The 106,134-nt window shown below is 60.1% G+C and overlaps 5 protein-coding genes across 8 annotated transcripts; 3 read left to right on the top strand and 2 right to left on the bottom strand.

Moving 5' to 3' along the window:
* Positions 1 to 288: 288 nt before the first annotated feature.
* FZR1 (fizzy and cell division cycle 20 related 1) lies at positions 289 to 20,358 on the bottom strand. The gene is made up of 14 exons (XM_074928017.1): positions 20,284 to 20,358; positions 11,453 to 11,598; positions 10,291 to 10,416; positions 9,987 to 10,050; positions 9,452 to 9,579; positions 8,920 to 9,002; positions 8,337 to 8,520; positions 8,082 to 8,147; positions 7,514 to 7,616; positions 6,670 to 6,854; positions 5,545 to 5,778; positions 5,360 to 5,464; positions 4,428 to 4,520; positions 289 to 3,639 (listed from the first exon to the last, which is right to left on the bottom strand). The coding sequence occupies exons 2-14, from the start codon at positions 11,519 to 11,521 to the stop codon at positions 3,598 to 3,600; spliced, it is 1,482 nt and encodes a 493-aa protein (XP_074784118.1). The 5' UTR covers positions 11,522 to 11,598; positions 20,284 to 20,358; the 3' UTR covers positions 289 to 3,597.
* A 2,340-nt stretch (positions 20,359 to 22,698) lies between these two features.
* Positions 22,699 to 25,908, top strand: LOC141970977 (uncharacterized). 2 transcript variants are annotated; one of them, XM_074927992.1, is made up of 2 exons: positions 22,699 to 22,911; positions 24,038 to 25,908. In XM_074927992.1, the coding sequence occupies exons 1-2, from the start codon at positions 22,735 to 22,737 to the stop codon at positions 25,154 to 25,156; spliced, it is 1,296 nt and encodes a 431-aa protein (XP_074784093.1). In that variant the 5' UTR covers positions 22,699 to 22,734; the 3' UTR covers positions 25,157 to 25,908. The 2 variants fall into 2 exon arrangements, with proteins under 2 accessions (XP_074784093.1, XP_074784094.1); XM_074927993.1 differs by lacking the exon at positions 22,699 to 22,911 and adding an exon at positions 23,033 to 23,140.
* Positions 25,909 to 26,440: 532 nt separating this feature from the next.
* Positions 26,441 to 33,035, top strand: DOHH (deoxyhypusine hydroxylase). The gene is made up of 6 exons (XM_074928292.1): positions 26,441 to 26,510; positions 26,892 to 27,238; positions 27,615 to 27,691; positions 27,882 to 28,119; positions 28,990 to 32,452; positions 32,601 to 33,035. The coding sequence occupies exons 2-5, from the start codon at positions 26,965 to 26,967 to the stop codon at positions 29,304 to 29,306; spliced, it is 906 nt and encodes a 301-aa protein (XP_074784393.1). The 5' UTR covers positions 26,441 to 26,510; positions 26,892 to 26,964; the 3' UTR covers positions 29,307 to 32,452; positions 32,601 to 33,035.
* Positions 33,036 to 42,531: 9,496 nt separating this feature from the next.
* NFIC (nuclear factor I C) lies at positions 42,532 to 102,667 on the bottom strand. Of its 3 annotated transcripts, none has more exons than XM_074928288.1 (11): positions 102,575 to 102,667; positions 62,546 to 63,077; positions 51,523 to 51,594; positions 50,917 to 50,991; positions 50,640 to 50,763; positions 50,372 to 50,496; positions 48,436 to 48,564; positions 48,129 to 48,313; positions 46,493 to 46,652; positions 44,724 to 44,809; positions 42,532 to 42,799 (listed from the first exon to the last, which is right to left on the bottom strand). In XM_074928288.1, exons 1-11 carry the CDS (start codon positions 102,665 to 102,667, stop codon positions 42,782 to 42,784), a joined length of 1,599 nt encoding a protein of 532 aa, XP_074784389.1. In that variant the 3' UTR covers positions 42,532 to 42,781. The 3 variants fall into 3 exon arrangements, with proteins under 3 accessions (XP_074784389.1, XP_074784391.1, XP_074784390.1); XM_074928290.1 differs by lacking the exon at positions 102,575 to 102,667 and adding an exon at positions 83,306 to 83,687; XM_074928289.1 differs by lacking the exon at positions 102,575 to 102,667 and adding an exon at positions 80,703 to 81,170.
* LOC141971139 (uncharacterized) lies at positions 83,734 to 90,169 on the top strand. Its single transcript, XM_074928291.1, has 3 exons — positions 83,734 to 84,263; positions 88,181 to 88,251; positions 88,813 to 90,169. Exons 1-3 carry the CDS (start codon positions 83,970 to 83,972, stop codon positions 89,555 to 89,557), a joined length of 1,110 nt encoding a protein of 369 aa, XP_074784392.1. The 5' UTR covers positions 83,734 to 83,969; the 3' UTR covers positions 89,558 to 90,169.
* Positions 102,668 to 106,134: the final 3,467 nt, after the last annotated feature.

The following is a 106,134-nucleotide window of genomic DNA, read 5'->3' as shown; positions in this document are numbered from 1 at the left end:
CAGGGGCACCCTTGATCCCTCCCTGCCCCACAGTGGGGAAGAAGGGCAGGGCAGGGAGGGCTGGGCCTGCACCTCCCTGTTTTTCCAGCAGCAGGAAAGCAAACATGAGTGGGCAGGCAGAAGACATAAACCAGAGGCAAGACCTCCGTGGAGAAAGCTGGTACCTCCAGAGCAGGTGCAGCTGCTGCAGGGACCCCAGGGGCAGCTCTAGGGCACCCAGGGACTCACCGCACCCCTCACCTCACTGTGGAAAAGCAAAGAGGAGCCACCAAGCCTGAGACATAAATTCACACCTTGTTTAATGCCAGTTAGATTGTTTACATGGAAAAGTTACAATGCTCTGTATTTTTTTTTCCCACCATATAATGCCTTATATATAACAACGCCACAAGGTCGCAGACTATCACACAAACTCTGGGAGGACCCTTTGCTCAACCCGCCCGCACTGTTCAGGGCTCACAGGTCACACACATTGAAAACACAAGCTTCCACGAGCTTTGCTCTTTTCCCCATTTACCGCGCCACAGCCAGACAAGAGCGTCACAGCGCTCGCCTCCGAGAGCCCAGACACACGCACACACCCCCACGGCACGCTCTCACGGCAGAAGACCTGCAGAGAGCACTTCTGGGAACGCCACTCCTGCCTTGGCAGCTGCGAGCGGGGTGGGGGAAGGAGTCTGTGCCAGGCTTTAACAGCTAAGTCAATCCCAACAGCTCATCCTCGCCGTGCTCGTTAGCCAACACGCTCAGCCGCAGACCAGCCATGGCTTGGGAATCGCTAGCCCTCACTGCCAAGCACAATGAGAGAAGTTGCCACGAGCCAACCTGCTCCCAAGGCAGCTCTGAAGTGAGAAAAGTCAGAGATGTTTGTGAAAGTCCCTTGCAAGAGAGGAGGATGATGTGGGCACAGAGCAACGAGGGGCTGTGCCCCCTCCACTGCTCCCGGATGCTGGGCGAGGGGGAGCGCCGAGCTGTGGATGCAGCACAGCCCAGAGCAGTTCCTGGGGCTCCTCTGGGGAGAGCACCCATGCCACAGGGTGACCCACAAACCCACCCCAACACCCGCCAGCCCTGTGGAAGCCCCAGGGCAGCTCAGCCCTTGCACTGCAGGGCTGCCCAGCTCCCTCCTCCTGCTCCAGAGCGGGCACAAACCCGCGTGAAACCACCCCGTGTCTGAGCAACCCTGTGTGCCCCCACCCCAACCATTTATTTCTTCCCGGAGGAGAAAGCAGCATCTCCTGGGGCTCTGCATGTCAGGATTTAGGCAGGAGACAATCTACAACACAAGAAAATCCACAGCAGCAGTTGCCAACCACCTCCACCCCAGTGTAAACACCCCACGCCCAGGCTCTGCTGCCTGACAGGGCCCTATCACACAGGACAGACACCTGTGACTGACCACATCTTGCTGCAGGTGGCCTTTCACTTCAAACCTGCTTGCCAACTTAATGATCCGACTCAAAAACTAACAACTCCTCAGTGCTTTGCAGTGGTCCCTCCACACCACGAGGTTTAATAGTGCCATTGAATGTAAGGAGCAACAAGAGAGGGGCTGGGGGACATTACATGATTTTTAAATTAAGCCCCCTGCTCCTGCAGCAAAACTTACAATAAAGTAGTTGTGTTGAAACCATGTTTCAGAAATTACATTGAAATTACAGTTTGGAGGCTGTAAGATGAGGATGAAGCTGCCAATTTGGGCTTTGGAGATTCAGTGCTGCCAGGCTGCTAACGAGTGGCGAGCTCCCAGCACATCAGCTCCTCACAACTGCCTCTGAGGCCCTGCGACAGGCAGAGGTAGTGCCAAGAGCCTGAGCCCGGCACGGCTGTGATGGCACACGCGGTGAAGGCTGCAGTGAACAGAACGGCACTCGCTGCCCTTCTTCCTACCAGCCCTTCCTACACCTCAGCAGCTCACCCTGGGGATACCAGTGGCACTGGGGAAGACAATCATATTCCTGCCACCACCCCTAGAGTCTGGTTTCAGGTAAAGAAGGGGTGGGGGGGAAAAAGAAAAAAGTATTGCCTATGCACTCTACAGAGAACAGGTCAAGGTCTATATACACGCCAGGAAAATCCAAACGAGAGTAGGAAAGAACACGCACATCCCAGTGCACTGGAGAGGCACGAGGCAGGCAGGAGCCAGGTGCAGGGCAGGGAGAGCATTGGCACATGTACAAAGTAAGACAGGAACAGGCTGCTGCAAGCGTAACAGCTTCTCTTTAAATTAAAAGCACCACATACACACAAGTCCTTTGTGTCACATCCCATAGCACTCATCACACAGGCTCCAAACACACAAGCAGGCATTCCCTTCCCATACAACTTATAAAAAAACAAAACAAAACACCAAAAAACCCAACAACAGGTCCCTGGCTTTGACTTGGAGATAAAAAAAAAGCAACACTTCTTCCTTGCTTTAGAAAAAGAACCCCTCCTCTCACCCAGAGGTGGTGTTTCCCCCTCTTCCAGCCAGAAGGGGCCATGCTCTCTCCAACAAACAGATCCACAGGAGTTGTTTTGTTTCTCAAACACATCTCAACTGCTTTTGTCCTCAGGAAGACTCCAGAGCAACCAGCCTGCCACAAATGGCACTGTGGGAAGCTCCACATGCATGGTGGTGGTTGTTTTTTGTTTCTTTTTTTTTTTTTTTTAAAGCCATTGTTTTTCCTCTCTGTTAACTAAAAGGATCAGCCCAGAACATGCAATAGCAATTTCAAAATGTGCTCCCTCTGAGGTGGAGCCTCTTCAAGTCTCCTCCAAAGTTTAGAGCCCAAAAACGTATTTGATTGAAGGCAGCAGTCAAGCATGGGAATGATTGTATCAAGTACTACAGTAAAAAGGGGAAAAAAAGGAGACAGACCAAAAAAGGGAGGGGGGAAAAAAGGAGACAGACCAAAAAAGGGAGGGGGGAAAAAAGGAGACAGACCAAAAAAGGGAGGGGGGAAAAAAGGAGACAGACCAAAAAAGGGAGGGGGGAAAAAAGAGATTGAAAAAAGGAAAAAAAAAAGAATAAGCAGTTCTCCAGTTTCTTCATGTCCTGGGGATACCAGGCTATAACCAGTGCCCTTAGATAACCAGAGAGGCCAACGCCCAGCCCCGAGCCCAGCCCCTGCCCAGCAGTGCCCAGCCCTGGCTGGCTCCCGCCCCAACTGTCCATCCCAGGCCAGAGGGACCCAGCGCAGCACGTTAACCCCCGCCACAGAGGCAAGGACACTCTCCTCTCTCCCAGGAGGGGACAACACAGCAGCTGGGATGGCCTTGGCCTGGTCTCAGTAGTCCGTGTCATACACGTGTTCTCCAGTACACAGCATGAGGCTCGCAGGACGCTGGTTTAAGGTTTCTCTTGTACCCGTTTCCCTTTATGAAGGATGAATCTGTAAACCTTTGGCAGTTCCCTTCCCTCCCCAACCCCATCCCAAATACTGCCCAGCGTGGTTCACAAGCAGGTATTTAATTAGTATCTGTTGGGTCAGTTCTCCAGCCCCACTGGCACTCCCTCCCTTCTGGCTGAGCGTTTGGGGTTCCATGCACACCAAGGTAGTGGTTTTATCCTGGTATGTCAGGCTGTAGTCTCCTGGGTTGCAGTAAGGGGGTTTATCGTATCCTGGTGAAGAGGTTGAGAACAGATACAGACTCCTGACAAGAAAAGACAAAGCAGGTGCTAAGTACTCCACAGTTGTGCTGCAGTTACTCATGTGCTTTTGGTTGTTGGGTCTTTTTTAACAAAAAAAAAAAAACTGGTGAGGTATCTCTAGCTCAGGGTATGATCGGATCTCAAAGTTCAATATCTTAAATATTCCTTTTTTTTTCTTTTTTCCAAGCGGTAACAGGGAGATGGCAGGCAGAGCTTTGCAGGAAGCTGTCAGAATGCAGGGGGAGGGACTCCCTGCAGCCCCCCACAGCTCGGTCCTTCTGCCCGTTCTCCACTGCCTCTGCTCGACACCCAGGGAAGCTCCGGGAGCAGCCGGTACAACGTGCTTTCAGCGATGGCGAGCTCTCAGCGGCAGCATCCACAACCCCGTTTCCATCCCAGCCACCCCTTGGAGCAGTTTTGCGAGGAGCCAGGGGATGGCAGCTCTGAGGACAGGCTCAGGGGGCAGCAGCACGCTAGCAGGAAGGATGGGGGGGACTCAGAGGGAGTTCCCCAAACGCTGCTCTGTTCAGCCCTGTAACGTCAGGAGAAAGCTGTGCTGTCACACTGCCTTGGGCACGAAGAGGCAACCTTTTATTTCAACTGATGACTACAAATCCCTTTCTATCTCAGCAAAGTTTAACCCTTCACTGCATCCAGCCCTCAATCTGCAGGATATAGCGGAGAGATCAGAGGTGAGGCAGCAGAACAGAGCAAACCTGGACTGAATTCACCCCCCCGAGGCCAAGCCTCCTGCAGGACACAGTTGAGCCTTCCACACAACGCATCTTACCTTTGTCGAGCGGGTTTTGCTGAAGACGTTCCAGAAGCGCAAGGTTTCATCCCCAGCTCCTGTAACTATGGCCTCCCCGTCAGGGGACATTGCCTAAGGGCAAGAGAGCAACCTTCAGCATCTGTTACATTTTTGAGGTTGAAAACAAATCTTCATTGGAATGCACTAGAGATATTTAACTCTCCTTCCTACTTGGCTGGTGGTGAGAAACCAAACAACTACCTCTGCTTTCATGTGCCTTATTCTGTCTCAGTAGGTGCCAATTTGAGCACTTGCATCTTACTTATGCAGCTATGGAACACATGGGTGGAATTATCATAAAAAGAATTCTTGTGTTAAGAAATCCAAGCCATTTGTAATTGAGGCTATTCCTCCCCAGATTATCAATATGTGTTAAGGCAGGAGGTGTGATATGACTGGCATTTGCCAGCTCTATTAGTCACTTACATTGGAATCTACCTCACAGAACCATATCAGCATATTTATATTGTTATGACTCCACTGAAAGACCTACACAACAGTACAAAGCAGGTACAAGATCAATGTGGATTAACTGCACCGACTATTTTAATGGCAAATTAAAGAAGAATGAAAGCATCATATTCCTCTCCTCCTGACAATCACCAGTGAAAAAGTGTACAAGTCTTAAGGGAACAAGAAGAGATGCTTGTGCTTCCTCAGAAGAGTTTTGGCAGGCTTTGCTATTCATTAATAAAGCCTCAGATTTCCATAGCAGCAAATCAAAGTATCCCTTGCAGGCAAGGAAACCAGATAGAGAGTGTTTTTCATTGCTCGCAGGGCAGCATTCGTATCTCCACCTAGACTGCAGGCAGCTTATGGTGCCACTGGCTACTGCACCTTTGGGTCTCATCTCAGCACACGTGCAGCCAGATAAGCAGCTACAGAAGTTCTCTCACACGGCCATGGCTTACCAGATATAAGACTCGGTAGGAGTGCCCTGTTAGCTTTGCTACTTGAGTTAACGAGGGGTATTTCCAGACGAGGATCTGGTTCTGCGAGTATCCATGGGTACTCACCTGAAAGGGGAGAGGGAGATATGCATCATGCTTCCTAACACAAGGCAGCTCAGCAGCAGGACCAACAGGGAGGAACTTACGAGCTCGTTGGCATGTTTGGACCAGGCCAGGTTGCACACTTGGGAGCCCGTGTCGATGCACTGTAGAGGCTGCCCCGTCAGCGTGTTCCAGAAGCGTATGCAGCGGTCAGCTGTCCCGCCGCCCGAGGCAAGAAGTCCGTGCTGGTGTGGAGACCAGGCAATAGCTTTTACTGCTGCAAGATGCTCTGTGTATTGTTGAACAGGACTCAGGCTGGAGTGATTCCAGACAAGGAGCTGGCAGAGAGGAGAGATGTGATCAAACTCACGCTGCAGTCACATGTCCACAACACCCACAAGCCACGATGTTGCGCTGGGACCGATGAGGGCAGTTGGGCAATAAGAGGATTTCCCACAGCTCTGCCCCAGCATGTGCATCTCCACTCTGGAGATGCAGTGCTGAAGCCAGTCCCACCCTGCCACCACACTCCACTGAGAAGCCACTCTACCACAGGGCCACAAGAAAGCCAACAGTCCTTAAGCTTATGAAGCCAAAGACACAGTGTCACTGAACATGAACTCACGCCCTTCTTTTGTCTTTAAGGCTGCATGATTCCAGAACACATTTAGAAATATGCTCAAGTTCATCAGAAGTTATTCTGAACAGGAGGAACTCAGTGCAACCATGCTGTCACACAGACACTGGGCAAATTCACTACCTAGCAACCCGCTCCAAAGGGCTCTGAACACTGCTTCTCCGTAACAGATGCTTCTCCCATATGGTGCTCAGTGAACTACAAGCCTGCATTATAGGTATTAGAACTTATATAGCTCTAAACTCAGTTTCCTTCTGCATACATAAACATTATTGCAACAAACTTGACTATATGCTACCTAAACAAAGTCAGGAAGTACAGCTTAGCAGTAGCTTTGTTGAACTCAAACCCTCGAGTCAAGCTATAGATGCAATTAGTCAAATACAGAAGCAAAATTAAATTTGCCTTTTTAATTTTATTACAGAGGAGACTGAGTAGAAGCTTAGCATGATTTATGTTTGGACACAGTCCAACAACTGTAACAAAAGCCCCTTTCTAAAAGGCCAAATGTTGTTAAAGAAAGAGGGTCTGACATTTCTCCGCGAAGACCTAGAGACACTGAGCCTCACGTGACTCCTTGGAAGCACTATACCTTGTTATCATTTCCTCCAGAGGCCAGGAGCTGGTGGTCCGTAGACCATTTGAGCCCACAGACCTCCTGCCTGTGGCCCTGGAGCCGCCGCTCGGACTGCAGGGGGGGTGTGCGGATGTCCCGCTGGAGGATCATCCTGTCTCGACTCCCAGAGGACAGCTGGTCCGCGTTCCACGCCAAGGCACCTGCAACACAGGCAGAGCCTAAGAGTGTGTTGTGGGAGTCCTGGGGGAGCAGGCAGGCAGAACACAACCACTACAGTTGCCAAGGTTTACAGAAGAAAAAAAAAAAAAAAAAAAATCAGTGCTTATGGACCTCCCTTACATCCACAGTCTGAAGTCCTAGAATAATGTACAAAAAGATTAACCTGCACAAACTGACAGAAGGTATCACTAATCCCGTTTCACAGTGCAGTAAAGCACAGAAATAGGATTCAAAAGGTGCCCTGACTTCCCAAATCTCACCCCAGTGTTCAGATTCACAGTGCTTCCGAGCAAGAAAAATAGTCCCTGCAGAATAAGGGAACTGGAAATCTCAACGTAAAGCAGCCGGCCTGCAGGGCTGAATCCGGAAGCCAGTGACAGTGAAAAAAGATGTTGTAACCAAACCTAAAATGCCTCAGACATGGAGGAAACACCTGCTGCAACACTCAAACACCACCACACCCAACATCTGAATGCCACAATTACTAGATGATAATATTTTGAAGACTGATCAAGATATAGCAGGGGATAAATATAAATTCTGGTACTTTTTGAGTTCTGCTATTTCAAGCAGACCCCTCACAAGGAAAAAAGTTCAGTCATGAAGAAACATGTGAAACCTCTGCCTCCCACCTCCTTACCGACTCTGGCTGTGTGCCCCTCTAGCATGGAGAGCTTCTTTCCTGCGGCTGCATCCCAGATCTGTACAAAGCCCTTGTGAGTCCCAACAGCTACCAAGTTTCCCTAGACACACAGAAAACCATGATCAGTAAAGCCAGTAAGTAAAGACAGACGTAAAACAAAAGCTAGAAGCTGAGGAAAAGACTTGAGATAAATCCCACAAGATGGAAAGCATCCAGAGTTCCTCCATCTTACATCTTTTCTGTACTGAAAGGGCCAAGCAGCCTGGCTGGAATATGTTTATCATAATGTTTTAGTGTCAAGAGCAGGAGAAGCAAACTGGCTCTTTCTCCTTCCCACACCTCTTAGTAAATGCCTCAAGATACAAGAGGTTGCTCTCTATCCCCTTTCATTTAGCAGAGAAAAATAGCGCAGACGGGAAAATACATTTGAGTTGTGATGCATAGAGTTTGGGGAAATACAGGAAAATAACCCAAGAAGTTAAAACCTGTGAAGCAGAGCTATGCAGCTGCAATGAGTGTCTAAGCTACAAGCATTTCAGCTGTCACTTGACAATGTTATACTGACCCGTTCTGACCAGCCCACAGATGTTACAGAATCTCCTTCCACAGAGAGATCACACAGTCGAGTTACCTTCAAAGTAGGATAGAACAGAGTAAGAAACACTTGTTATTATACTACACTATCAGCTGTCTCACAAACTAGTGCCTAGTTTGGGACAGGGCATTACAAGTGCTGGATCTTTCACACAGCACGTTCCACAGATCTGAAAGACCCTACAGGAACGGGTACTTCAGTCCCCAGACACTGACGGTCATTTACCTGGCTAGTACAAGCACTCCATAGGTAAACACAAGTCCCAAGGCCAACACTGAGGACATTAAGAGAGGACCAGTCCACCAGATTCAGGTAGAAGTCATCCTGCAGCTCTGGGGCATCCAGCACTTTGAAAGGAATCTTTGAGATCTTCCGAGTTGGTTTTCGAGGTGATCTTAGCAGCTTCTGACTGTTTACAAAAAAAAGATACAAATCACGACTACAGGATCTTACACATCACAGCAGACAGTAGACACAGATGTAGCCACTCTTTAAAGCACAACTGCATTTCTATAGAAACACACAAGGCCACAAAATTTTACAAGGAATTAGGTTCTGCTTCTGTATAGGAGCTAGGGAGCAAAAAGGTAAACTGACTACTGAAAGCTGGCCAAGACATATTAAGTATCTAGGCAGGTTGGACACCTGCAGAAATTCTTAGAACTTGACTGTCCCTACTTATTATCCCCCCAGATTTCCAAAACCAATTCATATAGCAATTCTGAATGTCTCAGAAGCCCTGGAGAACCTCCCTGAGTCCTCTGTCCTGACCCTTCCCTTCCCCCAATCTGTGGAGGATCAGTATTACCTTTTGTTGCTGACAGGAGACAGGGAATACGGTGAGACCTCATTGCCATCGTCTGGACTAGAGCGTTTTGTGCTAAGTGAATACTGCATAAAGAAAACACACCCAGTAAGAACCCCAGCACGCCCAAGACCTAGGGGATCACTCGCAACACATGCTGGTGCCCAAGGCTGAGCTAATTCCAACACCCACAGTCAGATTTTACAGACTTTGCAGCTACTCCCTTTCCCAGGTGCTCTGATACAAAAATACCTCATCTCCACTGAAGTCCAAAGACTGATTTGGTCTTTTACCACACTGCCCCAAAAAAACTCAGTTCCAACTCAACTTCCCTGCCAGTACAGAAATAGGAAGTACGTACCTTGCTGCAGATACTTATGTTCTCTTTACAGGCCACCAGATTTTGTTATCAACAGTTACCATCAAGCCACAGCAGTAACTCACTTGCACTAGCAGCTTGGCAGAACCGTGTGCTTTGTTCCTGCGACGCACATGTGCAACCTCTGTTGGTTTTAATGCAAAACAACCAACTTACAGTGAAGAGAGACTTCTTCTCCGGGGTGGAGGGCTGCAGCCTCCTGTCTTCCGTCTGTGGGTCTTGTACTTTCTCAATCCCTGCTCCTAAGAGTTCATTCTTCAGCAAGGCCGAGTAAGCAAGGCCATCTGTGAAGCCAAACGAGCATCAGGCAGAGAACTCTGAAGCAGCGAAGAGCTCTGCTGGGAGCGGGATCACATCCACCTGACATTCACAGGGCCTCTCAACAAGCCTGGGGCCCCAGTTTGGAATCAAGATTAGTAGCAAGCTTCCCCTCCTTTCACTCCATCAGGAAAGTGCTTCCATGGCACAGTAAATCAAGGGATTTACAACGAGCCTCTTGATTCCCAGACACTTGTCAGAAGCCTACTGAGGTGACCTGGTACTCACTCTCCTGATGTGGACATCTCCTAAAACACCAGCATGAGTTTTTGCATAAGCACAAAAGTGCAAGTGTTCCCTTAATTTCCAAACTCACCAACAATTTGAAATAAAAGCTACAGGCGTGGCACAAGTGGTAGAAAAGCAGTCTCACCTTTGCCATTGTCTGATGTAGCATCCTTTGCTTTTCTGTTTTGACTTGGTGATTTTTCATTTTCCTGAAAAGCAGAAACATGCTAATCACCATACAGACACCTGATGTTATACGGTAAAATAACAAATGAAGAGGTCTCCTGGACTGCAGGGGCAGCCTGTCTGAAGACTTGCATTCACAGGAACTCTTTTGGGGTAGAAGATGACCACGGTGCAGAAAAGCAGAGCAATTATGCCAGCCAAAACAAAACACACCATTTCCTCAGTTCCAAGACTGAGCTGTAGGAAAGGGGAGCAAAACTTACATTTATTCTGTGGAAGTTGATGCTCCAGTTGGCCCCAGCTCTTGAGGGAATGAATCTGTCACCATGCTTACTAGGAGAAGACATCGGAGAATTGGAAGGCGTCAGGGTTCTTCTCATCTCTGCTACCTGAATTAAAGAATAAAATACACAAGAACAAGTGTTGATCACAGCAGGGGTCTGAAAAACATCAACAAGGTTTTGTCAAAGCTAAGCATTAGTTTATCCCCTTAACAGAGAACTAGTAAGCATGTCAGAGTCCAACTGTCATGAGAACTTCTGTCAAAAGAAGCAATTAAACAGACTCTTTCTCACTGCTCCTTCTCAAGCTGACACTGTCAAGGCAAACACGTGGAAGGCTGGAATGGGGCAGACTGCTTGCAGGGTGAGCAGCAGATTCCTCAACTGCTGTCACATTCTTTTTCACAGAATAATTTACGTTGGAAAGGACCCCAGCTTAGAACAGGGCTAATTTCAAAGTCATACTGAAGGTCACAGCCTCATCCAGATGAGTTTTCACCATTTCCAAGGACAATGACCCCACAAGCATCTTGTTGCGGTGTTTTGGATGCCCTCACCACGAACATTTTTTTCCCAACATCTAACTGGAATTGCCCTTGTTGTAGCTTTTATTCATTGCCTCTAATCTTTCCACTGGTACCCCTGAAGAGAGTCTGACTCCATTTTCTCCATAACCACCCACCAGGTTGTTGAAAGCAACGATATCACCCCTCCTGAGCCTCATCATCTCCAGGCTGAGCAACACAGGTCTCAGCATCTTCCTGCTTCAGCCTCATGACAATCTGCTGGACTTGCTCTATCTTGTCAAGCCCTACAGTCCATCTGTCTGTTTTTTATGTTCCACATGGACTTACTGAGTTTATTCAGTAAAAAGGCATTACTGAGCTACATAAAAATATCTTAATTTCGTTTTGCAACCTGAACGGAGTTCATATATTCAAAAGCTTTACTGAAGTCAACTTACTTGTTTTTTTCCTAGAACAGGTCAGGAACTCACACCTGTTCACAGCCCAAAAAAAGACTAAGGTTTGCTTCAAAGAGGTCCCATATCTTTCAAAAGCTCAAGTGAAAATAGTCACAGGCAAGACAGACAACAACTTAATAGTCAGACTAAAACCATTTAGCAAAGCCCGTCTGTACTTACACAAGGCATTGTGTTTTCATTCTGTATGTTGATCTGGCGTAGGAGACGTCTCTCATAATCCTGGTCCATGGTGGAAAGCAGAGGGGCTGGGGAGCTCACCAGGCTCAGGAATTTGTGTTCATGAAGTCCAGTCAGTAATTAGTGTACTGCAACAGAGGAAGAAAACCACTAAAATATTACACCCCTTCATATAGAAGCAGCCTCTTCAGAATCTCCTAAGCCTGTTTTTAAACTTGAGACCACTTTTTCTATCCAGAGCATTGGTATCAAACTTGCTTGATACAGCACAGCGCAGGGCTGCTAATGAAAGCATTTTTTTCTGTATTACTGCCCTTGGTTGCTGATTCACACAAGCAGACAACCAGCATTTTGTGTCTGACAGGATCTCAAGCAGGCAACCACCACAACTGGAGCAGAGACTGTGATACTTGAAACCAGCCTGTTGACGTGAACTGCAGCAGCACAGTTCAGCAAAGCCTCCAGCACCCAGGCATGGAAAAACCAGACACCTACAGCCAGGTCCATACCACAGGCCAGAGGCATGGCACAGCACACATCGCTGTGCTGAAGCTAGCTGGGATACTTTTAGCCACATCAGAAGTATTGCAGACTTTTAGTACCACGCACTGCAGGAACACAGGTGGTTGTGGACTAGGAAGCCCCTGGGTTAATATTCAGTGTCTGATGCCCATCTCGTCCCGCTATACAGTCCATAAGCAACGTTAGGCATCTTTCAAGCATATATTTCAGGACAGGGCTGCTTCATAGCCTAGATCTGGGTGACTAAATTACAACATGCAGCAACACAAAAAAATTAGCTAACACTAAGGACACCGACCAGCTGGTTAGTATCCAACCTCCCCAACTCACTCATGCCTCATGCTTTGTCCACAGCTTACACTGACACAAAAATGCCAGTGCCAGAAGAGACAAGTCAGTCTTTCAACCCAAGATAACACCTCCAAAGGGAAAGATGGAATCTAACACACACAAAAATCCCCAGGATACACGGGCATCTGGAAGCTGCGCAGAATGTAAAGGGATTTTCATTCGTTGTTATTGTATAAACATTTACAGCATCTGGCCAGAGTCCCAGCTACACAATGGAGTTGCCTCAAGATACAAACTTGTGGCAAAATCCAGGAGGCAAATGCACACAAACGGCTGTGCTGGGGACAAAGCCACACTGCCATGCTCAGGGCCTGCCCCGAACTGCCTCCAGCCTCCTCTGCCAGCGGGTAAGGTTTGAGTGAAAAGGTTTACTTCCAAGAACAGAGAACCTACCCAGGGTTTACCACTAAAAACTGGAGGCAAGTTACCAAGCTAAGAGGGGTACAGCAGCACATGCTGTAATCCAGCAAGATGTCATTAAGTACTACAATATTCTATGAAATTAGCTTGAAAGCGAGATAAAGCACACGAATTCTGGACTACAGTCATCTATCAGCTAGCAGAGCTTTTATCTAAGCCGTTTGTTAGCACTGGAACTTGGACGACTTACAAATGCTGAAATGCAGAGGCCTTTTCTTCCTTGCCATTAAGCATGCCAACACTCTTACAGGAGCATCCCTGACACAGAGAGTGCCAAGCTGTTTATGAGTACACCTGCTTACCTCTGCCACCTCCTCCCTCGAGCTTTTTTCTTTTTTAATTTAACACATTTCTCCCATATGTTCTTTCAGATGCAAAACTGGAGAAAGCTACCAAATTTAACAGTAATCAGCTTCCACTAAATGAAGAGTCAGAGATGGCATTATTGTGAGTGAAAAGTTAGAAAAGTCTGTGATGTTACTAACAAAGGAGGTTAAAAAAAAAAATAATTTGCGCATCCCACGCCTAACACTCTGCCTCATTTTGTAGTTTGCTTACCACTATCCTTACCTACCCATGATCATCCAAATCTCCCTTACAGGTTAAGAGGACCTCTCAAAGTAAACATTTCAAAAAAATATCCCCCCCCTCTTTTTTTTTTTTGTTTTAACACCATTAATAAGAGATCATCTTGCAGAACCCACAGGAGGAGCACCACATATTTGAAGCGTCTTCCCAAAATGTCTCAGCACAGTATTTTTGAGAGATCTAGATCCAATTACACAGCAGTGTGACATTTTTAATTCTGGATATGAAACACATTCGCTTTTAGAGCTTTTCATTTGAGTTCCCATCTGTACCAAATTTTGACTACAGCTTCTGATCAGAAATACAGCACACACAGTGAACAACAGAATAGACTGCACAGGCAGAACATGGCAATAAATATTCAACACCTGAATAATGGCATGTTTTTACCTTAAAACCTGCGTCATTAAATGCAGACCCAAAGAGAAGGTAGCAGCTCTGGTTTTGGGTAGGCTCTTGCTAACTAAATTTGTTCATGGGAAGCAGGTGGGTTTTCCATTTCCCCTGAAGCAAGTAAGAAAGGCTTTGGCTTGAGGACTGGGAGTATGTGGACTGTAAGTTCTCTTTTAGTTGAAGAAATAGAAGATCTGGAGGAACAATGTGTGTTACATATTATTTTTGGATACTATTTTGTTACTAACTACGTAGTTTATGTCTGGAGAAGAAATATGGGGTTTGATAAAGTTTTTTTAATTCCTAGGGAAGAATTTGTATTCTGATGGACTTCATTTTCTTCATGCACTTTATGTCCTATCTTTGAATTGCCTGGATTTTATCACAGTTCACATTACTTGCAGAACAATACTTCTACGCAAAGATGGTGCTGAAAAAGTGTGTTTTGTTCTTTCAACCTTAATGTATTCAAATACTTAAATGTTTTTTCTCGGTATCAAACTGGTTTTAATAAGCCAGCATGCAGCATACCAGGGTTGGCAGGGAAATGAATGTAGTCATTTTGCAAAACTGTCTGCTGTCATTTGAGAAGCAGCCTATACCTATTTGGATTTTTCAGCAAACGCTGAAGTTGAGATAACAAATGTAGGCTGTGCTGGCTCTGTCAATTCAATACGTGGTCTGTCTGTACAGAGCAAGAGCTGGACAATCCTTTTTTGCTTCAGAAATCATTTGTGCCCTTCTTAAAACTGGAAGGTAAATGGGTGGGTGTTAAACATGAGAAGTGCTGATGAAAGCGAGAGACTCTGAGAATACCAAAGGCAGGAGAACTTTTAAATGTGAAAACTGAATTTCAAAATTTAGAAAATGTCTTGGTAATTCAAATACAACTAATGTTATGTTGATGCTTTATTTTGAAGCACCTGAAGCCTGAAAAAGGTTATATAAGCCCCAAACAGCCCCAAAATTTAGAGTTAGCAAAAGCCTACCCAAAACCAGAGATGCTACCCTCTCTAGGTCTTTAATTAACAGCATAGGTATTGAGGTAAAAAAATGTCATTATTCAGGTGCTGAATATTTATAAGCTCTCAGAAGAACCCCATAATTTACCAAAGGGAAAGGGATGGAGTAAAGAAGTACTTACTCCTCTAAGTCATGAGCAGCAGGATTTGAAATCAAACCCAGATGTCCTGCTTCCCCAAAGCCAAAGCTTTCATCTTCCAATAATTTATCTAAAACCCATTACTAGGCAACACTTGCAAATCAACAAGTTAAAGATCTCAGCTGGCAACAGAAATGGCAGTCCATCTCTCCACACCAGCTGAGGAGCCCTGCACCTCCTTTGTGCCAACTCTGGCCCTTGCCCAACCACGCCATGCATGTGTTTGGCTCACTGAGAGAACAAAACTAACTCTGCCCCAAAGGGCAGATTTTTTCTACTGGTTTAGTAAGCAGCCCCTCAACCTGGAGCATTGCAGGACTATTTCCCATTACAAATTCTTCTATTTCCCAGACTTTGAACAAGCTGTAAGGAAAAAAACAAAGCTAAAACATCGCATTTTTGCTATGCATAGTCAAGCCTATTACAAATGCATCCAGAACACTAAAGCCAACTTCACAGCACTAAAGCGCTCATCAGTAAGGAGCAAGATACTCTGCACTTGGCTACTCCGCAGTAGAGCTCATCCACATTTAACCCAGAGGAACAGAGTTTACATATTATGCCAAATAACCAATCCTTTCAAGTAACCAGCTTTTTGTACTAGTGTTGTTTTTGAAAGGGGACTAGAGCCTTGCATGAGTTTTACCAATATTTATCTTTTTAAAGTTACAAGTATGCAACTTCTTATCCAGGGATTTAGTAAGTTATTAGTGTGAAAAGATTTATAACATTAACCATTTACAAAAGTAACCCCTATACAATGGAAGAAGGTAAACCTTTATTTCAAAGCAAAATACAAACTTTATTGCCTTGCACTCAAAGGTGACTGTTCACAACAAGGTATTGCACAGAGACCACACTAACAGCAATGAAAAAATTACTTCTGTGTTACAGTACCAGACAAGGTCTCCACTTTTAAGCCTCACTCTTGAAGGCTGCAGAGAGATTCAATACCCCATCAATAAACCAAGATGCTGTATTATTGCAAGAACCATCACATCATGCAGGTGACTACTCCTCACTGAAGGTCCTGCAAAAATCCATGCTACTTCTGCCTCTCCAAAGCCTCCTGCAAACAATAACCTCCAACCCACGGAGCTCACAAGCCCCTTCATACACTCACTACCATCAGCTGTAGAATGCCCCTACTCAAAAAATTCCAACTTTTAGGCACAAACTGAATTCAAGTTTGATTTGAAAGCCATAGCCAAGACATTTGTTTCATCTCCTGTCTGCACTCGGCCTCCCAGTTTGTAACAAAAGCTTGAGATGCACAAAAGCTTTATACAAAATGTTTATACAAATGCTCGAGATGCTGCAATTCCATACTGAGCTTCGGAGGCAAGTGGTATGCACAGCTATCTGTGCCTCCTTTCACCTCCAGTGTCAGGAAATACCACCCCTTCCTCACAGGCAAGGGCCCAACCTGTAATTCAGATTGGAGGTGACAAATGTTTGACTCTCTGCAACTCACTGCACCTCCACTGGTGTTCACAGACAAGCTACAATGTAGACTTCCCACAGCCCTCCAAGTCAGCTTCTGAAGCTAATTTAAGGCTTTGTGTCTACCTTTCCAAAGCAGTGTACAGTCCTACCAAGATGACAGAAGAATTCTGTCCAGCAAACCACAGGGCAACAGCGCTAATTTAGGACACTCAGGTCACAGAGTGCTGCAGGAACCCTGTGTGAGCCAAGGATAAGGTATTCACGACAAAGAGCTCTGATGTGGTGTGGACTTTTACACGCCAGCAGCAACTCAGGGTTGTAACACCTTGAGGAAATAGCAAAATCTGTCTTTGGAAGAGCATTTACTAAAAATAAACACCCCCTCCACTAATAAAACTTTTCAGTACATTAAAAGAAAAAGTTTTACACCAGGATTTTCATACAAAAAAAAAAAAGTTGCTCTTCGATGCCAGCTCTCATCTGAGGACAGCACTCCAGGAAGTCCTACCAAGACCATTGCTATTGCTGCCTCTGTTAACGTGGATGATGGTCAGATATTACCATTGCTTTCAGCACAGAAGTTTTTCCTAAATTCCCCTTCTCTCCACAACTGGAAGAAGGGAAGCCAACAGAGCCAAGCTTGCTGTGCTGTACTCAAGTACATTTTCAGCTGTTCAAGACTCAACTACCTGTGTGATGGCCAATACAGAGATCAGGCTGTCAGAGTCAGCAGCCCCCTCTGCTGTTGTACCCACACTGCAGACAGGCCTCTAGCTGAGGGCTTTCCAAGTTTGCTTCAGCTTTTAATAAGTTAAAGAGCATTGTAGGTACCTTCATAGATGACGTTTTCATTCAATACACATCTCGCTGCAGAGTACAGTACTGTTAGGAGCACAGGGTTTATCTAAGCAGACATGACAATCATGTACTCAGCAGGGGATTTCTCAGAAAATCATCACCATTAAAACCCTTTTTATTGTCTGCAGGTAGTGATTATTTCATCTTTTCACCATGATGCTCCATAAACAAGAGGGCCACGCCTGCTCCCAGGGAACGCAGAATAAGGTACAAAGTCTTCAGCAGCGCAGGAAGCCAAATGCTGGGAAATAAACAGAGCGTTAAAACATAACACATGCGCAGTGAGGGGTCACCTCTGTGTCACCCCTTGCCCGTGGGTCAAAAGGCAATCTCTGCAGCTAATTAACAGGATGTCTCATAACAGGTTCATCTATTATGAAAGAAAACCAAGTAAGAGGCAGCAGAAAAACCATTCTCCGGTTTTAGAGATGCAAGAATTAGCAAAGGCACCTGGGTTAAACAGTGTTTGAGCCCCTCTTCCGTTCCGGCTGTTACAAAGGCTCGATGAAAGCTCTGAAGGCTTCACTTCATACCAAGTGCTGAACAAGTTCTGCTCTTCCCATTTGCTCCGCTGTTCTATTGGCTGTGCCTTTGTACTCGGGCAGAGCAGGCACGAAACTCTATCCCTTCCTGCAGGTGCTACAGGATAATACATACACCGGGGAAGGAGTTGGGTACAATTTCCTCAAGTTACTACTTGACAAAGAGGGAATAAGCATTAATCCTGCCATGTTCAGCTTTGAGATTTTGCCTCAGTCCATGATGTAACCTGTGCCAAACCCACACGCCTGGATGCTGCTACCCTTCCCAACACGTGAGGCAGAGGGAGCGATCAAAAAAACCACACAGCTTTCTCCATATTCCCCTCAGACGCAAGAGCAGAGCCACCAGCAGTCGCTGGCCTCTGCAGAGGCAGCTGGCCAAGGAAACAGAGGGACAGTTGCAGCAACAGCACTTCCATTTCCATTGTCACCTGATGGCAGTTTTCCCCACATAAACATACATTTTTGGACAAGTCACTGGACAGACGGGAGAAGTGGAGGTTTTGCTTTCAGCTGCTCATCAACCAGCATATGATGGCACTCAATTTGGTGATGACCTGGAAGATATTTACTCAGTTGTTTATTCTGCATACCAGAGTGTTTAACATGAAGGAAATGGGGACAGATGAAGTACTTGGACCTTAGGGATATGGTGTCTTTAAAAGGGTGGAGTTTTTCCATGTTAGGACTTAGACTGAAAGAGGACTTACTTAGGAGCAGAGGGAAGCACAAGAGAAAGGCTACTATATCATTTTGTAACATTTTACAGAGCCTTCAGGGCTTTGTTTGGGTTTTTTAGTAGTTGATATGCTCTGTTTGAGCATGGCAATTTTTCATAAAGCTACTAACTTTAATAACATTCAATTTCTCTTAAAAAAAATTCACAAATATGGTTGTCTGACTATCTTGCATCTCAAAACAGAGTACAAACAGCTGAGCACCAGCTCTAGATAAAAGGTCTACTTTATCAGAAGCTGTATCAGAAGTCAGTGCACTAAAAGCCAGGATTAAAAATTCACCAGCAGCCTTGTCCACAGAGCTCTACTGAAAGGGCCAAGCAACTCAAAAGTCTGCTTCATCATAACATTTAAGTCACTGAAGGTGCAACGGTGCCCCAGTCAATCCACAGAAGAAAGTCGTAGAATTTATAAAATGCAGCAGCTTCAGTCAACAGACCCAGAAAATTCTACTTCCGTATTAAAAATAATTAAATAAAAATCAGTCTTTAATACAGGATGTTGCCAGAAGGGAAGGTGCTCTGTGAAGAGCCTTTGGCACAAAATACTAGGCTAGCATCGTTAAACACACCAATTCAGTCAGAATCCGCACTTCACTAGAAAATGAGTGCAACACCTTCAATGGAGCTACAAATCAAGGAAAAAAAAAAAAGTCATCCACACAATAAAGCCTACAACACCTTTGACAGATGACTCTAACATGACCTAACAGACCTCACTGTGCTTTAATGACTCCTCCAGCAGAACGCCTCCCCTCTCACCACGTATGGATGCTCAGTTCAGACCTCAAGCCTGTAACCTGCTGAACATATTACTTCCAAATGCAAAACATCAACAACACATTAAAAAAACCCTAATGAGAGACACAGTGATATTTAGCTCCCTCATAAGATGGCTTGTGATGTGCATAAACAAGTGATCTCTGATAAAAGTTTCTGTCACGCTTGGTAGTTCTCTTTAGTACCTCAGTCTGTGCCACAAAAATCTCAGCTACCGTTCACGTTATCAAATAGATCAAGAAACCAAGAACTGGTGAAGACACAGCAACTGAACTAGCCTCTGGCTCTCATGATGCCTTTCCAAAGCAGGTCAGGGTATGTTGACAGAATAAAGCAAGAGCTTCCAGCCGCTTTGGCTGGACACAGGCCACACAACCCCCCCAGGGGTCCAGATGCACCACGTCCGTTAACGGACGCGTCCGATGCAAGAAAGCGTTAAGGCCCACCGACTCCTCAGGGCAGCTGTAGCAGCAGCCACGGCACAAGCCCGCCCGGGCCCGCCCGCAGCTCTGGGTGAGCGGTGTCCCGAGCACAGAGGCAGCGCAACGCCGTGACTCCGAGGTACCCAGAGATTAGGTCCCATCCTGTCAGTTCTGACAAAGCACCGTAAAAAAAAACCGGCGGAAAGGCACTCCCGGGGACCGCGCTCACCCCGAGCAGCGAAGCGCCGGCACCGCTTGCTAACCGCCGCCAGCTCCGGACACGGGCCAGGCCCAGGGGCCGGGAGGCCGCTGCCCCCCGGAGCCCAAGCTCGGGCCAAGACCCCCCCGGCAGCGCCTGCAGAGCGAGGGCACCCCCAGCCAGGCTCCGAGCCGCGCCAGTCAGCGGCTGCCCCAGCCCCCGCAACCGGGCCCGCCCCGCCCGGCCCCTCCGCCAGCCCAGCCCCGCCGCCCGGCCCGGCCCGCCGGGGACCCGCAGGCCCGCGACCCCGGGGGAAGGGGCAGGGGCCGGCCGCAGCCCTCCCCGCGCCGCCGTGACACCAGCCCAGGCCCGCGGCCCCGCCGCCCAGCCCTACCTGCCCGCCCGCCGGCCTGCCCGCCCGGCCCGGCCCGGCCCGGCCCCGCTCCGCCTCCTCCTGTCAGTCTCCGCCGGCCCCAGCGCTCCCCAATATGGCTGCCGCCCCCGCGGCGCTGCCCCCGCCCTCTGGCCCCGCCCCCGCGCGCGGCAAGACGGGAGCGCGCCCCGCCCCTCCCGTTCGAATCAATACAGGAAGCGGCGGCGCGCGGCACCATGGCAACGGCCGCGGGGGGGCGGGGCTGGGTGACGTCACCTCTCAGCACCCTGACGTCACCTCTCGGCACCTTGACGTCATGACGGGGAGGGGCTTCCTGCGGTGGGGGAACGAGACCTCCTCGCCCCCCTAAAACCGCCATATTCCCCCAAATCACCCCCAAACTTCCCCGTGTATGCCCATATCACCCCAACCCCCCCATACCTTCCCAAATGCCCCCAAATCGCCTCAGAACCTCCTCATATCACCCCAAAACCCCTATGTCCTTCCAAAATACCCCTTATATACCCCATATCCCCCCCAAACCCCCTGATCCCCCCAAATCACCCCCACATATCCCCCCAAATTCCCCCATATTCCACCAAATCACATTAAAAACCACATATCCCCTCAAATCACTCCCCCATATCCCCCAAACCACCCCTTATCCCCCCAAATCACCCTCATGTTCCCCCATATTAACCCAAAACCACCCATATCCCCCAAAATCACCCCAAAATCCCCCCATATCCCCTAAATCACCCCCAAAACCTCCCCATATCCTCCCAATTATCCCCATAGCAACCCAACCCCCCCAATCACCCATATCTCCCCAAATCACCTCAAAACCTCCCCATATTGGCACAACCTCCCATATCCTCCCAAAATACCCCTTATATCCCCCAAATCACCCCCCATATCTCCCCCCAAACCCCCCATATCCCACCAAACCACCCCCATATCCCCCAAATTTCCCCCCATATCCTCTCAACCCCCAATATACCCCCACATCACCTCAAAACCACCCAAATTCCCCCATAACCCTCCCTATCTCCCCAAATCTCCCCAAATCACCTCAAAACTTCCACATATCACCCCAAGTCCCCCTATATCACCCCATATCCCCCATATTACCCCCAAAACCACCCATATCCCATATTACCCCAAAACCTCCCCACCCTCCACCGCCAAGGCCCCGGGCGAGGCCCTGGGTGCGGACATGGCGGCCACCTTCCCCGAGCCCTGCTCAGCACCTTGTGGCTCCCCGCGCAGCCCCGTCTCGGGGCAGGGGCTCGGGGCACTGCTGGGCGCGGGCCGGTGGCCGGGGGTGGGGGTTCCCCAGCCGGTTTGAAGAGCGGCTGCGGGCGAGGCGCGGGCCCGTGTGCCCGGCTGCCTCCCGCCGCCGGCCCCTGGCACCGGCGGGACCTGGCACCTGAGCTCGGGCAACGGGGAGGCTCCGGGAGGGGCCTGAGCACAGCGGCCTGCGCACAGCGGCCGATGCCAGCCAGGACTCGCTCCCCCCAAGCCATTCCTCAGCCTGAGCGGCAAACCCTCCCCGCTGTGCACCCCCATTTCCCTCCTGCTGAGGCAGCTCTGCTGGGCCTCGTTGCATTTATTGTGGCTCAAAGGCGGCGGAGGATTCCATGTCCACGTATCGCATCTCCCTGACACCCCGGTGCTCTCCTAACCCAGCGCCCGTGTCCCGCTGCCAGCCTGCCCTGCGCCCGCGGATCCCGGCCGTACTGCAGCAATGCAGCAAGCTGCAGGCACGCGATTCCCCTGTTATTAATTCAGCTCAGTCTCCTGTGATTAATTGAGTGTCTCTTTGAAGCTCCCTTGTATGCTCTTCGCAACAACAACAGGAAGCAGCGAATAACCGGCGGCCTGAGGAGGACCTGAAGGGCCTTTTAAAAACCCTGGAGTCGGGACACGAGGCACCCCCAGCAGCCCCCCCGGCGGGATTCCCCCGTTCCCTCTTGTCCCACGGTACCTCGGGGTGTGCAATACCCCCTCGGGGTGTGCAATATCCCCCACCCTGGCACAGCCCAGAAACCCACCGGGCTTTGGGGAGCTCAGGCACAGCTCCCGGGAGACACTCAGGGGACGGGCACTGCTCCTTTGTTGTTGACTTTCTTGGTTTTATTTTCCTGGTGCAAGTTCTTCCCCCCCCGCAGAGCCCGATCCCCGCAGATGAAACGCCCGCGTGTTGACGGGGGTGGGCGGGTGCCGGCCTCCCTCCCGCAACCCGAGAGCTCGAGGGCCGCGGGGCCCGGCGGAGCGGCCCCGTGCGGGGCGGCGGCGGGGCGGGCCGGTGCCCCTTGTGCCGCCGTGCCCGCTGTGCCCGCCGGGCCCGGCCGCGCCGCGGTGGCGGCCGGAGGCGGCGGTGCCGCCCCGTCCCGTCCCGTCCCGCCCCCCGGTCCCTCCGTGACCCCGCGGCCGATCACTTCCAGGGCGGCCCCGGCTCCCGATTTGAAAATGCAGGAGCGGCTGCTGGTGCTGCTGTGCGCGCTGGCGCGGCGGCGGGCGGGCGGGCGGCGGGCCATGGCCGGGACCGGAGCCGGAGCCGAGGCTGGAGCCGGGGCCTGGGACGGGCCGCAGCGGCGCGCCTGGCTCCGGCACTACTACAGCCAGCGGCAGAAACGCCTCATGACGGTGACCGGGGCGGGGAGGGAGGCGGGGGTGCGCCGGGGACGGGGCGCGATCGGTGGCGGACTGGAAGGACGCGGGGACGTAAAGGAGGGGACGTGGGGACGGGGGGGATGGAGGTCAGGAGGGACACGGGAGGACACGCGCGTCACGGGGACACAAAGGATGAGGGACACAGGCGGCCTGTGGGACATCGGACACGCGGACGTGAAGGATGTGGGACGGAAAGGACACGGCGGGTACACAGGCCCTGGGGACACAAAGAACGGGGAACGGGGGGGGTGCGCAGGACACGAAGTACAGAGACGGGAAGGATGGGGGGGACACAGAGGTCACGAGGAGGACACGGGTCGCAGGGACACAAAGGGTGCGGGACATGGGGCACACAAAAGACACGTGGTGGACACAGAGGTCACAAAGGGAACATGGGGGATAGGGGGGACGCGAAGACAAGGACACAAAGGATGGCGGGGCCTGAAGGACACGGCACTTGAAGGACACAAGATTTGAACCCAGTCACAAAGGACTGGGGATGCTGAGGACATGAAGGAGGGGGTGACATGAAAGGTGGGGGACAAAAAGGATGGGGGATATGAAGGGCCTGGGTACACGTGGCAGCAAGGACAAGCGGTTGGGGGGGGGAACATGGGAAACCCACTTCCCTGGGCAGTTGCCGAGTAAGGTGAAAAAAAGCCTCTTTTTAGTTTAAAGATGTTTTTATGAATTTAGTAACAGAATTTTCATAGAGGGGCCAGGAGTGTGGGTGGTCACTGCACCTTCCAAATCATGACCAAGTCCGCAGTTCACTTGGTTGCAGGAAAGCAATTAATACTCGTTAAAAAATAAACCCACAGAATAAGTGGCCACCCCAAAAGGGGACTTTTCTAGAAGGCTCCTCATCTGCAGCATCTGGACATCTTCACAACTATTGCCTGAAGGGTTTTTTGCAGTGGGGTTTCCCAGGAACAGGAAATTTCACCCAGTGGTAGTGCTGGTTGGGACCACTGGCCACGTGGCACCGGGTGTCCTCCCTGCCTTGAGCAGGTCACTTGAGCAGGGTGGTCTTCAGAGAGGGGGGGGTCCCAGGGGAAGCACTGTCTCATGCTCCCCTTGTCTCCCCATCGTGCTGCAGCTCCTGATCGCTCGTCGGAGGAGAACCAGCTGCTACTTCTACCCCCGTGCCTGGCCCAGCGTCAGGAGCGTGGACTGGTGGGAGCGGGTGGTCCTCAAGGAGTTTGGGCCCCAGGACTGGCTGGAGAAGTTTCGGATGTCCAAGGAAACCTTCTTCTACATCTGCAACCAGCTGCGGCCTGGGCTGGCTCCGCACAGTGCCCACTTCCACCCCACCCTGCCCCTGGAGAAGAGGGTGGCTGTGGCCCTGTGGCACCTGGCCACCAACGTGGAGTACCAGACTCTCAGCCCGCTCTTCGGCGTTGGGCCCTCCACGGTGCAGACGTGTGTCCGGGAGGTGAGCTATGCTGTTGTCTTGCTGCTGAAGCCTGTCTACCTCCGGCTGCCCAACGAGAAGGAGCTGGAGAACATGGTGCGCATCTTCCGCACCCGCTGGGGCTTCCCGCATTGCATCGGTGCCCTGGACAGTCTTCACATCCCCATCCACCCGCCCCTGCGCCTCAGCGCTGACTACTGCAACGGCCAGGGCTGGCACTCCATCCTGACACAGGCCACCGTGGATGGGCTGGGCCAGTTCTGGGATGTCTCCACTGCCTTCCCCGGCAGCATGGAGAACAGTGCGGTTCTGGAGAGCTCCAGCCTGTGGGTGCTGGCCAAGGAGGGCCGGCTGTGCCCCAACCCTCCCAAGCACTTCATGGGGAAGGCACAGAAGTACGTGCTGCTGGGTGATGCCACCTACCCCTTGCAAGACTGGATCCTCAAGCCCTACCAGGAGGACGAGAACCTCACCCAGCGGCAGCTGCAGTTCAACTACCGCCTGAAGCGGGCGCACAGCGTGATCGAGAATGCCTTCCTGCGCCTGAAGGCGCGCTGGCAGATCCTCCTCAAGTGCGATGACTGCAGCCTGGAGCTGCTGCCCACCCTCGTCCTTGCTTGCTGCATCCTGCACAATGTCTGCGAAGCCCATGACAACCCCTTCAATGAAGAGTGGCTGGAGGGCACCGAGCCGACTGAGCTGCCTAAGCCCTGCCAGCCTGCGCCTGCTGCCATGGAGGACAGCCGGGCCGAGCAAGTGCGCGAGCTGATGTGCCAGTACTTCGAGAGCTGTGGGGAGGGCTGACGGGGCCAGAGGGGAGAAGCAGCCCTGCGCATCCTTGCTCGCAGACTTCCCATGGACTCCGGCAAACATTGGCCCAGCAGTACCGGGCTGTTCAGCAAAGGACTGCACCCTGTCACCTCTGCCAAAGGCTGCCAGCAGAGTGAGGAAGGCTGCTGGCTGCAGTGGCTGTTCCTGGGGTGGGGAGGGGGGTGTCTTTGTCATGCTGACGCTGTTTTTGCCACAGTGGTTTCAGGCAGTGGAATGTATTTTGTGCCCTTCCTCTCTTCCAGGATTTGAGCAGTCTGGTGGTGTGTTGTGTGCTGCATGAGTAAAGTCGGGATTGGGGCTGGGTGAGGGAGAGGGCTGCCTGGGTCTCCCTTTCCTGGGAGCATGTTTCTATCCTGAGGCCCCTCCATCAGGCCGAAACCAGCAGGAGGCTGGAAATAAGGCGGCAAAATCCCCTCGAAGGTATGAAACTTGCTGCGTAAACATACTTGGGAGGAGAAGGGAAGGAAAAGGCAGAGCAGAGGGCTGGCACCAGCCTGCAATGAAATTGCATTTGCAACCTCCTGGCAGCACGTGCTGCCCTCAGGGGAAGCGGGCTGGGCTGCCGCAGCCGGGTGTCCCTCCTCACCCCTCTCCAGAGGGGTTTGCTCTGAAGGTCCACGGCTCAGCCTCAGAGGTCCCTCCCCATCGCACCCACCAGCTCTTTCTGCCGGCACCTATGATCTCTGATCCCAGCCCGGCTGCAGCGTGAGTAGAAACGTGCAGCTCTGCCCCCGGCTCGTCTGAGAAATCGAGTGCCTGTGGTTTATTCCCACCGTCGTGCTGCAGGCAGGAGCCCGGTGGCACTCTGCTGGTCCAGGGCAGGGCCGCAGCGCAGCGGCAGCTCCATCAGCACTTTGCTGGGAGGTGGTAGGCGGGGGGGGGGCGCGGGGGGAGCGGCACAGACACGTCCCGCTGTGCCGCCCTCCTCACGGGGCCGGGACCTGCCGCCCGCGGGGCTCGGCAGGGCCGGGCTGTCCCAGGTGGAGGCAGCTGGCAGAGCCCCGGGGCGGGGACGCGGTGCCCGGGCCGCCGGGAGAACGGCGGCTACCGCCGCCTCGCCGCAGCGGGGCAGGAGAAGGGGGGCGGCTTGGGGCGAGCTCCGCGGCGGGGCCGTGTCCGCGGTCCCCGGGAAGGGGCTCCCCAGGGCTGCGCAGGGCCTCGGGGTGGCTCTGGCGGCCATGGGCAGGCCCCGCTCCCCCCGCGCCTGCGCGCCGCCGCCACCGCGCATGCGCCGCCGCTGCCCCGCGGTCCCCCGCCCTCCCCTACCCGGAAGTGCCTGGCGGAGGCGCTGCTGCGGTCACGTGAGGGAGCAACATGGCGGCCTACGGTGAGCGTGGGGACCGGCCCCGGGCGCCTCCGGCCTCCCCGACTCGGGTCTTTCCCTCCGCCACGTCAGGGCCCGGCCCGGGCCGGCGTCCCCGGTTGAACGCGGCAGGGCTGGCGTGGTCGCGGCGGGGGCTCTGTGTCGGTCCCGGGGATCCGGTCAGGCCGAGGCCGGGCCCTTCCCGTGGGGTCAGGCGCGGTCCCGGGGTCTGGCTCTGCTCGGTCTGTCGGCACCGGGCCGGGGCTCGTCCGCTGCGCCGCGGCGCCCCTTTCACCGCCGCGGCAGCTGCCGGGCCGCTGCACTCTCTGCCCCGGGGTTGAGGGACCGGTGTTTGAGGGGGGAGCTGGTCCCAGGGCCCCCCCTGACTGCCTTCCCCGTGTGCAGGAGCGTGACTGGGAGAAGCCCCGCTCGAGGCCTGCGTGCGACCGGATCCTGCCCCCCAGCTTCTGCCGGAGCCATGGGGATAGAGGAGGAGGTGGAGGCCATCGGCCAGACGCTGGTGGACGCAGCCCAGCCCCTGCCCGCCCGGTTTCGGGCCCTTTTCACCCTGCGTAACCTGGGCGGCCGCGCGGCTGTGGACTGGATCAGCCAGGCCTTTGGGGATGGCTCTGCGCTGCTGAAGCACGAGCTGGCCTACTGCCTGGGCCAGATGCAGGATGAGGCGGCCATCCCTGTGCTCATCCGAGTGCTGGGGGACACCAGCCAGGAGCCCATGGTCAGGCACGAGGCAGGTATGATAGCAGCTCCTGTAGCTGTGGGTGCAGCAGAGGGGTGCAGCAGAGGGGTCCAGCCTGCAGCTGGGACTTGCAGGTGCTTCCCCCCATAATGGCCTGATCCAGCTTGGGCGTCATGGCTTGGAAAACCTTGAGACATGTAACCACCTCACCACATCCCCTAGCCAGTCCCAACTGGACGGGTTGGGCAAGCTTTTCCCTTCCTGCTGGTCAGGCTCGCTCCTGCCATGTTTATTTGCCAGGCTGGCTCATTTAGGATCGGTCAGAGTCAGGCCTGTGTCACCACTTCAGGGCAGGGCCAGGCTTTGCTGGAGGACACAGCAGGGTGTCCCTGATAACATCCTGACACTTTCTTCCCATGTCCTTCCTTCAGGTGAAGCCCTGGGTGCGATTGGGAATCCCGATGTGCTGGATATTCTGAAACGCTATTCGAGTGATCCCGTGGTTGAGGTGAGGTTTGCTGAGGGGGGTCATTTCCTGTGGGGTGCAGCGCTGCTGCTTCAAGAGAGTGAGGCAGGTCTCCCGGCAAGCCCTTGGCTGGGGACAGTAACACCAGGAGTGGCATCCTGCTGTGTGCTGGTGCCCAGCTGCCATCAGGGAGCTCTATCCCGCAGCCAGGGCTGTGTCCCTGTCCCTGCAGGTGGCAGAGACGTGTCAGCTGGCAGTGAAGAGGCTGGAGTGGCTGCAGGAGAACAAGCAGGAGCCGGGTGCCAGCCCCTACCTCTCTGTGGATCCTGCTCCTCCTGCTGAGGAGACGGATGTCGCCAAACTCCGTGAAACCCTCCTGGATGAGTCCCACACGCTGTTCGACCGCTACAGGGCCATGTTTGCCCTGCGAAACCTCGGGGGCCAGGCTGCTGTGCTGGCGCTGGCAGACGGTAAGGGCCAGTGTGAGGCTGCCTGCAGTCTCCTTGCTGTAAATCTGTATAGGTTAATCCAGGATTGGCCCTTCCCAAATCCAGGGCTGCCAGAGCTGCAGGGCTCCTCTTAGGCTCTTCACACATTTGTTTCTAGAGCTGGTGTCCCCCTGCTTGCTTGCAGAAGCCACATCTCAAAGTGCTTTGTGCTTTCTGGTATTTCACACCTCTCTTGCTGTCCTCCAGGCCCCCTTTCTCCGTGGGTAGAGGGGGGGAGAGGGCACAGTCTGTAATGTTGGCTTGGGACCAACTGGTCTGACCAGGTGGGACTTTGCCCCAGGGTGTTGGGGTCTTGCTCTCCCATTCTGGAAAGTCAGAGGCTGCCAGCCTCACCCTGCAGCTTGGGAATAGCTCTGGAGATGGGAGTGAATGTCTCCTGAGTGGGGATGGGGCAGAGCACAGCTCAGGAGCCATTTGGACCCACTCCCCAGCCCAAGGGAAGGAGGCGGCAGCTTTCCAGCCACCTGGGACGAGCTGAGGGCGCGTCTGCACTGTGAGACGAGGCGTGCAGGGATCTGTCAGCTCCTGCTATGGCTGCTCAGTCCTGCGGCACGGGAGGCCTCGAGGCTGTGGCTGTGCTGCCAGTCTGCCTCGGCCTGGTGGCACAGGGGTCCCACGGGCAGCGCAGGCTCCCCGTGGCATCTGAGGGTGTTGCCGTCATGGGAGTGTGTCCCTATGCTGCTGGGGCTGTGCAGGGTCGGGGAGCGGGGTGGGACAGCCCTTCCCCAAAAGCCCCCACAGCGTCCCCCAGCTTTTGGATGGGGGGTTCTTTCCAAGCCTCCCCAGGCGCTCAGGGAGCAGTGGCAGCTCACTGTCGCCTCCTCCCCGCAGGACTGCGCTGCGGCAGCGCGCTCTTCCGCCATGAGATTGGGTACGTGCTGGGCCAGATGCAGGATGAGGCCTGTGTCCCGCAGCTGACGGCTGCGCTGCGCAGCCGCACCGAGAGCCCCATGGTGCGCCACGAGTGCGCCGAGGCCCTGGGCTCCATCGCCCGCCCCTCCTGCCTGGAGACCCTGCGCGCCTTTGCCCACGACGAGGAACGGGTGGTGCGGGAGAGCTGCGAGGTGGCGCTGGATATGTACGAGTATGAGAACAGCACCCAGTTCCAGTATGCCGATGGGCTCTGCAAGCTGCAGGCCTCCACCTGAGCCACGGCTTGGGTGGGGGGCACGGACTGGGTGGGCTGCCTCCCTCCCCGGCCCACTGCATTTTCACAGCTGCCTCCATTGATGTGGATCTGTGCCTTGCTGTGGTGGAGGTGGAACTGGATTTTCTCTCTGGCACAATTACAGCCACTTTCTCCCTCCAAATCCAGGCTGAGCTGCTACTTGCCCCCTGCCCCGCCACCCCCTGTTTCCTGGATCTGCCCCTTTTTCCCTGCCAGGATCAGCACTGTCTGCCTGCAGCCTGGCTCAGGGCTTGGATCTGGTGGGCTCTGCTCTGCACGTCGGAGCCTGTCGTGGCTGTGCAGGGCCTGGGGCTGCTCCGGGCTTGTGCTGCTGCAGCGGTTCAATGTGAAACAGCTCCCCTCTCCCTGCCTTAGCTCTGCTGAGGGGGTCAGGGCTGGCTTTGGGCACCCGCTCTCATAGGTTGTAGCAGTGCGATGCCTTGAAATCACCCTTCGTACTGGTGCTGAGTCGGGTCCCTCCTTGCCTCTGTGGTGGAGGAGCTGCTGTGGGTTTGGCCTCTCCTGTCAGGGCAGGCCAGGGCTGTGCTTGCAGCAGCCTTTGCCCTGGGATGGGGGTTGTTTCATGGCAAAGTTTGGAAGATTTGGCTGCACTGCTGCTTTCTGCAGGGAACGGCGCTGCCATTAGGGCTTACAGGGTGAGGCAGGGCCTGTCCAGACTTTCCCCTGCATTTAACCAGACCTGGGAGGGCTGAGGCTGGTGTCTGCTGCCGTCACCCAGCACCCAAACCCCCAGGCAGCTCAGTGTGGGCACGGGGGGCTGCCAGGGAATAAAGCTGGGGGGGAGAGCTCCTGCGTGAGTTGAGTTGTGATTTAACCCTTGCCCAGATGTGGGATGCACCCAGCTCCTCCGGGTCGGGCCTCAGCAAGGAACCCTGGGGCTGCCATGATAGAATCATAGAACAGAATCATTTAGGTTGGAAAAGACTTAAGATCAAGTCAAACTGTAATGGGAGCAGAGAACATGGGGTGGGGTCCCGGACGTCATGGGGTAAGCCCCTCTTCCCCCCCTTCCCTAGCAGGTCTGGAGAGGGGGCCAGACCTTGCCCATGGGCTGCCCCAGGAGCCCCCATGGTGCTGCCTGGCGGAGGGGCCAGTGGAATCCCACTGCACCCCGGGGACTGGCATCCTCCTGACAGGGCTTTTCCCCTTCACCCAAGTCTCCCTGTGAGTTGCTTCCAGGCTCAATCCTCTTAGTCCCTAAAGCTGCTGCTGCAGCCACCTCGGCATACATGGGGCTCTGGTGCTCGGGGACGCAGCTAGAGCGGGGAGCCCCAGCCCAGTCTGGCCCAGTTCAGGGTGCCACGGAATGGGGTTTTACTGGAGACATGATTTATTTTGGTCTGTACATGCTTACTGAAACTCAGACCCATATGCCCCGCTGCTGTGGATGGGGAGTGGTTTGTGTGATGCAGAGGAGCAGGGCCACCGATCCTCTGTTCCTCAGCACTGGAGACAAAGACCTGATGTTTTCACACTTTCAGCAGCTGTTAGGGGGCTTCTTGCCCTCCTGTCATCCTCTGTAGCCCCTGGCTCCCAGGCAGGACCCAGCCAGCACCCACCGCCAAGCTTTAGGGTGTCTCTGCACCCATCTGTGTCCCCTGCGGGCGGTGGGGCGGGGTGGGGGGACGTGCCATTCCCCCTTGCGATGTTATCGACGTGAGGCAGCCGCCGGCTCCGCGCCTGGCCCTTGCTGGCGTGTGGGCTTGGGCACGCTGCCTGCGGGCTCCCCGGTGTTTGCCCCTGGGTTTGTCCCTGCTTATCTCTCCGACTGCTCCAGCCCTTCCTCTCCACAGTTCTTCAGCGTTTTCACAGGTATTTCACTCGGACCATGCAGGCTTGTTTGCAAATCTCTCTGTGCCAGCATTTGCCTCCGCTCCCTCAAATGCCTTTTAAACCAAAATTGGAACAAAACTGGTGTGTTTGCAGCCAGGATCTTGCTGGGGTGACCTGGGTGGAGGAGAACTCGGGCGTTGAGCCCTGACTTGGCACCGAGCCGTTGTGGGCACCTTCATCCTTCCCCTGGCTCACCCGCCCTGGGAAGCGTTCAGGGTTTTTTTTTTTCAAGGCTGCTGCTGGTCGAGGCCAAACCCCACACCCTTCTGGTGCAGAGCACATCGCTTTTGGGTGATGCCTGGACCCTGCACCCCCCTGCAGGCTGCTCCACGCCGGAGGAGCAACACTGGGCACCAGGGTGCCACACGCAGCAGCCGAGGCGAAGCTCTGGGCAGTGACAGCCCCTCGCTGTGGGCCGCTTGGCTGCAGCCGGACTCTGCGCAGCAAACGGGACCCCGTGGGGCCTCCCCCCGGCATGGGGCTGCAGCGGCCATCCCCTCTGCCCATCCCCTCCCTGCTCGGAGGGCGCCGTGTCCTCCAGGACACGGCACTGCTGCCAGGATTTCACACCATCTGCTCAGGGGATCTGGGACATGCCGAGGGATTTAACCAAGCACAGGGGAGCGGGGGAGGCCTCAGGGTGTCCCTCCCCATCCTTGCCTTTGGGCTTTCTCCAGCTGCAGAGGATTCCCTACATCTGGAGGGGTGGAGGTACCTGTGGTGCTGTCAGAGGGGTAGATTCTTGGGACCCTGAGCCATGTCAGAGCCTGCTGGTCACCCCCCAGGCTGAGCCTGCCGGGGCTGTGCCCGGATTAGCAGGTGGTAAGCTCCTTCCCGTGGATGCTCTGTCCTTTGGTGGCAGCGGGTGAGCGGCTCCCTGTCGCACGGAGGGCGAGTGGCACTGCCACTGGGCATGGGAACCCCGCTGTCCCCGTGAGCCGCTGCCACCGAGGAGCTTCACGGACCCTAATGCCACTTCTCCCCTGCAGCCCCCTCTGTGGCACAGGCTTTGGGTGTGGGGGGAGCTGGCAATGGCCCTGGCAGGGGGCACCCCACTCCCTGGCACCGGGGAGGCGTTGGGGTCACGGCACTTGCTGCAGTATCCCCCCGAGGAGGATGGGGTGCTGTACGTGGACTACAAGCCCCCCGCCCTGGACAGCATCCGACTGCCCCGCTATGTCGTTTACCTGATGATGGGAGCCACCCTGGTGCTGCTGGTGGTATACGCCATCATGGGGCACCTCATCAAGGACCTGATGCACGACTTTGCTGGTGAGTGCTACCCAGAGCAGGGCTGAGCTCTGGGGCTGAGCTCTGGGGCTCCTTATGGGGCTGGGTGGGGAGCAAGGGGTGTCCCCCAAACCTGGAGGCTTTGCCGTGGCGGGATGCGCTGCTGATGGCTCTGTGTCTGCCCCCACAGACTGGGCGTTTGGGCCCAAGCCGGAGGAGGAGAAGGTGGTGATGGCTAAGGGGACCGTGCCGGAGGTGGAGTGGCTGGAGGAGGAGGAGGAGGACAGGGTGCTGGCAGAGGTTAAACCGGAGCGTGAAGGCACCAGTGCCCTGCCTGGCATGGACATCCCACTGGGGCTGCTCACCGCTGCCCCGCGCAGCTCCATCTCTTTTGCCGACACCCCCAAGAAAAGGTTTTTCTAGAGCCGGGGAACTTGGCCCCACCACCCCCAGGACCTCTCAGCCATGCCTGGCCACTAGGTCACAGCATGGACCCTGGCCCCCGACTGGGGTGCAGGGGTAATGCTGCCTGGTGCTGGCACGTGGCTTCACCCGTCCTCAGCACAACCCCACACGCTTCTCTCGGGGCTGCTCTTGCTGACCCCCAATAAAGCAGCCTGCTCCAGCCCCGCTCTCTTGCCCCTTAGCCAGGTGTGGGCACAGGGAGGTGGCAGGGCTGGGACACCTCGACCTTCCTCTGGGGACAGCAGCATCCCTCAGCGGAGCTGTGCTGGCCCCTGGGCCCGCGTGTGTGGGGAGGGAGGGACAGACATGTGGGTGTACATGCATGGAAAACTGGGTGTGGAAGGGTGGGTGCTTGGGGGTACAAACCCCTGGCAGGAGGGAACACCCCAGACACGTGTGGGGGCCGGGGGCACAGTCATGGGCACATGCACACGCGCGCACACACACACACACATACTTGCCTACGGGGAGACCCATGTCAGTGCAACCATGCGCTGACGTGCAGGAAGGGACAGACCAACAGCTGAGGTTGGATTTGCTCCTGATGGACACCTGGTGCCTTGACACTGCCAGGCCATGGCCCCCCTGCAGCGGGGCAGAGCTCTGTGACACCCACAGCCAGCTGTGGGGGGAAAAGCACCCATGGGCACCACTTGGGTTCTGGGTGGGGGCACTGGGGATGGGGGAGGCACCGTATGGACCCCCATTCCCTGCCTTAAACCCAGCCTGGGGCTGGACACCCCCCCATCCCTCCAGTGGGGACCCTGTCCCCATGTCCCCAGGCTCCTTCTTCACCCCTTGAGGAATCGCCACGGGCTGGGTGGCCCTGCTGAAGCCCACGGTGCAGCCCTGGGGTGCCGCCAGCCACCCCGTGCCTCGGTTTTCCCTGTGCCCCGGCGGGTGGGGGCTGTGAGGCGGAGTGGAGCAGCTTGCCGTGCCAAGCTCTCACTGATAACACCATTAATATTTATCTCTTCATGCTACCCAGGCACTCCCTGGGCATGTGACAGGGTCCTGCTGGCACCAGCCACTGCATCTGGGGCCCAGCTGGGATGAGAGCTGGGAGGTGGTCTGGCACTGTCCATCTCCCCGCTCCGCTTCCAGGACAGGACAGGGTGGGGACCATGTCTGTGGGGGTGGGACACTGGCCTGGATCTGCCCCAGCAGGGACAGGGGTGCAGTGCCCCATGGGCAGAGGGAAGAGACTGGGATGGGGGAGCAGGAGGGGTGGGCACTACTCTGTGTGTCTGTCCGTCTGTCTGCCCCTCTACCCATCCATCCATCCATCCATCCATCCATCCATCCATCCATCCATCCATCCAAACATCCAAACATCCATCCACCCACCCATCCGTCCGTCCATCCGTCCGTCCGTCCATCCACTCACCGCCCCCCCCAATCCATCTGTACGTCCCTCCCTCCCCCATCCATGCACTCACCCAGGGAGTGGACCCCAGCCACGAGCACACGGGGCTGCCACTGTGATCCCTGAGGTGGTGGCTGCTGGGTGCTGGTACCTGAGCCACGGGGAGAGGTGCCACCTCCCAAGGGTTACAGGAGCCACGTTGCCATGGCACTTGACGGCACTTGTCCTCTTGAGCCCAATAAAAGCTGCCTGTTGGCCCTGGGGGCAGAGAGCAGCGGCGCAGTCAGTGCCAGAGTGGCGTGGGAGAGGAGCCCACCTTGGGGTGCAGGATCCGGCTGTGCCCCAGCCCTCTGCCAGCTTCCACCCAAAAATGCCGGGGGTCTCGCAGCCCCTCTCACTCGTGGTCCTGCTCGTCCTCACTGCCACTGCCCAGGGACAGGCTGGTAGGTGACCCACAGCCCCTCTGTACCCCTGTGCCCCAGAGGGGGTGACTATACCCACCCCAGGGCATCTGATCAGCTCCTGGGACACCTTCCCAGTATGACTAGTCTGTGCCAGTGCCCTGGCAGCAACCATTCTGGTGGCAAAGCAGACAGGTTTGGGGGTACCTGCTTGCTGTGCCCACTATCCCCCATCATGCCGGACACCCCCACACTCTTCCAGGGATGGGTTGGCTGTGTTGGGGGTGGCTTCCTCAGCACCTGAGGGGTGGTGGGGTGGGGCTGGTGATGGGCACCTGCCAATGTCCGCTGGTGTCCCCAGTGTCCACTGGTGCTGGGCTCAGCACAGTCGGGACCCTTGTGCCGTGGGCTGCAGGGTCCTGCTCCCTGTGGGACAGGGTTACCCTGAAGCTGTCTCCATCCCTGTCCCCATCCCCGTCCTCGCCTCCGTCGCCGTTCTCCTGCTACGCAGGCACCGGCCCCAAGGAGCTGCAGCCCTGGCTCGTCGGCCTCACGGCCGTTGTCATCTTCCTTTTCATCGTCTTCGTGCTCCTGCTCGTCAACCGGCTCTGGCAGATCAGGATGCGCAGGTGGGCCAGTGCGGCAGGGACGCACCCCACACCCCCCCGCGGGCCCCCCCAGGCACCGGCCCTGCACGGGGCTGGGAGCAGGGTGCTGCAGGGCGGGCCGGGGCCGCCCCGCGCACCCCTCAGCCCCTCTCTCCCCTCACAGGAAGCAGAGCGGCCCCCAGGACACCCCGGGCACTGACAGGTACCACAGCCTGGGCACTGCGGGGCTGGCGCTGGGCCCCCCCATCCGGGCCTCGGTTCCCCCCTGGGGACAGCCCCATGCGGGCGGTGCCATGCCCTTGGCATGGCTGAAGGTGACGGTGACACCCCAGAGGAGTGGGACGGGGGTGCCCTCGCTGACAACCCCCTTCCCGCAGGCTGGAGCACAGCGGCCATGCCAACGCGGCGGCTGAGGACAGCAGCGAGGAGAGTCACAGCGAGGAGCGGAGCAAGGTCACGTCCTTCTGAGGCGGTGGCCGTCCCCAACCCACCCGGTGCTCGGCTCTGGGGACCCTCCGTCGGGCTCCACGCCCTCAGCCCCGTCCGTGGGGCGGAAATCCGCGCCGGGTTTTGCGGGGCGGCCGCGAGGTCGGATATGCCGCGGTGGCCTCAGCTGCCGCCAAGACCCGGAGTGGATCAGCCGCCGGAGTGGATCGGGGAGGGCGGAGGTGGGTGATAGGAGCAGGGCACCCCCCCCCCGTCCCAGCCCTGGGCCGGCGGAGGGTCCCGCCCGTGGGGGGAAGGGGGTGCCCCCGGCTGTACCCCACTAAAGGTCCCCAGCCTGCCCCAGCGTCAAGCGTCTGGTGTCACTGTGTTGGGGATGGGGCTGTCCCAGGGCCCCCGCGGGGCTCTGCACCCTCAGGATGGGGCCCGCGATGCTCCCCTTCTGTCCCCGAGGGGGATGGGTGTGGGGGCACCCCCTGGGTGCCACGGGCCAGGGGACAATAGCAGGTTCCCGACATGCAACAAGCTGCCAGGCCTCAGCGACTTCAGCGTGGCCAGGAGCCAGAGTCCGGCCACACTGCTGCCCCCCCAACACCCCCGGACCCAGGCGTCCTGCCCCACACCCCGGGGTGCCCAGGGACCGACAGGTGTCATGGGGGATGGGGGACAGCGTGAGGGGGACGTCCGGCCTCGGCACCCCTGGCTGTCCTGAGCAGCTCTTCGGTACGGGCACAATGGGCACTGTGGGGGGGACGGGGGGTGTGCAGCTCCGGCCGCTGCCCTCGTCGCACGAGTGAGGGCACAAACGTGACGATGTCACCTGCACGAGGTGACGATGCCATGTGGCCAAGGCCTCGCTGCGCAGGAGGGGGTGGCAGCGTGTCCCCACGCGAGCCCACGGCTGCACCCACCCGTGTCCGTGTCCCCCCCGTGCCTGCCCTGACCCCACCTCCCTGCGGGGGCACCCCAGGGTGCTGCTGCCACCCTCCTCACCCTGGCCAAGAGCACCCATGGGTGGGGTCCCCCCTCCGGGGTGATGAGCACCCACTGCCTGGCATGGCTCTGCTCCAGTACACCCCAGTACACCCCAGTGCCTCCCCACAGCTGGGACACCCCGTTCCCCCCCAAGCAGGGCGCTGTGACTCAGTTTCCCCTGGGGGCAGCAAAGGAAGGGCGGAGGCGGGCTGGAGTTGAAGCATAGCTTGTTTAATTTTTATACATTTTTTTTTTTTGTCTTTTTTTTTTCCTTTTCTTTTTTTAATCTTTTTTTTGTGTCAGTTTTTTGGTTTTTTTTCTTCTTTTTTGTCTCTTTTTCTCTTTTTTGCATAGGGGAGGGGGGGGAAACAACCAAAAAAAAACCCAACAAAAAAAAAAACCAACAAAACAAAACAAAAGAAAAGAAACAAAACAAAAAAGAAAACCAAAAAAAAAAAACCAAAACCCAAATCCATAGTCACGGTCAGTAACTGGTATGTAGGCAGGAGCGGCGGCTATCGGTAATGGCTGCATACAATGGTATAATCAAATATCGTGAAGCACCAGGGAGGCGAGCGGGGGGCTCGGGGGGGGGTCATGCAGGGGCTGGGGGGATTGGAGGGGGGGGGGGCACAGCCAGGGTCGGGGGGGGCAGCCCGGCCCCGGCTCGCGGCCCTGGTGCACTCGGCGGGTGTGTAACGGCTGTGGCAAGCGAGAAGCGAGAATCCGGCTAACTAGTAAAATATAACTGCGAAGGAGGGGGCACCCACCCCCCCCCGCGGGGCGGGGAGGGGGGACCCCCCGAAAAGGCGGGCGAGGGCAGCCGGCGGCGCGGAGGCACTGCGGCGGGATTTTTGGTATGGGTGTGAGTCGTGGTCCTGCCGGCTGCCGCCTCGACGCCTTTTTGGGGTGGTTTCTCTCCTTTTTGCCGCTCTTTTCCCTGGGGGTGGGGGTTTCTCCCTCTCCTCCCCACCGCCCCCACCTCCCCCCCCCCCAAAGCTCCGTCTCCACCTCCGCTCCCGCCTGCCTGCGGGCATCGCTCGGGGCACCCGTGGGTGCTGCTGCGCGGGGGCACCCATGGGTGCGGAGGGAGGCTGGGGGACAGAAAGCAGCAATTCCAAACTCATAGTACAAAAAAAAAAAAAAAAAAGAAACAAAACAACAACAAACAAGACATATATATATATATATAGGGTTTTATATATATATATATTCCTTTGCGCTTTAAAGTACCTTAACTGTGTGTCGGCCCGCAGGGACCTGTGCCCACCCCCGGCCCCTGCAGCCCCATATATATATATGTGGAGAGAGATATATATATATATGTACAGGTTAATTTTTTTTTTTATTTATAGGTCACAAGGACTATTTTTAATTAAATTTTTTAAGCCGACGAGCCCGACTAAAAACCCTCTAGGAGAGACTGTAGTGCATGAAACCCCCGCGGGAGCCCCGGGCGCGGTGATTGTCGAGCGGACACCCCCCCCCCCCCCCCCCCCAAAAACATCCCCATCCTGCCGGGGGCCCCCCCGGAGCATTCCCACTGATGGGGTCCTCCCGCCCCCCCCGTTTTGCGCCCACCCCGACTGTGGCCACTGAGCCCAGAGGCCGCGGGGGGATTGGAAAAAATAAAAAAAAAAAAAAAAGGGAGAACGATTAAAAAAAATAAAAATAATAAAAATTAGTGGTCGTCCCCCCCTGTCCCCACGCGGCCGGTGCCCCCCCGGAAGGTGTCTGGGGGGGAGTTTGCATATTCCCTTTGGGCAGAGCCGGGGGGGGCTGTGGCCCCGGGGTGGTGGGTGTTGGGGGGAGCAGTGCAAAGACACTGGGGGTGGTGGGGGCTCCCCGGACCCCCAAGGAAAGCCCCCGGGCCCGACCCCCCCCCCCGCTGCTGCCCTCCGGGCGGGGGGGGGGGGGGAGGGGGCGTCGAGTTGATTATTTTTTGCCTTTTTTAAACATGTTTTAAGGTGCTTTTCTTGCCGAGGGCGGGTTTTGGGGGGCTGCGGCTGCAGCCTGGCCAGACGTGCTGCCGGCCCCGGGGGTAAAGGCAGCAAAAGTGGGGGGGTGGGGGGGGACCCCAGCCGGTGCCCTCGTGGGGCCAGGGGCTTCCTCAGGGCAGGGGGGCCTAGGCCCGAGGGGCGCCAGCGCCCCTCGCCTCCCCCCAGACCCCACGCTCACTGGGGGGGCTGGACGGGGGGGGGGCTGCCCCGGGTGTCCCCTCCTCCCTCCCTCCGCTGGCTGTCAATCTGGTCACCACTGAGAAATGCTTTTTAATTTTTTTTTTTTTTTTTTTTTGCTTTGAGCTGATCCTTTTCTAGCCTTAAAACCCTTTTTATTTATTTTTTTTTTTTTAAATTTTCTCTCTTTTTTTTTTTTTAAGTTCTATTTTTTAAAATTTTCCCCCAACTGGACGCTAACCTCCCGCTCCCTGCGTTGCATTGTCCTTGCAGAAATCAATACTGCACCTTGCATAAAGAAATCTCCCAAGGATGTTCCCCTGCCCTGTGGGACCCCCAACAAACCGCACTGGGGGCCGAGGCCCCAGTGGGACATGACACCCCCCACTAATATTTCTGGACATCATAAAAAAAAAAAAATAAAATTCAAAATTTAAAAAAAAAAATGTTGACGACAGCGTTTCTTCATTACAAAGCAGCAGTGACATGCGGTGCCACCCGCCCATCAGTGTCACAACCTGCGTCAGTCCTCAGCCTTGGAGGGGGCTGAGGGTGTGTATGTCTCTCTCTCCGGCTGGCGGGATGCTTGGGTTTTAAGGCAAATTCTGGATTTTTTGGGGGTGTTGGAACCCCGCTTGGCAGTTGGCACAGCACGGAACAGGCAAACTGGTGGTGAGAGGGGACCTCCTGCCAGGACTTTGCCTATTCCCTGCTGCACCAGCCAGACCCCCGGAGATGAAGCTGATCGGGAGGGAGGTTGCGGGGGGGGGGCTTCAACCCCCCCCCCCCCCCGACACCAGCCCTGGTGGGGGGGCACAGCTACATTCACATGGTTCCATTCCTGTCACGAGAGCAGCTGGGCTCAGCCCTCCCGGCCCTGCGTGCCATTGAAAACCAATTAAAAAGATGTGGGGGGGAGCAGCCCCCAATGACGGGGGGGGTGTGATGCTGTGGCCCCTTGTGAGGGCTCGGCCATGGGGGTCTCCACTCTTGGTCCTCCCCATGGGGAACCCGACCATGTCCTCGCCCATCCTGCCACGCCTGGAGGCCTTGGGTTCTCCCGAGCATTAAGGGGGGGGTCTCTGACCCTGGGGGGGGGGTCCCTGCTGCCTCCCGCCTCACTGCCTTTGGTTGCTGTAAGCAGGAAAACAAAATTAAAAAACCCCAAAAGGGAAGGAAAAAAAAAAAAAAAAAAAAAAGAGAGAGGCAAAGCAAAGGGGTGGCCGGACCCCCCCACCAGACCCCACTGGCCGGACCCCCCCTCGCCAGTGCAGCCGAGCGGCTATTGCATATTCCGGTGTGTTGGCGCAGAGGATGCATCAGTATTACCAACTGGAAGACATTTCCGAGGGGGAAAATTGGTTAAAAAAATGATAATAATAGAGAGAAAAGGGATTTTTTTTTCCGGCCGAGAAGAAGCCATGCAGGAGGCGAGGGAGGGGGCAGCCGCCCCTGGCCCCCCCGGCCCCCCGGGAGCCCCGGGCATGCAGCGACTCCCTCGCACTGATATCGGGTCCGGTAATACTTAGTCTTCGAAGGCAAGGCACATCATGTGGTATAAAATTTCGTGCAAATTAGGAAAACATGGATTTTTTTTTTCTTGTGGTTTTTTTTTTTACGGCTTTTTTTTTCTTTTATACAGAATTTTTTTTTTTTTTTCCTCTTTTTTTTTTTCTCTTTTGCTGAAGGGGGAAGGTAGAGCCGGTTAATACAGTCTGCCATGCACAGCATCAGCCATCCGCGGCTGGGTTGAGCCAGGTCACCAGATCCTGTTAAAGCACCATGCAGTTTATTTGTCTTTTTTTTTTGTCTTTTTCTTTTTTTTTCATGTGTTTCTTTTCTCAGATCTTTAAAAAAAACCAGGTTTCCCTCTCCGCCAAGCGCTTTTTTTGTTTGTTTTCTTTTTTTTTTTCCTTTTTTTTTTGTGGGTTTTCTCCTTTTCTTGTCCTTTTTGATTATTTTTTTTTCGTCTCCCGGGATTTCCTGCGTCAGCCCTTTCCCCGGTCCCGCGCCACGGGCTGTGCCGTCCCGGGGGGGGTGGGTGGGAAATGTGGCGGAGTGAGGGGCCGGTGGGATGGGGGATGCAACTCCAGTGGTCCACAGGGCAGCTCAGGGTGCCAGGGGAGGGGGCCAGGGGGGTGGCGGTGGTGACCTCGGTGACATCCCCTGCTGCCGGACATCCCACGGTGGGTTCTCTCTGTCATCACTCGTGGGGTGTCCCCTGGGGTGTGGGCTCCCGGGGGTCCCTTCGGGGACACGCCTGGGACCAGCCTCCTTTGTGGCTGCCACCATCTCTCTGGAGACGCCGGGTGCCTTCATCATCTTCCTCCTCGCCTCGGCCGCCGTGTAGGTCCTTCTGCTCTAAGGCACTCCCACGTCCCCGTGTCCCCTTCCCGGTCACGCTGCCATCACACGGGACAGGGACAGCTGGGGGCTTCCTCCAGCGCTGCCCCTGGCCAGGGGCTCCTCCGGGGGTCCCAGGACCCCTCCCCGCCGCAGTTGAGGCACTTGACGCGGGGCCAGGGGCTCCGTGGGGCTGGCTCTGCCCTCGCCCTCGCTCGGGCTCCTTTTCTCCATCCTTTTGTATTACAAAAAAAAAAAAAAAAAAAAAAAAAAACCAAAAACCCCAAACCAGCCATCCTGGCAAGCCAGTGCCAGGGGCTCCGTCTCCTCCTCCTCTTCCTCCTCCTTCTCCTCCTCCTCCTTTTTTGTGATTTTTTTTTTTTCTTTTCTTCTTTTTCTTTTTTTTTTTTGACGATTCCCTCTTAAAAAGTGCATTTCCTACAAAATGTGCAACACGAGCGCACCCTCTCCTTGCCATCCACCTGGTACCTGTCCACAGGAATGCATAGCTCAGACACACGGACGCATGCCACATCACAGCCCCACGGAACCCCCCCGGCGCGGGGACACACAGGGGGACACGGGGACACACGTGGGGACATGTGGGACTGGGGCCGGTGCATACCGGGGGGGTAAGGAAGGCATCGCAGAGACGGTGACCAGTGTCCCGGTATGACAGTGGCAGCCCGGGTCCTGCTGGGGCCGTGGTGGGAGCGTCCCCACGCCGTGTCCCCGCAGCAGCCGGGGTGCCACTGTCGCCGTGACCATCTCCACCTGTTGCCTCACATCCTCCGCAGCCCCCAGCCCCCTCCTGCTGTGACACCTGCTCGTGCCAAGCTGAGCTGGCCACCGGGCCACTGGGTCACCACGTCACCACAGCACCACGTCACCGTGTCACCCAAGCACAGCGTCGCCCGTCCCCAAGGCTCCTCTTTCATAACACGGAGCATCACATCGCCCCGACGGCGAGTGCGGCCGCAGTCATTGGGAACCGGTGGCCGGAGGTGTCCCCCCCACCCCGCCACGCCCCACCCTGGCCCCAGGGCCCCCCGAGAGTCTGCGTGGGGCCGGGAGGGGCGGTGGGGGGGGTTTTGATCTTTTCTACTCACATAGAGGCAAGAATGAGAGAGTCAAGAGCCGTTTGCATATCCGACCCTCCGGCGAGCAGCCGGCAGGGCTCTGGTGCCGCAGCCCCGCTGCTGCTCCGGGAGGCATCGCTGGCACGAGTTGTGTCAGGTCTCGGCGTGGTGCCGGCCGACGGGGCAAATAATAGTGTTTTTTTTCTTTTTTTTCTGTTTCTTTGTTTTCTGGCGCATCGCCGGGGTGGGGGGGAAGGTCCTCCTGGGATGGGTTGTTGTTTTGTTTGTTTGTTTTTTTTTTTTCCTTTTTAAAAAAGTTTGATCCTTTTTCCTTCTTCCTTTCCCTCGCTCTTTTCTTCGGGTGTGGGTTTTGCTTGTCGTCATCGTCGTCGTCGTGAGTCCGCGCTCTCCGTCGTCACCGCAAGGCTGGGCCTGGTGCTCGGGGACGGGGATGTTCCTCTGGGGGTGCCTAAAGCAGAGGAGAAGGGAGGCGAAGGGGCGGCACGGCGGCGGTTATCCCAGGTACCAGGACTGCCAGGAGAGGAGAGAGAGGTTGGCGTTAGTGCTCCATGCCACGGAGCTGCTCTGTCCCCCTGCCGTGTCCCCCCACCTGGGACAGCTGTCCCCATGCTGTCACGTGCTCAGCTCGCCTCGCTGCCCCTCATGGGGCTGGCATCCCCATTCCTGCACTGAGTCTATCAGTCCTCTGCTCTGGGGCCACCCATATGCCCGTTTGTGGCTGGTCCCTCTGCACCTCCATGGCGAAGGTGACACTCCCCTGTCCTGCTTGGGGACGGGTGGGGGATGGCAGGGCTGGGGACCCTGCAGGGTGGCCCCCTGCCACCCTTCTATTGTCTCCCCCCACCTCAGCCCCAAGTTCAAGTTTGTCCCTGATTACCTCATGTCTGGTTTCCGTTGGCAACGAGACAGCTCGGGGCCGCCGCTTCCCTTAACCCTTCCCGGCCCTGCCACACATGACCCGAGAGCAGCAGGTCTCAGCCACCCCTCCCAGGGATGCAGAACACCACTTTGGTTCCCGCTGCCTCAGTTTCCCCATCCCTGAGGCCTGGGGAGGCTCCTGGAGCATGGCTGGGCACACGCACGCAGGGACAGGGACAAGGACCGTGGGTCCTGGGGCTGCAGGTGGGTGTGACCCCTGGGGGGTTGGGGGTGCAGGGACCTCTGCACCCTGCTGCTCTTGGTGTCTACCCCGGTGTTTATCCCCTGCTACGGCACAGCACCCTTGGGTGTCCCAGCTCACGGTCCCCGAGCACTCACACCCCGGCACGGCACAGCCCAGCACCCTCGGGTGCCCCACAGCACAGCTACGGTCCCCCAGCCCTCACACCCTGGCACAGCACAGCCCCTCCGCGTGCCCCACAGCACCGCTCCGTGCCCGAGTACTTGCCCCCGGCCGGTGCAGTGCCCTGGTGTGCCCCCAGCACGGTGCCATCCACACACTGCTCCCGCTGCCCCGGCACTGGCGTCACCCGCGGGCAGGGCTGCAGCCTCCCAACGCTGCCCCAGCTGGGACCGCTAAAGCCGGCCAACTCATAGCACAGGTGAGGCGAGGTGCCGGCACTCCCGCCCACGGCGCTGGGGCCACCTTACGAACTACTGGTTAAAAACCACCCAGAACTAATGACCAGTCCCTGGAAAGACGCACGCTACATCCCGCTGCGGGCGGAGCAGCTGGCAGACGCGGTCGGCAAGAGCAGGGTGCCCGTGACCACCCGCAGAGGGGACACACAGCCCCGGTGCCGCTTATGCAGGGATGCTGCGGGCAGCCCAGCCCGGCTGTGCCTCGCATGGTGCTAGGTGGGACACGGCCAGAGCATGGGGAGAGGACGGCAAGGTGCCAGGCGTGGGCACGGCAGTGACCTCCCTCTGTCCTGGGGGGACCCTTGATGGCCCCGAGCCACCAAGCAGCGCCCAAGGCCCCAGCAGAGGGCACTGGGTGGTGACAGCCCCAGCGGGGCAGTGCCCGCAGTGGCGATGGTGAGGCAGCGATGCCCACAGCAGCAATGCCCGCGGTGGCACTGCCAGAGCAGTGGTGCCACGGTGGTGACGCCCGTGACGGCAGCACCCACGGTAGCGATGCCCATGGCAGTTATGTCCACAGCAGTGATGCCATGGTGGCAACACCCAGAGCAGCGATGCCCATGGCAGGGATGCTCATGACAGTGATGCCTGCAACGGCCACGCCCACGGTGGTCATGCCCACGGCAGGGATGCCCATGGTGGCACAGCCACGGTGGCAATGCCCACAGTGGCAATACTACAGCAGCGATGCCATGGCGGGGATGCGCACATCAGCAACACCACGGCAGCGATACCCACGACGGCGGATGCCCGCAAGGGCCATGCCCACGGCGGCGATGCCCACGGCGATGCCACGGCGGCGGTGCCCTGGGTGAGGGCAGGAGGGTCCCCCCAGCAGCATCCCCGCTCTCACCTGTGCCTGATAGATACTCCCAGGATCCCTTGGTCCTAATCCCACGAAGGAACGGTTCGCAGGGGGCGTGCCTGGTGCAGAGTAGGCTGGGGAACAAACGAGAGCTCGTTAACGGGGCTGCCGGTGGCACCGCCATCGTCCCCCCCGGGGCCGAGCCCGGCCCGTGCCCTGGCACTGCTGGGACGGGCGTCCCAGGCACCGGGAGCTGGCGGCCAGGCACCGTCCCTGGCTGCGCCCCAGCGGCAGGCGAGAGGAGACCGGGGATGCTGCGCCCGGGGCGGTGCCAGTCGTGCCTGTGCCCTGCTGGAGGGGCAGAATCGGGGGGTGAGATGCCCACGAGGTGCAGGCGCAGACGTGTGGGTGCTCCCCTGCGGTGCCGGCGCTGCGGCCTCCCGAGCGGAGCTGCTGTGGGGCGAGCGCAATGGGAGCTACCAGCTCCACTGGGCCACGTCCCGTCCCCCCCCCCCCCCGCCACTGCCACCTCTGCCGCCCAGCTGGGGGTCCGGCAGTGGGACCCCTGGCCCCACTGAGCTCCTGGGCTCAGCCCGGTGGGACGCAGGGTGCTGCCAGGGAGCACGGACAGGAGGGCTCGGAGCCAGCTGGCCTCTGCGCCCCTCGGGGACAGCCGGTGTCCCCTTTGTGCAGCCCTTCCTGAGCCCGGGGGAGGACTGGCACTGCCCGGTCCCTCCTGGTGGCCGTGGGCCTGTCACCAGCCAGGCCATGCCATGCCGAGCTCTCCCCTCCAGACCAGACAGGCTTTGATTGCTTCACGCGACGGAACTCCGACACCGGCCAGCTGGTGGCACCCAGCAGCGGCCTGTTCCCCTGGAAGGTGCCCCCCAGGCAGGGCTCAACTCTGTGGGGACGTGGCAGCCTCTCGGGATAGCAGGAGGTGTCCCGCAGGTACAGCAGGATGGGGACAGGGACAACTCCTCGCGGACTGCAGCGATGGCACAGTGTCCCACCACTGCGGCACGCACCCCGACGCCAGCCCAGGGGTGACACCAGCGTCTCCCCTCTGCAGCCACGGGCCCAGCGCACCAAAATCCTCTGGGCCAAGGTGCTAAAGCCCCCTGAGGCGGGGTGGAGGGGGACGAGCTTGTCAGCTGCTGTTGCTACAGAAGGACCCTGATGCCTCCTGTCAAGGGCTCCAGGGGGGCCTGCACGTAGTCCCTGCACTCACATCGCTTCAGAGCCCCTGAGCAGATTGGGGGCCCCAGCGGTGGGGCCCCCCGTGGCAGCGAGAGGACGGCAGCCCCGCACGGCGCAGCCAGGCACACAGCCCCCAGCCCCAGCGCCGCGCCCACGCCGGCCGGTCCCCACGTCACCGGCAGCACCGCCGCCGCCAGCTCCTGGGGAAACTGAGGCATGGAGAGACGACAGCCTCCCCCATGAGCCCTGCCTGCGCTGGGGGGGTTTGGGCAGGACAGCAGCTTGGGGGAGCACCACTGTGGCTCCTCTCCCAGGCTCCTTCCCCTGGCAGTCTCAGAGGGACGCAGGGCTTGGGCTGGTCCCTGGGACCAGCGTGGGACCCCCCTGGCTTGGGGGACCCAACAGCCGCCTGCCCAAACCCTGCCTGCTCCGACCTGCCTGAGACCCAGCAAACTCACTGTGTGCCGGCTGCTGCCCTCTCCCCGGCTGCGGGGAGGCCACCTCTGCCAACACCCCCCCAGCAGCACTGAGATGGTGGGGGGGACCTTGCGGGGGGGGCTGCAAGAAGAGGGGGCCGGCCGGGCCGGGGAGAGGGGTGGGCGCCGCGGGGTGCTTACTGGGTGATGTCGGTGAGGTCGTCCCTCCCTCGGTAGTTGTCGTGGTGGATTTGGTGTCAGGAGAGACGGCCAAGCGGGGCATGCCAGGGGGAGGTGGCGGCGCCAGCATCTGCGTGGGCAGGTAGTGGCTGGGCACTTTCACTTGACCACTTCCATTTAACTGGGGACATAACACAGACAGAAAAACAAACAGCACAAGCCATTAGGAAGCACGCGCAGCACCGGCAAAGCCGGCCCGGTGAGCCCCCAGTGCTGCCTGGCACGGGCGCGGAGCAACCCTCACCGCTGACACGAGTTTGTTGGGTCTCAGAGCAGCCCTGAACGGTCGGCGCCAGCAACAGGGAAATCACGGCGGTGCAGGGGGTTTTGGGGTGGGCGGTGGGGGGTGTGGGGAGCCCCCGTGGTGGCTCATGCCACAGCTGGGACGCTGTGCCCCCTCTCTCCGCGGCAGCAGGAGGCCTTCGAAACGCTCACCCATGGGGAAGGGGCACCCCGCGGCTGTGGCACGGTGCTGGTTTTCAAAGGCTCCTGCACCAGACACCCCCCCCCCCCCGTGCAATGTGGCGGGGGGGCTGCTCTGAATCCAGCCTCCGGCAGCCCGGCACTGAGCCGCTGTGCAGGGGAAGAGCAGCTGCACCCGTCACCCTGGCGTCAGGCCTCAGCAGTGAGGGGCAGTGGGTGGGTGCTGGGCAGAGCCCTGAGGGGGTTCCCGAGACCCTCTGCACCCCGGGGGCAGAGTGGGAGTGCGGGGCACAGGAGTGGGAACGCAGCCACCCCCAGCCCCAGCTCCGGGCACAAAGGGAGCCTGTGGGTGTAGGGGTGTGGGGTGCTGGGTGCAAGGGGTGCTGGGTGCGTGGGGTATGGGGTGCATGGGGTGTGGGGTGCATGGGGTGCTGGGTGCACTGGGTGTGCAGGGTGCTGGGTGTGCGGGGTGACGGGTACAAGGGGTGCTGGGTGTGCAGGGTGCTGAGTACAAGGGGTGCTGTGTGCATGGGGTGATGGGTGTGCGGGGTGACGGGTGCGTGGGGTGCTGGGGCAAGGGAAGGCTCACAGCAGCATGGTGGGGCCCTGCCACCCCCCGGGGCTGCGGGGCAACACGGCGCAGTGGCGGGGCTGACGGGTCACCAGCTGGCCGTGTGGGCGCAGGGGCCACATGGAGCCCATCGCTCTCCCAGGCACGGTGGCGGACGGTGGCTCTTTGGCGACGGTCACACATCTCCTGCCAGACGCCCCGCTCCCACTAGACCCCCCCCGCCCCAGCCCCAGCTGACGGCTCAGCCCTGGCACACACCGCTCTGTCCCCCGCCCCGTGCTGAGCCAGGGGACGGCACCTCCATCGCTGGAGAAACGAGGTGCCAACGCCATCCAGGCGCAGCCGGCACTCCCGACCCAACGCAAGGCCCCGGCTGGAGCCACTCGGCCCCCCCGCAGCGGTAAGGACACCCTCCGGGCTGGGCGCCCGCCCCTGGGTGCTGTCATTGCACCCCGACCCCCCATTGCGGCGGCGGTGGTGGCGGTGACGGCGCTGGTGGCAGATGATCCGGGGGACACGGCTCCGGCAGGCCAGGCGGCTGCAGCCCCCGAGGCCCCACGGCGAGGTCGGTGATAGGACACAGGGGTAGGGCCGGATCCTTACCGGTCCGGGCTGCTGGTTGGACGGGTCGCAGGCCAGCGAGACGAGATCTTTCAGCGGGTCCTGCGGGTTGAGATGAGGCGGGTACCGAATGGCCGTGTGGGGGAAGTAGGTGGAGGCCGTCTGGGGGAGGATGGAGGTGGTGGGGAAATGCAGCGCAGACGACGGGTGCGGGCTTCGAGCGATGCCTGCAGGTGAGAGCAGAAAAGGGGGACCCCCCCGGCATCACTGCAAGGTAGCCGCTGCCACAGCCCCCTGCCTGCTTCACCCCCTTGCCCCGTGCCTCGGTTTCCCCCCCCAGGGCACTCACCGCTGTGCACCGCGATGACGGGACGGTGGTGCTGCGTGAAGCTGCTCAGCCGGGGCGAGGAGTCCTGGGGCGAGGGGCTGTTGAAGGGGGACTTGTCCATCTCCGTCTTCTTCACGGTGGGAGAGATGCCTGGAGAAAGCAAGGCGCAGTGTCACACCCCAGCACCCACCGCAGGACCCCAAAGTCCCGGGGGGGTCCCTGGGGGCTGCTGCCAGCTCGGCCCGGGGTAGGGGGGCTCATTCCCGGGGACAGGCTGGGCGTGGGGAGGGTGTGTGGGGGTGAGAGTGTGTGCACACACACGAGTATATGTGCAGGGTGTGCACACGGGTGGGCACCCCTAGAGGTGTCCTGTGGGTGTGCGCATGCACACGTGGGTGTGCACCTACCAGTGTGTGTGCACATGTGTGCACGCGTGTGAGTGTGTGTACGTGCACACGCATGTGCAGGCATGTGTTCAGAGAGGCATTAGCCAGAGCGTGTGTGTCCACAACTGTGTGTGCAAGCACACGCGTGTGTGCGTGCAGGTGGACGCAGCTCTGTGCGTGTGCACGTGTCCACCCCAGGTGCACAAGTGGGTGCCCCCACGGGGGCCCCTGAGGTCCTGCAGCCCACCCTGGGCACCCACCTCCCCTGGCGCCCCAGGGTTGGGGGCCACAGGGTGCCACTGTGAGTAGCTCCCCAGGAGGCAAAAAGGTGCCAGCTGGGGGCGGGGGTGGGTGACCCCTCCAGGGACCTGTATCCTGGGGGACCTCCCCGTGCAGCGCCGGACGCGCGGGTGCCCCGGAGCCACCCTATGGCTCAGGGCCGAGATGCAGGGGGGGCGGTGGGCACATTAATCCCCCCCCCGGCTTTAGCCCTGGCCATTTGGCCCAGGCCCAGTAATGGGTTTAGCCCCTTCTCAGCCGGGCGTTAGGAGGATTTCCCAGAACATCCCGTACGGGATTGCCGTAACCCCCCCGCCGCCACGGCTGAGCCCCCCCTGCTGCCCCCCCCGCATCCCTGCCCCAGATCAGGCCGCTGGTGGGGGCACAGTGACACCCCAGCGCTGCTCCCTCCCACCGTGCAATGCTGTGGGGAGGGGGCTACACCTCCCCCGGGGACCCTCCTGCCCTCCCACCTGTCCTCCCCCCCCCCGGCACCAGCCCCCCCGGGCCCGAGGTGGGGCAGGACAGGGCGCAGCCCGCGACATACACGGGGGCTCCATCCTGGGCCAGGACTTGCCTCTTCCCCACACAAACGGTGCCTCCAGCCCCCCAGCTGGGCACCCCCCGGCTCTGGCAGGGTTGGGGGGCTGGGACGGATCCTGCCCTGCGCTGGGGGCGTTGGGGGGGGCAGGATCCGAGCCAAGGGGACCGAAAGCCGAGCGGCTCCTTCGCCTGCAGCCCCGTGAAGGCGCCCCGGGGCGTGGGAGCCGCCGTGTCAGCCCCGCAGCATCGCTTTAATTAGCCCAGCCCCCTCTTTTCTTAATGAACAGCTAATTGGGGCTGTCTAGACAGGAAAGGGAAAAAAAACGCCGAGCAAGAAAGCAAAGCTGTCCATAGCGCCAGCGGCCGCCGTGGGGCTGGGAGAGGCCGGCATGGGGCTGGGGCGCAGGGCTGGCCCTATAGAGAGCACCTATAGAGAGCCAGTCCTTCAACTGGGGGGGTCCTGTAGCAACGCTGCGGCAATTACAGAGAGCCTGTGCCTTCATGGTGGGGCTACAGCAACACCTGGACATCTATAGAGAACCTGTGCCTCAACCTGGGGGCCCTACAGCGACACCTCGGCACCTATAGAGAGCCTGTGCCTTGGTGGGGTCTCTGTAGTAACCCCACAGCACCTATAGAGAGCCTGTGGCTTGCTGGGGGCCCTATAGCAACACAACAGCACCTATAGTCAGCTCACGCTTTGACCTGAGGGCCCTGCAGCAGGAGGGCACCTACAGGGAGGTACCTACCCCCTTCCATGTCTTCTGTCCAGTTGCGGCTGCTGCTGGTGGGGGAGTTGGAGGAGGTGTAGTACTCCCCCCCCGGGCTGGTGTCGATGTCGTCCTCCATGGACCCCGACTTGTGCCGTTTGCTCCTGGGGGACAGGGGAGGGATCAGCACCAGCCTGCGGCAGGATCCGGCCTGCCCCCACCTCCCCTGCGGCAAGATGGCCAGTGGCCCACAGCTGGGCTCAGGCTGGCCCCAGCATGGCCCCGGCGTGGCCCTGGTGGCACCTACCCGCTGGAGGAGGTGCTGGGCAGCGTCCTCCTCATGCCGGTGCTGGAGGGGTTCAGGTCATAGGCCAGGTGGCCCTGCAGCTCCCCCAGGGAGAAGTTTGGCCCCGTGCCTGTCACCACTGGCGCTGCAGGGAGAGAGGGGGATCAGGGGAGGCCTGGCACTGTCCCCCGCTGGGCAGGAAGGGGACCCCCAGCCCACAGCCAAGACGAGGGAGCTGCCAGGACGCTGCCGTGCCCAGGCAGCAGGGGGGAGGTGGTGGCAACATGGTGACACTCACTTCGGGACACCTGGATGAGCTCGGTGACGCTGAACACCCCCGAGGTGACAAAGCTTTCCTGGAAGTCTGTTGAATCTGTGTGGGAGAGAGTAAGGAGTTCTGGGGGGGTGGACAGGACCACCCCTCCTGCCCTGCAGCGTCTTGTGGTGATGCTTGAGGGCACCCCAATATCCCCAAATCCCCCATAACGCCATCCACCCCCCCTCAGCTAGCTTCACTCCACTCCCCACCTCTGGCAAGGGACCACCCTGAGCAGTCCCCTCTGCTGAGGACCCCTTGGGGCTGCTCCATGCCACAGTTTCCCTGTGCCTGAGAGTGCCAGCAGGGCTGGGAGCTGCACCCCACCATGGGACCCCCATGGCAGCTGCTGTCCCCAAGGGACACAGCCCCAGTTGGGCCCTGTGCGATGAGGCTGAGGCTGTGCCCAGCTCATTGCAGGTGCCAGGCAATGCTGGGGTGGAGGGGGGAGCACCCGAGCAGCTGTGGGGAGCCGCTGGTGCAAAGGGCACACCCGCGTGCCGAGGGGGCCACCTCCACTGCAGGGACCCTGGGGACAGGCTCAGGTGTTCCTTGACCTGCGTCCTGAGCCTTGCCTGCCCTGCTCACCCAGCGTGATGGGTTTGCTGTCCTCCTGGTCCGAGCCGATGCCCGTCCGGGGGCTGCTGCTCTGCTCTGCATCTGCAGGAGGAAAAAAACCACTGGGGTGAGGCGCCCTGCCCCGCTACAAGCCAGGGATACCCGTGGGCCCACTGCCCTGGCAGCTGCTCTGCTGGGTGGGGGAAACTGAGGCACAGTCCGGCCAGTGGCTCCCCACTGCAGGAGGGCCACGACTGAGCTGCCACATCCCCAGCCACTGAGTGGCCCTCTCTGAGGGTGACAGGAATGGGGACACCCCCACGCTGCCAGGCGGGAGGGAATGGCGCTTGACCCACCCCGAGGCAGGGTGACGGCCACCTGGACATGCTCCTGCCTCCTCTCCTCCCTCCAGCTGCCACCCAGGACTACCCCTGCCCCACGACAGCATCACGACAGCCAGGCATGGCCCTTGCTGCCCCACCTCCTCCAAGCCCCCCGGAGGGCAGCAGGGCCACGGGTCAGCACCTGCACTGGCCCCCGAAGCCCTCACTGTCCCAGCTCCATCTCAGCTAAAAATAACCCGGCTCAGACGCTGAGCTCAGCGGCACCGGCACCCCCCGGCATGGCACAGCCGCCGCATCCTCTGCCTCCCCGCACCCCACTGGGGTCTGAGCCACGCTCAGGAGCATCCTTCCTCCGCGGCACAGCCTTGGCCACGTGCCCCTCATCCGGCTGCTCCCAAAGCCCTTCCAAAACTTTCGCCATGTATTTCCCCATCTCCTCGTCCTTCGTCCTGCTCCTCCATCATCCTCCCACCCCTTGGCCTTCAGCGTTTCTCTTTTCGCAGCTCTGGCTGATGCTGGGAAAGGGCTGCGACAATCCAAACAACACCGTCAAAACAGAGCGGCCGCTGCTGCCAGCCCGCCTGCTGTGGCTCGGGGTTCTTTCCCTTTCTTTCCTTTTTTTCTCCCCCTTTTTTCCGCCCCCCACCCCACGCTCCCCCCCAGTCCCTTGCGCATGCACGGCTCCTGGGGTGGTTATTTTTGGCCAGCCAGGCCGAGCCATGTGGGCAGCAGGGCCGCGCCGCCCCCCACCCCGACACCCCCGTGTGCCGCCCACGCCACCCCCAGGGCCACTTGACGTCGACGCCGAACGCAGCCATTTTGTCTCCCTTCCCAGTTGCTGGCGTTCCTCCCCAGCCTTTCCCCGCGCCGGCCTGGCAGCCCTTTCATGCCGGCGGCCCCGTGGCATCCCGCCCCAATGCCGCATCCCGCCACCAGCCAGCCCCGTGCCCACGCGCCTGCCCAGGCGCTTGCCTGCACACTTGGCTTCCTCCAGGCAGCCATTTTAGGGAGCAGAAATTCCCCCGGTGATGGGCACTGGGGTTTATTCCCTCCCTTCTCTCCGTTTCTCTTTTTTTTTTCCCCTTTTTTTCCCCCATTTTGAAAGCTGCCACACGCCCAAGAGTGTGGGAGTGGATGGTGGGCGTTAGCGGGGCACAAGTTTGCTGCGGAAGGGGGAGAGTGGCAGCAGGGACCCCCCACACACCCGCGGGCACCACGCGGCCGGACATGGCCCCTCCTCGCCTCTTAAAACAACAAATCTCGCAGCGGCTCTGGAAGTGGTTAGCAGTGGAGCCCGGCCAAGGCATGGGGCGGTGTCTTGTGGTTACAGTCCCGAAGCCAGCCCGGCTCCCCATGCACCCCCCCGCCGTCGCCTCAGGGCTCCCTGGCCGCCTGCTCGCCCCCAGGGATGGCACCCGCCTGTCCGCTCCTGGGGGTGCTCAGCCACTAGGAAGCCCCCCCAGGCCGCGCCCTCACCCCACGGCCTCCGAGGTGCCCCACACAGCTCTCATCTGCACCCACAGGACCTCCCACGGCTGCTCGCCCTGAGATACCCTGCATGGACCCTGCTCACCCCACAATGCCCCACATGGACATTTGCTCAGCCCCAGATGCTCCACATGGACCTTTCCTCACCCACAGATGCTCCTCGCGGACCTCTGCTCCCCCAGGATGCCTGGCACAGCCCTTCTCTCCCCCCAAAGCTGCCCCAGCCTGGCCCCTGCTCCCCCAGGGCACGCAGCAGGGGCATTCGCTCGCCTTGGGTATCCCCCTGCACCCCCCGGTTCTCCCAGTGCTCCCACACTCCCCCACCAGCATCATCCTGACCCAGCTCCACCAATGCCACCCCACCCAACTCTGCTCCTGTGGGGCAGCCCGGGGACCTCCCCCCAACCCAAAAGCACCCCAGTTCCAGCCCCAGCACCCCAAGAAGCACTGGGGATGTTCCCAAGCCCTGAGGTTTGCCAGCAGGACTGGACCCTCCCAGCACCCTCATGTCCCCGCTGACGGAGGCACGTGGGTGTGAGGTCGGGGGCTCGGTACCCCCCCAGCTGCTGGCGATCCTCGTGGCTGGGACGGGTGAGCTCGCCAGCAAATTTCTGGCTGCCTCCTCCGGCGCGGCGCAGCCGGGCCAAACTCTGCTCTCACCGCCATGTGACGGCTGCCTGTGGCCGGCCGGCGCACACTAAAATGGCGAAGGGATCACTGGGCTCCCGCTGCAGCCCCGCTCCCCCCACGGGGTGTTTTGGGGGGGACCAAATCCCTCACCCAACAAGGGGCTCGGCTGCACCAGGAATGTGAAAGAAGCCTAGGGGGTTCACTGATGGGGGGCACCCTGCACCCTCTGCACACCCCGTGGCTGGGGGGGGGATGGAGGTGAGGGGCCCTGCTGCCACATTGTGGGGAGCCCGGGGGGGTGGGGGTGGTGGTGTTCGATGCTGGGATCCCCTCCCAGCATGGACGGGGAGAGTGGCTAGTCCCAAACAGGTCGATCCCATCGCTTTTAAAAATAGCAAAGTGTGTGCTTGGGTGGGGGGGGGGCGAGGGCTGCCTGGCCTCCCAGCCGTGCTGGCAGGCTGGACTGATGCCACCCATTGAATTATGGATCCCCGGCACCCCGGCCCTGCCGGCTGGCAGGGTGCCGCCAGCCCCATGGCGACTCCTTGCCTGTGGCCTCGGTGCGTGGGAACGACCCCAGGCAGAAGGGCTGGCCTTGAGGGGGGGGTCCCTGAAGGCTGGGTGCCCCCCGGGGCTGGCGCAGCTGCGGGAGAGCCCTGGCTCTGTGCCCGGGCACTGACGGTAACAGGGCACGGTGTTACCGGCAGCGGTGTGGGGCGCAGGCGCAGAGGCTGGAGGATGCTGGGGGCTGATGGAGCCGCTGGCGCCAGCGTGCATGGCCCAGGCCCCCCAGCAAGGGCAGCAGTTTTCTTCCTCCTCCCCCAGCGATGTAGTGACAGGGCAAGAGATAGACCAGACCTCAGCACTGCTGCCTGCAGGTTCCTGCTCCTGTGCCTCAGTTTCCCCTGGGGCCAGCTCGGGACTAAGTCCCCTGGGGAACTGCTCCCCTGCTTCTCCCTCAGTGGCAGTGCAGCCCCACTACCTACCCAGCAGCAACACACAGCTGCCCCAGTGCCTCCAGCCAGCCCTCCCCCATGGCGTGCATCACTAGGGCCCAGAGTGAACAGCCTGGTCAGGATGTGGGACACCTGGAGACCTGCAGGAGCCTGAGTGATATGGGGCAGTAGCCTCACTGCAAGGGCTAGGGTTGGGCGAGGCTGCGGGGCCTGAGGGGGGGCTCCCTGCCAGACCCTCGGCACCCCCTACCCCACAGCGGCCCCACTGGTGTGAACAGCTCTGCCTGTCCTGCTGCCCATCCCGCTGCCGGTCGGGCTGGGGTGGCCCTTACATAAAACCCGGAACAGACCCGCTTGTGTAACCTCCTTTATATAATACCCCCAGAAACGCCGTGTGTGTGCCGGGTAAATCCCAGCTCAGCCGTGCTGCCCGGCGTGCCGGGGCACCAGACCCCTCGGCCATGCTCTTTATAACGCCCGCGCCCCCTCCAGCCCCCCCCGCCCTGCCCACAGGGCTGCGGCGCTATCAGGGGGTGAGACGAGTTTGCTGGGTCTCAACCCGCTCTCCGCCAGCCCGCAAACACCGCGGGGGCAGCAGCTTTTCCTCACCCAGTCGAGCAAAACCCCGGGGAGGTCCTGGCCGGAGGCATCCCCCGAGGTGGCGGGGGGGGGACGGACGCGCCCCGCTGCCACGTTCACCGGCTGCAGCCAGCTGGCCCAGGCGGGAGGCTGGGGAGGCGCGAGCACGTTGGCCGGCGCCTGCGAGCGAGCGTCGGCGCGCTGGGAGAGAGCGGGTTTGTCCTCGGCCGACCCCGGCCAGCGCGAGGAGATGGCAGCCACCGGGGGGAACCCCCCCAGGCGGGCAGCATGGCCGCCCCCTCGCTCGGCCCTGCCAGGCCTGGGCCACATCCAGGGCTGCTGGCGCCCGTGGAGGCGAGCGGGGACAGATGGCAGCGGACAAAGGGACGGGTGAGAGTGGGATGGACAAAGGGATGGCTGAGCCCCCTGCCCCCCTGGGACACCCCCCCCTCCCAGCACGGTGCTGGCACCCAGCCCCTGTGCGCAGGGCTGGGGGGGACCCAGGGGGTGCAGCTGTTGGGAGAGGATGGGAGAGAGAGAGAAAGGAAGGGAGAAAGGGAGGGAGAAAGAAAGAAAGAAAAAAGGAAGACATGAAAGTGGAGGGAAAGAACTAAAAATAAAAATATAAAAAAGAAAAAGAAAAAGAAAAAGAAAAAGAAAAAGAAAAAGAAAAAGAAAAAGAAAAAGAAAAAGAAAAAGAAAAAGAAAAAGAAAAAGAAGAAAAAAGAAAAAAGAAGAAAAAAAGAAAAAGAAAAAGAAAAAGAAAAAGAAAAAGAAAAAGAAAAAGAAAAAGAAAAAGAAAAAGAAAAAGAAAAAGAAAAAGAAAAAGAAAAAAGGAAAAAGAAAGTAAAACAGAAGAAATGAAAGTGGAGGGAAATAAAAATAAAAAAGGAAAAGAGAGGAAAAGGGAAAAAGAAAAAATAAAAAAGAAAATAAAAATAAAATTAAAAAAGAAAAAAGAGAAAGAGAAAAAGAAAAAGAGAAAAAAGAAAGGAAAGGAAAAAGAGAAAGAAAAAACAAAAGGAAAATAAAAATAAAGAAAGGAGGAAAAGCTGACAGGGAGGAGGGAGGGAAGGGAAAGCAGAAGGAAAGCTGGAGGAAAGGCAGGAGGGCAGGACAGGAGGAAGGCGAAGGGAGAGGGGGGGCAGGGTGGGAGGACACCTCGGCTCTGCAGGGGCAGCTCAGGGGTCCAAGGCCTGGCCCCCGTCTGCCCTGGGCAGACCCAGTGCCCCTGCCTGCCCTGCCAGCATCTCGCTGCCCCACCAACCCCAGCCCCATGGCATGGCACAGCCCCACGGCACAGAACAGCCCCTCTGCAGAGTCCCGCGGGTGACCCCCATGGCCCCCCTGACCCCAGGCATGGCTCCTAGTAAGGTCTGAGGCCACACAGGGCTGGGGGGGGCAGGTCCAAGCCCTCCTTGGGACTGGCTGTGACCCCAGCATGGGGGTGGGCATGGCAGGGGACCCCAGCCCCCAGCTGGTGGTGCCAGCCCAGCTCGGGGGCACAGTGGCATGCTGGGGGGCTTAGTGGTGTCTGTTCACCACCACCCCCCCCCCCCGCCATGCCCGCAGCCACCGGCGGGAGGGAGCGCCGCGGGCATCTGCTGCCCCAGCTGTCCCTTGCCAGCGCGGCACGGAGCCGGGCGCCCGGCCAGGATGGCAACTGCAGCCCCGGGGAGGGCACGGTGCTTGCCAGCACGGGGGGATGGCGGGTGGTGAAGGCGGGGGACGGCAGGTGCTCGCGAGACAGAGCTCACTCATCTTTTATTCATCGGGCGCCGAACGGCGCAGGGAACCGCTCTGGCCCCTCGTCCCCAGCCCCGGCACCACAGGACGTGGCGCTCGGTGCCAGGTCCCCGGCAGGCTCTGCTCACCCTGCCCCAGGCCGTGGGGCTGAGCACGGGGCAACTCGCTTCACTGGTGACGTGGGGCTGGGGCTGCCCCCTGCCAGCTGGGCACTGCGGGGAAGCCACCGGCGCTGGCAGGCCTCTGGCTCGGCGCACTGCGGGAGCCGGGGAAGCCCTGACCTCCCCAAGGTCGCCGGCACATCGATCCAGAGAGCTCCAGCGCAGCCAAACTGCCGCCGGGCTGACGGTGGGGCCGGGCGCGGGGACAGCGGGTGCCCCAGGCGGTGACACCCCAGGCGGTGACACCCCAGGGGATGGGGGTGGCCGGGGTCGCTGCACCCCCCCGTGAGCCCCTTCCCACCCTGCCCCTGTGGCACACAGCTGCCAGGGGCAGGAACCCAGCCCCTGTCGATTCTCTAATGTCTCGTACCCTTGTGCCCTTTCCGGGGGGGTCTCTCCCCCCAGATCCGCTGGGCTCTGCCCTTGCTGCTCCCCTCAGCCCCGGCCTCCCTGCTTGTTGGGCCGGGAGTGGATGGGTACCTGGTGCAGGAGGACGGTTTGCCCGTGTTTATCTGTGTGCTGGGGGGTGTGTTTCTCTGACCCGCCTGCCCGCCGGTGTCCAGCTCTGCGAATGGCAGAGCCCAAATATTGTGCACCCCATCAATCTCCTCGCAACCCTGCCGATAAATATTTGCGCGGGGGCTGGCAGAGCGGCGCTGCCTGGGGAAACGCCTGCTCCTCCATCTGGAGGGACCGCGCAGACGTTTGGCACGGCCGGGCTGGCACGGCCGGCCGGCGCGCTTGGGATGAGAGCCCTGGCACGGGCTCCCTGGCAGATTGGTGCCATCTGCCTCCCGCCGCAGCCAGTGGCGAGGCTGGTGAGGGGAGATAAGGGGCTGCCAGGCGGTGGGCGACGCAGATGCTGGCACGGCGTGGAGGTCCCTGCCTCCCCCTGGGCGCTGCGTGCCAGCGGCAGCACGGCCGGCTGCACGTGGCAGTGGGGTGCCAGGGCGGGGGGGGGGAATGCCACCCTGGGGCCTGCCGCCTGCTCGCCCGGGGCACCCATCTGCTCTGACCCTGCACGGCCCTGGAGGGGCACAGCCAGGCTCAGCCACCAGGCGTGGCGAGGGGAAGCTCACTGCAGGGCAGCGCCTTGTGCGTGTGTCCCAGCCCTGCTGAGCACGGTGGCTGTGGGGACCCTGCCAGCTCCAGAGCACCCCAGAGGGTGCGAGGGGCCAGCGCTGATCCCACCCTGACACACCACACACCCCCACCCCCGGCTCCTGAAGCCTGGTCGGGATGGGGTCAGGGATGGGGGTACCAGGGTGGGGATGCAGGGATGGGGAGGGGGGGGCAGGGATGAGGGGTGCCAGGATGGGGGTCCAGGGATGGGGAATGCAGGGATGAAGGCACAAAGGTGAGGGTGCAGGGAGGGGGGGCCCACAGTGGTGGGGAGCACTGAGGTGGGGGTGCAGGAAGGGGGGCACCAGCCTCCCCAGACTGGCTGCTGCTGTCAGGAGCTGCTGGGAGGAATCTCTGTGTAATGCTTCGAAGGTCCTGGCACCATCGACTGGGGAGATTGATTACCATTTTACTGCAATGCTTTTGACTTTCACCAGCGACCTCCGAGCTCCCCCCCCAGCCCCCCCCCCCCCCTCGCCTGCACACCCAGCTCTGGGCTGCAGCGCTATCCCCTCCCCCACTGCGGTGTGCAGAGCCCAGCCCTGCACCCAGCCCTGCTCACATCCAGCACCCAGCCGGCACCCATCCTGCACCCATCCTGCACCCAGCCGGCACCCAGCCGGCACCCAGCCGGCAGTTCTCCCTGTCCACGGGGGTATCCGCGCGCCCGGGGCTGGAGATGCGCTGGTGCGTGCTGGGGAGTGGGTCCGGGCAGCCGGCAGCCCCCTGCACCCCCTGACAGCCCCGCCGGGGCCAGCGGGGCTGGGACGTGGCCTCCCCGCAGCCCAGCATCGCTCGTGCCTCAGTTTCCCCACGTGCACCCAGGGCCACGGAAACCATGTTGGTCTTCCAGGCAGAGGGCTGGGGGGGCAAGAAAGAGCCAAAAGGCAGAGCTGGCCCTTGGCATCAGTCTGGGGTGGAGGCTGGGCACCAGCCCCCCCTAAGGCTGCCCCCAACGCCGCGTAGGGAGAGTGGGGCCGGGGGGGCTCCTTCACCATCTCCCCTCCCCGGCGTTGCCAGAGCAGTGGCTGGGAAATTGTGCTGACACCAGCAAAACGGGCCGAGTGTAGGCGGGGGAGCCAGAGCCCACGTGCTCCAGCCTGATAACGGGGGGCCGCGGGGGCTGCGGGGAGCTGGAGCTGCCCAGCCGGGGGGGCTCCACTCAGGCAAGATTCCCCCCAGCCTCCTCCTGCTCACTCCCCAGCAACAAAGGGCTGGGGATACTGGGGGTGGGGGCTTGGCTGCAGGGTGAGATGTGCGAGGGGGAAAAGCGGGCAGAGGGAGCGGGAGGGAGAGGCAGGAGGGAGCAGGCAGGAGGGAGAGGCAGGAGGGAGAGGCAGGAGGGAGCAGGCAGGAGGGAGCAGGCAGGAGGGAGAGGCAGGAGGGAGCAGGCAGGAGGGAGCAGGCAGCGTGCTGGGCAGGGAGGAGGCCCTGGGGACTCCCGGCACACCCCAGCGGTGCCATCACCCGGCCTGGCCACCCAGCGCACGGTGCCACTGGTGAGGTGGCGGTTTCCCCACCAACACGGCACCTAGGTAACCCCTCTCTAGCCACAGCCCCACAGAAAGTGCCCGCTGTGGGCCGGGGCAATGCTGAGCACCCACCCTACCACGGCACCCAGCGTCCTGCAGCACCCCGGGGGTCCCACCCCCAGCACAGCTGGTGCCACTGGTCCGTCCCAGTCCCCCTTAACCAGGGCACAGAGCGACCTTAACAGGGAAAGTGAGAGGCTGCCAGGCCTTATCAGAGAGTATTTACAGCCACTGTGTTCCCAATTAGACAGTCAGGTGACTGCGGCTGCTGGGGACCCAGACGTTGGGGTCAAGGTCGCCGGTGGGGGCGGGGGGTGGTGGCAGAGGGGCAGTCACCTCCCTGGGGACACCTGCCGGCTGCGGCGTGGCCATGGAACCTGCCAGCACAGGGACCCATCACAGCTGCCGTGGGGGTCCTGGTCTCTGCTGTTGTCACAGGGCTCCCAGTCCAGCACAGGGGTGCTCCCAGTCCAGCCCAGTACAGGGTACCCCCCAGTCCAGCGTGCCACACAGCCCAGCCTACACCCAAGCCAGCACAGGGTGCCCCCAGCCCAGCATGGGGTACACTCAGCACGGCATGCAGCACCCCAGTTAAGCCCAGTACCCCATCCCAGTTCAGTGCAGCATGGCCATGTCTCAGCCCAGTAAACAACACCCCCGTAACCCTGCCCAGCACCGCTGCCTCATCCTGCACAGGGCACCCACGTCCCCACACCAGCCAGTGCCTAGGACACCCCTGTCCCCAGCACAGTGCCCACTGTTCCCATTCCCAGTGCGGCACTGGGAAATGGGCCCCATTCTGCCTGGGAGCTGGCGAGCCACGCGAATGGGCACGGGGGCACCACGCATGCGCACACAATGGGGGTGCGGCCGGGCAGGCAGGTCCTGGCTGTACATGCGTGTGTGACTGCACACACACACCCCCACCCCCCGGGTGATCGCCCGCAACCCCACCTGCCTGGGGTCCCACCTGGGCCCATGAGGTTGTGCCCTGCTTTTCCCCAAAGACCGGAGGGCCTGGCAGTGCCCCTCCAGCGCCCTGCCCGGGACAGGCAACTCCTTGGGGAGCAAGGGGGGGGTCACATCGCCATGCCTCAGCTTCCCCAGTGTCACCCAGCGTGTCCCACCGCTGGCTGGATGGGGGCAGAGCAGTCTCTGGCTGCCCATGCTCACCGTGATTCACGGTGCTGGCACCTGCTTTGTTGGGATTGCCGGCACCGCGGTGCCCTCTGTGCTGTCACTATCTGTCCCTGGGCCCTGGCCAGTGCTGGGCAAGGAGCCACCAGCCCCACCTCCCCCCGCTGCGGTGTCGATGGGGATGGACTCACGGGGCTGGGGGGCATCACCATGGGCATGGGCAGGGGGTTGCTGCCAGGAAGGGACCGATGTCCTGGTCCCCACACACTGGGCAGCGTGGCCTGGCCATGGCGGGGCCACAAGCCCCTTGACCACCCCTTGGGGCTGCGTGTCACAGACCCCCTGGCTCTGCATCATCCCTGTGAAACCAAGCCTCACCCTCGCCCGCGGGGATCGCACAGCATCTCCCCAGGCTCCTCACCCACCTGGGGGTGCTGGGGGATGTCGGAGTCTGTGGGGGACCCCAGTTGCCAGCATGTCACGAGTCAGGGACAGCAAACCTGCCTGGATAAAATAAGATCTGACCCAAGGTACTACGAGCTTCCTCTCCCGACACACAGGGGAGGTGATGTGAGCCAGCGGCGGGGCCGACGGCTTAGGGCCTAATCCTCTGAGCCTGGAAAACGCCATCTGCCCTGCCCGCTGTGCCTCAGTTTCCCCCTTTTGATCATCAAGGCTTCAGGGGCGGGTCTGACCCTCCCTCTTTGCTGCAGTGAAACCAGCCCAGTTGTCCCACCGGGTCTGTGGGACCCCCGGGCAGGTGAGGGGCGGGGGAGCTGCATCCTCCCAGGAGCTGCTGGGGTTTGCCCCCACTGGCATTATCGCTGCCCCCTCCCCAGCCAGCCTTGGCTGCTCCCGTCCCTGTGAGGGGCTGGGACCGCAGCCCACGACAAACTGGCACTGCTGGACCGCTCCCAGCTCCAGCCCTCAGGAACAGGCTGTCCCTTTCCTGCCCACGCCACCCACCCGCTCCTCGCTGGGCTGCCGGCACAGTCACGTCAGGCAGGCATGGCATGTGGGGCTAACCCCCCCCAGAGCCAGGAGCATCCTCAGGGACCACGCGCCTCCTCTCCTCCCTGGCACACGCCTCCCAGGGCAGCCCGGATCTGTCCCGGCTGGGGGAAAGGGGCTGCATGGGCAGGGTGGGGGCACCCACTTGGGCAGCAGTTTGGAGCGAGGGGAGCACTGGGCTCCTCTTCGCAAGGTCTGCAATGGGAAATGTGTCCCCAGGCGGTGTCCCTAAGCTGGAGCCAGAGATGGGACAGACATTGGGGGTGATGGGAAAGCTGGAACATGCACCCCCCCAGCTCTGGTGGGGACCCACCCTGGCTCTGCCCCACAGGCGGCCGAGCACCCACCTCTCTCGCGGACGAAATAAGCCAGGTAGAGGTCGAGCTCCTTGACGGAGACACTGATGTGGTGGGGCTGGACACAGAGGATGGGGTTGGTGCACTGGCCTGACTTGACCAGGCGCTCGCCGTCGGTGCTCTCCAGCGGGATCCCTTTGAAGAGGATGACCATGACAAGGTCCAGCCGCCACACCTTGTCCGCCTGCCGCAGGCAGTCGATGCGCCGCATCTTGCCCTTCTGGTCAGGGTTGGAGAGGACACAGCACGAGGGCTTCTTGCCCGTGATGGAGAGCACGAAGTCCTCGCGGCACTCAGGCCGGATGTCCTTGCGCAGCTTGGCCAGGAGGCGCGAGGCCCATTTCTGCTTCACCTCTGGCTTCTCGCTCAGCAGCTCATCCTTCACCGCCCTCTCCTCATCCTTTGTCATCCTCTTCTCGTGCTTCTTGAAGTACTTGCGCTTGCGGGCCTGCAGGTTGAACCAGGTGTAGGCAAAGGCCCGGACGTGGGGGAGCAGCGCCTCGATGAAGGGGTGGAACTCATCCTGCGGGAGCGGAGGGACATGAGGTCACTCCCGGCCGAGCCTCCCTTCCAAATCCAACCCGTGACGGCTGGGGAGCCTGTGGCGACCCGCTGGGGACACCCCCTCTGGACTGCATCCCAGCGGAAGAGCTGTGGCAGAGGCACATGCCCGCCAGGGACAGGGAGCCCCTCCCCACACAGCAGGATCCCCCCCTTGTCCCGGCAGACCCCCATAAATCCCACCAGCTGCAATTCTCCCACCTGGGGGTGTCCAGAACATACCAGAGCCGGCGGTGCCGCAGAGGGGCTCAGCGGCTCAGCAGTGCCTGGCCCCTCTCCCCCTCCCACCCATGCACGTTGGGATCTGCTTCCCACAGGCACCCAAATCCCACCTGACACCGCACCCGTTGGAGCCGCTGTGCTGGTGCCAGCCACTGCCAGACCACAGCACCCAAGGGACGGGTCCTCCAAACCCCCAGCATCCCGGGTGCTCCTGCATGGGCTGCGTGTGCCTTGGACCTCTTCAATCCCTCTGGACCAGCAGGAAACTCCCCCAGTTTGCCCCAGTTGTGGCCAGCCCAGCAGCTGGCGCCCAGCCCGGTGCACAAGGCATGCTCTGACTGCCTTTTTCCATTTGGTGAGCACTGCTGGATGAGTCCAGCCCCAAAAGAAAACAAGGAAAATGCATCCCTCTCAATGGCCCCTCCTTCCCGCATCCCTTTTTTTTTTTCCTAGTTCGGAAAATCAGTGCTTCCTGGCTGGGGGGGGGGCACAACCCCACCGTGGGACAGAAGGGTGTTTGGAGTTGTCTTTGAAAAACGTCAGGGAGAGGGCCAAGATCCCCACGCGTGCCCAGGGCGGCAGCAAGCTGACCCCCGTGGGCAGGACTTGGCCCTGAGGGTCCCTCATGATGGGTGATGATGTGGAGGAGGAAAGAGCCCAGCTCGGCGCTCGAGTCTCACCGCAGGCTGCCAGGGCCGGGCAGGGGGTGGCTGGTGGCAGCTGTACCGCCGTGCCACAGCCCCAGGTCACAGGGTCGTGCCCGGGTTTGGGTTACCCACCCAGTGGGGAGGGTGCCAAGGGCAGGCGCTGCACCAGGGAGGGACCCAGCAGGCAGCCGCGGGCAGGAGCCAGGGGACCCCCAGCAGTGGGATGGGGTGAGTGGCTCTGGAGGCAGCGGCTGGTCCCCTCACCCCAGGGCAGTGATGCCGCTCCCCGTTCAAATCAGACACGTCTCGAAGTGACCCTGCTTGGAGGGAACTGTGTCCCCTGAAGCAGGCTCCCAGCAGGGACCAGTCCCATACAGGACCCCACTAACTTCCACTAAGCCCCAAGTCCAGCTCAGACCCCACTAACCCCAAACCAGACCCCTCAAAACCCCAAACCTGCTTCCCTGGCACCAACCTGCGCAGCTCCCTCGGCGCAGCCCTGGGACCAGTGTCCCCGGCACAGACCTCACTGTCACCTGGCACAGACATCCCAGCACAGACCCTACCATCCCCCGAACCTGGCGCAGACCCCCAGAACCACCAGCCATCCCCACTACGGCCCAAAAGTCCCCCCAAGCACAGATCCTGTTATTTGCCAGCACAGACCCATACCCCCCGCACACACCCCCGCCATCCCCCGGAGCCAACAGCCCCCCCTCTGGACCCACCAGAGCTGTGACCCTGCCGGTGTCCCCCCATACTCCACAAGGGACAGGGCACCCACCCTTGCTGGGGAACCCATCCCACCCATGGGGACCCCAATCCTGCTGGGGGATCCATCCTGACCCTGGGGATCCATCCTTGCCTGGGGGACTCATCCTGCCAGGGCAAACTGTCCCCACCCGGGGGACCCGTGCCCGCCAGCAGCTCCCGGGGTGGCTGCAGCCCCGTGCAGCCGCAGGGTCTGGTTCCCTCCCCAGCAGCAGCCGCTAATTCAGCGCAGCTGGGCAAGGGCTGGGCATGTGTCTTAAATCAGGGAAGAAGGTCAAAGAAAAGTAAGACAGGAGCCGAAAAAAGCAGCAGCGAGTTCCAAAAACAATACTTGGCCGGGGCGGTGGGCGGCTGATCTTCCTTGGTGGCCAGTTATTCAGATGAGCCCTACAAATTGCTGCCATCCCCCGGCCCCGCCACCCTCCCCAGGCAGCCGGCAGCAGGGTTTGGCCACAGGGCCGTGAGGGGGACCACGCCATTGTCCCTGTCCCGGGCCTCCTGCTGGGCACTGCCACTCCGGGCATCACTGCTGGCAAGTCAGGCAAGAACCAGGTTATCCCTGCTGGGGGAGGCAGCACCCTTGGGTGCTGCTCACCCTTGCTGCGGGGGCCAGGCGATGCTCGGTGCCCTTCCACAGGGCAGAAAGTGCAAATGTCCCAGTTTCTGTGGGGCTCTGAGCAGGCGCTGGCTTTGTCCCCCCTCATCATGGTGCCGAGGATGTTCAGCTCCCACTCGGAACCCCCAGAAACCCGCTGCGTGCAGAAGCCCCGATGGCCCTTGGTGCCCCTGAAGCCACTGTGGCCCCCCCGGGCCCCCAGGATTACGGCAGGACGAGCGCTGCACCGAAAGCCAATCAGCCCCTCGCCAACTTTCCCTCCTGCCCAGCTTATCCGGCGCCGATGCCGCGCAGAGTTAAGCCGCTTTAGCGGGGCCAGGCGAGGGCAGCCGGGGGGCACCAGGACAGCCAGTGGGATGGCTGCAGCAGGGTGCCAAGGGGACAAGCTAACAGACTTGGGGACCGTCCCTGTGCCCTGCATCCCCACCGGCACCACGTTGGGGTGAGCCCCTCAGCCGGGCACAGCGCCCTGGCCTGACACCGGCTCCGCTTTGGAAAGCAAAGGCAGGGATGTGCTTCCCATCTGTCCCTGTCCCCCATCCCTGCCGGCCCCCCTACCCCAGGCGGCAGCACAGAGCGCCGGCAAAGGGCTGGTTAAGTGTTTCTCCTGCTGTTTTTCCTTCACGGGGCTGGGAAGCAGAGACGTGCTGCAATACCCCAGACGAGGCTGCTCCCGGGGCACTTCCGGATGGGAATCTGGCAGCAGAGCCCGTGCTTGGGCCTCATCCAGCCCGGGCTTGTAAAGCCCCACAACCCGGGGGGGAGCACGCCTGTGTCGGGGTGCTGCTGGCCCCAGCACAGGGCCCCCGTCGCCCCCCCCCTCCACAGACTTTCCGTGCCAGATGCTGCAAGGGGAAACTGAGGCATGGGTCGAGCCTGGCTCTGTCCTGTGTCAGTCCTGCCGTGGAGTGGGGAGGGGAAGGAGCCATCTGCATGGAGCTGTGCCAGGATTAACTCCTCTGGCAGCCGCGGTTTTAGCAGCACCAGGAAGCTGGTGGGGGCACGGCCAAGGCTCCTGCCTGTCCTCACCACGGCTGGTGCTGGGGCTCTGTGCTGCGGCTGCTCGGCGGTGCTGGGTGCCTTCCCCCCTGGGGATGGTGGGGGATGCTCTGTGCCACACAGAGACACAGCACCAGGCACGGGTACCGTGGCTGGGCACCACGGCAAGGGCTGGCCAGGCCTCTGAGCATCCTCCGCTCGAACGCCTTGTCCAAACAGGTCGGGCTCAGCAAAACAGCCTGAATTTTCCAATAAAAAAACACGTCCTCAGGAAATTCCCAAGCAGTTTTCATGGTGGGGTGTGGGCGAGGGGGGTGGAGGAGGAGGAGGAGGAGGACAGGAGGGATCAGTCACCTTGGCAACTGGTGTTGTTCCCCACGAGCCCGGCACCGGCCCCGGGGAAGAGCAGAATGCCATCCCCACCACGGGCAGGGAGCGATGCGGGGCGACCTCGCCGCATCCCGGCCCTGCAGGGACCACACAGGGTTTATTTTATGAAAGGATGCTCAGCCTCCCCACAAGCCAGCCACACACCTCCAAACTGCTGCCGGCTCCCACGGCCGCTGCTCCTGCCAGGTCCCACTCCCCGCGGCCTCGCGAGCCTGGGCAGGGGCTGGCAAGTTTGGCACCAGGCACCATGCCACAGGAAGCCTCGGCGTGGCGGCAGGGGGGATGCAGCTAGAGAGATGGTGGTAATCCTGAAAATCCCGAAATCCCAGTACCCGAAAGGGGCATGGCAGGGACTCACTCCTCGCCCCAGCCTCAGTTTCCCTCTGCCGGAGTCCATGGGTGCCCCTGCACAGACAAAACGCTCTCACACAGCCTCAGCAAAGCCTCCAGTAGCTGCTTCTTAACTGTTTGCCGAAGCGGCTCTCGGTAATAAGTTAACCTGGTAATGAGACCTGTTGCCGAGACAGATGCAAATGATTGGGAAGTGCTCATTAGAGGGGATGGAAGGAGGCACTTAGGCCCTGAAAAGCACCCAGCCCTTCCTGGGGCCAGCCCTGCACCATATTAGAGCCCATTTTACAATAATTGCTCCAGAGGAGGAAATCTATTTGGATTCATCATAAAGTATTTATTAACAAGAGCTTATTCATAATTTTTGCTGCTCGCCGGCATGGCGCAGCCAGGCTTCCCGGCCTGCTAGGCAAGTCCTAACGAGGCTTCCCTGGCCCTGGAGAGCAGTACCGCTATGCTGGGGGGGTGGAAAGGGAAACCGAGGCATGTTGGGCATGGGGCAGCAGGAGGGAGCTCCCAGAACACAGCCGGTGACGACGGGAGCTGTGCACACCCGTCCCCGCGCTGGAGCTGCCCGTGGGGCAGAACAGGCTGTTGTGGTGATGCTCCCTCCAGCTCCCGGCGTCAGCAGCTGAGCTGGGGTGGGGACGACCCAGCCCCACGCTTGCAAAACCCCTCTCGCAGCCTGCACCGGGGCACAGAGCCCCAGTGCCCGGGGCAGCCCAGCTGGCACCGCCAGCCAGGGTGGAGGCGAAGGCAGGACACGGTGCAAACCCCCCGCAGCCTCTCCCCAGACCCCAGGTGGTTTTTTTTTTTCTCCCAGAGCCGCAGCACCGTCCAGCCAACATCCATGCACAGCTCAGGGCTGCGTACAGGCTGGACCGTATCCACAGCATGTTCTGGATGTGGCCATCCTGGTGGGAGGGCCAGGCGGGACGGATGCAAGGTCAGAAAGGGGCTCCCACGCTTCATGCACTGCCTCGCTGCTCAGTCCTGCTCAGGATCAGACTGGGAGGCAGCAGATGGGCTACTAAAGTACGCGGTGCTCACCACACACCCGCCCCAGACTCCTCGCTGAGCTGCCCAGGGCCCCCTGTGCCCAGTGCTGCCCCAAAACACCCCGGTGGGTCGTTTGAGCCATCGCAACCCCACCAGCGCCCTGCACCAGGCCGGTGCCCACCTGCCTGCACCTACGTGCCGGGGCGGGAGGCGATGCCGGCGCTCGCCCTCGCAGGTGGTGCGGCTGCGAGCGGGGGCGCGGGGAGCGCGCCGAGGACGCCGCCGCGGGTCATGGGAGGCCGCGGCAGGCAGCGAACCTGCCAGTTGCTTTGGAAAACAGCAGGAAGAAAAGCAGCTCTCTTTGCAGCCCCGGGCTCAGGTGCCAGCGCTGCCTGGGCCCGTGCCAGCCGGCACAGCCCTCCCTGGGGAGGCAGCACTGCCGGCAGCCGGCAGCCGGGGGTGGCCCAGGTGGGCTGAAGCTGGGGGGGGGAGCTTCTCTGGCAGCACAATATGTGCCCCAACCCTGTGCCCATCACCCCACCTCTGGTCTGCCCATATGCACCTTCACCTCCAGCAACAACTGGTGTTGCTGGCCCCTGGCTTCGCTAAATACACCCCAAACTGGGGAGTGGTGCGCCCGGGGTGTGGGGAAGGGGTAAGGATGCGCTGGGGATGGTACCCAGCAGCGGCACGGCCAGCGGCATCAGTGGGTGTGGGGGAGGGAGACCTGGCAGTGGGAGCGCCCGGGGCAGCTTGCTGACTTCCCGCAGACTCCCTCGGATCCCCTAGGTGCTTCAGCTCCCCAAGTGCCGTCTCTGCCCGTCCCCCTCAGGATGCAGGAGCCGACGGCTCAGCTGCTTCCCTGGGGTGACCCCACCTACCCCCAGGGTGCGGCGCTGCCTTTCCAAAGTTGGGGAAACTGAGGCAAGGCACCCACCAGGCCAGCCTGCAGGAGAGACAGGACGTGATGGTGGCTGCTGGGGTGCAGGAAGAGCCCCACGAGCGGCACCGAGGGAGCACGGAGGGGACCCGGCCCATGGCCAAGGAGACGTCCCCCTGCCCCGGGAAGCATCCCGTGGCCGGCAGCGCCGGGGCCACGTGGCTTCCCAGCTGAAACCCCCCTGGGGCTCCAAGGAAGGGAAATGTCTTGTGGAGCTGGAAAAAAAAAAAGCTTTGCCAACAGGCCCCAACGCTGCCAGCTCCTCCACCCGGCCCTGCGTCAGCGCGGGGCCCCGGGGGCGGCCTGCTCCCCCCAGCCCCACTCCTGGCACACGGTGGGGCCTGCTGTTATGGGGGTGGCAGGGCTGGAGCGGTGCCCAAGACCCAGCGCTTCGCCCACCCCAGACCCCTGGGTCCCAGCTTGGGAGCTGCCAGGATGTGCCGGGGGGATGGCGGCAGCTTGTACCCCCAGAATTCCAGAGGGAAACTGAGGCAGGAGACGCACGGAGGCTGGCAGCACCACGTTCACCCCGGGCACGGCAGGGAGCCCTGGCTCAACAACCTCTACCCCAAGCACCAAGGAAGCAGGAGCAGGCAGGGCCTCCCCAGCCCCCCTAGGCTGAGCCCGGGGCGCTGAGCCCGGCTTTAGCCCCTGACGCAGGCGGTTTTATTTCCCTCCCAACATATTTTTAGCCCTGCCTGCTCCATCCTGGTCTTTCCAAGGGGGATTAATTCACCCTTCCATTATGCACTATTAAAGGTGTGGGGGTGCAGAAAGGGGTCCGCAGCTCCCCCCTGGGGGTGCCGGCTGGGGCTGGGGCTGGGGCTGGCACCGGAGGTGTCTCTGCACCCCATGACGGGGAGCACCCCAATTAGCTTGTGGTGCTCACCCCGCTGCAAATCCAATCCCTGACAGGTTGGAGCAAGTCACTGGTTAAAAATAGCCCCGGCCTTTTACTGAGGAGCTGGCGACCTTGCTGGAGGATTGGCCGCCCCCTGGGCCCTGGCGGTGAAGAGTTCACGGCCCCTCCCCAGCCCTGTCACCTTTGCTGCGCCAGGGACGTGCTAGCAGCTCACCCGCTGCTCCAGCATCTCACAGGCTCCCTGGGGGTTGGGAACACCCTGTCAGCACCTGCCACCTAGGGATGGGGAAACTGAGGCACATGGCTGTGACAGGCTCTCCCAGAGAGACACACGGGTGTCCCCGAAGCTTCAGCACTGCCCCAAGCGGAGCCGGATCCTGCACCCCAAGCGCTGCAGGATGAGACTGTTTTAATGCGGGGGGAGCTTCATCTGCTTTCGGCAGCTCAGCAGAGCCTTCCTGGGGAGATTCAAAAGCTGAGCCTGGCCGGGTCCTATTTCGGGAGGGTTTTGGATGCCTCCCAAGTGGCAGGAGCGGGGGCCGGCCCACACAAAGGGACTCTGTTCGGGACGTTGGGCTCCGGCGGTGCCCGGCGCGGAGGCCAGTGCCTGTGGCCGGTGCCCTTGTCCCCCACGTGATGAGCCAGCGCCCAGGGCTGGGGCAGGGGACGAGTGTCCCTTTCCCATGCTGGGTGCTGTTCCCCACCTGGAGGTAAACTGAGATGTGGGGTGGGACCGCCCTTGCCTCCTGGACCACTGCTGTAACTGCTACGTAACACCGCCATACCGTGGAGACAGCTGTGCCAACCTGCCTCGTGATGTGTAGTCCACCAGCCACCCGCCCTGGGCTACTTGCCCAGGCTGGCCCCAAGCCATCCCCCAGGGGAGTGCAAGGTCTCTAAGCAGGCCCAGGCACTCCAGGAGCCAATACGCCGGCCGCCAGCTCCACAGTGGAACAGAAGGAAACCCCCCCTCACACTGGATCCGGCCAGCTCAACGCCACAACGGGGTGCACCAGGGTGCCAAGGGGGTACCAGCATCGCTGGCCCTAGGACTGGGGGGCCTCCCGCATTGTCTCAGCCCTCCTTGCTACCCGCCCCAAGCCCTGGGGGGCTTCAGAAAGCCCCAAGGTTTGGAGGCCACGGCGCCATTACCAGTCTGCGTGTTCTCACACGCTCCTGGCTGCAAGTAGAGCCGCGAACACCCACTTGCGCACCCATGGGTGCCGGGCACAGACACCCCGGGGGTGGGGACGGGCTGAGAGGGCAGGGTCCTCCCCGCTGTGATGCTGGGCAAGCTCCGGCCAGCCAGCTCCTGTCCCCGTCCCACACGGGACGCAGCAAGGTTACGGCTTGGCCCCAGTGCTGCTGCCGGCGACTCTCCGCTCCAACCGATTCACCACCACGAGGCGAGGAGGCTGGTGAGCACGTCCCGGTTCCCTGCGGCGGTACCTCAGGATGCGATGCAGTCATCGCTAATGCATCTGGACTCATTTACGGGGATGAGAAAATGTTTCCAGGTTTCCCACAAAGTCCCATTAAGATCCCGGTCCCACTCTATTTTTAGTGCCCTCATCAACAACGCCTTCTCCAGCCACCCTGGCACCCCGGGGCTCTCTCTGCAGGGCTGCTGGGGGCACCCTGGGCATGCACCCACCTTTTGTGGGAGCTGAGCTGCACCGAGACCAGGCAGCTGGGGGGGGGGTGAACCCTGGCCCTGTGCTCCCCACCCATGGGTGCACCCTGGGGGTGCGGATGCCCCAGCCCAGCTTTCGCTTGAGAGCGGCTGAGGGAGGAAACCTGGTGGGAAACAACAGGGAAAGCCGCCCCCAGTCACTGTGTTGGCCGTGGAGCCTCAGGCTGCAGAAACCCACTCACCGCCATGGACGGCGAGAGGACGGCAGGTGTCAGGCAGTGCTCGGCAGGGCCGGGCACGCCGGCGGCAGCATGTCCCTGCAGGTGCCAACCCCCTCCCAGCAACCTCCAGAGCCCCAGTGGGTGCTCCCGGGGCTCCTGGTGGAGCTGGCAAGGGTGTGCACAGATCCTGCCCTCGGCCCTGTGCCCTCCCGGGCTATCTATAGCCATGACCTCAGCAGGAGCCAGGGCAGGCGCCCGGCCGCGCATCCTCCCTTCTTGGCAGGGCTGCCGCCACAGCCCCCACCCAGTAAAGAGCTGCCGCCAAGCCGAGGCTTTTATCCCATACGTTTGCTAATCCGATGGGATTCGGTGTCAGGGGCTGCCCACAGGCGGCTCGCAAAGGCCATTTCCAGGGGGGCTCAGCCAAGCGATGGAGGATGCCAGCCCGCAAGGGCAGACGGCGGTGCTGGGTGTTACCGTGTTAGGTGACAGGGTCTGACCCCGGAGGCTGGACAAGAGGGGATGTGGGTGACCTGGCTCCGAGGAGGTTGAGCGGGGGACGTCCCCATGTGGGCTGGGGTGACCTGAGGACACCCCACAGCTGCGCCCCGCAGGCACCGGGGTCGCAGCCTCCTGCAGAGCCGGGGAGGAGGGCGGGGGGGGGGGGATGGGGAGGGACCTGCTCACTCTCCGCCGCCTGCCCTGGGGGAAGTGGGGAAGGGGTGGCCCAGAGGAGGGGAATTTCCCCGGCTTTTTTCTCCAACAAACTCCTCGGCTTGTGCAATTAGAGAAATTTGTTTAACAAACTCCCGGGGGAGCGGAGCGGGAAGGTGGGGTGGCGCACAGCCAGGGGTGCTGCTCACACAGGCCCGCTCCGTCCCCACCCGCACCTTTGATCAGCAGCGCGCTTCGCCGAAGGAGAGGAGCGGTTCCCCGCAGCCAGGCAGAGCCGCAGGAAGCCCCCCGGCCGCTGAGGACGTGCCACCCGCGGCAGCCCCCTGCCCCAACCACGCGTCCCCTGCACTGGCGCTTCTCAGCCCCCTCCGCCCGCTCACCCCCGTCCCGCCGCCCTTGCCGGGGCAGCACGACCCCCGCACCCCACCGCAGTGTCACGTGCAGCCCCCGACCCCCGGGCCGCGTGTGTGCACACACACGCGTGTGCCCCGGCGCGCCCATGTGCGCGGCATCAGTGGCGAGCAGGCGCAGGCTCCGGGCACGCGCTCGCGCTCACTCTTTCTCATGCAATGCCATTTCCATCAAAAACCCTTTACTCTGCACTTTTTGCCAGCGCCGCTTCATTGGTATTCACGCCGCGGCGCTCGCCTGTCCTGGCGCACAGGTTACTAAAGGAGATTTTGTGGCGCAGCGTGGCGGGGGTCACATTACAGCCCGCGCCGTCTCGCTTTCCTGAATCGCCGGGCAGGAGCCAGGGGACGGCGGGAGGGGGGTGCAGGATCTGGCACATCACAGCTCCCGCCAAGCAACTGTGGGATGAAGGAGCCTTTGCCACCCGTTGCACCGGGGCGAGGCGGGCAGGCAGCGGGGAGCTTTGCGGCAAACAGTGTGATGGGTGGCTCCCCCGGGAGAGCCAGCAGGTCACCGGCGCTCTCCGTCCTCCCTGGCAGCCCACGGGGCCTGCCGCAAGGTGGGAGCAGCGGCAGAGGGGGTCTGAGCAGAGAGCGGGGGCATGTGCTTGGCACTGCTTGCTGCTGGTGCCCCGATGAGCCCTGGGTGGCATCCACCGTGTCCTCAGCGGGACTGTGTCCCCAGGATAGTGTCCTGGGGTGAGGAGGGAGTGGTGGCGCCTCTTGTTTCGGGGCTGGTTCAGGGAAAAGGGAAACGTCTGGGTGGAAAATCAACATTTCTCTCTCTGTTTTTTTTTTTTTTCTTTGAAAGCAAAAATATTTCTTGGTTTTTCGTGATCAGAAACATGTTGGGGGTTTTTTTTGGACAACAGCCGGTCAAATACCGTTTCCCCACGAAGGGAATGCAGGGGCCCTTTGCAAGGAGAGCAAAAGCCTTTTTTCTAAAAAACAAGATAAAAAACTCCATCTTTTTGAAAAATCCACCTGACCACGGATTTGAACAAACTCCCAGGGAAGAGGGGTCAGCAGGAGGGCTGGATCCTGGCACTCCCGTACCAGGTAGTGCTGCCTAAGGGTGCCGTGGCCCCTCCTGGAACAGCGGCGCTGGCTGGGAGGGTGATGCCCACGGCGGGCAGCTTGAAGCCTGGACTTGGGGATTTTGCCCAAAATGCTGATTAGAGCTGGCTGCTGGCCGGGGAAGGGAGGATTAATGTGCTTTTAAAGCAGCAGCGAGTTAACCGAGAAATCAATCCTTGGCAGGGGCTGGCCCACGGGTCCCCCGGCGCGTGAGCGCTGCCGCACCTGGGCCGCGGGATCCTTTCCCAGCTCCTCTCCAGGACTTGGGAAGCGCCGGGCCTTGGCGGCCAGCACAAGGCGTTGGGTCCCAGCCAAGCTGGCACAGCACGGCGCGGCCGCGGGGGATGCCTGCCCAAGGCCGACGTGACGGATGGCGAACCCAGCCGCCCGCCCGGGTGTGAGCCAGGCCCTGGGATGCCCGTGGGGCCCCTCTGCATCCCCACCCTGCAGCTGGCACATCCTGGGGGTCTGTGTCCCCTCCCCAAGGGTGACACTCTCTCAGGGTGCCCAGCTGACCTGGGAGGGAGGCTGAGCTCAGGCTCTTGCCTGTGCTGATTTGGTGCCTCCAAAGGTGCTTTGGTACCCAAAACCCATGAGGGTTTGGCACTGGGCAGCTCCGGGCAACCCCTCCTGGGCTCAGCCCCACTGGCAGCCCCCAACCACCCTGTGGGGACGTCACTGGTGATGCCATGTGACGCAGGGCCCACAGGGCTGAGCACCCATCGATGCCCCGGCCGCTCCCTATCGCCTTCGCCGCCCGCCCCAACCTGCGCGGTGAGCCCCAAGGTACCACAGAAGAAATCCCCACCCTGAGGCCCTGCCTGTACCCCCCAATTCAGGTGCAGGGACCGGGGGGGAACAGGGACCCCCTGGCCCCCTTCCACGGGAGCTCAGCCCCCTCGGTGGTGCTCAGCGCCGGCACCGCCATCCTTGTGCAGGAAGAGCCACAGCACGGCCGGGGGCGGCAGGCAGCGAGCCAGACTCGCAGGGAGATATTTTACCTCGCCTCCAGCCCTCCTTCTTCCCCTCCAGCAAGGGACCCCAGGGACACTCCCCATCACTGCCACCATCCCCATCGCTGCCATCCAGGGCTCGGCTGGTCCCTAGCACAGGTAGAGCCATGCCGGGAGTGCCGGGGGTGGACAATGGGCACCCCTCAGGCTGCGGGAAAGTGTCCAGGGGCCAGGCACGGGGAAGGCTGGCACAGGCAGCACTAGGCAAGGAAAGCTGGCAAGCAAGCAGGGGAAGCCATCCCTGTCCTCGGGGCCATCCTCGGCCAGCCACAGAGAGCCCTGCCTTGCAGGGACCTGCCTTCATGACCCCCAAAGGCAGGGGACACCGTTTCCTCCCTTCCCTCTGGGTGCCAAACCCAGCTCCAGGCCCTCCCCACCATGTGCAGACCTGGACCAGGATGAATTTCTTGCCGCCACCGTGGCAGTTTTCCCCCGGCACTCTCAAGCTCTCTGTGCTGGGGCTGCCCAGAGCTCCCAGGGGGAGCCGCCATTCTCACTCTTTGCTGTGTCAAGGGGCAGCTGGCATGGCTAGTCCTCGGCACGGTCAGCCTTCAGCACAGCTAGCCCTCAGCATGGCTAGCCCTTGGTACAGCCAGCCCCCGGCTCAGCTAGCCCTCGGCACTGCCCACTGAGCCTTGCCATGCCAACACTGCCACATCCACACCCACCGCACTGGCCACGCTGCAGCCACCCCTGCAAGAGGGGAAAAACCACCGGGTCAAAGCAGGCTCAGGCTATGGCTCCCAGCACCTACCCCCAGCCCACCTGAGCTCAGGGGGATAAAAAAGCACCGAAGGGAGTTTTTCCCCGCTCACTTGAAGATAGCTGGGCAGCGAGCCGGGCCCCGCCAGCTGGGCTTTGTTCAGCGAGCTGCAAAAGCGCGCGCATGCTTGCAGTGCTGGGCACGCGGCGGGTTCACTGCCTGCCCCGGTATGGAGGGAAACGCAGGCAGGGAGGGAACTGCAGGCAGGGAGGGAAGAGCAGGCAGGGGCAGAGCTGCCCGTGAAGGTGAATTATTGGCGGATACCTCAGCGCGCTGGAGGAGAGCGGCTGATTTATTGCGCGAGGCCCCAGCCAAGTTCAAGGTGATGCAGTGGAGAGTGGCGCAGCGCGAGCGCTGGCCGCCCAGCCGCTCAGCTCTCACCCGACGGCATGTCTCGTGCAGCAGGCCTTACCCTGCCCACCACCCCGCGTGCCCATCCCAGCCCCCCGATTGGCTTCATAAACCGCACTTAAAACAGGATCTATTTTTCCCAGATTTAAGATCAGATTGGGCAGAAGCAGCGGGGTCCTCGGCAGTGCTGCCGGCACAAGTGGCAGGGCAGGGCTCACGGGGGCAGGCGCGCACGGCACGGCAGGCGCCTTGCGGGGAAAGCGAGGATCTCCCGAAGGTTACATTTAAAGAACGGCCTCATTGTTTTTCCCAAACAATACTCAGCAGATGGGAGAATTGAAAGTGTGTTGCAACCTTCCCTCTCTCCCCCCGCCGTGCCCGGCTTTGCTGCTCCCATCCTTTGGCAGCCGATCTGAGCTCCCAGCTGGAAACCAGTTCGCCGGAGCTACTGGTGGAGGGGGTGAGCACCGGCACTCCCCTCTCTCTCTCACCAAAAAGCTGCAGTGCTTTTTGGGAAAGAGATTTGCCAAAGGATGCCCCAGTGAGATGGGCCCAGCAGGCAGGTCCCCACTACAGCCGCGTGCCGGACCCAGCGGTAGAGGCCGGGTGATGTGCACAACTGACCGGCAGTAGCCAGGGAGAGGCGAGATCCCCCTCAGCACCTGGGAGATGCGGCTGCGACTGGGCCACGTGGCCGCAATGCCTCCTGCAGCCTGGCTCCGTCCCTTGGGCACCATGGTGGTCCCATTTCCCCAGGTGCTGACAGCGTTCGCTGGTACAGAGGTTTGTGCCAGCCTGGTCGGGCTGCCCCCGGGATTGGGTGCTGCCCCTGGGATCGGGAGCTGCCCCAGGATCGGGTGCTGCACCCGCAAGTTACAGCACACGCAAGGGTTCAGGCCTGGCTGCCAGCTCTTGGTCCAGCGATGCAGGCGCATCACCTCTGCACCGACACCAGTCTCCAAGGACGCGTTTGAGCAAAGCGGTGGGAGCGGGGCCGTGGGGCCTGGCAGAGAGGAGAGGGTCTCCAGCCGGACCCCAGCAGGGTGTCTGGCTTTTACCACTCCAGCTGCCTTTGAGGCCAGCTCCCATCTCGCCTCACTCCCAGCCTACGGGTACCAGGGTTGGGGGCTCAGCGAGCACCAGGGCGACTGCCAGGTGCCAGAGACAAGCCACGAGGTTGCAAAAGCACCACCGGTCATAAAATTTGCTCATCTTCCCCCACCAGGAGCATCACAAATCCAGCCCCCAACCCTACTGCAGATCCAGGAGCCGGGGATAACTGTTACAGCTTTGGAGACACCACCAGCTCCTTGGCAGAGGCTCCCAAGGGACACACATAAGCGGGGGCAGCAGTGGCTGCTTTAGAGCCGGGGTTATTTTAGAGTTCTGGCAGCCGGAGCCCCCCCCCAGCTTCCCTGTGGGCAGGGTGAGGCCTCGTGCGCGGCGGCGGTGCCGGTGCTGCTTCCCTGCTAATCCGGGCAGCTCCCTCTTGACTTCCCGGCCTGTCCCTGAGGGTGGACAGAGCTGAGCCAGGGGAGCAGGAGGAAGTCCTCACACAGGGACAGAGAGCTGAGGAGGGCACAGAGTCACCCTCCTAGCCTGACAGGAGACTGGGCTGAGGCCCTGGCCAGGAGCGTGTCATGGACGATGCCTTTGCCAGGGCTATTTTGGTGCTGTTGGGCTGCCAAGCCCCCGCTTGGATCAGCTCGGGCCGGGAAGGGCAGCTGCCCGAGGGGTAGCCGGGGTCCGAGTGGCCATGCAGGGCTCGAGGGGCTGGCAGTGGCAGTAGCCGGGGGGAGATGCACGACGGCAGAGGCAGGGCGGCTCCCGCGCACGTTCCAATGTATCCACATCACCATCCGCAGCTCCCGAGCCCAGGCGAGCCTCCCCGCCGCGCGGGTGGGATGGGAACGGCTCGGCTGGCGGCGGGGGGAGCGGCGGGGGGCCAGATCCGGTAGGTGCAGACGACGTCTGATCCCATCCAAACTGGGCTGGATTGGGGCTGAGGCTACGCCAGGGCAAGTGGGGGGAAACTGGAGCCTTCCCCGTGCAAAGGCAGCGGGGTGGAGGCTGGGATCTACGGAGGAAAAACCAGCTCCCCCTCATCGGCTGGGCGAAGCGCTGGGAACAGCACGGGTTTGTGAGCAGAACAGCTCCTGCCAGCCTCGGGCCGGCCAGCCAGCGACCGCACGGCTTCCCACATCAGACCAGCACTGTTAGCTGGCAACAACAGGCTCTGCCAACCTAGCATCGGCTGGAGACTGGGATGGTAGGGAGGTGGTGGGACCCCTGGGAAGGATGGAGGCAGGGTGGAAGAGTAGGTATGGAAAGGAAAAGAAAAAAGGAAAAGGGGAAAAAAGGAAAAGGGGAAAAAAGGAAAAGGCGAAAAAAGGAAAAGGCGAAAAAAGGAAAAGGGGAAAAAAGGAAAAGGGGAAAGAGGAAAGAAGGAAAGAAAGAAAAAAGAAAAAAGAAAGAAAAAGGAAAAGGAATGAGAACGAGGAAAAAGGAAAAGGAGAGAAAAAAGAGGAAAGAAAAAGAAGAAAAAGGAAACAGAAAAAGGATAAAGGGAAAAGGGAAAAGGGAAAAGGAAAAAGGGAAAAGGAAAAAGGGAAAAGGAAAAAGGGAAAAGAAAAAAGGGAAAAGAAAAAAGGGAAAAGAAAAAAGGGAAAAGAAAAAAGGGAAAAGGAAAAAGGGAAAAGGAAAAAGGGAAAAGAAAAAAGGGAAAAGAAAAAGGGAAAAGAAAAAAGGGAAAAGAAAAAGGGAAAAGGAAAAGGGAAAAGGAAAAGGGAAAAGGAAAAGGGAAAAGGAAAAGGGAAAAGGAAAAGGGAAAGGAAAAGGGAAAGGAAAAGGGAAAGGAAAAGGGAAAAGGGAAAGGAAAAAGGAAAAGGAAAAGGAAAAGGAAAAGGGAAAAGGAAAAGGGAAAAGGGAAAAGGGAAAAGGGAAAAGGGAAAAGGGAAAAGGAAAAGGGAAAAGGAAAAGGGAAAAGGAAAAGGGAAAAGGAAAAGGGAAAAGGAAAAGGGAAAAGGAAAAAGGAAAAGAAAAAAGGAAAGAAAAAAGGAAAATGAAAAGAAAAAAGGAAAAGGAAAAGAAAAAACAAAAATAGAAAAAATAGAAAAAAGTAATAAAAAAAGATAAAAGAGTAAGAAAATAGAAAAGTAAAAAAAAAAAAGAGAATAGAAAAGAAGATAAATTGAGGTGTGATCCTTGCCAAGCCAACTGCACGACGGGGAGCACCATCCCCGGGGTCACTGGAGCAGCCCCGGCGCGGCCCATCGGTGCCCGGGTCAGCGCCCAGGGCCGTGCCGGTGCCGTCCCTGGCCCCCCCGCGGCACCGCGCCCGGGCAGAGCCAGAGGCCAGGCCGGAGCCCTCTGGCACAGCGCAGGTGCCATGGGGCTGCCAAGGGGACCCCCCCGCGGGGTCCCCGAGTCCGAGCCCCTGAGGTGGGGCCGGATCCTGGCGCAGCCCCTGCACGCGGGATGAGGCCTGGCAGGAGAATCCCAGTCGGGGGCCCGGGGGTCCAGCCGCAGCCCCCTCCCGCCCTGGAACTGAGCCCTCGCGGGGTGCGGCACGAGGCCGAATCTGGGGGAGCAGCGGCTGCCAGCGGGGAGGAGGTTACGAGCCGGGCAGGGGGAAGCTGCCTGATCAATAATTAAATAAATATCAGCGATCAATACGGACGGAGCAAAGGCAGAGCCGCAGAAGTCATGGTGTGGGCAAGGGGGGGGGTGTCCTGAAGCCTCCCCCGCCTCCGTGGCTGTACCGGCTGTCGGGGGGAGGCTCCAGGGACGCCCCTCTTGCCCCTGCCCTGAGCCCTGGCACGGCCACCCCGCCGCGTGCCGCTGGGCCACGTCGGCGTGGCCTGGAGTGACACCAGCGTCCCCACGCACGCGGCACGGGGCTGCCCCCGACACCCCTCGGCGCAGGCAGGGGCCAGCATCGCCCATCGCCCCGCAGACTAGGGGGGTGCCCCCCACATCCTGTCATGAGCGACCCCCACCGCCCTCTCGCCCACTGACGCGGTATGGCGCAGCCCGTTGCAAATTGTCCCAAACTCAGGCGATTTTGAAGAAAAAGCCTGTGAGCCCCCCCACCTCCTTGCACCCCACCATGTGCAGCCAGGCTGGAGGGGGGGGGGGGGGAAGGAAAAAGTTTCACGCTACGCAAGAGGCGGCGCGGCCAAGGCCAAACCCGCAGCACCAAGCCCCCCTCAGCCTCCCCGAACCCAACCGGGGACCCCCTGCACCCCACCGCGTCCCCCCGCAGCCCCAAAGTCGGTGGCTTCCCTGCACCACCCACCTCTGAGCGCAGCGAAAAAAAAACCAAACCCAAACCACAACGCAACCTTCCCCCCCCCCCCCCCGCCCCAAGTGAAAGTGGAGGCAGAAAAACCCAAAAAAGCACCAGAAACACCCAAAAAACCCTAAAAAAGGCGGGGGGGGGGGAAAGCAAGAGGGAAACGCGGCACCTTCGAGCAGCCCTACACCAGCCCCAGCCCACCCTTTCCCTGTTATGATTATTTTTATCGGGGGGGGGGTGGTGGTGGTGATCTTTTTTTTTTTTTTTTTTTTTTTTTTTGCATTGCAACTGTAAAAGTCTGTTGCGGTGAAGGGGGACAAATTGGGGGGACGCGGGGGGGGGCCGGTTACCTGGGTCAGGCAGAGAGGAGACGAATACATCCCGAGCCGTGCTGGGAAAGTGGCTAATTGCAGGGCTGAGACTCGAGGCGTAAAAGTTACTGAGTCATTTCGGAGGCTGGAGCAGTCCGGGCGTTTTTTCTCTCTCTCTCCTCCGGAGCGGCTCTGCGGGGCCCGGGGGGGGACGGCCGGGCAGGGGGGGGCGGCCCCGCGGGAGGGGGGGCCGAGGAGAAAATAAAAAGGGTCCAACTTCCACCCCCCCAAAAAAAAAAATTTAAAAATAAAAACCAAAATTTCACCCCCTGAAAAATAAAGCGCTTTTTTTTTGTTGTTGTTGTTGTTTGGTTGGGGGTTGAGGGGGGGGGGGCGTTTTAAAGAGGCAAAAGGCTCATCTTCGCCCCGGGGGAGGGGGGCCGGGGGGGTCCGCACCCAGCCTGCAGGCAGGGGCGGCGGGCAGCAGGGAAGTTAGAGGGGAAGCGGCTCCATCCGAGACACGGGCAGCGGAGAGAGGGAGAAAAGAAAGAATGAGAAAATGAAAAAAAAAAAAAAAGAAAAAAAAAAAAAAAGGAGCGAGGAATGAAGTGACGTTATGAAAAAAGCCCATCCCAAAATATTACATCCCATTTAAAGATGTAGGAACCCCCTTTGGCTCGCAGGGCCGAGGCGCTGCGGGGCAGGGGCGAGCGGGGGAGGGACGGGCCGCCCCCCCCCTCCGCGGGGCGGCGAGTCCCCCAGTGCCCCGGCGGCCCTGCCCGGGCCGGGCAACGCGGGCAGCGCCGGGCGAGCTCGCCCATTTTTTGTTGTTTTGGGTTTTTTTTATTTTTTTATTTTTTTTAAATAATCGGAGCCAATACGGCGAGGGGAGAAGAAAAAAAAAAAAAAAAAAACCAACACCCAACCCTGCAGATTCATGTGCAACTTCTGGGCATCGGCCCCGAGAGACGGTGCCCCGGCGCGGGGAGAAGGGGACCCCCGCACCCTGGTACCGAGAACGTGGGGGGGTGGCGCCCCGCCATCTCCGCGCTCCCTTCCGCCGCATCCCCCCTTATCCCGCGGAGAGACGCTTATTTTTCCGCCACCCCCCTCTTTTTCAACGACCGCCAGCATCTCGACGCTCTTTCACGGGCGCCGTTGGGAGAGGGGGGGAGAAACGCCACGGGCAGCCCCGCGTCCCCCCCGCCCCGAGCGCACAAAGAGAGAGAAAGCGAAAAAAAGCGGAGCCCTGCGCTCGGCAAACTCCAAACCGCAAGTTCTCACTACAGAAACACCACCGCCACCAACCAATTCTGCAGGCTTTAATAAAACCTAATTAGAGAGCGAGCGAGGGCGAGAGCCACGTACAGAAAAACAAAGGGAATCCCCGGCTCCTAATTGTGAAAGTGAGTTTCAGCCCTGCAGGATGGCGGGCGGCAGCCTCCCGAGGTTGGCGATTTATTTAGCCCCGCTCTCACCTCCCTTCAGACACGCATATATGTTGGTTTTTTTTTTTTTAATTGCTCCCTGCAGTGACCTGAAATGCAGGCAGGGACCGCTGCCCGGCCGCTCCCGGCTGCGGGGCCGCGGCTCCAGCCCTGCCTGGTTCTCCCCGAAGAAGAAAAAAAGCTTTTTTTTTTTTTTTTCCACCGCTCCGCCGGGGAAGGCACCCTGCCAGCCCCTCTCCCCGCACAACTGATTTTTTACTCTCAACTTTTGCCGGTTCCAGGAGGACCATCTCCGCCTGGGGAGGGGGGTTTGGGGTTTATTCTCCCCCAACACCCCTTTCCCTGCATTAAGAACAGCCCCCGCGGCATCTCCGCTCCCGCGGGATGCGGCGGCACCAGCCCGGCTCCGCGCAAACTTCACCGGCCGGGCCCGCGTCCCGCCGCCCCCCCGCGCCCCTCCCGCCGCGCCGCTGCCCCCGGGGCGGCTCCGGGGATGGGGGGGGGTGAGGAGGGAGCCCCGACGCTGCGCTTCCCCCCTCAGCCTGGCAGGAGGCGAAGGAGGAAAAGCCCAGCACGGCGGGGACGGGGAGATGTTTTTATTCTTATATCGAATCTGGTGTTTTTTCTGTTTTTTTTTTTTTTATTTTTTGTCTCCCCCCCCCTCCCTCCTGCCCCCGGGTGCGGGCAGGGCGGCCCCGCGCAGCGCAGCGCGGACTTGAGCGCGACCCTCCCGGGGCGTCACTTCCAAGTTCAAGTCGGTGCGGCTGAGCAGCCTCTCCGCCCCTTTTTTAGCGGCCATTTTCAGCTCCATCCAGCCCTCCGCGGGCTGCGGAGGCTCCCCCCGCGCCGCGACCTCCCCGCCGGGCGGCTCCCGCCTCCGCCCCCCCCCCCCCCCCCTTATACCGCGGGGAGGGGTGGGCAGGGGGAGGAGAGACGGCGGCAACTTCCCTCCGCCACCCCGGCACCCCCTCCCCTCCCCTCCCGCCCTCCCTCCCCCGCCGCCCCCGCGCCCCCCCCGCCCCGGGCACCGTATTAAACTCCGCTGCCGGCAGCGCCCCGGCCCCGCCGCCCCCTCCCCGGCAGCCAACTTTTGCTCGTGGGTGCACACGCAAACACACGCACACGGGTGGGGAGGAGGGGGGGGGGGGGAGAGGAGGAAAGTAGAAGAGAAAATGAAAGTGTCATGGGACCTACCATAGCCAAGTGCAATTAACGGGCTTCCAAGTTGCTGCGAAAAGCAAAGCAAAGAGGGTGGGTTTTTTTGGTATTTTTTTTCTAAAACGTGTGTTTTCCACCGAGCCGAAGGAGGAGGAAAAAAAAATCGTTGCCCCCAAAAATGATTAAAAAATTAAAAACCCCCAAAACAGTAAGAATAAAATCCACCCCCCCACCCCCCCCGCCCTCCTCCAAGGCCACCGGCAACGGCAAAGTGTCCTCGGCGGGCGGTCACCCTCGCTCCGGCTCCGTCTGGCTGCCCGGGGCCATGCTCCGGCCTCAGCGCGTCGGGGGCCGGGCCGGGCCGGGCTCCGCGCCGCCGGGCATGGGCCGGGCCGGCAGCCGCCGGCGGCGAGTTCCGGGGCGGCTGCGGGAGGCGGCGGCGGGGCCGGCGGGCGGTGCGGGGCGGCGGGAGCGCGGCGGGGCCCGCGCCCAGCCCGGCCTCATGCGCCGCGGGGGTGGCGGGGCTGGGAGGAGGGGGGGGACAACGCGGGGACGGGGGGGGCGATGGTTATTTTTGGAAGGCAAGAAAGGAAAAAAAAAAAAAATCTGTTTTTTTAAAAATTAAAAAAAATTAAAACCACAAAAAAAAAAAAAAAACAACAAAACGGGGAGAAGACCGGCGGAGGGCCGGGCTGCGCCTATGGAAAAGCAAAGCTGGCATCCCCCCCGCCCCCCCCCAGCGAAGCCCAACTCCGGCCGGGCACGGCTCCTCCTCGCAGCCCGCAGCGCCCCGGCCCCATCGCCGCCTCCTCCCGCCGCGCCGCCTCCGCCTCCTCCTCCTCCTCCTCCTCTGCCTCCTCCCCTCGCCCGGGGCACCGGCGGCGCTGCGGAGGGGACGCTCCCGGTGCGGGGGCGGGGAGGGAGGAGGAGGAGGAGGCGGAAGGCTCCGGCCCCGCTCGCCCGGCAGCGCGACGGCGGCCCCCGGATCGTGCTGGTAGGTGGCGGGGGCTGCGGCGCGGCCCCCCCCGGGGCCGGCGGGCTGCGGAGGGAGGTGCGGGGCCGCCCCCCCGGCCCTGCCCGGCGCGGGGGGGGGGCGTGGGGGAGGAGGGAGGGGTGGTGGGAGGGAGGCAGGGAGGGAGGGAGGGAGGGAGGGATGGATGGATGGGGGGGGCGCGGCCCCGGTGCGGAGCTACCGCAGAGCGGGGAGGAGCCGCGGGCAGCGCCGGGCCCGGCCGCCCGCCCCTGCACCGGGCGCCCCGGCGTGCGGCCCCGGTCCCCGCCCACGTGCATCCCCCGGTCACCCCCGGCCGCGCTCCGCGGGGACCCGCTGCTCCCCCCAACCCCGGCCCACGGACACCCCCTCCCAGCCTCACGGACACCCCCACCCCTGTTCTGTGGACGTTCCCCCGTCCCCCCCCGTCCCCGGCCTGAAGACACCCCCATCCCTGCCCCACGGACGCCCCCATCCGCGTCTCTTGGTCACCCCCCCCCCAGCCTCTCCCCAGACTCCCGCCCCCCCCAGAGCATCCTCCATCCCTGCCCCCATCCCCTCCAGGGTCCCCGGTCCTGCCCCCCCCCCATTCCCCTTGGGCCTCCTCAGCACCCTCGCACCCTACTCCTCGTGCCCCCCCCGCACCCCCCAAGGATCTCCCCGTCTGCCCCCCCCGGGTCACTCTTAAAGCCACAGGCCGCTTCGCAGGCGGTGCAGCGGCTCCGGCACGGGGGCGGGGGGAGGGCTGGAGGTTTGTGTGTGTGTCGTCCCCCCCCCGTCCCCGGTCACGCTGGCAAAGTTGGCAGCGACCTGGGAGCCGGGTCTGGTCCGGGAGAGGAGAATGGCGCTTTGGGAAGAGCCTTTCCCTTCATTTCTATCGACCCCTTTTGTGTCTGGACCTGTATTTTTAACCCTTGTTATCGAGTAATCCTTTAATCTTTTAATCCTTTCAAATAACCATATTTTTCTATAGGAAGGCAACAAAAAAAAAGATTTTTTTTTCCCAGTTTATTAAGGGGTGAAGCGTGGACTGTACGTCTGTATTTTTAGGCACGCTCCGTAGTCTTGAACAAACAGGAACGTAATCTCTGTCTGTCTTGTGCTCAGATGATTTCAGTGTGATAAATAATATGCTAAATAATTTATTATGTATTTTTAAAATAAAATTAAAGCAAGCTACACTGCCATTCCCTTAGTTTTTATTTCATAATTTTCTCCCTCTTTTTTTTATTTTTTTGGGGGGACTCGGTGAGCCCTGGATCATTTTTGCAAGGGATCAGCTCGATTTTAACAGGGATTTTGTATACACTAGAGGTTTATTTTATCCATCCCCGTATCCCCTTTGACTGCTAAACCCCCCGTGCGCATACCACGATACTGGACGTTACATGGCATAATTTGTGCATTCACAGGGTATATTTTACTGCCGTTCAAGTTGTTTGTCAGACACCGAAGTACGGCGATCGGCCTTATGGAAATGAGATCTAATTTTGTTCCAGCTTTCTATCAAAAAAAAAAATTTTCTTTATATTTACAAGCTCTAGAACTTTTTTTTTTTTTTTTTAAGTCACCATCTGCTCCCCCCAAAAAAAGCCACTTCCCTCTTTTAAAGCCAAAAAAAAGGCTCCTGGCTGAAATGAGCAGTTCACTCGCCTCGTCCCAGCTCCATAAGCCTTGAGGAATGTAAACTCGGCGGTAACTTTGCTCGCAGAATACAGTTTTCATTTTCTGCCTGACACCGGGCAAGATATGGCGCAAAAATAAACCCAGGGAAGAATTTGCCAATTTTTAACTGCTTCCAAGGCGGTTGTCGGTGCCCCCTTGGCAACTCCCCTCCCTCCTGCCAGTGCTTTATTTTGCTGCGGCAGTTCCTCGGCTCCTCGCGTTTTGGGGAGGACGCGGATGATCGGCTTCAATCCCGGTGCCGGGGGAGATTTCCCGGCGGTGCCAGGCTGGCGGTGCCAGGCTGCCGAGCCCAGGACCGGGTGGGCGAGGAGGAAAAATGGGGCTGCTGGGATGATGGGGTGGAGCGGGGGGGGGGAGAAAAAGCAGGACTGGGTTTTTATTTTTACTTCTGCAAGGGTCTGGGATGCGGGACAGTGGGAAAGGGGGTTCTGCCTTATTTATTTTTGTAAAATGCTGTTAAAGTATTTCCTGAGTGATTCAAGGCCGGGGTTGAAGGGCTGCCAGCCTCGTCTCTGAGACACCCCCATGGGTTTCCAATGGCCTGTGGGCACACGTCGCATCCCCCTGAATTAATCCCGTTTCTCCCATCTCCGTAAGGGGCCCAGGGGCTGATCCTACACGAACCGTGAGAGCAATGACCCAGGGTTGAAATAATCTCGGTGCAGCAAGTGGCACCTGTACCCTGGTGCCGTCGGGGCTGGAGGCAGAGCGGAAGGCATCCCGGATCCTGGCAGCCCTGCTGCGGGTGGGGGGTTACTCAGCCCCAGGGTGCGGGCAGGCTGTAGGGTGCGGGCAGGCTGCCCTGGCCATGGGGCTGGGGAGCCGCGACGGACCCCGCTGCCAACACATCCCTATTCCTCCTGGCCAGCTCCAGTTCCCTGCAGCCACCCCAGCCTCAACCCCAATTCATAGTGTAAACCCTGGGGAGAAAAACACTAAAAATACAATAATTTTTTTTTGGTGTTGTTTCCAGACTGCCCGTAAACAGCATTCTGAAGAGTGGGGGGGAAATCCAAACCCAATTTAGTTTTCCCATGCAGGTTATCCCTGCTGCCTTAAAAAAAAAAAAAAAAAAGGAGGGGGGGATTTGGGGTCCGGTTCTGTTTCTCCCGATGGGTTTTTGCAAGGGTTGAAGCTGAGTTACTCCTAATTTGGCGCAGAGATGGAGAGGCTGGATCAGGCCCTTTGTTTCATTCCTTGGGTTTCTGTACCAGTCATTTGCAGGCTCCCAACCACCCGTCTATAAAATCAGTGCTGGGAACAAGTGAAAATTTGCCCTCACCTCCCCCCCACCATGAACTTTGCTGCTCCAAGAAGCTGGTGGAATCCCACGCTGGTGGGTTCAGGCTGTTCCCCACCACCCCGTGCGCCCCACCCGGCCACGTGCCTGTGGGCAAGAGCCCCTGCCCGCTACCACCCAAACAGCACCCAGCCACCATCCGAGCCCCCAGCACGGCCCCGGCAGCCGAGACAGACGCACTTGCCCCCTCCTCAAAGCTGGATTTTATTTCTAAAGGGCATTTCATGGTTGATTTGTGCTGCTAAGACGCCTCGATGCCAACTTTTGGGCTCAGCCGAAGGGGTGCAGATATCTGTGGAGCAGCACAGGGCTGGGGAACCCTCCCCGTCACCACGGGAAAATATCCCTCCAGACTCATTAGCCTTTTTCTTGGGCTCACTTCTAGCATTTTTTGCAGGGTTTTCTCAAAGGTCCCATTCTGCTGGGTGCAGCGCTTGGGACTGCCGGCACCGCCGAGCCACATCCCTCACTGAAAAGAGGGAAAGAAAGGGAAATAACCCACATTGGGACAGTTTTGTTGCTGCCTTTCTTTGCTTTTAAAGTAACTTTTAAGGAGAATATTCTGGTTTTGACCAGAATTTATTTACTTTATTCCTGCATATGGCTCTTGGCCTGGGTCCCAAACAGGCAGAGGTCTGGCCCGGCTCAATTCAAAGCCAAAACGTGCAATGAAAGAAGATTTTTTTTTTCTTTTCTCTTTCTTTATAAAGCAGGTTTTTAACTGGTGAAATTGTTGCTGGTAAGGGGGGGGGATTTCAGTTTAACTATTGCTAGCAGATCTCAGTGAATTATTCTGCAGGAATTTCAAGGTGTTTTAGCATTTTTGCTGTGGCTCTTTTTTTTGTTTTGTTTTGTTTTTGGCTGCAGGTTAGATGTAAAAATATATATATATAAATCCCCAATTTTTTTCCCCTCTCTGTATTTTTTCCATCAGCCCAAACATCACTTCTTCCCGCTGGATTTGTTGGAAACCAGCCCTCGCCAGCCCTCGAATTGCCGTGGCCGGTGAGAAACCCCCTTTGCAACCCTTTCCCCGGCTCCTGTGCCATTCTGCACTCGGAAGCCCAGCCTCACTGGGGCCCTCAGTCTCCCCCAAACTGACCCTAAAACTTCTTTCTTTACATCAGAAAGGAGGGGTTTTTTGCCTTTTCCCCCTGTGCCAGCCTCGCTGCTGCCAAAGAGCTTTAAATCCACCCGTGGGGCTGCGGTGCTGCTGCCCTACCCGACCCAGGGTTTTGCAGACATGTGTGGATGGAGACGCTGGGAATTCTTGCAAACGCTGAAATTTCACTCATTAAAAATAAACCAACCAACAACCAAACCCAAACTGCAACGGAGAAATGTTTCCTCACTTGATTTTTTTTTTTATCTCCTCTTAAAAAGAAGGGGATAAAAAAATCCCCTCACAAAAATCAAGTGCGGGCCACTCTCCTTGGGCTGGTTTATCATGTCAGTATTGGGGAATTTGGGGAAATTTCTGGAGTGGGAGGAATGGGGAGAAATACATCCCTGTCTCTTTGTTCAGTGCGAGTGGATCCAGATTTGCTTTTCTTCCCCTCCCTGCAGACGGACCTGGCAGATGGGGGCTCCTGCCGTCGTCCCTGCGCCACTCGGCAGAGCCACCGAACCGCCACGGCCGCCCCTCGGCCCTGGCAGCCCAGGGAGGGCTCGGCTTCAGGAGTGGGAACGTCTCAGTGCCGTGATCCCGAGGGCTTCCTCGGCGCGCTGGTGTGGCTCTGCACCGGCACGCTGCACGCAGCGGGGCCCTGAGGCTGGGGGTCCCCCAAATGTGCCAACGGGAGCAGCACCCAAGAGTGGGGGGGAGGACAAAAAACACCCAAATTACGGCTTTGCTGAGGGGAAGGGTGAAGAAGAAGGGAAGCATCGTGCCAGCTTTGGGGAGCGGAAAGTGAAAGTGGCTGGTGGCGGGTGCGGTGAGCACGTCGGGGCTCTGCACCCCAGTACCCAGCTGGCACCCCTGTGCCCTGGGAGCTTCCGAGGCCTGGGGAGGACAAAAGCGGCTGACGGTGGCGTTTCGGAGCCCGAGCAGGAGGGGGAGGAATCATGGGGGAATTTCAGTCAGTTGCCAAAGCAAACAGAAGCGCGGGGAGGTAACGAGCTACCTGCTCCCGCCACCCGCCCCGGCGCCTCCGCCTTGCCGCCACCGCAGCAGGGAGGCTGTGCCGGGCCCCGGGCCCCCGCTCTCTCGGTGCACGTAATACCAGGGACTGGGGATTCAGAGCAATACTGGGGGCCAAAATGCCCAGCAGCAGCGATGGAAAATTGCCATTGCCCAGTTGCTCCAGTGTGACACCGGGGCCAGGTGTCGGGGTTCGCTCTCCCGGCGCAGCCCTCGTGCCTGCTGTGCCGCAGCGGGAGCCCAGCGCCGGCCCCAGCCCCTCCAGCAGCCCTCTGCATGAGGCGTTCGCTGCAGTAGGAAATGGTTTCTCCGAGGGTTTTGTTTGCCAGAGGAGAAAACTGGGCTGGAATTTGCAAGAAGAAAGTTTGAAGGGAACGGCAAAGAATTATATTAGTTTTCCAGAACGAGCTTCCAGTTGTGCCGGTGCACAGAGCCGCGTCCCGAAGCAACACGAACTGGAGGCATATGCAAAAGTAATATCGGGCGAAGGGTCCCTTCTCCGGGAAAAGTTTAGCAACTCACATAATCAATTGCCAGCCTACGTCTATAGCTAAACCAATTACTGCAGACAAATTGGCATGAATATTCGCCTTGCAAAGCTCTCCGGCCGCACAAAGGGTTCGCTTTCCCCCTTCCCCTGCCACGATTTTACGAGAGAGGAAAATTACTCGGATGCTGAGCGTACTGTAAGTAATAAGGGCTTTGAAAATAGGCTCCTAATTAAAAATGATACCACTGCTCGTTTGTTTTTAAGCACACATTAAACTTTTTTTTTTTTTCTTCTCTGCTGCATTCAAATGTTGGGGTTGCTGGCTTGGGTTTTTTTGTGAAAACTGGCTTTCCGTGCTGTGATTCTGGTTTGATTTGACTCCCCCCACCCCCCTCCGGGGTCTGCTTTGAATTAGCAAAAGCCAAATCCAAGAAGCTGGAAAGGGATATTATAGAATTTTCCATGTCCTTATTATTTTTTTTATTAGTGGGACCGGGCAGCTCGGCCGAGCGGGGAGGAAAAAATGGCTTTTGTGGTTGCGGCAGTTGTGTGAGCTGCTGGCGCTTGGGCCGTGCTTGCCGGGCACAGAGGCAGCAGCACCCGCCTGCAGCTGCACTCTCTGGCCCCGGGGCTCGGCGGGGGGCACGTTGCCCAAAATGTTTGGCACAGGGCATCAAGCTGCACCGACAGAGGGGAGAGCACCGGCCTGGCCGGCTGTGGTGGGTTGCCGGGGTCACATCCCCTCGGCAGCGTGGCGGGGCGGTGAGCAGAGCACTGGGGTGGTGGTAGGGGACACCCAGCGTGGCACCCGCGGCACGGTGACCTGGCCTGGGGCTGGCTGCCATCCCGGGTTACAACCAGCCTGGGTGCACGGAGCAGGCACCACGCTACCGGCTGGAGACTCTCCGGGGGACAAGTGGGCGCTGCGGGCCTGGCCAGGCAGCGGTGCCAGTCCCCGCGGCACGGGCATCGCCCCAAGGAAGCGCCGTTGCGGTGCGTCTGGGCACCACCCTGATGGGCCGTGGGTGCTGTTTGGCCATGTGGCATCGGTGAGCTGTGCCAGGGGCTGGGCACCTCTCTGCGGGGTGGGGGGAGCAGGCAGGTGTGGGTAGCCCTGGGAAGCGGGTGTGGGGCAGGGATGATGTTTCACTGGTCTAGACTTGGCTCATAGACCTGAAATTATTGCGGGAAGAGGGTCTGGGGGGGGGCGTGTTCACAGGCTGCGGAGGCACGTGCCTGTCCCTTTTAACACCTTGCCCAGGCGAAGGCACCTGTGCCTTGGTTTCCCCAATCAGCACCGTCCCAGGGAGGGGGGATTTGTGGCTGGTTCCCCCCGTTTTGCACATGGGGGGCTCGGAGCAGGGCCTGGAGAATTCACAGCAGTGACGCCAGCCCTCGGCCGCGGCACATGCTCTGCCCGGCCTTGAAACCCAGCCAGCTCCCGGCCCGGCAACAACAGCCGCTATTGTGCGCCGCCAGCCCCGCGCGAGCACCCAGCTGCCGCCGCAGGGTGGGAGGGTGCAACCAGCGGGTGACAAGTGGACTTTGTATCCCTGCTTTGGGCTGCTGGTTGTTGCTTTTTTTTATAGGAAGCACGGAAAACAGGGCGTTCGGCTTCAGCTCCCAGTGTTTCTTCCAGCCCACTTTGCAGCAAGTGAGGGGAAAAATATTTTTTTAAGGCAATTGCTTGCCTTTTTTTTCTTTTTTTTTTCTTTTTTTTCTTTTTTTTTTTCCTTTTTGTTTTTTCTTTTTTTCCCTCTTTTTTTCCTTTTTTTTTTTTTTTTTTTTTGTTTCCTGGGTCTCTTCCTACAGTGGCCATGGATGCCTCTCCTCGGAGGGGCTGTGTTTACCCAAGTGGCACCGTGTTTGTCACCGGGGCTGGCTTGCTCCGGTGTGTAAATATGTGGTGGGAGCCACGTGACCGTGCCAGCAAACATCCTCCTGCTGGCTGTCAGTGCTGGGCCCGTTTCTTTTCCCTCCCCAGCAGCTCCCAGCTCCCTCCTGCGGGAGCAGGGCCGAAGCCTCCCAGCTGCTGCTCCCCAAGCGCTGCTTTGGGGTTGAGCCCAAACCTCCAACTGTTTTGGGGTTAAGAAGGGGCTCTCTGGTCCCTGCCCGAGGCTGCCTGCTGGGCCCGAAGGCAGAATCTGTCCCTGCTGTCCCATTCCCATGGACCCGCAGGAGAATTGCCACCTCCTGCTGTGTTACAAGTGGGGAAACTGAGGCATGGCTCCATGCTGGCTTTTAGCAGATGGGAGCAGATCAGACCTAGGGGAGAGGATTTTCCTGCTGGATCCTGAATCTTTTTAAACAAACATTTTTGTGCCTTTTGGGGTGAAGGCTGTCGCTGTGGTAGAGGCATAGGGCCTTGCACCCCACTCCCAGCTTGGTGCTTTGCCCGGGGAACATGGCTGAGCACCGTTACGGGAGCATCGTTGAGGTCAAGCATCAGCGGGGCAGTGGGGAAGGCGCCCAGCCCCGGTGTGCGGGCGGGGAAACTGCAGCAATGGAACCGAGACGAGACCCGCAGCCGCTCACTGAAGTGCCCGCGCTGGCGCTCCCACCTGCCCGGGCATCCTGGCTGTACGCCCGGACCGGGAAGGAGGGGGAAGGCAGCGTCACGGCCTGGGAAGCCGAGCCAAATCTCAGCCCAGTGATAAAGTTTACCATTGATTTTTGATCCCTTTCTCTGGCCTGGCAGGACTTTGGTGCATGCAGAGCCAATGGCTCCTGCAGCCACAGCCTCCTTCCTGCGGGGGCCATTCTGCATCCGTGTGTCCCCTCCATCCTGACCTGGCTCCAAGGCCCAGACCTGTCTGGGGGTCTTGGAAACAGAAAGAGCCTCCAAATAAAGAGTGTTTTGGAGGGATGGAGGCACCCTGAACTGAGGGTTTCTTCGGCATGGAGCCGTGCTTGGCTGTGGCTGGGCACTGTGCGGAGCCGCATCCTGCACCGCAGCCCCCGTGCGGGCTCATCCCCTGCGGTGGGTACAAAGAGCCCTGGATAGAGCAGATCTGTCCATTACTCCCCCCTTGGCCCCCGCCTGCCGCTTCCTGTGCGAAGGGCACAAATGCACAGGGAAATCAGAACGATCGCAAGAAGCGAGGCCGGGACAGCAATTCCCTACTCCAATAGCCTGCACGAAAGGCAGAGTCCCTGGGCACCCCCGTGCTGCACCCGTGTCCAACCCGGAGATGGGAGCAGGGCTTTGGGGAGTGCAGTGCAATGCCTGGGTCCCGAATTGTCCCATAAATTCGAGTTCAGGTCACATCCCTAAAGCCCTGGGGAGGACCTTGCCAGCCCCAGTCTCCTGCAGAGAGCATCCCTGGCCGTGGGGATGGGTCTCTGCACCCCAGAGCTGCCAGCACCCTGGTGAGCTGCAGGCAGGGCTCACCCTGCTCCCGCCCCATCCTTGGACCAGCGTTGGGAAGAGCTGTGGCAGCTCTGGCTTGGGGCTGCTGGGGAGCCCCACACCGCCTGCCCCATAGAACCATAAACCCAGCTCCAGCCTCTGAACTGGGAAGTCTGTCTCGAAACCAGTCCGACTAGAATAACTGGGAAGGCAACTGTGGTTTCTTTTCAGGAAAAAGAGATCTTGAAAAAGAACTGAAACTGTTTTCATTTGGACGAAAATATTCCTAGACATTTTTCCACGTTTTGCCAGCGTGCAAGAGCATTTGCTTTTCATTTTTCAATGGAAACCCAGAGAAATGTAATTGAAAATGATGTTTTCCCCAAGAAAAAAAAAAAAAGTCAATTACTGCTGAAAATCCATTTTGGTAAAAACAAAGCAACTTGGTGAAAGAAACCTCTTCCAAAACCGGGCCTGGCCTGCGCTGACACAGTTCTCCCCATGCTCTCCTCCAGCCCGAGCTGTGCCGGGGTGCCGCCCGCCGCGGGCTGGCCGGTGGGTGCCGGCGGTGCTGGGTCCGTCGGGGCCGGCAGCGGCCGGCGTGACGTGTGGCCCCAGCCTCTCGCCCTCCGTGGGGAGCCGGGAACCGACTGGCAGCGGGCGCGGGGCACAGCGAGCCGTCCCCGCCGCGTCCCCGCCACGTCCCCGCCGCGTCCCCCGCGGCCTGCCTGCATTTTGGAGAGGGGTGTGAAGCAAACATGAGACGGCCTCAAACACTCAGTCCCATGGTGCTTTTTGGAATAGTGATAATTAAATTCAGACTTTTTTCCTTTCAAAATGCCCTGGAAAAATCCAATCACTTTGCAAATCAAAATAAGCATTTCCAATTAATCCTCTAACTCGAACCACATGGCTTTTAGGGAACGCGGTTGCACTCTGCTGAGACGCTATTTTTAAACCGGTGACGGCTCCGGCAATGTTCTGAGCGTGCTGCAGGCAGGCGCGGTGTGGCTGAGACGGCCGGGAGCTGCCAGGCACAGGCGCTGCTGGAGCGGGGCCTGGGGGCACGTCGTCCTCGTCCCCGCAGGTGTGAAGGCGCTGCCCGGCCGCCAGCGCGAGGGCGGGTGATAACTCTTGCCAATGACCCCGGTGGCGGCAGGGACGTGGGCTGAGGCTTCCGGAGTTCAGCTTTCCACCTCCGGTGTGGCAGCAGCGACCCTCCACTCCTCCCTACGGCCGAGGGGTCCCAGCGCCAGCACCCCCCAAATACCTCCCCTGGGGGCTGAGGCTGCACAAATTCGTCACAGGCAGGGGTGGCCGGCTAGGTGCGGGGTACGTGAGGTCAGACACTGGGGCTGTGCCAGGGCCAAGGGTCAGGGGTGGTGTGAGAGCAGCACTGGTGTCACAGGGGGAGGACGAGAACATTAAACCCTCCCCCTGAAACACCCTCCTGGGTTTACCACAGAGATCCCGCCAGCGGGTGAAAATTCCCAGCCTCGCTTGTGAGGCTGGCAGCGCCTGGCACTGCTCCCAGTCATGCCAGTGGGAGGAACTGGTGGCACTACTGGGCCACCTCCCCCCCTTCACCACCTCCCTTCTCCCCAAGGACGAGAGCCTTGATGTGCCCCATGGTGGGCGAGGGCACCCAACTAGGTGATGGGACCAGCTCCTGCCTCCCAGTCCTCATGTGTCCGCCCCCCCGACGGTGGCATTTCCAGGGCCCCTCCGCAGTGGTGCCAAGGTGGTGCTGAGCGGTGCCAGCTGTCACCCGCCAAGCCTGGGGGGGTTATTTTTAGCCCTGGCTGGGGATTTGGGTGCTAAGCAGCCGGCACCTCGCAAGCTGATTTGAGCGTTAAGCTGCAAAGCTGGGGACGTGGCCAAGGCAGACGCGGATCTGGCCCTGTCCCCCACCTGCCCCCGGCACTGGGAGAAATGGTACCCGAGCCCTCGGGGCGGGGGGGGGCTCTGGGTGAGCGTGAGGTGCCGTTGGGCCTCCCCACCCGTGCCCGTCACCCCCACTGTGCCCAGGGGCAGTGCCGGTGGGGGCGAGTGGGGGTGCTGGCCCCCCTCCAGGACGTGGGGGCTGGGGCTGGGAGAAGCCGCCGTCGGCAGGGCGAGGCGGGAGCAGGAGCCGCACACCCCAGCCAAAGTCAACTCAGCCATCGCCGTTCCCAGGCTCCGTGCGCTGACGGGCACCCCACTGCCCGGGGGCCTGTGCAAGTGGGGTGCTACCCACTCTTCCTCACACATGTGCTCCCGCGCTGGTTTTTCCTTCTGGACTGCTGTGGGAGCTGCCAGGAAACTGCAGCACCCCTCTTCCCCAGGGACTGCGGCCGTGCTGGGGCTGAGGCTCATTTGGCACCATTTTGGGCACTGAGCCAGCACATGGAGCTGGGGGACATGGGGGTGCTTGGGGCCCAGTTCACCCCAGTGCAGAGGCTGGAGCACCCACATCACTGGTGGAGGGAGAAACGAGGGTGCTGAGCTCCTCTGGGAGCTGCAGCAAAGGAGGAGCAGCAGAGCCAGACACTGGAGCACTGAGAGTGCCCGGACTCATCCCACGGTGCCTCAAACTTCACACTGTGCCCCTGCAACCAGCTCCTCCCGACCAGCATTCCGGCCTTGCTGCCTTCATCACCACGCCTTTTCCCCCCATTTTGGCCATCCCCTGTCCCCACTGGGGTCCCCAAAGTCCAGGCTGTTGGTTGGGAAGGAGCAGCCTCCCTGTGGACACCCGGCATGGCAGCTGGTTTGGGGTGGCATGTCAGGCCTGGTGGGCGAGTGACAGAGGGGGGGACCTCGGCCCGTCCCCCCATCATCCCCCGTCGGCTACAGGGTGGTGCCCGCCGCTCGCAAACGCCCCGCGGCCGCCCTGCCATGCCAGCTGGCTGCCCGCCCTGCCTGGCACCCACTCCCTGCCTGCTCCTGCCTGCACACGCTGCTGGCAGGGCCCTCGCCCAAGCCCCAGCGTGCTCAGCACCCGCCTCGAGCCCTGCGCCAAAGAGCCCAGCCTGACCCTTCTCCCTGCCACAGCTTTGCCGACGATGGCGCAGACACCAAGTCTGGCCCCGCGCGGAAATAGTTTGCTCTTACACCGATGACTGATTTATCGCCCGTAGCAGGGCTCACGGCACCCAACACCCCGCCGCGCCAGGGACGGGCAGCACAGAGCCAGCTGGCACCGCTGCCAGCTCCTCTTCCCCTCCCGAGGAAGCCGGCAGCGTCTCCGGCTGCGCCCGGGCCGGTGGGTGTTTGGCAGACGGGCGCGGAGGCGGCTTTCGGTGCTGCGCCTGTGCCAGGCAGGCGGCTCCAAAACACTGTTGGTGCCGGCGGTGCATCACTGGACCTCATGGGTGCCTGCGGCTCCGGGGGGCTGATGAGGGCGATAGTGGGGTGCCAGCCCTGGCCCCACCCTGGCCTTGGGGGAGAAGGGCTGTTTCCCGGGGCTGCCAGGGGCAGAGTTAAGGGTATTTTTCAGGGAGGAAGGAGGCCGCCACGCTCGGTTCCCAGCCCTGCAGCGTAGGCTTTCCAAGCTGCTTGCCGTTCATTTCTGAGCTTATTAAGAGCTGGGCTTTGTCAATAAGGCACCATGTAAAGCACATTGTTGTCTCTTAGCAACCTTAACTGGTTTAAGAAGAATTTTGTTTGGTTTTTTTCGGAATATAGAAGAAACGCACCAGGAAATGGCTGCGCCAGCCGGGTTCATCCGGGAGCACCAGCTCTCCCGCGCGAGTCGTCGGCGCAGCACAATGGCTTGGCCCCGGCTCCCCGGCGCCCGGCCCCAGCTCCTGGAGAGCCAGCCCTGCTCCCACTTACAAAACGGGAGTGCGGGGAGCAGTGGGAGGTTGCTGGGGCCGAGGAGGGGGATGCTGGCAGCTGGTGATGGGGATGGGCAATGCTGGTGATGGGGAGGCCACTGGGCTGGGCTGGGCTGGCTGGGCTGGGCTGGCCCTGGCTGAGCAGGGTGCAGGGAGGTGGGGAGGGACCACGTCCCCAGTGTGAGGACAGGAGGGACCCTTGGCCATGCCCCACTGCTCTTGGCTTGGAGCCCTCCCTGTGTCTCCCTGTCCCCTGCACAGCAGCTGGTTGGGGTGCCATGGCCAAGGACACCAGGCAGGCGGTGGCAGAGCAGACGGGACCCCAGGTCCTCCACTCCTGCCTGAGCGGGACCAGGATGGATGGGGACGGGGCTCCCACCATGTCCCTGTCTGTGCTATACTGGGGTAACTGGGCCCCAGTGTTGCCCTCCCCATGGTGCCAGAGCTGGTTAATGGCAAACGGCGCCGGGGAGCATTAACTGAAGCAGGCAGGGGGGCGGGAGTATAAACAAGCACAGAAGGTGAATCTGCAACCGCAGGAAGTCAGTTATTAATTCGAGTGAGACATTTTGCCCCTTGATTTCCTGTAATCGCGCCTTTATGTAACGGCGGGGGAAGGGCAGGCAGTGCTGTGGGGAGGGGGCAGCCGTTGGGAAGGGGGTGCGGGGTCCGGCATCCCCCACCCTCTTCCCCTTCAGCTGCTTCCCAAGTTCGCCCATGTCAGCCCTGACAGAGAAGGATGTCAGGGTGGGAGCCCACCAGCTCAGCGTGCCACAGCCACGCCAGGAGGACGTGGGGCACCCCGAGCGCGTCCTGTGCCTTCCCCACAGGAACTGCCCCCCCGGCCCATTCCCAGCCCGGGCCCCAGCAGGCTGTTGTCCCCGTGGGGACATGGCTGGGGCCTCGTGTCCTCATATCACCTCCTGCATCGGGGGACGGGAGCTGGCAGAGCTGACTGCCTCCCAGCACGGTGCCGGTGTGCAAACGTGGGTGTGTTTGTGCATGGATGCACTTGCACATGTGGATGTAAGTGCACGCGTGTCCGTGTGAGCACATGCACGTGCCTGTGTGCATGAACTCACCCGTGTGCCCCCACGTCGGTGTGCACACATGCATGTTTGCGTGTGTGTGCCCACATGTGCATTGCCCTGTGCCCCCAGCACACGCTGTGGGGCACCACCACGCACACGCTGGGGAACACGGGTGTGCACACAGGCCTGTGGCAGGGGGACACGCGCAGTGCCGGGGCCCACTGCAGCCCTTCGTGCCGGCTGGCGGGCAGCCGGGACTGTGGCGGGATGGGAGGGGGCCGGGGAATACAGCACTCCCCTGCCTTCAATTGGCTGAGCGGTAAATAAATAAAAGGGAATTAAATAAATAGAGGCAAGTCGGTTTATATAATCGCTGGTACAGTTTGTCCTGAACCTCTGCACGGATTAGAGAGCTGGCACTGGCCGTGGGTCATTAGCAGCTGGGCTGAGCCCCCCCAGTGCGGCCGCCCCAGGCCCGGCCCCCCGGCCAGCGGCCCCCAGCCTTGCCCCCTATTTACCTACCCAGGTACTTTTTAACAAGCAACCTTGGGAAGGGCTGTGCACGTGTGTGCACGTGTGTGTAAGTGCCTACACGGATGTTGTAGGCATGGGTGTGCACATGTGCCTCACTGCACAAGGGAGGGCCCACGGGCGTGTGTCCAGATGTGTTGGGGGGGAGTGTGGGATTGTGTGTGTGTGCATTTGTGTGTCTGTGTCCACGCACACATGCTCGTGCACATGCCTGTGTATGTGTGTGCAAGTTCACAAGCGTGTGCATGCCTCCACGTGTGTGGGGGGGTTGTGCACGCATGGATGTGTGTGTGCAGGGGAGTGAGCACACGCGTGTGTGTGTGCAGGTGTGTGTATTTGCACACGTGTTTGTGGGGGTGGGAGCGTGCCAGCACGTGAATGTACCCCCGTGTGTGGTGGACACGTGCCTGTGCACACGCGTGTGCGTGCCTCTGCACGAGCACGTGTGTGTTGGGGCGGGAGGGCCCAGGGCCCACCCCCCTGCGCCGTGGCACCCGAGGGAGGAGGTGCCCTGTGCCAGCACACAGCGGGTGCCACCAGACCAGGGTCCCCACGTCCCCCTGCTCCCCGCCTTCGCCTCCCGATCGCCCCAAACGGCCCCACGCCCCCGACCCCGGGCCCACAGTCGCCCCCAAACCTTGTTCCCCCCCCGCCCCACGGCCCCCCCCAGCCTCTGCAACCCGGCCCGGGGGGGGTCACGGCAGAGCATCCCGCGGCCCACGGCACCGCCCGGGCAGCGGGAGCGGCCCCCGGGGGGTCCCGGGGCTCAGCCCGGGCTGTCCCCGCCGGCGGCCCCCGGGGTGTCCCGGAGCGCCGTGGGACGCAGCTCCGCTGCCGCCCGGTGCCGCGGCTGAGCGTGGCCGTGGCCATGTGCGCTCTTCTGCTGCCATCTAGTGCTCGCCCAGGGGCGAGTCCCGGCCCCTGCCCGCGGGAACCGCACGGAGCCGATCGCCCGTGGCCTCCGGGCGGCGCGGGGCCAGCAGCGCCCGGCGCTGGGTGCCGGGGAGGAGCCGCCTGCGAGCCGGGGTAACCCCCCCGGGCACCTTGGCCCTCTCTTTGGGGGGGTGCCGGTGGGCTGGGACCCTGGGGCTGTGGGGGGGCCCTTGACTCCGGGGGGACCCAGAGCAGCATCATCCCGGGAAACGGGGAAAAAAAGCCTTTTCTTGTGTAAACCTCGTGGAACCACGCTACCGGGGGAGGGTTTGCTGACGTTGGATGCTGCGATGCCGTCTGGTCACCCCTTCACACCCCACACCGCACTCCCCCTCTCCGTCTCCCTGGGTGCTGGCTGCGGCAGGCGGTGCAGAATCCCGGTTTCACCCACCAGCGGCTGTCTCGGAGCACTTTGTGGCTGGAAGGGTTGGTGCCACAGAGAGGCCAACACGCTGCCAGTGACCGGTGTCACGGGTGGCATCTCGCCGCCACCGTAGCGGTGAAAGGCCAGTCTGCAAACCACTGCCGCAGCAGCCCCCAGCGGAGCCTTTTTATGCACAATGCTGGGGAGCAGGTTTCCTCCCTTTCTCCCGAGGCAGCCGAGCTTCCCTGAGACGGATGGCCTCACCCTGCGCTCGATACCTGCTGACTCAGGGCCTTGTGCACGAGCATTGACTGATCAGCCGCCGCATCCCTGCTGGGGCTCGGCAGTAAATCGGCTGCGCTGAAGCCAGCCGAGCCCGTGAAACACTCATGTGCAGATGCAAGCTCCAGCCCAGCAAAGAGGGGGGGGGGGGGTGATCGATGGGGTGTCAGCAGAGATTCGGGCTCCTTGGTGCTTTGCTCGGGGACATCTCGGCAGGAGATGCCGCAGAGGTATTTTTAGCCATGTAACTCATAGCTACCTCCAGCCTGATTAATTTTTTTCTCCACTGGTCAATCCATCACGCGCCCTTCGCTGGCTGATGGATGCGCACGGGGAGCTGGGTGTGCTGGGAGGGGCTGATGCAAAGCCTGGGCGCTGGCTGCGTCCCTCTGCGTCAGCTCCAACCTCTGCTCCTGTTTTTATGTGGGGTAACACAAAATGTGACAAGCCGGGGCACAGCGTGGCAGGGAGAGAACCCGCCTGTCTCGAAGCAACTGGCTGGTGCCACCCAGCCAGGCAGGATGGGCGCAGTGGGGAGTGGCTGTGGGGCAGAATCAGTGCTGGGAGCATGTGTTGACCATGGACCGGCTCCCAGGATGTTCCAGCCTTTGCCAGGGGACTTGCCCTGCCCGAGGTCCCCAGATGGGAGGCAGTGAGAGGCTGCAGCATCCCACATTTTTTATCCTCAGCGAAAGCATCTCCACTCAGCCCTGAATCAGCAAAACCGTGTTTTTTCCAAGTGCTGCTGCTCCCAGGATGAGGACAGACAGTCCTGGGGGCTGCCAGCATCTCCCAGGGGTGTGGCCACAGAAGGTGGATTCCCAAAATATTTTGGGGAGTTAAAAGAGGCTGATGTGCTTGTTGCCTTGGTGGGAAAAGTGGGCTGAGGGAGCTGAAAGGACCAGTCTTATTTGGGATTTACAGTCCCATTTATGTTCACTCACTCCTCCTGCGCCCACTGCCCCCCAACCCTCTCAATCCCTGGGAGCGCCACGGCGGGAGGCCATGCGAGAGCCGGCACTTGTGGGCGCACCACGGGGCACCCCGACAACCCCCAGAGGCCCTGAGCTCCTGCCAATCCCTCTTCCGGCCCGCCAAGCGTCGCCCGCCGCCCCCACGTCCCGGCGTGACCCGGCCCCCCCCCGCCGGTGGCCGCGGCCGGAGGCAGCGTGGGGCTGTGGGGCTGCGGGGGCAGCTTCAAAGGCCCAATTTTCTCGCTCTGAAGCCCCGGCTCTGTTCGCGGTGGCAGGCAGAGCCATGGGGCCACTGGGGCAGCGTGGGTGCTCCCGAGCAAAGGGACACTGCGTTCCTGCTGTGGCGCGGGGGGCTGCTGGGGGGGCTGAAAAGCCTTTGCCCTCCTCCTACAGCCCTTTGATACCAGCCCAGCCTCTTGCCCTGGAAACTGCAGCCGCCCACAGTAGGGCCACACGGGGCAGGATCTGGCCTCCCGCTCTGCCCCGGCCCTCTGTGCCTGCGCCCCGGTGGAGCTGGCAGGATGCCGGGTGCCATCCCTGCACACAGACAGGGATGTCCGAGTGTCCCCGGGGTTTGTCCCTGCCTGAGTGCCCTGTGCTGCTCAGGCCCGGGGCTTTCAGGCTTCCCTTGCAAGCCTGAGCTGCCGCAGTGGCTGGTGCTTCTCAGCAGGAATTCACTCAGCCCATCTGCTTCCAGAAATCCCGTGTACAAGCCCGGGAGAGCTGCAGGGTCCCTTGCAAAGGGAGATGGGTGCTTGGGAGCTGCTGCAAACACCTGGGCAGAACCTCTGGCTGCTCCCCGGGGACCTGCAGCCCCTGGCTCAGCCTCTTGCTGGGAAGCTGTGGAGGAATTCCTCTGCTTCCCAAAACCAGCCCAGGGCTGTGCCCAAACCAGCCTTAAGCCCAGCTTAAGGTGATCCCCAGCCCCTGCCTAGAGCCAGGGTCGGTGCTGGGGGAAGACAGACAGACACCCAGGTCCTCTCACAGGTACCATTCCAAGGACAGGGCTGACAGAGGTGGTGTGAGGCTCCCACGCCAGCAGAGACCTTCATGGCTAAGCAGGGAGATGCTGTTCCTTACTGGCAGAAAGGTTTTCTCCAAAAAACGTTCATGAGAGCAAAGCACGTGGGGTGAGCCGGGGCAAGGACAACCCAGCACAGCCTCAGGCCTGGCCAGGCAAGGTCACAACCAGCAGGAAGAAATAGAAAGACAAACCCCTGATGCAGGGAAACTGCACAACCGAACAGGCATCGTCGAGTGGATTGTGCCCCAACCCTCTGTCCCAGGCGGTGGTATCTATAACCCCTGCGTCCTTGGCCCAAAGTCCTGCTTCTGCCCTGTGATTGGCCTCCCCCACTCCAAAACCACGCGGCCGAGACCCAACCCTGACCCCCCAGCCCAGCCGCCCCCACTCACCATCCACCAGGTCTTCGCCCTCATGTCGTAGCAGAGCTGCCACTTCACGGAGCCCTCGGGCGCTGCTGCCGCCGCTGTGCTTGGCACCTCCATCCCCACCCACCTACTCCAGGAGGTGCCCGGTGTGATGCTCTGTTCCCGACTCCATCACAGACCCTTTCTGCCCCCAAAATCACCCAGAGCAGCCCCCAAGCCCAGAGGGCACTTAGGGAAAAGCAGCTGGATGGAGGCGAGGAATCATAACTGTCCGGGAAGCTGTCTGAGCTGCCCCAGGGGAGGCGGGTCGGCTGCTCTTGGGCTCGTGGGTGGTCACTGCACTGCAGAGGCTGTGCCAGCGGCCAGTGGGCACGCCTGCAGGATGGCACCCGTGGCCAGGGGATGGAGGGGCCCTGGGGGTGGGAAGGCAAAGGGATACGTGGGGTCTCCAAGGTTTTGGGGGTTGCTTTGGCTTTGTCTTCCCAGGGAAGGGGCTGCTGCAGGTACTACCTACAACCTACAAGCCCCCGTGTCAAGGACCCTCGAAACCAGACAGATCACACACACGTCCCTCTGTGGCTGCCAGACTCCCACATCACCCCTTCCAGTGCTGCCCGCCCGTCTCCTCCTAGCAGACGTGCGCTGAGTGCAGCGGGCTCAGCAGGGGGGACCCCTGCTCCCCCCTGGCTCTCATATCTGTAGGAACTTGGGTATGAAGTGGGGGTGCATGGGAACCTCTTCCGAAGGACCAGGGGGGCTGGAGACCAGCAGGGCTGTGGGGGCCGAGCTCTGCTCAGAGTGCGATGGCCGGATACAGTCACGGGGGAAAAGCCCCAGCCCTGTGGTCCTGGCGTGGTCCCAGCAGGACCCAGCACCTGGGGGGTGACATCCTTTGGGCCCCACTGGTGCCACGTGCACTACAGGGATCCCCAAAGGATCCCGGCTGGGGTCACGCTGCCACCCTCCTCTGCAGCCTGTCCCCCACTTCCCACCCAGGGATGAGCTTTCCTGGACTTTGGGCCCTGCCGCAGGGAACCCTGACCTCCAGCGAGCACTGGGGGCTGCCAGTTGTCCATGTCACCATCAATTCAGATGGATTTAGTATCCAACCTCCCAACAATTACAACATGACTCGGGGTTTGGGGGTTGTGGGCTGATCACTGCTGCATGTGCTTGAACTGCTGATTATGGCTTCGTTATCCTGGTGGCTGGATCCTTCCTGGCGCTGGTCAAAGCCCAGTCCCTGCTGGGTGCCCTGCCTTTTGTTTGCCCCCTGACCACCCTTCTGCCTGCTGCCTGCTGGTTTTCCAACCCCGCCTGATTGCCCAGTCACTGTGCTAGCAGGGCCTGGCTCCTATCTATGGCTCTGCCAGGAGATGCAGCAGGTGCCCAGAGCATCCCTGCTGGGGGATGACCCGTCGCTGATGCTGGTGGCAGGCAGGTGAGACCCCGGGGCGTCACTGGTAGGATGGGAGGATAGAGGAGGTTTGGGTTTTTTTGGCTTTGAAGGCCAGGATTCACAGGAGAAAGTGGTTTTACACTGAGCTGGGCGTTTGATGACATTTGGAGATATTTAGACAAGAAGGTCTCGGGGATGGGAGTATCCTGCTGGTTGGGGTCTGCCAGAGCTGGGGAGCTTGAGCACCGCTGTGAGCATGGTGCTGAATGGTTTGGGGATGGGGGAAATGGCTGTGTGGGGAGGGAAACAGTGTGAGACACAGGTTACAGGAATTCAGCTTCTGGGAAGAATTCATTTCAAGGCCTGGAGATTACTTTCTGATTTTTTTTTTTTTTTCTGAATACAATATTTTTATACTTATTTTTGATCAAAAGCCAGGCTTTTTTTTGAGAAAGAACTCAAGAGCATGAACTCATGAACATTTCCAGTTCCAATGAGACTTGTTTTCATTCAAATGAGGGCTTGGGGCAGAAAATAAACCCAAAGGTGAGCAGTGGGAGCCGCTCAGCATTGGGTGCCAGGGCTGGAAGGGAGATGCTTTGGGACACGGGTGTTGGGGGGTGGCATCGGGCTGCAGGGGGTGCAGATGGGGGCAGGTGGGGGCAGATGGGCTGCACTGAACAAGGACAATCTTCCTGTTTAAGAATTGCTGTTAGGCTTGAAAAGGATGGTTTAATGCAGCGCCTGCATGTGATAACGTGTGCATGCCTGTGTGTGCGTGCCTGCGCGTGTGTGCGTGCACCGACAGACGTGAGCACCAGCACGCGCGTGTGTTTGTGTGCGTTTGCATGGTGTGGCACTTGTGTGTGCTGGTACAGGCAGCTGATGCACTGACTGCGAGGGGAGGAGTTGTGTCCTGCTCCAAGCAGGGCTCTCCTGCCTCGGGGTCACAACGCTGGCAGAAGCCGGTAGGACACGCCACGAGACAGAACCCAAAAATCTATCGGGGGCTGGAGAGGCCTTGGTGGAGTTGGGAAGGGCCTGGCACATCCCTGCCTGTGGGGAAGGGCCCTGGCAGGAGCTGGGGGGACCCTGCACCCTCCGCAGGGCACTGGAGGTCATGAGGGTGGGCATCATAGCAAGTGGGGTGCTGCCAGGGCTGAGGGGGTTTAGCAGTGCTGGACTACTGTCATGGGCATCACCCCGACTTTACAGGAGCTTGGAGATGCTTTTTACATGCCAAAGGGAGGCAGAAGGAGGATGAGGCCCCCCCAGAATGGGGAGGGGAGGCAGCCCTGGTGCTGGCTGCTATGCCGGGTGTTAGCACCCTCTCTGCTGTGGGCCGGCTCTTCTGCCCCCGGGGCGGAGCTGCTGGGAAGCAGAGTGGGGGGGTGGGGGGTGGACACGGGGGGAAGCAGATGGGGCTGAGCCAGCTGCTCTGGCCAGGACGTCCTGGGGCAGAACTGACTTGGCGCCCCCACATTGCCGGGGATGATCTCACCTCCTCTGCCTCCTCATGGAACTGCTGGTGCAAAGCCCAGCTCCCTGTGTTTCCTGGAATCAGGGCTCTGCCTGACTCCGCAGCCCCCCTCTTTTCCTCCTGGGATGTCCCCCCATTGCCCCTTGCCCGTGCCTGGGGCCTCATCCCTGGAGGGGAAGGAGGGAGCTGGCAGCTCTTGCTGCTCCCAGCTTGGCCCGGTGGGCCTCCCCGCTGCCGGCCGTGGTGGCCCTGCCTGTGCTGCCGCCTCGGGGGAGGGTGTCTGTGTGCGGTGGGAGTGGGTACCTGTGTGGGGCTGAGGGTGCGGGGTGCGCACGCGTGTGCTGCTGTGTGCAGGGGCGAGTGTGCGGGGACCTGCCTGCGGGTGCTTGGGCCCCACACTCACCCGGGGTGGGTGCACACACGCGTGTGCTGGCACACACGGGTGGCTGTCCTCTGTGCCTCCTGCTGCTGCCGCCAGTGATCCCAGTCCTCCGTTGGCAGAGGGCTGGCCCGCTCCAGACCCAGATCCCTTGGGCCACTGCCCTGCTGGGACCCTGCGTTAGTGACGGGGCCAGTAGATGAGGTCAGACCAGGGCACCCAAGTCCCACGGGGCCCTGTGCATGTTCCCTCGCTGTCCTGTGCCGTCTTTTTGTCCTCTGGTGTTCCTGACCCCACCTGGCCCCTGAAAGACGTGATGGTCCTGG

This window comes from Athene noctua, chromosome 27 (genome assembly GCF_965140245.1).
Source record: "Athene noctua chromosome 27, bAthNoc1.hap1.1, whole genome shotgun sequence".
NCBI lineage: Eukaryota > Metazoa > Chordata > Aves > Strigiformes > Strigidae > Athene > Athene noctua.
The sequence above is the reverse complement of the archived record's forward strand: the minus strand, read 5'-3'. Positions and strand labels throughout refer to the sequence as shown.

Excerpts from the sequence above, each read along its gene's own strand:
- FZR1 (XM_074928017.1), bottom strand. The coding sequence starts at position 11,521 with ATGGACCAGGATTATGAGAGACGTCTCCTACGCCAGATCAACATACAG. Across the intron at positions 8,148-8,336 it reads GGAGTGCTTGTACTAGCCAG|GTAACTCGACTGTGTGATCT; the intron begins GTAAATGACCGT and ends CCTACTTTGAAG. Across the intron at positions 4,521-5,359 it reads CCTACCGAGTCTTATATCTG|GCAATGTCCCCTGACGGGGA; the intron begins GTAAGCCATGGC and ends TCTTGCCCTTAG.
- LOC141970977 (XM_074927992.1), top strand. The coding sequence starts at position 22,735 with ATGCAGGAGCGGCTGCTGGTGCTGCTGTGCGCGCTGGCGCGGCGGCGG. Across the intron at positions 22,912-24,037 it reads GGCAGAAACGCCTCATGACG|CTCCTGATCGCTCGTCGGAG; the intron begins GTGACCGGGGCG and ends ATCGTGCTGCAG.
- DOHH (XM_074928292.1), top strand. The coding sequence starts at position 26,965 with ATGGGGATAGAGGAGGAGGTGGAGGCCATCGGCCAGACGCTGGTGGAC. Across the intron at positions 27,692-27,881 it reads CGAGTGATCCCGTGGTTGAG|GTGGCAGAGACGTGTCAGCT; the intron begins GTGAGGTTTGCT and ends CTGTCCCTGCAG. Across the intron at positions 28,120-28,989 it reads TGTGCTGGCGCTGGCAGACG|GACTGCGCTGCGGCAGCGCG; the intron begins GTAAGGGCCAGT and ends TCCTCCCCGCAG.
- LOC141971139 (XM_074928291.1), top strand. The coding sequence starts at position 83,970 with ATGGAAAAGCAAAGCTGGCATCCCCCCCGCCCCCCCCCAGCGAAGCCC. Across the intron at positions 84,264-88,180 it reads GCGGCCCCCGGATCGTGCTG|CCCAAACATCACTTCTTCCC; the intron begins GTAGGTGGCGGG and ends TTTTTCCATCAG. Across the intron at positions 88,252-88,812 it reads CCCTCGAATTGCCGTGGCCG|ACGGACCTGGCAGATGGGGG; the intron begins GTGAGAAACCCC and ends CCCTCCCTGCAG.
- NFIC (XM_074928288.1), bottom strand. The coding sequence starts at position 102,667 with ATGGAGGTGCCAAGCACAGCGGCGGCAGCAGCGCCCGAGGGCTCCGTG. Across the intron at positions 48,565-50,371 it reads GACAGAAGACATGGAAGGGG|GCATCTCTCCCACCGTGAAG; the intron begins GTAGGTACCTCC and ends TGCTTTCTCCAG. Across the intron at positions 44,810-46,492 it reads GACCTCACCGACATCACCCA|CCTACTCTGCACCAGGCACG; the intron begins GTAAGCACCCCG and ends TTTGTTCCCCAG.